Source organism: Haemorhous mexicanus, chromosome 3, assembly GCF_027477595.1.
Source record: "Haemorhous mexicanus isolate bHaeMex1 chromosome 3, bHaeMex1.pri, whole genome shotgun sequence".
In the NCBI taxonomy this organism is placed as follows: Eukaryota; Metazoa; Chordata; class Aves; order Passeriformes; family Fringillidae; genus Haemorhous; species Haemorhous mexicanus.
This window is the reverse complement of record NC_082343.1, coordinates 59,429,393-59,573,571: the sequence shown is the minus strand read 5'-3', so window position 1 is coordinate 59,573,571 and position 144,179 is coordinate 59,429,393. Positions and strand designations below refer to the sequence as shown.

At 43.2% G+C, this 144,179-nt stretch overlaps 2 protein-coding genes across 3 annotated transcripts; one reads left to right on the top strand and one right to left on the bottom strand.

The window, feature by feature from the left end:
- Nucleotides 1-40,814: 40,814 nt before the first annotated feature.
- On the bottom strand, nt 40,815-124,903 carry FNDC1 (fibronectin type III domain containing 1). Of its 2 annotated transcripts, none has more exons than XM_059841994.1 (20): nt 124,344-124,903; nt 80,224-80,433; nt 79,739-79,837; nt 77,829-77,943; nt 76,629-76,816; nt 75,871-75,978; nt 73,486-73,674; nt 70,351-72,711; nt 68,507-68,625; nt 66,626-66,737; nt 65,215-65,601; nt 60,450-60,515; nt 58,440-58,601; nt 56,242-56,472; nt 55,746-55,854; nt 48,322-48,401; nt 46,615-46,644; nt 44,770-44,931; nt 43,961-44,083; nt 40,815-42,537 (listed from the first exon to the last, which is right to left on the bottom strand). In XM_059841994.1, exons 1-20 carry the CDS (start codon nt 124,459-124,461, stop codon nt 42,422-42,424), a joined length of 5,085 nt encoding a protein of 1,694 aa, XP_059697977.1. In that variant the 5' UTR covers nt 124,462-124,903; the 3' UTR covers nt 40,815-42,421. The 2 variants fall into 2 exon arrangements, with proteins under 2 accessions (XP_059697977.1, XP_059697978.1); XM_059841995.1 differs by lacking the exon at nt 124,344-124,903 and adding an exon at nt 103,273-103,356.
- Nucleotides 124,904-125,000: 97 nt separating this feature from the next.
- Nucleotides 125,001-143,824, top strand: GINM1 (glycosylated integral membrane protein 1). The gene is made up of 8 exons (XM_059842000.1): nt 125,001-125,152; nt 133,820-133,879; nt 134,056-134,152; nt 136,852-137,003; nt 139,174-139,330; nt 140,075-140,205; nt 140,921-141,084; nt 142,885-143,824. Exons 1-8 carry the CDS (start codon nt 125,048-125,050, stop codon nt 142,991-142,993), a joined length of 975 nt encoding a protein of 324 aa, XP_059697983.1. The 5' UTR covers nt 125,001-125,047; the 3' UTR covers nt 142,994-143,824.
- The last annotated feature ends 355 nt before the right edge of the window (nt 143,825-144,179 follow it).

The window sequence follows — 144,179 nt, the reverse complement described above, 5'->3', positions numbered from 1 at the left end:
CATTAGCATTATTTGGACAAGTTCCAGTTTCCTGCTCTTTCTGATTTCCTTCTCGAGTTTTGAGAGACTTCACCAAGAACCTGTCAACCAGCACAGAAGGTCAAGAAAAGCAGCATGCTTACCACACCCTTGAGAAAAGACAAAATTGGACAAACTCATGCATAGTTACCAATACATCAAGAAGAGGCATATGTGTTGGAGCATTTTAAAAGAAAAGTGCTGCAACCCAGATTAGCCAGTTCTTCATTTAGTTTCAATTAGAGTTGGAAACCAATTCAGACTAAACATTTTAATTGATGAATATAGTCCCTTTATGCCAAAATTGCCTGTAAAACAGGCTATGACTTCTCCAGAAATACGTATTATTAGCTGAAAGTTTTCCACAAGTAAACATCTGTCTGTGGCTGGCTCACAAATTGTTCACCACAGCTATTTGTTCATGTATCTGAGCACCAATATCTGAGCTACCCAATTAGTTAGCCAAAGTCACATGGCACGGTGTGTCTCTTCAGCCAAGCTTGTTGAAAATATTGTATTTACATGATAAACCAGCACTGGCTTGTAGCAAATGCTGTCAGAAACAAAAGCTCACCCCACCAGTGACTGCAATAGTAGGTAACATAATAAAATCCTAATGGATTTAGCATTGACCAAAATCTTAGAAGAATTCTTCACTCAGCTTTGGTTTCAGCCCAATTTTCCACACTTTTAACCTGTGTTCATAAAGAATTAAGGCTTCTGTAGTCATAGCAATGTAGGTGTATACCTTTGCCTACGTATCCCTAATAAGTCTTGAATCACCTAGCCAGTTTTTCCAGATTTGACAGAGGAGAGATGCAGACATAAATTTCAGGGAAAGACATGACTGGATCAGACCTGCTAAATTTATTAGTGCCACCAAAAGAGACAAGACTTCAGTATAACCCTTCCCTTACTAGAAAGAGCCCAGAAACTCTAAGTTTGAGCCTCAGCAATTTGAAGCCAATCAAGTTTCACTGGCACTATTACCACCAACTCATGGATTATCTTCATTTGCAGCATGCAGACTCGGACTTAATTTAGTAAAGGGAAATATATTCTGTTTCAGATTTTTTATTTTTTTGAAAATGCCCCAGCCTTTACATATTCTCTTTCAACCTCCTTTGCCAATATCACATGCATCCTGTCATCTATGGGCTTTCAGCAATGCACCTTGAACAACCTTGTAATAAAAGCCTTTATGAAGAATGGATACTTGTCTTTCTTGGCCTTTCAAGAGCCACAAGCAGAAGCTGAAGGAGCAGAGGTATGAAACCCCTGTGGTCTTGCAGTATGGGTAAGATAAAGCTATCTATATAGTTTCAGAAATTGTGTTGAAGTTTGAAGTAAAATGCTGAGTAAGTATCATCTGAGCATCTTTTCCATTCAGCATATGCTTGCTTTAGGGGTAGGAAGTGCCTTTATTTTAAGCCAAAATAAGCTTGTTTTCAATCAGCATGATTAAAATAAATGATTTTACAATCTGTAGATAAGAAAGTGTGTTATTTTCCTACACAGGAGCACTGAAACTAAAGGCTGGAGAAAAGATGAAGGACTTTTCAAAATCCTTGTCTGGATCTGACCTGTCGTGCATCAAAAGGCGATGCAATACAGGAAGGAACTCTGTTAAACCCTGTTCAAGTATTTTTGAAAACCTCACCCACATTTTTATAGTGTTAGTTTATATTACTCCAGTTTGCCTAAAAACTTAAAACAACTTTTTGGTGATTACACAAGTTACAGGACATCATGACCTGTGAAATGAACTATTGAGCCTTCTTTGTTGTTAGATATTGCCTTTAAAGATTTTTTTTTTAAATTTCATGTTGGAATCTGCTTTCCAAGTTTCCCAGCCTTCTCTAAATATTACCATGGTTTTACCATGCTTATTGAGATAATAAGGCATACACTTATTCAGACAGGACACTTGGGTGGTTTTCTTGAACTGCTGGAACTGCCAGTATGACAGACTGGCATTTCTCTGTTCTTCAAAGTCTATGTTCTGAAAACAAGGGTTGAATTTGGTTTACAGGGGGCAGAACTGTGCCCATTCCAAACCATTAAAGTTGACAGGACAGGTAATGATGTAAGTAGAGAAGAACTTGGCCCAGAAGCTGTTTCAAGAAGGTAGAATCATAGAATCATTAAGACTGAAGAAGACCTTTAAGGCGACATGCATGTACAACCATCAATCTAGCACCATCACTGTAACCACCATTAAGCCATGTCCTCAAGTGCCATTCATTTTTGAACACTTCCAGGGATGGTGACTCCACCACTTCTCTGTTCCAATGCTTTACAACCCTTTTCACAAAGATTTTTTTCCTAATATCCTCCCCTGATGCAACTTGAGGCATTTCCTCTTGTCCCATCACTAGTTGCCTCAGCTAAGAGACTGACACACACCTTTCAGGTAGTTGTGCAGAGCAGCAAGGTCTTCCCTGAGCCTCCTTTTCTCCAGGCTGAACAGCCGCAGCTCCCTCACCACTCCTCATGAGACTTGTGCTCCAGACCCCTCCCCAGCTTTGTTGTTCTGCTCTGGACTCGCTCCAGGGCCTCAGTGAGGGGCCCAGAAGTGGACACAGGAGCTGAGGTGTGCTCTCAGCAGTGCCAAACACAGGGCACAGTCAGTGCCCTGGTCCTGCTGGTGGCACTATTTCTGTCACAGACCAGGACACCATGGGCCTTTTGGCCAGCTGGGCAGGCACTGGCTCCTGGTCAGCCATCTGCCAACCAGCACTTGCAGATCCTTTTGCCCCAGGCAGGGTTCCAGCCACTCATCCCCCAGCCCCATGGACTCGTGCTGGTCTAAGCTGCATAGCAGTTCACCGACCATTCCCTCCTGGATTGTGGAGGCTTCATTCTGCTCTCTGTCTCTGTCTTGCAGCTCAGGGGCTGGGTCCCTTGATGACAACAAGTCTTAGTGTTACATGCTGATATTAGCACCTGAGGGCAAAGGTATTGTAACACCTTCAGGACAATGGTTTTAAAAATCTCCAAGCATAAATTGGACCCCCAGCTTCTTCATGACTAAGTAATAATGAGTGAACATTAGTAAAATCGCAGCTTGAAAGATTAGCAATTTTATTTTAGAAGTGCTCCTCATTTTAGTATTCCTCTTGGAAAGACACTGGGTCAGTTGCATCTGCATCAGAGAATGTATAAATCAAGAAAATCTTAGAGAACTCTGCAGAGACATGTCTCCAGAAGCCCCTAGCAGCAGAATTTGACACCTTCCCTACAGACATCTTTTTTGTTTTGTCTAGGTCCCCTTCCCCTTCTGTCCACACCCATGAGGGCATTTGCTTCTGAGTAATTTTGAAAAGTCTGGATTTCAGTTATTAAACGTTTCTGGTTGTTATCCTCTGAGAGCCTTGCCAAGGTGCTGGCAGCCTGAAAGCCAGTCATTCAACTTCACTGTTCAGCCTCAGCAAACAACAAGTGACAGAGAGTATTTGCCAGCAATAAACCTTTGGGAGCCCAAACCTCTCGTAGCAGAGAGCCCACTGAGTTTAAGGAGGGAGCAAAAGTCGGGAAATTGTGAGGACCAAGACAGATTTTTGTTGCATGGCATAAAAACGGGCTGCAGATTGCTCATGTCTTGTTTTGTGGTGAATGGGAAAGCAGTCCCTTCCAGTCTGGAGTGTCCCCAGGTGGTAAAGCGAAGGGGCATCTACAAATCTGGTAGCTATTCTGTTCCCCTTGGTCTGATAGAAGGTGTGGTTCTTCCTTGGGCAGAAGGACACGCTCTCACAGCCCCATCCATATGCATTCAGTCATTCCTGTTACAGGATTCATCCCTGCTCTGCCCTCCCAGCTCCTCCAGGAACCCCAGGGGGATAGGAAGGGGAAGTCACCTGAGGGACAAGCTTTCTGCTTGGAAAGAGAGGGCAGAAGCCCAGCCCCAGCCCTGCTGCTCCTCACCTTCCTTCTTAGCCTGGGGGCCATGAGCATGCTGAGCCTTCCCCACAGATCAGGATGCACAGTGCAGAGGATTTGTGGTGAGCTGGATGAGTGCACTGTACTGGGGTGACTCAGAGGACACGTCATCTGTGGCATGACAAATTGTGTTTACTGAGAGACACTGCCCAAGACAGCATCCTTCTGGAGAGAACTGACCAGTTTGGAAGGACACTCGCAGTACACTTGGGATGCCACACAAGAATGTGTTAAGATCCTCTCTGATGTTCATTTAAGCTGTGGCTTTCCACTGAAGTAATGAACAGTCAAGCTCTGGGTTTTATTAATTTTCTGGTGCGGGATACGACCACATGCATCATTCTATCCCCTCCTGCTCTTCTGGCAGGTGCTTCACAGCCATCTGTCTTAGACCCAGAGGACCCAGGGCCTTTCATCAAAGGACAGCAGTGGGAAGCAGGCAATGATATACTCTTTTCATGACTCAGACATCAGCATGATATCCATGTTTTGTTGTTAACAAAGCAATTAACAAGAGTTCAAAGAGAATGATGGGATATAAAACATCAGCATGACCTTGTCAAGAACTGGCTCCCTCAGACAAATCTAGTTTCTTCCTCTGAAGGGATAAGCCATCTGGAGAATGAAGGGGGAAAAAAGCAAAATTTTCTTGCTTTGAGTGTTTTGCACTCTCCACCCTGATTTCTTTTTGTGAAAAAAAAGTAAAATAATCTCTGTTGAACCACCATACATGACCAGTTTTAGAACCATGTGGAAGGAGCAGTCATCCATGTGTCATGCTGTCCAACCAGATGTATTTGAAAAGGAAGTCCTAAGGTCTGATCTGTGTTTTTTTCTATTTTCTATTTGGATCTTGGCATATAGAGAACTCCTGTGAAATTTATTCACAGGACAGACAAAAGCAGGAAACAAATCTAAAATTGTTTGTATAAAAAAGAAACCAGTACCAAAATTGCATTAGACTTATTTTTATTTCTGATTGTGTGTAGCTATTTGGCCTTTCTCTGTTACATTCTTGCCTGGCAGAATGCTTTCCTCTTTGTATCTGTGCCTTTCACTTCTGCCTCATGACACTTTCTCTTCAACAAATTCCCTTCATAACTTATAGTGGAGGACAAAAAGAAATCCACTTGATTTGTGGCAAAGGAGGTTTTGGATCAATATGAGTGAAGATTGTGATGGAGAGATGGTGGGATCTTGTCTACTGGAAGCTCTGAAGAGCAGATGTGATGAACATCTGTCAGGCTTGATCTCCCAGGGCTAAATCAGTCCCACATTCCAATGGTTAAGAGAACATTAAGAGAACAGCTGTGGATCCAGCAGTTGCAGCAAGGACATGTGTCTCTTGAAGTTACAGAGCTATTGACTGTATTATAAAACTAACAGCTGGATTTTATTGGAAAAGACAATATTTCCCATCTCTCCCTGCACAGAGGCAAACAAATCATGCTTCATCTGTGCTTTGGTCAAGGAGAAAAGCTTCTGCCATTAAAGTATGATTGTATTAATTTAAAAATTCTTCACAGGTATGTTCATGTGTATACATGGCTCTAGGTATATTCCTAGTTGACATTTCAAAGAAATTAATAAAAGTGGACATTTTGCACATCCCACTGACCTTCTCAGGGCAGCTGTAGAGATGGAGCAAATCAGCTTAGACAGCGTTTTCACTGGCTGAACTATTCATGCCAAAGCTTGTGCTGGGCTTCCTAGCGGTGGAGGAAAATTCAAAGTGGTTGCCACAAGAAGGAGGGACAGGTCTGGAGCCATGAGACCTTATCATGCCTGTTACAGGAGAGAAAAAGGGAAGGAGAAGGGATGGCAAGCACTTATCCCCATGTCTGTTACATTCTCATCCCTCCTGTCTCATCCCTTCAGAGGTAGCAGACCCAGCTCTGAAAAAGATGCACAATGGAGCCTTGACCACTTGGCTGCTATCTTCATTTGACTGCTGCTCTCCATTACTTGTGTCCAGAGTCTGACTTTCTTTTTTGGTGAATTATGAATTATGGCAATAAATCCTACTGGAACATTTGTATGATCAGAGCCCAACTGCAGGCTATAATGCCAAGTGCTGGCTCCCTGAAAGCTCCCAATGGGACACCAAAACCAAATGCTGCAAATAACATGTGTGTGATGCCTGGCTGAGTAGCTTCCAAGTGCTGTATCACACTCTGAAGGGATGGTGTTTCTGCCTTGGGCTGTCAGCATCCTCAAATAGGAAGTTCTGGAACAGCAGGTTTGGCATCTTGTGCCCTGGGGAGTGGCGAGGGCTCTGCCACGCAGGACAGACACCACAGATTTAACCTCACTGTAGAAATGAAGAATTCCTTCGTTTCCTGTTGAGGAAAAGTCTGCTTGTCCAAATGCTTGTAGAAGAGATTAATACAACTCACTCTCACTTTACTGCTCTTAATGGTAAACCATTCCCATGCTCCTAGGACTGGTGGAGTATAAAACTCCACAAAACTGGATCATTCCAGCAACACAATAAGGCTGTGAAGACCATCTTTCATCTATTCCATTAGTTTATAGGACAAGAAAGCAACCTTTACATATATAAATCCCTGTGTTCTTATAATTTACAAGTTTCATTTATTTTGTGGACCTTTATGGATCTGGCCATAATACTCCTTAACTATTAATCTTTCCCTGTTTGCCAGCAAAATATTCAAAATATTTTTAAAAATGAGAGCAAACTGGCTGAAGGAAAGCATGTCAGGCCAATCTCACCTGTTAAAAATAAGGTTTCTTTAGCACTTGAATGTCTCAAATACTATGCAATCTATTTTGATATCTGAAGATGCTTGTTCATTAATTCAGAGCTAAGTTTTTCAAGTTTGTAGAAAACTTGGCAGCACACTAAAATAGTCTAATTTAATGGCATTTCATTCCTGCTCTGCCAGCTTGAAATTTAAAGAGGACGGCGTCTCTGTGGCTGTGCCTACAGGTGACTGGGTCTCTCCAGTGACTTGCCAGCAGATGACACAAAGTCCTCATGTCTGGAACTCAGCTCATCACTGAAGCTGGAGTTATGGGAGGACCATTCAGTAGCTGTCACTAGCTGGAGGAGCACCAAAGATGTTGAAATGAGGGTTTGCAGGAAATCACGTGGGATTTGGCCATCTTTCCCATTCACTGTAAGCTAAGCTACGGGGAAGGTGCTAATTACTGATTATGCAGCCTCTTGGCAAACTTGGCAGCCTGCTGTGAACCAGTCCTGCAAGCTGACTGCTCCTGATAGAGGCAGGGTGAGCCCAGCCTGAGTCAGCCACAGCACTGCATGCATTCCCTCCCTTTGAGACCACGCTGGTGCCTCTGCTCCTGCCTGGCCAGGAGGTGATTGCTGTGCACTGCTTGTCATCCACTGCTTTGGGTTTTGGAGCCCCACATGCTTGTCTCCCTCAGTCTGAGATCTTTCAAGCTGAGACCAGCAGGGACACCTGTAGGAAAAGCTGTCCCCTGGGAGCCTTAGGTGGGGAAGCAAATTGCAGAGCTTTCTTCTCAAACAACCATCATCTGCCCTTTCCTTTCACTCCGTGGTCCTATGGACTGCAGGGGCTTATTGCCAAAAGGAAGGCACTTCTCACATCCACCACAGCTGCATGCTTCTCCTCCATTGCCCTTCTGGTATCAGCAAATGGAAAGGTTTAGAGATGGCTGTGGCTGACCCAGCACACAAGCCAGCTTATTTTAGAGGGCTGCTATTAACTCTGTGGTTCAACACTGGCAGCCAGAAAGGGAGACAAAAAAATGAAGAGGATTATTTCCAAGTGAATTCCCAAGAGTGCATTCAATTAGTGATGTTGTTTTTTGACCTTTCACAGGCTTCATTAAAGCCCCTATCACTTTTCCAGAAAAAACAATTTCGGAAACAGACGGGAATAAATGAAAAATTTATTCTTGCAATGCCACAATGCCTAAGATGAGCAGTCTTGAGAGATCTCTGCTGAGAACCAGTGTTCAATTAAAAGGATGCTTATGAATCTTCATACTGTGAAACACAAATACTTGCCTACAACCTACTGGGAGCTGCCTCATGAGAGAAAAAACATGCACTCTATTAACTCAGCTGGTATGAAGTTTAGCATGTAGGCTATAAAGTGACCTAGAAAGGGGAGTTTATGGACACTGTTATTAATCACTATGTGATGACACACAGTGAGAGAAAACGGGAAAGAATTATTCCTTAGAAACAGCTTTAAAATACAAAGGAAAATTCCAAGAAAAAGTGGGAAATAGGTTTGGGAAAGACCTGAAAATTTATTTCAAGGGCCTATAATCTGAGAAGTTCTGGGGGAAAAAGACAGTTGTCAGATCAGTAGTGCAGGCTGGTACTCAGAAGAGCTCTTATTACTTACAAAACTGAAATACTCCTTAATAGGAACATGTGATCCTCTGCTGGTTTTTAGCCCATGTGCAACTTTGTTTAAATCCCTTTTGGATCTAGCCTTGAGGGCCTTCTGGTATCCGGAAGAGTTGTTTTCCAGCTCAGAGAGCTGGAATGCTTTTTTGGAAGCATTCTACACCCCACCTGTGCAATGCTGGCTGGTGTGGCTGTCACACACTGACAGCTGGGCAATGCTTCTCAGGGTATGTCACGACAAGATGTCCCCACTGAAAATGACTGCAGCCCATTTCTGCATCTTCATTTTGAGAAGAATATAACTAAACACTTTAGACCAGAGAATAAATTTAGATTAAGTTCCTTTAAATAATTTTATCTCTATTCCTATCATCTGCTAAATACCCTGTTTGTGTAATCAGCTGTGGCAGAAATAATTATGGTAATTTGAACCAGCTCTCCTGACAAATTTTCTCTCAGCCGTTTTGAAACGTGAGAGTGAAAATTCTTACAGTCTTTTGCATTTCAGCTATCTACTAAATAGCTTTTGGATATCAGAGCAGGAACAAAATGCAGTTCTCCTAGTGGAAATCAGTGTTATCAGACTGATACAAACCCGAGTGACCTGCAGTCAGGGCTCACTGCAAGCTCAGAAGTTCAGCTCTCTGGAAAACGTATGAATCAGTCTCCTTGTAATCCGCTGCTTGCTTTATTTCTCTGAAAATATTCTTTTGGAGACATTAGTGCCCATATGATGGAAGGCACAGCTAACATTATGACTAAACTGAGCTTCATCTGGAATGAGAACAACAGTGGTTATTTTATTATGCCAGCCACAGTCTGTTTCTGTTGGGTGAGATGTGTTTACTGCTTCTGACATTACCAACATTACTTCACTAAAAAACTCTTGACATTTTCAGCTGTGTATATTTCTAAATGTCTATTCTAAATAAATAAATAAGCCCAAACCATGTTTTCCTATGGAAAAAGATACTTTTTAAAGATTGCATTTTTAAGTATCTTCACTTTATTTAATGTGTGAACACTTGAAAATCGTTCCCTGACCTATGACTTTGTGTACTTTACAAATATTTCTTAAGTAAATGTTAGTGAGCACATGAGAATAGAGTTTAGAGTTGGTCTTAGCACCTTCTTTTACTGCTTATATGATGCCAGTCACATCAAACACACTCAGCTCTGTGTAAAAACATCCAAATCTTACTGAAGGACAATGACAGGAAAGAGGGAAGGAGGAATATTTGAACCTGCTGGTGGACACTGACAATGTCAGGCAAAGCTTTTAAGCTTATAAAAATGTCCTGCTGCTTCTAAATATCTCCCTGCAAACTCTGCTTTAAAAGGAAACAAACAACAGTAACAACGTAAGTTTATAGTTGTCACCATCAGTGAAATCTGCTCCTCTGGAGATGCCACAGGCATGCACTCCCTTCCTCAGCTCTGCAAGTATTCAGACACTTTCTGCCTCTCTTATCTGATCCCATGATGCTGACAAGGGCTGCTCTGGCACAAGGTGTGCTAGAGCTGGAGGTGCTCTCTGCTGCATCTCAAACTAAATTCATAGAATCATACAATGGTTTGGGTTGGAAGAAACCTTGCAGATCAGCTCGTTTCAACCCCCCTGCCATGGGCAGGGGCACCTTCCACTCTGACCAGGCTGCTCCGAGGCCCATCCAGCTTGACCTTGAGCACTTCCTGGAATGGGGCATCCAAAACTTCTCTGGGAAACCTGCTCCAGTGCCTCACCACCCTCACAGTGAAGAATTCCCAAGATCTTCCTCAACCACTGTGTCTCTGGCTGCATGAGTTTACCCCAAGGAGAAAAATCTGCGTCTGGGTAAAGTAGACCTAGAAGAAGACCCTTGTTGTCCTCAGTGGATCTATCCAGAGGCTTGACAATTCTCTTCAAAACTTTTTCCAGCATGTTCCTCATTAGGCCTTTGTGTGTCAGAAACCATCCAGCAGACAGGAAAAATTAAGAGAATCATTAAAAGATGTACCCAAGGCCTTAGAGGAAAGCCAGGTCAGTATTAAAATTTACACAACAAAGCAACTTCCTACTCCATCCCCATTTCTTTTCAGAACAATTTGTGTTGCAGTTTAAGAAGGGACACCCAACCACTACAGATCTAAGAAAACAGAAATGAAAAGGAAGAAAGAAAACAACTAAGAAAAGGAAGTTGCTTGTTGGTAGATGAAATTAGCAATTGAAATTGTGAGAAGATGGAAGGAAGGAACAGGAATTGTCTCTGGTAAGATCAAACACCCCTCAGCTGCAGTGGGATCCCCTTGAAGTAGGCAATGTAGCCTTGCCCCAGCTGAAGGTACCTGCAGTGATGTTCACTTCTGCAGGCTTCAGAAAGCACCAGCCCAGTCTCTTCTTCTCAAGGAAAGAATGTGCAGCCAGCAGAGATGCAAAGCTATTTAAAGAAACGCTGTAAAAAGATGAGGAAAACATTTATTCCATGCATCTAACCATTCAGCCTCTTCTGTTTACATTAACCAGGACTTTGGGGAAATACATAAAAATGGGGATTTATAGCTGCATTAAGTCCAACAGTGCATCAGTGAGTAGCTCAAAGTCAGTAACACTTCATACCAGGGTTCCTCTGCTTCTTCCCTGTGATCCAGCAGCTTTGGAACAATCACTGCATTTCAGTTTTTCAAAGAAATGACAGGTTACATGAAAATTATATTATATTTTTTATTACACTGGTACTGCTTGCTGTTGATTCGCTTAGTAACTCTTGTCTTGAACTGAAACAGATGGAATTAGCACAAATATGGTGCTGTTAAGGTTCAGCATTTGGCAAACTAAGGTAGTTTGTTGCTAGGAGAGCAATTTCTAACAGCACATTTTTAAAACAAAAATTAATGTTTTACCCTTCGCATGTTGATATCCAATGTCATGTGTCTCTAGTAATCCACTTCTTTCCTCACAGCAAAATATTCCACTCCCAGAGTCCAAACTTTCCTGTCTGTTAGGGAGCTATGAGACCATAGCATACAGGAAAAAGTGATGCTCATCCAGAAACAAGCCATTCCTCAGTGTTAAGGCTGGATATTGATTGCCTTGAAATGCTGAAGTGTGCTGAAATACCCCTGCAAAAACCAGCATCTTTTGCTAGTGAGGAATCCAAGCCTCATACCTCTGATCCAGGGGTATCTTGCTGGGATAACTATTGGCCCACAGGTGAACGTGTCCTACAAAAAATACTTGTGAGGAGAACTGGAAGAAGTCATGTTTCTCTACCATGGAAACAACCATTTGGAAAACAACCATGAAAAATTAACAGATCAAATCCGATTGTGCTCTCCAGAACTGGGATCAATGAATCTGCTGACAGGACATGGTGAAGGCAGAAAATGCTTACTAGGTACCAGCTGGGCTGAGGTGAAAACAGGTTAAGCAGACATATCCATGCATGGATTTTTCTTGGAAACCAGAGCTATGACTCCAGTACTGCCACCAAGGCCATGTGGTCCTGCAGCACTGAGAGTGTGAGTTCTGCAACAGGCACCTTAAACAAGACAAATGACTGACACTAGCAGGCAAAGCTAGTCACTCAAATGCTTTAGGAAACAAACCTGTCAGCAGATTAAAAATGGGGAGAACCCCATAACACCCATGCAATAATGCCCAAGGAGCAGTACAGCCTTCAGAGCTGAGCCATGGTGGGGGAGTGCAGAGCATCTCACTGAGCTGGGTTTCAGCACCAGCTGCAGCTCAGCCTCCCCTGGCAGATTGCTGGGGCTGGCTTTCCCCCCTGCACACCCCTGTGCCAGAGCACCTCAGCTGCTAGCAGATTGAAACTGCAGGCAACCTACTGCTGGCCCTGAAAGTGTGTCAAACTGGGGGCACCAGCCCAGGGATCCAGCCACAAAAGCCCAAAGGGCATCCACCCTGTCAATTGCACAAGTTCTGCATGTGGCAGGAGCAGAATCCTGTCTGCCTTGTGCTGCCAGGCTCATGCGTGATGCTGCCCAAAAAATGCCTTGCCAAGTGACACAGCTGGTTAAGCTGCTTTCCACACTCCCTCTTCTCCTCAACTCCTAGTTCGTCTCTGTCCTTTGAAGTCCCGGGGGCTTGAGCAGCACTGAGTGTCAGCATGCACCTGTCAGCTCAGCCAGCACCTTTCATCTCAAAGCCTCCAGAGCAACCTCCTTGCTCTGGAACTGTGGGAGTTTATAATGCAAAAATCTTGTCTTGGCCTCGGACCCTACAGGGATATTTCCATTACACTGTTATTTCCATTACACTGTTTCCTTCTGGGCCTTATACAAAAGGCCTAGAAGGAAAAATAAAAATTAGGCACCTGCACAAGCCTAATTTAGCCTGGTAGACACGCTGGAGGTCTCTGAAGATCTTTGTCAAGCAGTGACCTCTCAGTGCATTTGCAATGTTGAGTTCTGTGTACCTGAGCACACCATCAGCAGGTCTCAGCACTGAGATTGCCAGTGCCTGATTGAAAAAAGAAATTTGCAGAGTCCCTTAAAATGTTGTCTTGCCCAGAAAAATACAGCACTAGGCTAATGGGACAGGAGCAGAAACCAGCATTTCCCAGACTAAAACCAGCAGCATGACCAGTAGCACACCAGCCCACCGTGAAAGCTGTGGGTGCTTTGTGGCCTCCGATGGCAGAGGAGACCCCTGTGCTCAGCTCTGCCTGCCATGCCATGCCTCAGCACTGCCCCAGCTGCCTTCCTGAGGGCTTTTGGTGCAAGGCAACCCCAAACTTGACACAGACCTGCTTTTCATTTTGCCAACCCAGAGCAGAGTAAAGCATAGCTTGGCAGTTGACCCTGCATGTGAAATTACCTTTTCTGCTCTGATAACTTGCTTCAAGCAGAATTAGAATTTTTCCTTTTTGTGAGGAATTCTCACTTTTAAAAATCATCTCAGGGCAAGCAAACCTCATGAGGGAATGGGCTTGATGTATAACCACACTGATATCAACACGGAGTCATATATACCTTTGTACTTGGCAGCTGTTCTCTGAGACTGTATCCAGAATGTCACAAGTTTTGTGAGAGAAAGTTGTCTCCATTTTGCTGAAATGTCTTTCTTTTCTGTCCTGAAGTGGCAGAATTTGAAGCTCTGACACAGCAGACCACTTAATCACTTCCCTGACTTGTAGTACATTTGTAATGGCTTCGCTGAGCTGAAACTCTTTTCTGCACTTGGGAAGGCTCCTGGCCTTCCTTGGGCTGTTGCTTGCTTAACAGCACGAGTCTCCTCTGCTGTGGACCTGTGCCTGTGTTATTCAGTCAGACTGAATAATGAAAGCAATTTAAAAACCCGCTCAGACTGACATCTCCCATTTGGCTGAGCTGGCTCTGCAGGCAGGGCCACTGGCCATGGCAGGAGCAGCGCCCAGCCACCCTGCGTGCCCTGGGCTGGGGCTCTGCTGGGAGGGCAGTGCACCAGGCAGGGAGGGAGGTGGCATCTGGCACCACTAGGAAAGAGTGTGGGGGCAATTTGGCATTATGGGGAGGCAGGGGAAGGAAGAGCCATATGGACCTCTGCAGGAGGATGAGGTGGTGCCTGGAGCCAGTGAGGAGAGAAGTAGAAGAAAATCACAAATGAGACGCTGTGGGAGGAGAGAGAGGGAGAGGAAGAGGGAGGTCTCCTTGACAGGCAATATAAATACCCCTTCTTTTCCTATCCAATTACTGGTTGCTTCTACAGTCCAAAATTAACTACTGTAGTCCATAACAATTACAGGCCTCATTAAAGCCATGGAAGAATGAGCTGCCAGACTGAAGAGCTGTCAAGCCCTTTCGTCTAAGGAAAAGAATCGGGGGCCCAGGCTGGTGCAAGCCATACCGCAGGCAGCCTCAGCCAACAGGCAGAGATTTTCTCTGGAAACAGCCTTGGGGTGTGTATAGGAAAGGCAAAGCCAGGGGGATTTTTGCCCAATGTGGGTGGCAGCTCGAGTTTGACAAGCTGCCATGCTAGCAAGTTTGGGAGCTGAGTTGGAAGGCACTTCTACTACTCCTGCTTCTTTGGGAAATGGGACTACCATCCTTCCCTAGGGGTCCATGATGGGGTCATGTCAGAGATCCTCCATTTCTATAACTGGCTCTTGCCCCAAGGGAAACTCTCCTCCAAGAGACTTCCTTCAGTCACATCAACTGGACCGTGTCACTGGCCATGCAAAGCAATGCCCTTCAGATCCATTCTTTCATTCATTCTTTCATTCATTCAGATGTGTTTCAGCCTGCAGCAATGTAGATTTTATGTACCTTGGGGTGTGGAGGGGAAGGCAGGACTGATCACATATTCTATACCAGCTGCCATGTACCAATACATGGCTCTGCATGTTGGCACGAGCACGGTTGCTTCAGCCAGTCTCACATCAGCCAGAATTCAGCCCCATGGCTTGTGCCTGCCAGATAAGAAATTCATCAGGGTGTACTCAGCACAATATCTCTGATCACCCATGGTACAAAGGTCTCCTTGCAACCAGATTGCAAGTCACCAGTTCCATCTCCTCCATCTTCCCAGCATTTGGCTTGTTTATATTTCCTCTTTGCTGGGAGATGGAATGAGATTTGAAGGCTATTTAATGCTTAAAAAATTCATGCAGCCGTGTTCTACTTAACAGAGAAGTTCTACATGGAAAATGTGTTGTTTTTTCCATTATGTTAACTTCTGACAGCTCTGCCTGCCAGTGGTAGCTCCTTGCTTTCAAGCTACTGATGAGCCTCAGCATCTGTTCTTCTGGGCATCCAGACCATTTGCAGATTCTTAAAAGCAAAAGCCATGACATACTCTTTTTAGAAATGACTGGATGTCTGCCAGGGTTGGAGTCAATTAGTGAAACAGACCCTCAATGTATTTTTGATATGATGTTGCAAGAAGAAGAGGTTAACAGCTTGTCCATTCACTCTAATGCTAGAGTGAATGCCTTCTTCTGTTCTAACTCCACCAGCAGAATTCTCCCAGGCATCTGGGAAGGGGTTGGAGAAGTCAGTCTTTCTAATACATGTCAAGTTGAAAAAATAGTTCTGGGTAGTGCTGGCAGCTTAGATGCTCTTTAGACCTGCATTAGAACAAGGTCTTCTGACTTGGAAAGCAAATCAAACTTTTAACAAGGCAAAACTGCAAGCAAAATCTCTGCATAAAATCCTGATGGCATTTTCCAGCTAGTAAAACTAGAACCTTACATTTTATAACTGGAAAGGAAAGTATTCAACAGCTGTATGGAATGAAGCCAAAGTTTTGTGACAAAGATTGTCACTCCTTCACTGTCCAGCCAAGCTTTATCCATGGAGCTCTTTGACTAAAGTATTGCTTTTAGTCTTCAGCAAATCTCACTCAGAAAGAGCCCACCTAATCCATTGCTGTTAATATCTAGGCAGGCAGGAGAGTCCATGCTGAGAGATTATCATTTGCTAATCTTCTCCAAATAAAGGCTCAGAATTTCTCCTGGACAGCAGAATTGAAGGTTTTACTAAGCAATGCACAGAGCTCTGCACTTTCATCACCACTGAGGTGTTGTTGGACATGTAATTTTTCATGCTACTGCCAAGTCTGGGAAAGAGACAGTATGATGCCTAAATGTGAGAAGCAACTTTCAGTGACTGCAAAGTTTTCACTTTATTACTTGCTGGAGCAGTTTTGACTGTTCATCCTGGGCCATAGTCAGTTCAGGGGCACAAGAAACTGGAAACTTTGTGACAGGAATGGCGATATAACACGAAAGTTTATCAGAACCTGCTTCCCATCCCTGTCCAGATCCCTCTTGAGAAAGCCAAGGAAAGAGAGATGGCAAGGCAACATGAGTCTGTGTAAATCTCCTTGTCCCTGCTGGTGCAGTGTCAGTATGCACGTGGCACAAGCCACTCAAGCCCTACCTCAATGTGCCCCAAAATGGGAGGTGGACAGGAATAAGTCAAAGCACTTCTCAGTGTATGAATCTCTTGGTCTGAATGCAAGTCCATTAATCAAGCTCCTTTTTGATCTTTTTTTCCCATTTCATCAAGTTGGTCTTCCAAAGACATTTTGTCTCTTTCCATTTTCCCCCCTTTAATCATGCGAGTGACAACAGCACTAAGATGGATGTGTTTACAGCCTAGAGCTGGGCTGCTGTCTCAGATTTCTCCGTGCTGCAGACAATTGCATGACTTCACCCACTGGTCACACAGCAGCAGAAGGCCAAGGGGCTGCCAGCCAGCAGTGTCCAGCAGCGTGCAGGAGTGGCTGTTCCCAGTTCACTGGCACCCGAAGAGATGAAATGCAGCAAGGGACACAGAGGGAGCATACCTCTGGCAAGAGGAAAAACACAGGGAGCAGGCTGGGGATGGACTGTGCCTGTGTGTGTCTCCACCCTCTGGTTCATGCATCTCGAGAGACTGAGCAGGATCAGAGACATGTGGGTGAATTTGCACCATGCCTGGCTGGCCACAGTCTGGCACAAGTGTACACTCACAGGGTGTGTCACACCCTGCCCCAGGCACTTTAATGGGGAGTTAAGCCTTGCTCCTGGTCTCTGCAGGACAGCCCTATCAACTATTTCTGATGTCTGAGGCAAAGAGAGGGAAACAAGCCCCATTCTGAACAGATCACTGTGGGCCCAGCTTGGTGAGCATCAGTATCACAGCCTTGCTTTCTCCAGGTTTGAAATTTCCATGTGGCAGAAGGGTAACTCCTGCTGTTTTACAGGCTGTTCTGTTGCAGCTCTGGAGAAAGGTGAAACGCCCATCTTCATTTTAACTTCATTAATTCTCTGCTGTTACATGGGCTGAGGACACTGATAGTACCTGACCTGGCTTCTGCTTTCCTGAGGCATATGATGAATTTCTGGCTTCTGACTTTACCTGCTGAAAGTCTGGAATTTGCTGTAAGGTGTTGTGGCTACCAGCATTCAGTATGTGGGGTCTGCTGTCCCTGGTCCCATCCCAGCACACACAGCCCAGCCCCAGTCACCAGCCAGTCCCAAGGACAGCACCCAATAGCCCAAGTTTTTCCTGACCCAGCACTGTTTAATTGTCCCAGAGGTGGTTTTCATTGTTTCAGAGTCCTTCAGAGACTTAGCAAGGCAAATCAAGTTGGCTATTGCCATCCCAGTTTGGGAAAAATAAGACAATTTTGTAAAGGGCACTGTTTTTGTCCCACCTCTTTCTTTAGAAATGTCCTCTAGAGCAAATTCACATTTCAAGTAGTTTAGGAATGCTCAGATTTCATCTCTGTTTTCAGACTCTTCTGCCACACTGAAGGAACATGGTGAAGGTTGGTTTGCAGTGAGCCAAACTCAGACAACTGAGGCAGGGATTTTTGCTGCCTCAAAATTTCCCCATCCCCTATTTCCCCATGGCAGTTTCCCTATTTCCCCATGCTGACCTACGTATTTCCAAGAATTAATAGAGAATTTCTTCCCTATGAGACATGACCCTGACACAATTTTTTTTACTTTTTCCTGTTGATTTTGTGATCAGATATGTGGACTGGTTGTGTGTTTCACTACCTTCATTTAGTATGAATTGCTACCTCAGGAGCACACTACTCAGGAGATGGTCCCATAATTAACTTTCTGAACCTTTTTCTCTTGCTGAAGCAGAGTTGGAACTCTTGCAGTGCCCCCTTCTTGGACAGCCCCAGGTCAAATGCACATGTCAATGGATGTCACACAAAGGCAGAAGATAAACCATATCATTCTATCAAATGGCTCAATGTGTACTCTTTCCAATACTAGTTGTAATGCTGAATGTGGTGTGTGAAAATATGAAACAACCACAGGGAACAGAAACCAAAACTCCCTGCAGATATACGCCAGTCAAAAGGCCAAATCTGAGATGCAGCTTTGAACACCCTTCTCTCTCAGCTTCTGTTACAAGAACAATACTTTAAATAAGAGGAGAAACACCTGTGATTTCACCTGATAAACTTCATCCTTTGTCCTGGAGATTTAAAGTGGTCACAGCTTGCATGGTAGAAGGAGTTTCTAACAGGTATTATGAAAGAGATTTTTTCCTATTCTGTTGCTTTGTTACAGAAAAGCTGTTGCAAAGGGGTTATAAAGGAAAACCAAAACTTTGCACAAATAGGTGAAAAAATAAATGGAAGGGAAAGGGGTGCCTGGAGTCAAAGAGCTGCAGGGCTGCATGGCTCTTCATAGATCTTTCCTCCACCATTGTGCAGAACCATCAGCTCCACCCTTGCAGGCAGCTGAAAGTGTTTATAAGCCATTTTGGTACTTGGAAACATAGAACTCACACAGAGAAGAGGTCAAATCCCAGCACAAAAATCCTTGATAGCACACTGTGATTGAAGTAAGCATCTACATTAAAATGTACCTAATTCCAAACTGTTGTACATGTCAACAAATTATTGACACCCTGCTGATAATGTCTCTCCAGTGCCCCTGTAACAAATTCAAATTTGTAATTCCAAAGAACATTGTCATTTTCAATTTGATCTCCTCCAAGTTTCCTTTTCATATCCAGAGCATAAAATGAGAAGTATTTAAATCTGGGAGAGCTGAGGGTCCTTTTTTTGGTGCACTTTCTCATCTTTGCTTTAGATACCCAAATAGTAACTGCTTTGCAAATGGAGCTTTTTACATCATTAAAATAAGTGGGACCCATGACACAATGAGCTAAACAATGTTGCTTCTAGTGGGAATGCACAAAAAATGAGAGGTGATGCTCAATATTCTAAGGTTCAGATGAGCTAGGCAAACAACAGTCCTAGCAGCAAAGAACATGACCACTTTGTCTTTGCATCCTGTAATTACAACCCTTCCCAGGGACCTTTCCATGGAAAAGTCTGGTGTCCACAACCCAGCCTCTCCTTTTGGGGAAGGGGCTGATGGGACTGAAGTATGGGGAGTATGTTTTCCCTAGAGCTTAAGGGGAAGGGGGAGACAGCCACCTTCACCTCAGCTGAGCCAGGCATCTTCAAAGCAATTGATGGCAACCTTCATGCTGCAATGGCCGCACTATTTCTGGTGCTCAGGTCACCTTGCTCAGGTAATCTCATGTATCTCTGTACTCATGGTGCTCTATTATAGACTTATCATTCAGTCATAGCACACCCTAAGCTGGAAGGGGCCCACAATGGTCATTTTTTGAGTCCAGCTCCTGGCCCTGCACAGGACAGCCCCAAGAATCACACTGTGTTCCTGAGAGCTTCTTGAAAAACATCTTGAAGTCAGTCAGGTTTGGTGCTGCAACCATGTCCCTGGGGAGTCTATTCCAGTGCCCAGCCACCTTCTGGGTGAAGAAACTTTTCCTAACCTCCCCTGAGGTTTCTATAATATGGAGTTTCATATCATTCCCTCAGGTCTTACAGCTGGTGGCCAGAGAAAGGAGACCTTACCCCCCCTTCCCCTTGTGAGGAAGCTGTAGACTGGTATGAGTTTTCCCTTCAATCTCCTCTTCTCTAAGCTGAAAAAACCAAGGTCTGTGTAGATGTTCCCATGGAAATCTAATTTCCTGTCTTAGGAGAACAAAAATGGAAGCCAGACTTAAACTTTTCTGAAATTTACTCTGTCATTATATTTAGTTCTGCATTAGCTTTGTAAAAACTCAACTGAATCTGCAATTACACCCCACAGCCCCTCCAAGGACAAGAAACCAAAGCAGAATCTTAAACCAGCCTTTGAAATTTCTGCCTTCTTCAAGGGTTTGGCAGGGCTCGGTCTTGCTTGTGAAATGTACCAGTCTCCCAGTGTAGGACCCCTCATTTGTTACCACCTTCTCCTCTGGGACTGTGGAAGGTTTAAAATGATCAGGGAAGTCCATCAATATATATGTATTTTTTTCCCCAGCATTAATTTCCTGTTCTCTTTTCATGGGAAAATTTACCTGAACAAAGCACAGTGAATGATTTGCCTGGTGTGCCTTCCCACATTATTATAAAATAACAATCAGAACAGAAGCTATTCAGGGTGGATTAATACCAAGCAAAAACTAAGGTTTTCTGTGGAGAGTATCCAACAGAAATTTCCTTTTTCTCACCACAATTTTGTATGGGATTAAAATCATATTCATCAGCACTTTTGCAAATATTTTTCACTGACATTGCAACTGATGTTTTCTCCTACTATTTTAAACAGTTTGATCAATTACCAAGCACAGTAAGTTTCCAGTAATTCCATCTGTGTTATAAGAAGGAAGGTGTTTTATTAAGGTTTGGAAATTTCTGTTTACCACAGACATATGTTCAACACAGCCCTTCCAAGAGTTTTGGAGCCACAGTTGTTAATTTTCTTCTTCCTTGGAAGGATGCCTGGTCATAACTGAGGTTCTTTTGCTTGTTGCACTGTTGTTCCATGTAAGGAATATTACTGCTTATATAGTTTTGTGAAAAATGACAGTTTGGAAAGGAATGGAAGGAGAGTGAGGCGGTGAGCAGGAGCAGGACATCCAGTGCAAGGAAAGGGAGAAAGCTCAGCTACTTTTTTATGCAAAAATATGCTGGTGCTTCCCCTGTAGAGCTTGTTTCTAAGCATCTGAAGCAGGCTGTTTGGGAATGTTACTTCTCAGTGGCCACACAGATAAAATGTGAAAGCGTGTGACATTATTTCCACTTGCCAGCAGCAGGCAGATGCCTGGTTTCACTTCTGCTGTCCAGATGGAGGGGTGGGAGCCAGGTTCACCCTCCATCTCTGTGCATCAGACTCTCTGGCTAAGGCAGACAGCTACACTGGGCACCTGAAGGTGTCCAGCTGTCCTCCTGTCATCCAGCTTGTGTAAGATGATACTCACAGTTGGGTCAGGCTTCAGGACAACTTCAGTGTGAGACCAAGTTTATGACAGAAGGTTTGAATGCATGCTGGGCTTCTGGCTTCCCACCACATTCTCCTGGATGTTGAAATATTTATGGGGAAAACAATCTTATGAGCTGAAAGAAAGAGATAATGAGCTACAAAACTGCTGATTGCCGTAAGGACTCATCCTCCTCTGGTGGATTTGAGTTTCTCCCACTTACTTGCAGAGATAAGCTTTCTGGAATAGAAATGACTGCAGTCCAGTCCACATGTTTGATGGAATGGAAATAAACACCTCACAGCCAGTAGCTCTTTCCAAGATTCATTCTGTCATTATTGTCCTTTCCACTTCAGAAGGGTAAAGTCTTGTGACATAAACGCTGTGAGATTTTCCTTAAATCTCCAAGCTCTACTTGCTTCCCAAGTCACAATACTTTCCAAAATTTACATGCTATCCCCTATTTTTTTTCATTTTCTTTTTCATCTTCCTTTTTTCCTTTCCTTTTTCCATTTATCTTTTTTCCTTTTTTTCACAGTGTCAGTAAAATGTTGCTTTGATTGATAGCAGAACTCAGATTCCATCAAGGTTCAAGCCACAAATTCCCTGTGGCAGCCAAAACCACTGAGTAAGGGAGCCCAGCTTGGAAGGATTTAGGGGAGAGCGGTTCTGGGAACTCAGATTTGGGATGCCTGGAAGATGCAGGGAATGTGATCCAACTCAGTTTAGGGCTTTCAAGATGTCATGGATTGTACTTCAGAGGAGGCAAGCTGGAGCATCATTGATTCTGGTAGGCAGGTGGATAAAAACAATGGAATTGTTTTACATCTCATTCTGAGATGCAATCCTAAAGCTAAGAAATCCCATTTGAGGATCAGTTCAGAAACTCTTTGATATCATTAAACCCCTCCAGGTGGCTATTTTTCCCTAAGAACCAAGGATGTTTCCCTGGCAGCTTTACCATGGTTCTGCTGGCTGCCAGACCATTCTGCACCAGTTTTCTCTGAAATTATACAGTGGCAGCCAGTGTGAGCAGAGAAACCCCCACCTCTACAGTGAGTGAACATATGGGTCCTGTCTGAAAAGAACAGGATGCAACACCTGCCTTTTAAGAGAGGTTAATGTGGTCAGAAGCAAATTGGAACAAAATGGGGCTGTTGAAGACTTGTAAGTACCTCCAGCTGTCACTGCTGACAGAGCTGCTGGAAGGAGGGCAAGTCCTTATGGCTATAGGGCAAAACCTCCCTCATACAAAACCTCACCTTCTGTTGGGAGTGGTGGGTGAGGGTCCTTTTGAGGCTGGCCTTTGTAGAGCAGCCAGCACCAGCCTGGGCACCAGAGCCATGCCATGGGCAAGCCCCTGTCCCTAGCATTCCACACATCCTGACAGGAAGCTGCCACTGCACAGAGTCCCCACACCCCTGTACGGCTCGGTGCAAAAAGAAAAGTTGGGGAATATTTGGAACATTTGGACTTTCTGGCATCTCAGGGATTTCCTTTCTAGCATTTGAAATGACATTCCCTTTTGAAAGATTTGTTATTTGAGAAAAAATAAAACACATTTGGAAACATTTTTGAAAGGTCAAAATCAAAATAAAGATTTGGAAAATAGAGAATCTAGTCACTCAGTGTGAAGAGTTCGTTTCCTTTGAAATGGTTATGTGTAATTTTTCTTTTCTTACAGGACTTCAACATTTCCTCTTTCCTGGTCAGAAAAGAATGTCAGATCCTGACAGTCCTTATAGGGCTGGAGGAGCCTCTCCCACCCAGCCCTTGTGTGCACACATCATTCATATCAGGACCAGGCCCTTGGACCATAAATGAGTTGAGCAATTTGCTTCCAAAAGGAAACCGCCACCAGAGTAGAAAAAGAAGCTGAGAACAAAAGTTATTGTTTAATGTCTTAAAGAAAATCAGTGCTGAAAATGGCTTCCACTGTATTCCATTTCCTACAGTTTTGTCATTTGAAAACAAAGATTCTACCCTCTCTCTCTTCCACAAGCTTGACCTAAAGCTTATCTTTCTCTAAGCTGTGCGTCACCTGAATTCCATCAATTTTACACTTCCTCTCTGACTTTGCCTGTCAGGGCCACAGAGCAGGGATACATTTGTTAGCCACTTTCCAAAGCACAGCAGGCTACTGCTCCCTGATGCAGGCACTATACCAGTACAGATAATAAACAAAGAGGAATATGCAAACTCATACAAGAGTTAGAGCTTTGAAGTTTTCTCTCTCTGTTTTTCTCATTGAAATTTTAATGGAGTTATTTAGAAGTTAATATATTTCACCCTTGCTGCTTACTAAATATCCTTGACTCAGCAGAGATGTAGAGCTGCTCAACACTTAAAGCAAAGAGAAACTGAGTGTCAAACAGATGCAGAACATTATTACTAATTTCTTGGTTTTCATCATTTCATCAGTCCAAAAAAAAAAAATCAAATGTGAAATCTGAAACTGGTAATAAACTGTATGGCATTTGCATTCTGAAATAAAAGAGAAAGCCTGTGTCTGCAATCATCCAGCAATTTGACCTTTAGCCTAAATGTGTTTGTTGGCCTTGGCATTAATTTTAAGACATCTCTATTGCAAAAGTGATCCTCTGACAAGTGGGGATTTCTAAGGTATTGGTGGTGCCCTCTCTCTGACCCTTTGGAGGCAGCAGTCTGGGATATCTCTTGGATTCACTGACCAGGCTATTGGCAAACACAGGCTTAATTACCCTGCCCTTATTCTCACTGTGCATCTGATATACCAAACGTAATGAAGACAAATATTTTGGTCTTACCATAGTGCAGGGTTCACAGTGATGGTCCCTGAGTGTTAGGGATGCTGCCAGGAAGAATTTTGGCTTTGCAGACCCCATGCATTCACCTTCATTCCCTTGCCTAAATATGGGTGCCTAAGGACAGGCATGCTGTGGGGCTGGGGGGTAAAACACAAGACCTACAGGTGACCCACAGCTCCCCATGCTCATATCTAGGAACCACACAAGATACACTTCTGCACCTTAGGGAGAGGCCTGTGTTTAGGCATCTGAGTCCTACCTCTAGGAAGAAGCAGGTGCTAAGACTCAGGTGTTTGCCTAGAGCTACATCCCTCCCCCACTTCAGGATGGGATGAGTCTTTTCACAAAACCCATCAATTTCTTTTCTTTGCACAGGAAATCCACCCAGCTGTGCTGCAGGTGCTGGAGACTCCCTGTCTAGGAGAATGCTGTGACCACCACACAGATGAACACTGAGGTTCTTCAGAGCTGTGTGGCAAAATTATTTGGAAATATTGACTTCTTTTCAAGGAAATGTTTTAGCCATTTAAGGTGGGGAGAACAGAGGGAAATTATTTTGTTTGTTCTAAAATAAATATCAGGTCGACAAATTTCTTTAACACTGACTAGCGTGCATTTCTTTCCCATTTTAGTTTTGAAGTCTGCCAAAAACCTTGTGACTCCACATTCATTCCTCACAGAGGTGTTAAAGGCAAGCGCTGCTGCAGGCTGAAACCTCACCCAGCTAAAAATTATGGAAAGTCTCCTATGAACATCAGTAAGGGCAAGATTTTACCCTTATATTTTTGGGATCAAAATATTTCCACAGACTCTAGTTCTCCTGCATGTGATTGTTAGCTGGACTAGATCAGGCACCACAGCATAAATTCAGAGAAGTTGGTCTGAGATCTTGAAGTGGGGCAGAAGTACCCACAAAGATCACATGCTTGCACAGGGATGCTACAAGGGGATTTTAAAGCAGTAAAGCTGTAAAAAGCAGCAGGAAGCTCTCAGGAGTAGAAGTGGTTCTGGAGGAGGTCAGAGCAAGGCAAGGTGAACATATTTCTCTGAACTGTGTGAGACTGCCGCTTGAAACTTGGTGAAAGTTCGGGGCTCGGCTGCCTTTATCCAAACCAGATTTCCCAGATTCACTCTCTGTGTGCAGAATTAAATTTTAGTTATTATTTCCTAGCTTTCCTGTTGCTGTCTGTAAGCATTCCAAGGAATGCTCAGCTATTTTCAAAACTCTGTGCTTAATAAGCAAGGTGGATTTTTGAGGAGGCCATGACTTTGTCTGCACCAACATGCAGTGCAGCACAGTTGGAATAGGTCTGGGAGTGGGTCAGCACTGAGGACCCACCTCACTCAGCTCTCCTCCAGCCTGGTTCAGATGCCCATGGAGATGTGGCACATGCTCCAGGGACTCCCAGGAACTCTTCTCAGCCTCATTTCACCTGCCAGTCTGAGCTCCCTGAGGCCAGTCTGCAGTACAAACCTTTGCAGGCTGTGCATGGGTGTCACTCATGTGCTGGGGTTGGGGCAGGAACAGACGAGAGGCAGGATGGTAGAAAGGCAAATAAAAGACTTTATGCAAAAGAACCACATGGATTTTATAGAGTGGTATGACAGGTTCTATTCTATTGGCTAACTAACAAAAGCATCTTTCTCACACACTGTCCTTGAGAGAAACAGAAAAAAAAAGATAGAAAAACAGCCCCTGCAAATTGTTTATAGTCAACAAGTAATCACATCTTTCCAGCTCCCTGAAACTTCTCACAAGCAGCTGCGAGAAACACTTGCCATTTCTCTCTCCCTGTCTCATGGCATCCACACATGTGGAAGGCAGATACCTCAAAACCACACTCCTGCTGCAACTGAACGCTGGTGTCAGCACAGCCCCAGGTTTCTGTAATGCAGGGACGCAGAGTAACTTCCCTCTTTGCCCCCGTTACAGCAGACAGAACCACAGTGTTCCTAGGCACAGCCACGCTGCCCAGGAAGTGTCAGTGGCACCAGAAATGAAATGAGCCTGCAGGGCTGGATGTGGTTGCTATTAGGACATTAATTATATTCAGCTCCACAAGCTAAATTTTTTCCACAAGCCACAGCAAACCATGCTGATCCAACCCATCCAAAACATCTGTGAGTACAGAAACTAGTGTGTAGGAAGTGATTAACAATTAGTTAAACATTAAGCCGTCATTTTTAAGAAAGGGAGAGGGAGAAAGCTCCTTTCCAGCAACCTCTCCCAAATCAGTGCTAACAAGCCTAGCTAAAAAGGCAACAGCTCAGCTTGCACTCAGGTGCTGAGAGCTACCTGCTGGGATGTGAGTAACACCTGCCAGGATGCTTGCGGTTTGTCCAGCCTTTAAAGCATAAATTACCCAATCTCTGGACTGAGCTAGAAGGGAGTCAGTAGTGCAGGGTCATTTTAATTGTAATTTATATGACTATTCCTGCCTGGAGGAGCAGGCACCAAAGAGGGAGACACTGCAGCCCTGTCCTCTCTGTGATCACTGAGCCATCTCTACCCCTACAGGGATAACAGATGCAGTTAGTTCGGCGGAAGATGGAGCTGTCATGCAAGAGCACAGTGCTGCCCAAATGAAGGACCGACAGCTCTTAGGGACAAGTTTGCCATCTTTGAGGACAATTCTTGCAGTGCTTGGTGTTCTGCTTGCCCTCTAACTTCTGAAATCAAAGTAGCAAAAGTGTATAAGAGGCATTCCATTTCTTGAGCTCAGCTGTTGCAATCTTACGGGAAACGTTGTGAGAGCAAAATGCTCCAATTCAAGAATGTAAATGGAGAGAAGTGTGAATTTGTTGCTTAAAAAAAATGTTTTATTTACACAACTATCTTTGGGGTGAGAAGTAGACTAACACTTGGTGATTTTGTGTGAGTTGCAATATTTAAATAGCACACTCTAAGGCTAAGGGCTATCAAAACTCTTCTCTCTTTCCAATCTTTCTTCTAAATTAAGTCAGTACTTCATTTGTGCTTGTGGTGTCCTTGTCCAGGAATGGATTCTCATTCCTGAAAAGAGTTTAGATTCTTTATCTTGAATGACCTGCAACATTTTCCAGGATCCATAAAGACATAGCTCCTCCATTTAAGCTGGAAATTTCTTAGATACAAATGTTTCTTCTTCTGATCTTGCAAATAAGTAAATAAATCATACAATCACGGGATATGCTGAGTTGGAAGGGAGCCATCAGGATCACCGAGCCCAACTGCTGGCCCTGTGCATGACACCCCAAGAATCACACCCTGTGCCTGAGAGCAGTGTCCAAACACTTCTTGAACTCTGTCAGGCTGGTGCTGTCACCATTTCCTTGGGGAGCCTGTTCCAGTGTCCAACCTCTGGGTGAAAAACTTTTTCCTGATACTTGTCCTAAACCTCCTCTGACTCAGCTTCACGCTGTTTCCTCAAGTCCTCTCACTGGTCATGAGAGTGAAGAGATCGGTACCTGCCCTTCTGCTTCCCCTCGTGAGGATGCTGAAGACCACAATGAGGTCTCTCCTCAGTCTCCTCTTCTCCAAGCTGAACAAACCAAGTGACCTCAGACACTCCTACAGCTTCCCCTTTCTTTCCCTTCTTGAAAACTGGGACAATGTTCACCAGCTTCCCATCAACTTGAACCTCTGCAGATTCCCAAGACCACACAGAAATCACCTTTGGAAATTGTTCTTGTGTAAGTGCTTCAGATGGTTTACCTATAAGAATATTTTTGGCAATGGCCAGCAAAATGCTGGTTATACTTACATAAGCCTTGTGGATGGACAACGCTTGGCTGCAAATACAAGCAGTAAGAAAGTGGAAAGAATTGTAACATTTCTGCTATTAGTCAGACCCCTGAAGAACAAAGAGCATCACAAAGAAGAAAAAAACCACTGGAAATTAAATTAACCAAACTTTGCTGAAAATGCAATCTGTAGTTGCAGATGGAAAGAATATGATACATTACCAGAGATGGCCAACCTTTCCAGGTTCATTGCAGTCAACCCTTCAGCAGATTTGTAACTTCTGTCTTCTTGTTTCCTGAAATGCAGCATGTCACTGCTCCAGGCCTCTGATCAGAGCAATGCCATTGTCCTGCTGGCTGGGGGCAACAGTCCCCCCAGGCCTCCAGGATCCTGTGGGCAGCTGACTTCAAGCCCATGCAAGTGTTTCCCGAGCAGCACCATGACCATAAGTGCAAAGTATGTGAAGAAGGAATCACAGATGTAAACAGCTCAGCTTGAAGAAGGAATACAAACATTTTCCCTTGGCTCTCACTGACTTCGTAAAGCCAGCATTTCACCACCTCTCTGAATTTCTGTATCACTTTTGTGTCTTGCAATGCTGGATACAGCACCGGTATAAGCAGGGACTCTGCACAGTCATGCAGCTCAGTATATGACACACTTGCAAGGGAACATGGGGGCCTGGCAGGGCAGAGCTTTGAGGGAAACCTAGAGGGGTGGTACAGGTCCTTTCAGTCCCAGAAAACTCATGGCTAGTGTTTTGTGCACCAGTCACATGGATGTGTAGGAAAATGGATGAGCAGTTAAAGATTTAGGCTGACAGCACCATGGACTTTGGTCTTGCACCTCCACAGGGAAGAGGTGCCTGCCCAGAAAGATCTTGATGTAGGGCTAGAAGGTGAATTTAGCTGTGTGAATCAGATAAACAGAAGTTTCCTCTACACTCATCCCTTGAAGTTCTAGTAGCTAGCAGTTTACAGATTCACTGGGTTTTGGTTCAAGGTATTTTAGGGGTTTTTTTGTTTGTTTTTTTTTTTTTTTTTATTGTTTTTTGCATTCCCCCTGTTGCTCTTCTCCTTAATTCATGATGGGAGACAAAACCCAAGTACTGAGGCTGAAAGCTGTTGACTCTGATCCAAATTTTGCTCTCAGGCCTGCCAGGATAAAATTAGTGACTAATTTAAGCATGAGCAAAATCAGGACTGTTCTCTTGTCCTTTCTGTCCAAGGGCAAGAGAAGGCCAGCAGCTCCCTGGGCTGTGTGAGCAGAAGCACAGCCTGCAGATTAAGGGAAGTGTCTGCTTTTTCCACTCAGCACTGAACAGACCATGTGCAGAATACCACGTGGAATTTTGAAATTTCCAATACCAGGAACACATCAATAAGCTGAAGAAATTTCAGTGGAAGGGCACTAGCATGGTCAGGACTAGAGCACTTTTTAGTGCAATACAACATTGTCTAGTGAGTAGAAGTGAGGGAGCTGGGTTTGTTCAGCCTGCAGAAGAGAGTTTCAGTGAGACCTGAGAGCAGCCCCCCAAACCTTCTGGTCTAATTTGTGGAGGAAGGTATGGGTGACCAGGTTGGCCAGGGGACAGCTATGGTCTGTGACATCAGTCTTACCGTCCCCAGCCATCTGACTTCCCTCCATGCTCATGACATTCCATACTGGACATCATTAAGGAACCTGGCCTGACAGAGTGCTTGGGCCTACTTGGCTCTTAGCCAAGGAACATGTTCCTCACCCCTGCTCTGAAGAAAACATCACATTTCAAAAGTGTTCATATAACTCAGCATTTCCTTGACAGAAGATGCTTAATTCAGAACAAGTCTATGTAAACACTGGATTCATAGTGAGGCTTAATAGAGATGGGGGTGCAGGGGCTCTTGTGGTGACTGCTGCACTCCATAGATTTCTAAAGGGCTTGTTATAGTACCTCAAAGTGCCAAGCAGGGTGTTTAACATGGGTCTGCATTTCAATGGCCTTCTAGTTTCAGTATTCCATTTATAAAATGGAAAATGAACTACAGTCGTAGAAACTACTTACTACAGCGAACTTACCTGTGACTTGCAGGAGACAAGGGAGGCCTGGACCTGGAAAAGCATGTCTCAGTCACAGAGGAAAGTGATTTGGTTTGAAAAGCACAGCATTAGAGTTGCCCCATACCACCACTGTGTGCTGTACTGGCAGTACAGGGCAGACACGAACTCATCCTGGCCAGCCATAGTCTGGCTGTAACGTAGATACCCACCTCAGAATGTTCTGGCTCTGTTAGGGCTTTGCACTTTCCACTCTTGGCCCTTTCTCCTACTTCATATATTTGGGAGGACTATTTGAAACATGGATGAGGGAGTAGTGTTCTGGCAGTGGCATTAGCAGGAGCTGTGTACTTTGGAATGCCTTCTCAGCACAGGCTAAACAGTGAAACCACTGAAACCCCAAACCATGCTGAAGACTTTTCATTTCTTGATGGATTTTTATCCCTGTCCCCAACATCTTGGAAATGGCAAGGCTTAGGAATGCAAAATTATTTTTCAGTGTAAGATATTAGGGACATTTGCAATGTTCTTTAGGGAAAAAAAATTCTGATGCTTCAGTGTTTTGAAAGGTTTATTGGTGGGAGATGGGGTGGAAAGAGCAAATATTGGCATGTGAATAATGCGTGGATTACAAAAAGGGGAAATATAAATTGGGTTAAATATTTTTTCTTATCTCTAGCTCACGCACTTTTGTGCTCTTTCCAGCTCTGCAGGACTTTTAGCTAGCTCAGATGTTGCCTCAGAGACCCATAAAAGTTCTACAGCCCAGAAAAAGCTCCATAAAATAAGAAAAACCTCCCAGTGTGAAGTTCTGCCTCCCTCCCTCAGCAATTAACTCTTCTTCCTCCCACTTTCATAGAAGTTGGCTTTCCACACACTGGGTGCCAAGTTTTCTGCTACTTCTTTTTCACACCAACCTCCAGGGAAAGACAATGGATTTTTAACCATTCCGCCCTTGGACTGTCTTCTCCTTTCCAAATCTTTCCTGGGACAGCTGCAGTCTGCTATGGGCCTGTCCCAGTTTTATTGTCCATTGAAGGACACTCAAATCTCCTTGCTTTCAACTGTTTCTCCTGTGGGAATATGTCTTAACCATACCTAAATATCTTCCTGCTGCTTACTACCATCTGTGCTACCAGCTTAGAGAGAAACTCTCTGGCCCCTGAAAACAAAGTTCTAGTGAAGGTCTTGGCACTTGGCAGCTCTTTTGCCTTGTGTCAGGCACATAGAGAGGTTACAGTAAAACAAAGTCCATTGGTCTCAGGTAACTCCCACTTCTCCCTGTGACACAACCCCAGCACTGCCCTAGCTCACATCTCTCCTTCTCTGTCACGGGCAGACCTCCAAAAGGTCTCTTTTAACACCCATATTCACCTTCTTAATTTGTTTCGTGCCCCTTTTATTTTCTGGAGAACGAGAAAGCATTTTTATGCTCCATTTCCTTTTCCTGCAGCTCTAGATTATAGTTACTTACTGTCTGAGCATGTTTGCTCAGAAACTCTGGAAGCACAGCACAGTTTGTTTCAAAGACCGTTTGCAAGTGGAAAATATCAAATGTTGGTAGTGGTGCCAACATTTATTATATGGAGTTTCCCCTGTAGCTGGTTCATATGAAGTATTCATCATACAGCATTGAAAAAAGCATGTGATTGATTGACTGGCTGTTCTCAGGAACAGTAGAGTCTGTTCTGGAGCTGGCTCCCAGCCCCTTGACAGCTGGCTAGCTTCTGCTAGTTTCATAGGGACAAACTGGATAAGCAAATTCATGTGTCTGAATGTGGCTACTCAAGCTCTGTACAAAAAGCTGACAGCTCTGCAATACAAGTCTAAGCAAGCAGGACATATACAGATGTGGATGCACCATTCCTTGAGTTCTTCCTGGAATTCAAGAGCGGGTTAAGCTGTCCATGTCAACACAGACATCAACTAGACCATCCACACATCAAGGGGGAGCAAAATGTAAACCTGGCATTGCTCTGTTGGCTTCTCTGTGGATCCATTTCCTACCTAAGTGCAAGAACTGCAATTTATCTGAGGGTTGACTGTTTCTGTCAAACCATGCCTCTATATTCTGGAATGCATTATTTCCCATTACATCTATTCAGATCTTGAAGGAGAACCACTTCCCAGTTCAACATCATAAAACACAAAACAACATAACAGTAGCCAAATAAACATTTCTCTTAAAATAGGGAAACGCAGCAATAGCATGCAAGGAGAGAAAGCCACATTAACTGTGTGGCTAAAACAGATGCCTAGAATCAGTCAGGAAGGGGGAAAATGGCAAACAGACCCTTACATGGCACTGTACATTATTTTTAAAATATTGATTTCTCTTTAGTCACTTCTGGCCTCATAGCAATGACCCTCTCAGGTGAAGCTCAACAGAGGCATCTCTGCTGACCCACAGTGTGAGTTTGTGGTCAGAGCTGCCCTGCTCTCCTGCCAGCACATGGGGGCAGACACTACAATGTGGGACTGAACAAAAGCATTCAGTTTATTGCATCTGTAAACAGTTGTCCAATTTTATACACCATTTTAAATTCAAGATCTCTAAATGTTCTTCTGTGGAGACTGGCAACTGAAATGTAACTATAAGTTGTCCCCAGGCCAGTAATGAGTCAACGAACTACTAATTAATGCCCCTTTTTTGAATAGGAAACCTCAGCTTTCCAGAAGGCAGATTTTGCATTTTCAAGAAGCAAAAAGGTCTTCTATTGCAATATAGGAAAGGAGGTTTAGGGGGTTTATAGGAAGGGGATTAATCATCTGGTCTGAAGCCTCCAGCTTCAGGCTGTCTCCTTGCAGCTGTTGGCAGCTGGCTCACCCACACCCTCATGGCCCAAATGAAGGAGGAAGTTGCAATTCCAGCTGTTAGTTGAGACCCTGGAAAGGACTACACACCGGTATGTGTGAAATGTGTGGAGTCTGTACCAAAGTGCCTTTTTACAATGTTTTTTCAGGCTCAGTGACAACAACAGAAACAAAAGCTTGCAGAAAAGATGCAAGATTGAAAACAAGACCCCATACTGAGGGTCTTTTCCTATAACTGGGCTCCCTAAACAATGCACAAGTCTCTACAGAGCAGTGAAATTTAGAAACTCATGACCAGATTTTGTCCCATGCTGAGAGATCCCCAAGATATCCGAAGTCCAGTCCTGTGAAGCATCAGGAGTCAGCGAGGATTCCAAAGAGTCTCTTTTATACTTCTGTAATTGCATGAAGCAACTTTAGGACAAGGATAATATTTATCAGGGGGTTTTCTTGTAGAGGAAAACCCTCAGAGAGTGTTCCATTGACATTCTTGCAATCTCCTTTCCTGTTATTCTTTGGCAGAGTGAGAACTGAGAGGACCAAATCAGCATTGGTTTGGTGCACTGCTACTGAATGAAATGCAAAGTGTTTAATGTAAGGATACCTCTGGTTCAGTTGCATGCAAGGGATGAACAAGGGAGACTTGGCAAAGTCAGCAAAACCCCAGAGGACACCAGGCCATCATACCGATTCTTGCCTCTTTTCTGTTTGGAAAACAAATGTGTTGGTTTTGATGTGGCTGGTGGAAGATAAGAGCTATAGAAAAGTGAATCCCCACCATGTAGAAACATGCTCACCTCCACAATAATGGAGCCAACAACCAAATCCTTGAAGGGAGAGAGGCAAATTAGGCAATCTCACTTGTTCTACACAGCAACTATAAAAATCTCAACATTCTATGCAGTGCAGATATTAACCTACACCGCAACATTTCTACCTCTCAAGTGACATGTTACAGGATTATTTCAAGAAAACATTTTTCATGAGCCTGAAGCTCTTCTTTGGAGCTGTGACCACTCATGTGAACAGAATGTTTATAAAAATGAAAACTTGGATGATAAGAAAGGAAATCTACAGTTATACACCAAGATGACAGGAGCACCCCTCAGCACAGCAAAACTAGACACCTGTCTTCAGCAGCTTGCTTTTGCTACACAGCAAAGATTCCTGAACCAAGAACTTTTCCACTGGCAGACTGTGGTCTGTCTCTTTTTGCAAAGGACGCCAAGGCCTGGGAATCTCAGAAGTTTGAGGGATCACAACAAGTGCATCACATTTTGATCACTCAGCTTAATTAACCTCAAACTGTTTGGAGTAACTGGCAGTACCAAGGGTCATTCAGTCTCCTGAGAGTGATGTAAAAGGTAAACCACTGGAAGATTTCCAAATGTCTTCAGAATTTTCCAAGTTGTAAGCATCATAACTCTTCTAATACTCACTTAATCCACTTGTTAGAAACATCAGAATATTGCTAGAACTCACTAAGAATTTGATATATACCATGTGTTGTTCATATTATATCCTTCAGTGCCATGCATTTTTCTCCTCAGATGCAACTCAACTCTTATAAACATTTTGCCCCTATATCTTATATGCTGTCTCTTTGAAGCAATTCTGTTTTCAGTACAGGTTACTCAAATGTCTTGTGATATATCAATTGATGTATAAAATATTATTATATACGACTTAATAAATATAGGAATTCACTAACTGTCTGAAAGCATGGCATGTCAGTTACTTTGAGCAGCACAGGGTTTTTTCTGGTTTCTGAACCTTTCGTGTTTTAAGGAAAAAACAGTCAAAGCAGATTTCTCAGCACACTATTTCAGAATAATTTTCAGAAGAAAATTTCAAAAGGAAGAAACCAAAGCAGAGTTTTCTTTGTAATAAAAGATCTTAAAGCATATTTCTAGTAGGGGAGCTGAAAATCCAGGAAAATAATATAACCTTAAAATAAAAAATAAGAACTGCAGCAGCAGTAAAGGTAACTGGGAAATGGTTGGTTAGCCCTGACCTAACTTAGACCACTTCTATGCAAAAAGCAAGCAGTAAAACTAGGAATCAACAGCCTTCCCATCAGAGAAAGATTCCCTGGCATCTTGAAAGTCATTCCATGTTTGTTGGCAAGATCAGTTTTGAGCCTCTGCAGACTGAGGACCAGCAGAGTACCTGGTAGGAGAGTAAAGGGGCTGCAGTGTCACCACGGATGATCTGAGCAGGAGCCAGGCTGATGCAGTACACTGGACAAGACCATCAGTGGGCAGCTTTGCAAGGTAAAGTTTTGGGGAAGGAGAGTACCAAAAAATGAAGAGTAGATGTAATACTACCCCAAAATGCTGCTTGAAATGAATGGACAAATCCTCATTCTGGTTTGTTACTTCTCTGCTCTGTTTAGGTTGCACCGCCTAAAGCTGTTGCTGACAATACAATTAATTTTGTAGGTTTTGTTTTTCTCACATTTAGGGAGAGGAAATTGTAATATACTCAGAGCTTGGAACAATTTTCTCATGTTTATTCACTGCTGATTAGCAGCATAAACTAAACAGACCTCAGCTGACTTGTATTTACATACTCTGCTGATTCAGTAGAGAACAAAAAAATGCAGAGGTATCTGCTCTGGGCAGCCTCTCCTGTGTATGCTCTTGCCTTTAGGCAGTTCTCTGTGTGTGGGTCACCATGGCACAGGTTTGGGCTCTCACTCTGCCCTTCCCTGGGGGAAGGGACTCCCAGTATCTGCCCACAGATGTCTGTCAGGCTGCCAGGTGCAGCTGTGCAGATGGCCTCTGCCTTTCTCAGACTGTTCCTCTGCCTTTCTCAAGGTTGTCCCAGCCAAAGAGCAGGGCAGCTGCAACACTCTGAGGAGCCATTTCGAGCAGCCCCTTCCCGCCCCTCCAAAGCTGATCGACGAATACTGACCTTCCAAGGCAACCCGAAATGATCCTCATCACCCAGTGCCATGGCATGTGTAATCTGGGAGAAGGTGACTCACTGGTGGCTGGCTCCAGCTCATGAGCTTGCCCCAGGCAAGACCTGCAATGCAGGCACTCCTACTCAGCAGGGACATCCATGGGCAGCACAAGGAGGAGAGGTTCTGCAGCCTGGACCAGGCAAGACAGGGGCCAGCATGAAGGCAAAGATATTGGGTGAGGTGGAAGAGCAGAGAAGATCTGACCCCAGGCCCTCTCCTGTGTTTTATTGCCTCTGTTTTATTCCCTCATGATACTACTGACCAGAGGGAAGGGGGAAATGCTGCTACATTTGTTTTGGAGTTCGTGGCATTAACATCTGCTATGTTTATTCAGGAGAGAAATGTGTGGGCAAGGCAGGTTAAACATCTGCTAGCAGGCATTGAGTGGGATGATACAGATCATGCCCATGGGTGCCAGGGAGGAACAGCAACCTGTGAGTGAAATTGTGAAATATTTTTGGATATACCTTAGACCATACTCTCCAGACATAGTGCTTCAAGAAAGACATTCAGCTTCAAGAAAGAATCTCCAATTACCAAAGGAAGAAAGTAAAGGAAGGAGAAAAACAGAGGGAAATTATAGAGAATCAACAAAAGCTTCTGGGATTTTATCAGCAGTTTAAACAAACGCAGCCCAAATTTTTAATGATGAAGAAGACCTTCACATAACAAAAACCTTCAGAAGGATGGAAGTGTGGAAAGCAATTAGGTGGACAGAAACACTATTGCTATTACAGTCAAGAAGACTTTGAAAATCTCCTGGAAACAGTCAGTAATGCTTTCATTCCTACTGCAAGATAAACTGGTTCTTGTTGCCCATAGTACTCCTGAGAAAATCACACTGCCTGCAACCTTAGGAAAATTATCAACAGTGAGAGCCCAGCAGGATCACAGTGTTTTTGTATTTGTTTCAACTTAGAACCTTCCAAAGCTTCAGAAAGAGCAGGCTGCAAGTTTTGTCTTGTGAGGGACGGACTTCTTCCTGAAGATTCTCTCTAAGACCTGAGAATGGATTTCACTGCTCCTGAACCAAAACTGTGCCTTCATTAAAATAATTTTGTCACAATGTGTGTGAAATTATGAATGAACACAGAATAGAATCTCAGAATATGCTGTGTTGGAAGGGAGCCATCAGGATCACCGAGTCCAACTCCTGCCCCTGCACAGGACACCCCCAAGAATCACACCCTGTGCCTGAGAGCAGTGTCCAAACACTTCTTGAACTCTGTCAGGCTGGTGCTGTCACCACTTCCCTGGGGAGCCTGTTCCAATGCCCAACCACCCTCTGGGTGAAAAAATATTTTCCCTGATATCCAACCTAATCTTCCACTCCTCTGCCCCTCCACTCATCCCCCACAGCATGGACCTGATATAAGTCCTGGCCAAACAGCATCTCCTGCCATCCAGAGGCTTTCTGCAAACCATGAGCCCACAGTCATGGGTGACCTGGTCCTCAGGCTCAGTTGAGAGCCTTCACAAGTCACATCTGGAACACTTGTGCAGGAACTATTTGCAATAAGAAACCAAGGTCAGAAATTCTTCATGGGAGTCTAGGAGACCACACCCCTTCCCTGCTTTTGCCCTTAGGGCCTCCCTCACTTCCTCACAAAATAATCTTGCAACTTCCATTTAGGAGCAGGAACACATCTGATATAACAAAAGGCTGGGAGACCAGTGACTTTTCAGCTGGAGAAGAGAAGGCGCAGTGGAATACCATCCCTGATCTGATGGAGCCAGGCTCTTCTCAGTGGCATCCAGCCACAGACAAAAATCAGTGGGCACAAACTCAAATACAGGAAAATCCATTTAAACAAAAGAAAAATACTTTTTATTGTGGGATGGTGGTTAAACACTGACCTGGGCTGCAGAGAAACTGTGGAGTTTACATCATCAGAGATCTTTAAAATGCAAGAGGACATGGTCTTGCTATAGCTAATCTGGCTTTCAGCAGGACTGGACCCTTCCCACCTCAGCCATTCTGTGAATTTATGATAATTTTTGTCCAATAAATAAATCCACTGTGGAAAATGTGTAGAGCTTGAACTTTGCTTTTTGTGAAATTTTCGTTCTTGTTTTGTCTGGCTGCATAATAGAGTAGTCGGTATCATTCATAGATTTGTGCTCTCCAGGTTGGAGGAAGCTTTGAAAATCAGATCCAACACACGTGAACCTCAAAGCAAGGCCAGCATCAAAGTTAGATCAGGTTACTCATGGCCCTGTCCAGGCCAGTCATGAGCACCTTCAGGGCTGGAGTTTTCCCTACCTCTCTGGACTGCTGTCCCTGTACTTGATGTGTTTGATGATTTTCTTAATATTTCTTGGATTTCTCATGTTGTAGTCTGTGTCCATTGCCCTTCAGGCTTTCAGTGTGTGTAGGACTCACAAAATTGTGGGTGCATCTTTGTGATTCCATTAGGCCATTTGAGATATCAAATCACTGCCAGCCAAGCCTTCCCTTCCCAAGTCTGAACAAACCCAGTGCTCAGCCTTTCCCTGTGTACCAGTGCCCTAACCATCATGGTCATCCTCTCATTGATGTCCTCCAGCTGGCCTTGTTCAGGAGGGAAGAAGATATTCCATGTGCAGGCTTTCCTCTGCTGAAGAGAGAAGTACATCCCCGAGCCCACTGGCTGTGTCCTTGCTCATGCAGCTCGGTCTGTGGCTCAGCTTCACTAACACAAATATGTGCTTCCTTGGCATGGGACACGTGGAGGTTCTTCAGCTCTTTTGCTGGTCAGGCCATGTTTGGAGCTGGGTGACACTGTCACTGGTGACACAACTGGCCCTGAGGAGTTAGGGCAGCTGATGGTGCCTGAGGACCTGGCCCCCGAGCTGTCGCCTTTGACACTTGGCTCTCCAGTGTTGACATCAGGATTTTTGCACTCAGCTACCATTCTGGTGTTATTCTCTCCGAGTGCTCATTCTCACCAGGCTCATGCATTTCACTGACTGTTGTGATGCAGTTGGCAGAGTGATGGGGCAGGAGTCCTGTGGGAGTGCTTCCTGCTTTATGGGACACACAAGCATGATGAGAAAGAGAGCAGCAGTACAAGGCATGGCTTTGTTTTCAAATGTTACCAGCTAGGGGCCCTCAGGCAGGCTGGCAGGGCTCTTTGGGTGGGACTTTAAACATCCATGGATGCCAGTTTTGCCTTAGGAAGCAGAGCTGGGTTACTGCTACATTGACCTCACTCCCTTCTGCATTTTCTTCTTTCTCTTCTGCCAGAGGAATACAGCTCTTCACTTGAATAGCATCAATCTGCCTGGTAAGAAAAGAGGACATGGGTTCTGCAGACAGAAAACTATATAGTTCCTCGTAGAGAGGAACTGCAAGGATCACTTCACATTGCTCAGAGGGTTGGGTTACCTCCCACAAAGGCCTTCTATTATCTTTCTAAGTGACACTCAGTGCTTCCTTCATCACCAGAGTTCCTCTGTTCACATGCTGGGTCCACATGCAGGGCTTTGGCTGCCCCTGAGAACCCTTGGCGTTTGTCACATGTTGGCAATTGTTTCTGCTGCCTTTGAGGCAGAAATCCCAATTCTCACAAAAATATGGTACAGTGATCAGAGATTTGCATCTGGAACTGACCAGGGCAGACAATGCTTTGAGCAGCTTGCTTGTCTTTTCCTCCCCACCCCTTCCTCTGTTGTGTTTTTATCCCTTTCTTTTTCAGCTCTGTACAATTCCCCACTAGGCAGGGCCCTGGCATCCCTCCACCCCTGAGAGACTTGGACCGGAGGCGATGCAGGCCCAAGCTGTGTGAATTTTCTCTCTGTGGGGATCCTCCTCCTCCTCCATCCTGTTCCCTCAAGGTCACTTGGACAAAAAAGCAGGGGTGGTGCAACACCCCTCACAGCCTCTGAAGGGACATGGCATTCTCTGAGCTGGCGCCAAGAGCATGAAAACTAGATGCAGATGTGGTGTTGCCAGTAAGAGGGGCATGGGAGGAGAGCTGAGAGAGGAAAAGACATTTCTGTCCCATTAGCAGTACCCAAAGTCGTATGACACTCCCTGATATACAGGGCAGCCACAAAGCTGTATAGCTGCTTCAGCTGAGAGGCAGTTTACCTCCCAAGGGGATGTGCTGCTTCTTCTGTGCTGGCACGGCAGGACCAGCACATCATGGAGACAGCAGGAAAGTAGGGAAGGAAAGGGGAGGGTTACCCATTGTTCAGGACACCGACAGGGTCTTGGGGAGAGGATCTGGATTGGGACATGGCTTTCCTGACTCACGGCTTTTAGTCACCTCTGTAATCCCACCACCTCTTAGATGAGCAAAGAGCAAGATCAGTATAATCTCTTCAAGAAACTACCTGGTATCACAATATTATGTTTACCCTACACACGGGGCAAAGGATGCAAATGTGTCAATCAGATCACTTCGTACAGCACAGAGGATTTATCCAGACCTCAAAATGAAGGCAACAGACTGTATACCATTGTACTTCATGTTTTCCCCTGCTGTGCCCCACTGCTGACTCTGCCCTGGCTGGTTTAGCCTCAGAGAAGATTTATATTGGAGAGGAGAGTGCACAATGCCCTCCACTCCAACCCCAGCACCACCCAGTTTCTCCTCAGCTGAGGCTGCAGAAAAAAACACTGTCTCAGACCTTTATCCCTAGTGACATCTCTGAATGGGTCTGTCCCAACCCAAAGGTACTTCCAGCAGGGAATGAAGGAACAGTGTCTCTTCAGATGAACAAATCAGAATTTACCTGTGTTCTCTGAAGGTATAATGCAGCTCTTCTGCAAAGCTGCTTTCTGGACAGTCATCTCAGCCTGTACTGCCACAAGGACCAACATGTGGGACTTTTCCCTTCCCTTTGCTGAACTTCAGGAGTTTCCTGACATCTCATTTCTCCAGCCCATAGAAGTTCCTCTTTTGCGCAGCTCTCAGCACATAAACCACTCTCCAGCCCCAGTTTAGTATCCGTGGCAAGCTTGCTGATGGTGCACTCCATCCATGCACTCCATCCCATGGTCCAGGTCATTAGATCCTACTGGACCCAGTACTGGCTCCTGGGGCTGGAGCTTGCAACCAGCTGTCATTTGGACTTTGTGCTACCTTTTGAGCCTTACAACACAGTTAACTTCACATCCACCTCAAAGACCAACTCTCCAAGCCATATTCCACCAGTTTCACTACAAGCAGACAGTGGGAGACCATGCCAAGTGTTTTCCGGGAGCCAATGACATTCCCTTTTCTGCCCTGTGCATGGCAGCAGTCATTTCAACAAAGACAACGATCAGGCGGGCCAGGCATGATTTGCCCTTGGTAACTCCACACTAGCTGCTAACCATCTTCTAAAGAGAACAACACATTCACATGCTCCCAGTCCCTTACAAAAGGTTGACACTTTGTCCTGTCCCAAGGAGGACTTTTTGAAAGCTAACAATTTGTCACGTAGATTACTTGACACAGATGACCAGAAAGGGTGAAATAGAAATTGAACCATGTATCATAGGTTTATTAGGGAAAAAAGTTATACTTCAAGACCATATATTTGGCACTGTACTGAAGCAAAAATATGTGAGCAAAAGTAAAATGTTAAAACCCAAATCACCTTGAAAAAGAAAATGCTCTTTTAATCACTTTAATTCCCTTTTTTGCCCCCATACAATTTAAAATAACTACAGGAAGCAACTCAGGAGGTGTTAGACCTACACTACATCTAAGCTGGAACAAGAGTGAGAGATGGACCAGAGACTGGATCTGTCCCCCAGGTTACTGCTGCTCTCCCAGGATGCCAGAACAGGTGAGTTTTACTAACCTGACCAAAGGTTCTTGAGATGTTACCATGAAACATTACTGTAAGCTTCCAAATGCCTTCAAAAAATTAATCATTACAATGTTCATTCATGTCACTTTCTGCTTTCTGGTCTGCTTGGAAGAGATGTTGGTAGTATTGAAAAAGAAGAATATCCCAATTTGTCCCTGTAGTCAAATGAGCTTCATGCAAGTTGATTCCTGTATAGGTGGCTTGGGCTTCTTTTTGGAGAGCAAATAAGTTAAAAGCAGTATCTAATTTCCAAATTACTCACCCTGTGCTTCTGCACAGTAACATGAAAGATACTGACAAGGAATAAATAACATACAAAATAAGATGAGAATGGGTTGAAGGAAAGTTGCACTAAAACTTTTAAATAGTAAAATATAGAAAGCTTAACTGATGCTGATGAACTGCTGTGTATGTGTTTTTACTGGACTATACAGTGCCACTCTAACACAGATAGAGGAGTAGAAATCCATTGAATATCCAGTCCAAAGGCTGACAATGAAGTGGGACACAGGTCTTGATCAATAATTCAAATGTGACATTAACAGTACTCACAAGAAGAATACAGCTCTTTCCTCAGTTAATATATTGTGCATAGCGATATGTCAAAGAATTAACAGCACCTTTTACATAAAAATTCCAAACATATTTATCTACTGAACAAGAAGATCTCAGCATCTCTAAGAAGTATTTCTGCAGATGTACAGTACTGTATTTATATAGATATAGATAAAGATATATCTCGAAGTGAATTTACACTGTGACCTGGTGATTAGTCCAGCAGTGGATGAACCCACAGGGTAAGTCTTCAGGAGAATATACTGCCTTTGGTGGGGGGCCAGTTACATGGCATGATTGCATAGGGGAGCCCCATCGGGCAGCAAAAGACAGTTTAGCATCCCATTAAGCAAGCACAGCATGCTTAGGTCGTTTCTCAAAGATATAATAAACTTCCAAATTTTCATGGCTAATACAGTTCTAATTTTCACAGGCTGCACACATTGCAACCTTCTCTTTGTGCCTTAAAGACACAGAAGAGGAAGGAAAAAGGAAACTTATATCCTATCCCTGCTTCCAAGCAGAAATCAAGTAGCACCACAGATTTAAGCTGGTAAAGGGTGTCCATGTTTGTCTTCACAATGGTTTCTTGAGCAGCTGGTCTTCACTGGTTTGCCCCATTTATCTTTTTATTTTTCCTTTTCCAAATCAGTTGCTCACAGTCCTCTGGTAGAATTAATTTGAAAAGCATGGTCTACCTAAGACAGGAAAGCAGACTGCTACCATTTCCCTGGGATGGGCACACCACACTCATACCAGCCCACGTAGTAGTAGGGTGTTGTGTATCCAATGCGTCCGAAGGATACAGGCTCCTGGCGGTACTGGCGGTAGTACCCTGTCGGGAGAAAAACACCCATTTGTATTCCAGGACACAGACACAGCAATTTAACAAAAGTAGCAGATGCAGTGAGAGTCAATCCCACAGCACAAGCGAAAATTTATAAACTGTCTGGCAGGGAGTTGCATCAAAAGGGTATTGGCTAGCCCTGGTATTAGGCCAAGATCTTTTTTGAATGATCTAACTCTGGTCCTTCATATTTCTTGTAGTTTTGATTTGTTTTAGTGCTCAAAGTATCTTTAACTATTATGTAATGCTGTGGTCTGCCAAAGAGCTTCTGCATTTCACTCCAAAAGGTGGGCATATTTCAGCTGTGTTTATGAAGTTTCCAAGTCAGTTTAAATACATGAAGGACTTTGAGGCAAAAAATACCATCAAATCACATTATCTCACAGGGCTTAAGAGACTATCATCAGCAAAATTCAGCTTTTCACAAAACAAAAAGGTATCATTTCATGCAGTAAATACTGAGTTAAGCCCTCCCTTCCCCTTTTAATTCATCTGCAGAAAGAATGTGACTGCTCAAAGCATTAGAAGAGGTGCAGCATTCTTGTCTGCATAGCTCGTGCATTGGAACATCTGAAACACCCATGGTTTGTGCCAATAATAAAACTTCTGTGTTCTCTCTATCTCTTAGACCTAGTATATGCACATCTGGATTAATCATCTGTTTTCTGAGCTAAGAAGTGCAGTACTTCACCGTGATATATAAATATCAATTACTATTTCAGTTTCTTCCTGGTAACAGCACCATGCAAAGAATATCAACACATAATTTAACATGGAAACCACCAAAGCTAACTGAATAATTTAAACCAACAGACTTACTGAAAAGATTGGCTGACTTCTACAATTGGTTTCATTTTGGGAAGCAACCTGTCTTCTACCTGTTGATGTGAGGTGAGCAATTTGCTCAGAGGAACTCCTTCAAGGTAAGAATCTTCCCTCTGAGAGAGGAGTCTACCAGGCCAGAATAAAAGTACTGACCTTAAGTCACTAGACCTATTCCTTTATGTTTTTCCTTGAATGAGCTAATAGAAATCAATCACAAAGGTATTTGCAAAGATGTCGCTGGTCCCTTTAGGCACATGGAAGAGGTTTTGCATCTCAATTCAATGAAGCAGGTCTTATCAATAAGAGAAAGGTTTTACAGACCTACACAATTATTTTTTATTTTGGTTTTGCATTTTATCTCTGCATAATATTTGTATCATTTGCTCCTTTCTGTCTCTGTCTCTCTCTCTCTCTCTCTGCACCCACATGTCCTTGGGGACTTGCATAATCTGTTCTCAGCTGGACTCCTTGGAGAGCTGCCAGCAGCTGTGGACAGAGCTCCTCTCCCTGCTCTGCTCCTTAGCCCTTAATCCTACAGATGGGCTAACAGGCTCCTGGCCAGCATCCCACTCCCCCACTGCTGTACCTCGGATCGTGGGCAGGGCTTCTATGTACGACTGAGGTCCCGTTCTTCCATCCAGGTGTGAATCCACAAATTGGCAGTGGTCCTCACCCCTTCCCCAGCTATCCCCAATGCTGTAGAAGGTATCTGAAGAGTGATACAAGCAGATTACTTAACTCAGCAATACTTATGTCTGGGATACTCTTCACCACCAGAAAAGTAGGTATGGAAGAAAGCAGGAAGAATGTTGCAGTGACAACACAGTATTACCAATGAACAAACAGTGGCTGGAAAGAGGGAGAACTCTACCTTCACAGTATGGAAGCAGAAATTATGGAAAATAATTGGGTTACAGCTCGGTAAGGAGTAGTCCCCATTTTGCAAGTCCATGGGCAAGTCTACAGGTGACAGGTGGAGAGAATTTCAGCTGGAGTAGTTGAAATATATAATGTGAAAGTAAAAAACTCTCAATATGTCAATGCCATTAGTTTGACTTCAGTCTCAAATGAAAATTAAAAACTGCAGAGCTCTCTTTCTCAAACAGACAGGGCCCTTTATCTCTTATTATTCAAACACTGTTTGAAACTATACCAAGGCACTACAATAGTCATTAGCATAGTCTGAAAGATGATTGAGATGATCCCATTAGCCCAGCTCAATAATACGGAAAGTTTTTTTCATTATCTCTCAGGCAATGCACCTGTATAAGAGCTACTGCTAATTCTTGAGAGAAGGACTCTCACATAGTGGTCACACAATTCTGACACATATGAAAAAAACAGAAGATGAAGAAACAATTAATTGTGTAGCAGGAAATTAATCTTGGTGCTTACCTTTCAGGTCGTCACTGAGGTAAATTTTGTACCTTAAGGAGTTGCAAAGAACCACTCCTACAAACTTGCGGTACCAAGTTCGTTTCACGTACTGCTTGCCAGTGCAGTCTGAGTAGGTGGGGTCATATTTAAAGGTGAATGGGATCCAGATAGGCTCACCACCTCGGAGAAAAAAATAAATTCCACATTAGGGACAGACTTCAACACTTCAGTCCAAGTTTTGCAGAGTTTAACATCTAATAATATGTTTCAGAAGACATGCTGCAACAGATTAATGTGTGATTTTTTTATATTCAGAAATAGCACTTCAAGAAAAAATATTATTAAAAATAAAGTTAGAGACTTTATAAAATCTCTCCTAGGCAGTAGACAAAAATAACTATTAAAATTAATAAAATATGATTTCGTGTACTGAACCACAGCTTTAAGAAAACAGTCTTAATTGTTTCAGTAAGATTTCTTCTCTACCTAGTATTACACAGTTTCTCTTCTTAACACAGCCTGATGTTAGGTCTACAGTGACTTGCCTTTTAAGATTATAAAACATAACCCTTTTACAGAAGAACAGATGTTAAGAACTCTGTGGTGAGCAACAGCCTGTGAAGTCTCTTCTTGCTATTTGGTTTAAAAGATCGTATCAAAAATGTACTTGTCTGGTTTTTTTTTCCCAGATTACATCAAAACAGGTTAGTTTCCAATAATAGACAAGTGAGACCTTTCCTGTGGAACTCTGTTCAGAGCATTGCTGCAGATAAGACTGCTTAATTGTATTGCAAAAGAATAAATATTCCTACTGGCTTACCTAAATATTTGCTTTGTACTCCCAAGACAATATAATTTATTTTGAAATTGCTGTTGTATTAATATATACAGAACGATACAAAAAGCTTCCAATGTGATAATTGGCATTTTTCTCTCTAGCTACAGCCTGAAGCTCTGTTTTCACTCTGCTATTTCTAGGTGGTTTACAAATGAGATTGGAAGTTTCTTCTGTTAGTCATTCTTCCTCTCACTGGGCGCATGGACCAAATCCTGCAAACCCTTGCATGTGAGGAGCAATCACTGATCAGCAATCCTCAGAGACTTCCCAGGACACAAAGAAACTAGACTAGCAAGCACAATAAAACAGAGAAGGGATATATATTGGACTCTGCTTTCATGAAAAGTGTAGCAAAAAAATCCAGAACCAACCATTTTAACTCCTTAGGAAAGCTGACAGAGCATAGTAACCATGAGGTCTTTTTTCCTGCATCTCTTCTAAGGGCACGTTCTGGCTAGGGTTACACTGCCAATGTTCATGTCAGCAAGGTTAGCTCCAGCACCAGGAAATCAGATCTTCTATTATGGGCTGAACTAGCTTATTGCAAATTTGGAAATACAAAGCAATCTAAACTGCTTTGTGGCTTATTATTCAGGTCAGTAACAAATCCTTGAATTTTTTAGCATTTATAAGGGCATGATGATTTGTACAGATGAGCACCAGAATTAGAGAGAGAGAAACCTGACCCTGCTACTCAAGCTATGCTTAGGCAACTGAAGGACAGAGATACTGAAGTAACATAGTTTGCTGCTTTTTAACAAGCAATTAAAGCTGTTGTACCAGGGAAAAAGATGGGCCAAAATCAAGTGATTCTTTGAACACATCTTTACAAGGTTTCTCTTCAGAAAATAGAATAAGGGATCCTAAACCAAAAAATGTTTTATGAATTAGTCCCATTCGTAACTACCTGTTTCCACTTAAAACTGTACCTAAAACTGCATGTTTAAATGTTTCTAATCCTATATTAGAACTGTTTTGCACAGGCTTTATGCACTTAGTGAATAAAACAACAGATTAAGACTTACCAGGTGGCCTAACAATGAGGAGAGGATTGTCTAGAAGAAAAAAACACATAGAAAATTTAGTATTTTGTTCCAAACCTTGTTTTATAACATGAAGCATATGGAGTCACTGATTGAACATTTTCAATAAGGTGCTTCATCCTATGAGGGCACTCTTTATTGAATATTCCCATCAGCTCATGCCTTACACTTGCATTAGAAGAGCACTCTGAATTAGCAATTTCTTTCTCTTATGACATAGTCCATCACTGTAACTATACCATATGGCCTTGCACTTAGCAACTGGTTTTTGTACTTGTGCCAGCTGCAAAGCCACCTTTGGCCATGACAAATGAAAGATCAGGGCTGCAAACAAAACTTTAAATTTGGTGTATGTAATGTGTTAAATAAAGCTCACAGGGGAGCTGATTTTGGATGGGAAAACTAGGCATTCAAGCCCATATGCTGGCAGCAGAAAAATGATCTGCAAGATACAGCACAGAATCATGGAATTGTTCAGGTTGGAAAAAGATCAGTGAGTCCACTGCCAGCCCAGCATTGCCAAGTCCTCCACTAAACCACGTCCCTCAGTGCCACATCTACACATATTTTTAAATACCTTCAGGGATGGCAACTCCGCTACTTCCCTGGGCAGCCTGTTCCAAAGCTTGACAGTCCTTCTATGGAAGTGTTCCAGCACCTCGAAGTCTTCCTTGTAGCGAGGGGCCCAAAACTGAACACAGGGCATGAGGTGGGACCACACCAGTGCCAAGTGCAGGGACAATCAGTGTTCTGGTCCTGCTGGCCACACTATTGCTGATACAGGCCAAGATGCCAATGGCCTTCTTGGCCATCTGGGGCAATGTCAAATATTTTCCTTGGGTTAATACTTGAGCCTCTTATTCATTTAATGAAAATCTGAATATGTTATCCAGGACCATTCACTTATCTCACATTTCTGTCTCCCTTCTGTGATGATTTACTTCCACAGTTCTTACTGGAGCTTCTAAGTGAGCACTACAGAGGGAAGTGAAATGAGCAAGGGGAGAGACTGTAAACCCTATGCCACTGAAAGGGCAAAATTTGCAGGAAACACCAAGACCTTTCACTCAAGTAAAGACTGAAAAATTTGTTCTTTATTATTCAGTGGAGTCACTGGCCTCTGTCTCAATGGAAGTAGAAGAAGAAACAGGCAAAAACTAGCTCATTTAACCTACTATTTTTAGAAGGAGGTGTTGCTCTTGAATGTACTATTAACCCTGTGAAAGAGCAGAATTCCTTGTCAAAAAAAAAAAAAAAAAAGAACAGAGAACTTTGCCTGTCTGATGGAACTATTGTTTTCTGTATTTCTTCCAGAGACAACAGCTTCCAACTGTTTAGCTGTTCACAATTAGGAAACTAATTTACTAAATGTTTGGTCAATCTATCAAAGACCTTAAACTTCCCATTGTTTCTGTATCGCTGAACATTAGTAGCCCTTTGTATTTGAAATTCAACTTCCTGCTCCCCTGGAGCTGACTTTACCATCACTTACATTTTCATTCTGGCATTAGGAGTGTGTATTATTTTCCTAGCTCAACTGAAAGCAAATAATTAAGGTTAAAAAACCCCAAAACAGTATGAAAGCAGCAAGTCCAGAATAATCGCTGTTATTGGCATGTTGGTTTCAGTCACTGTCCTGCCACATCTGTTATTATGAGTTTTGAAATGAAAATAAAAAGCAAATCATACCAGATTCTGTGATAAATGAGACTGAAGAGCTAACAGGTCCATAACCAAAGGGATTCTTTGCTTGGACTTTAAAATAATACCTGAAACAAGAAGAGAGGGGAAATAATATTGAAACAGATTCCATTGCAATTGCTAAATTATAAATAATACTAAAACAGGGTAAGAATCAAAGCAGAAGAATTCCACTGAGTATCCTTTGCATTAAATGGAGTTGGATACTGAGCCAGAGTATGAGCTGGCTGTTACAGACAAATGTCTCCTTTTTGCAATTGCTCCCATGCATATTTTTGGAAAACTTATTTATGTATCATCTCCCTTCCAAAAACCACATACAACGACATCCACTTTCTATGAAACAACTAATAGCAAAAGACTAAAAGAAAAAGTTGCAAGGAAATAAAATTCTGATCTCAGGAACAGTTTTAAACCAAATTAACTCCTAGGGAAGCAGTGGTGTAAACACCACTGCAAGCAGAAACCGCATCAGACTTACATGAGATCAGAAGCTAAGCTTTTGACCTTTCTGTAAAAACTCCAGCAACAGTAAGATCACAATACTAGAGCAAAAGAAGAAAGCATCACATGATGAATTATTGATTCCTCCAAAGTATTTAAATCACATGCTTAACTCAAAGCACATGAATCACCACTAGAACTCCATTCTTTGCTCAACAGAAGCAAATTTATCCTCACCCTTAGAGAAGAATACATGTAACTACATTTTTAGTTCATTTCCAAATACAGTCACTTTAGTTGATGCCTACCCTGACATTTCCCCCCAGATTAATGTTTTCTTCTTCTCCTTTTATATTTGTATCAGTCCAATAGAAACCAACTAGAATGGAAGACTACTTAAAAATTTCCAGCACAGCATTTTTAAAATTCCTGAGTTTAGGTTTTCCTTTCTTGCCTGCTCGCTCAATTTCATTCTTGTAAAGAAATTAATAAAAAATCTTTAAAACTACTGTGCCTCTGTAATATCCACATAGCATTTGGATCTTGATTTAGCCTCTCATCCAAAAGCAGACACATAACAGGGCAAGCAATTACTTGCATGGATGGCTGCCACCAACACTGGATTACCTCACATGACAGCGTCCCACGTGAATGTCAGGCCTGATGTATCACAGCTGGTGAAAGGGAGTCTACTCCATCAAAAACATCAGGCTGCTCTTCCTGAAGCTCTCTCAGACTTAACCACATAGCAGGGCCGGAAGGTCCCTCCTGAAAGGGCCCTCTCTGGCCTAAGCACAGCTCAGCACATTTGAAACCACTCACAGGTACAAACCAGAGGGGACATGGTTCAACCAGCCCTTTGGCAAAATGGTTTTATTTTTTCATTAAAAGGAATGTCTTTTGTCAAGTAAGGGGAACTGCTTTGCCTTAAAATCAAACTGATCTTTATGAAAGGTAGGAGATATGTGCAAATCCTTCTTCTTTGGCCAAAGGGTGGCAGTCACATGAATACTGGGTTTTGCCAAGAAGCAAGGTGGTTATCTCCAGGGTATGGGCCAGGGCATCTCGTTTATTCCTTAAAAATTGCAGGTACATTGTCTAGGTGAAATCAATGCAGAAGCTACCAGAATTGAAATATTCTGGACTCCATCCATGGCAACAGCTTTACTTTGTATCTTCATTGGACCTGGCGCACATGCATGGTCAGACCCTCTGTGGGACACGTTCCCACGTCTGCATGAGGGACACATCTCCTGTCCCTGCCGTGTCCTGCAGCTGATACAAGAAAACTACTCCTCTATTGCTTTCTGCAGCCAGTTCTGCCTTCAATTAATGAGTATATGATGTTCACAAGCAACTCATGTTTTTGATTTTTTTTTTAAAGACACATGCTATGGCAAGAAGAAAACATGATAAATAGCAGAATTCAGCAAGGCTATGCTTTTTGCTCATGCCCAGCACAATCCTTTTGCTGGCAGAAAAATCTGCCCCTGTTTTTAACTACTGACCTAGATTTTTTTGTGTAAAAGAGGGTTTAGCATGTTTGGGGAAAGAGGAGAGAGAAGGCAGAAAGCCCCCCATATGCTTCTCCACTTCTGGCCACCCAAGCAGAGCATGGCAGCCTGAGCACTGCCTTAATCCCAAGTTGCCGATGCTCTCCTGGAGCACCTGCATTCATCCACACCTCCTTCACTAGCACTTTTGTCACCTAGATCAGGACAGGGGTGAGCAGCACAAGCCTGTCCATAGGGACAGGACACAAGGCAGCAATTCCTCACTGTGGTTCTCCAAAGAGCTGCAGCACAGCACCAAGCTTACCTGGCTTAGCTCAGTGTTTGCTGTAACTGCTTCAGAAGAGGAGGAGAAAAATGTCTTCCAGCCCACACCTTTCCCATAACCCTTCAAAGCACAGTGGAAAGTATGGATGCCTGATTTCCCACTGCCTTCTAAGAAGTATAATCAGATACCACCTTTCAACAGTGGCACTGTCTGAGTTAATTAAATACACTTAATACACATGTATTAATGGTAGCCTCAACTCATTCCCATCAGACATATGAGTGCCATAACCCCCCTCAAAACAGAGAGAAAGCAGCCCAAGAACCTTGTGCACCTCTTTAAGTGGGGAAAACCACACAGATTTGTAGCCAAATCTCATGATTTGTTGACCTGTGATTTAAACATAGACAATGCTGTGACTACTGTATTAAAAAGGTCAGTAAAATAATGCAGTTGAGATATATTTCTTTCTCAGACATGACAAATAAAAAAAGAAATTGCCAAAGCATTCTACGTCCAGGAATCTGACATTTTGATTAGTCAGAATCCTTCAGCTGATGAATTTGCCAGGAAATCTCAAATCAGTATAACTTGACTGGTTTTCATCACATAGAAACATGAACAAAATTTATAATATGTAATTTGATTTACACTTTGCTTAGGCAGAATTGTATGAATTGCTACCATTAGGCACAGAAGAATCACAACAGATGCAGTACCACTTGTTGTTCATTTTCAATACAGGCAACAAAAAGGCTTTTCCTCCTACAAATGAGCTTTGAGATTTTATATACCAATTCCAGTGATACATCAAGAAAGGACATAGTGGACTGTAACAGGGCATTGAATATATAGCATGTTTTTTCATTCAGGCTACATGACTAATCATTCATCATACCTGTCATTTAGAGCAAAATTATTCTTTGACTTAATTCAAGGTGTTGGAATTAAATAGCTGGCACTCACAGCGCAAAGTGAGACAATCACTCAGCATGATAATTAGGGAAGCAGCTTTAAAAAAAAATTAGTTAGCTGCAAATTCCTTTTTCCAGACGTGCCAAAAGCATGCCTGCATGCATCCTCAGCCCTGCACTCTGCTCAGTGGCAGGCTGAGATGGCAGGATGCACCCCCACAGCAAGGGCTAAAATCCTCTGCCTACAACTGCACCATTCCTCCATAAGAAAAATGTGTAAATCAGTGCCTGCAGGTGCACAGGCTAATGCAGTGTCTCCCTCCATCTGAAATGGCCCACCACTACATCCCTCATCAATATTTACAAGTAATTTTATAATAAGACATTAGAGCCAAGCTAGCAGAGGAGCTTCCTACAGAGCTGGTATGAGGTAGGTATGTGCCACATAGGGTCTACCACTTGCACAGGGCAATGGTTTTATCATCTTAGCTCTTCTCTGTGGCCCTGGTGGCACAAAGCAGCCACCTGTGGTTGATGCTGCTTGTTGGACATACTGTGGCTTTGTTTCAATGAAGCTATGGAAAGGAAATAAAATTTTTGGTGCATCTGGCCCCCTGAAACAGAAGAACAAGGCTCTGTTTGCAGTTGTAAGCCCTGAGTAAATGTTCAAGAACCTCCTATGAAGTACTCTGTACAACACTGGTAGCAGGCATTGTGGGATCAAAATAGCCCCAGACTGAACAAAACCTAAGTGAACAGAGAGAAAGATTTCAGAAGACATGGAGATATGGGGGTGAAGGACAGTGTTTTAAATAATGAGACTATCTAGCTACTCTTATCAGGCACTGCCACAGCATTCCTGAAAAAGGCAGAAAAAAGTCTAACCATGCTCAGGAAGAGGATTGAAATGCTTATGGCAAGGATTATAATGTTTCTGACTGCATAAGACTGATTTAGTGGTTGAACAGATGCTGTCCAGCCCTTTCCATCATCTTCTGTGACAGCTGAGAATTAAAGTTCAGGAAGGGACCTTGTCAAAACTACTGGTTTAAAGATTTAATAAAGTTTAAAGTCATTTTAGTGTTTACAATCACAAATCACCAGGAAGCAGCTCCTGTACCCACTGAAGCTGACCAGAGTTTCACTAATGGAAAAACTTCCACTTCTCAAATGGAGGTCAGACCAGGCCTCAGGAGAAAATTTATGACATGGATTAAACATAGATTTCTGTTTTGTTTGTAAAACCTAAATAACAGGCAGATATTTTCCAGGATATGTTGACAGCTTGAAATCTTCTCTGGTGCTTACTTCAGCCAGGATGCCAACCTGCTTTTTATACACTGTGCATGCTGCACCACCCATAGCCCCTTTTGGGACACCCAGTAGCCAACAGCATCTGCTTACAGTAAATTACTTAATCAGACATTTCTCACAAAATGCACTAACAATGCAGACACAAATTATTTAGATTAACTTCAGCTTTTATCCCATATTTTCTTAGGCATGGTATCTTTTCCTAGTGGTTAGGGAGTTATTTTTAAGACAAAAGGTATGCAATCAGTTCAGTCTGTGGGTTTGGAGAATGTAAATGAGAACGGCTGATACATAAAATTTCTCTGTTATAAAGATCCTTTGTTCTCCATCACAGACCCCACATGAAGCCTTTATTGCCTTCACAGAGCATACAATAGGGGCCAATGGATTATATCATGTTCAGGAAGATGCTGGAGAAACAATCTGCTTAAATAAATAGCACCTGCTTGAACCTCCCTATCATGAAACAGAACCTTAATTCGACAAGACTGTCACTAGGTTCATGGAGATGCATGAATCCATAACCTTATTGTTCCTATAAAACTCCATTCAAATACAGACAAATTGTGTCCTGAAGCCTGGAGTTAATGTACATCTCAGACATGCTAGTAGCTCAACTCCCACCAATTCCCCTGCACTTAGCATGGCATGGACAGCAGCTGCAGAACTCCTGTGAGCTTTCACTGCAACCACTCCTTCTGGGGTTCTGGACCACCTTTAGGTGTTGGGTATGAGAAGCAGAGAGTTATCCCTCGCCTTCAACCTTGTCCTTTGGGCATCAGGAGAGGGAGACATTACTGAAAGACTGAGGAGGTGAGGAGCTTCAGCTGGAAGGTAGAAATGGCACAGAAGCAAGAAATGCAGGGCTGCAGCCAGAAGAAGCAGGGGTATAAAGGCAATGCCTCCCTGGCCTGCATGGGAGGCAAAGTAAGTGTGGAGGAATGAATACTGGTGAAGGAGAAAAGGGCTGGGCATACAGAGGAATCTGGGATGTGGAGGCAGGAACAGGATCTAGCAGCAAGAGGAGAGTTGTTTAGGGAAAGGGAGTCCTCAAGTCATAAGGATGTAGATGTACAAAGGCAGAAGGGTCTGCATTCCATAGTGCTTCCATCATTACCTAGGAACAGGAGATCTCAAACCTCTTTCATCTTGCTGTAACAGGTGAAACCCACAGAGAGCTGTGCCACGTACCACCCTTCGTACATTTGTAACAATGTTTTGTAAGAAGAGTGCTAGTAGATGCAGAGTACACCACTGAAGCTCTCCACTGCGAAGTAACTTTGCTTTAACACACCATGAACCAGACTCAAAGACTGTCACTAACGTCTAGATTACCAATCTTCTGAATAAGTGGCCTTTTTTTAGCTCTTGGATATGTAAGAAAATGCCTCATGAAGTGTGTGATTGACAGTAGACAGAACAGGAGAGGATAAGATGGACCATGTTTTCTGTAACATCTTATCTCTGGACTTTTAACTCTGTAGGTGCTCTGAATGTGCTTATCCTGCTTCTCCGTAATTAGAATTCCCCTGCTAATTTTCCAGGTCTTTGACACTGCAAGTGTCCTCTGCTGAACATGGCCCTTGTGCAGCTGCATAAGGAGCTGCTGCAGAAGTTGCTCAGGTTCTGGCCCTCCCAAGGAGATCTCCTCAGAACACTTTGGCTGGCAGGAAGTCTCTGTGGAAGAGACTTCTTTAAGCATACTGGGATTTCTTGGTGCTTGGATGTTTCCCAGACAGCAAGAGCAGCTTCAGGGGCAAACCTGTGTGAGTCTATGTTGAAGTCTGGAGAAGTGTCATGATGTGGCCAGAAAAATATACCTCATCAGATGCCCCCCAATTGGCTAGACTGCACTGACTTTTCATAATTTATTTATTTTATTATTTTGTCTATTAAGGTTTTAGATGAAGGCCATGCTCAAACAATTCTGTTTTCTAGGTTGAGGTTCTCAATCAACTACTTTTAATGCTCAGAACCTTCCCTTTGCCTATGAATTATCTTGGAAAAAAAAGATACTTTGGCTGACACCGTTTCTTTCTTCTGTACTGTCCTAGCACAAACCCTATGTGCCTGTCCAAGCAGTCAGTGCTCAGATTTGCAGATCAACACCAAGTAAGGCATGCTAATTCTAGCCCACAATCCCAGTGCATCTCTCCACTGGTGAGAGACACCTTCCACCAGAGCCTAAGAGACTGCAGACAGCAGCATCTGAAGGGCCAAGCCCAAGGGAGCACCAAAAGAATTTCAGGCTCAGAATTTGAGAGACAAATATGCGACTCACTGAGCATCTCTCTAAAGGAGTAATTTGAATGCAGTCCCTCTGTAGCTGTTTACTTTGCCCCCAGTCACCAAAATTATTCCAGTATCATGTGAAGCATGCATTCTTGTTCCACCATTTCAGTCAGATCTTTTGTAAGATAAAGACCTAAAGCTCCTGCTAAACTGACTTCTGAGCCTCACCTTATACCACCAAGCCTTCTCTTCCAGCACATTTATGTGAACAGAAAGCAAAACCAGACCAGTGGGGAGCACTTCCCCAGCAGCCTTCAGGCATCAAATCTTGGCCACACATATGTTGGAATGGCCCACAGCACATCAAGTCAAATCATGGGTATATTTTAGTATATTTTAGTATACTTCCCCCCCCAACATTTGATTATCCAAAAGATTAGAAAATGCATTTTAAAACAATATTTTCTTTGTTACTGATATGTGTTTTCATACGCACAAACATATATACATGTACACACTGCCATCTGCTCCAGGGTTAATATGGTAAAGATATCAAGCTGTTGTTGTGCAGTTTATAGAACAATTTAGAACAATTTTCTGTCCAACAGAATGAGTAAAATCTAAACCAGATGTAAACATTTATACTAAGACCAAGAAAAACAACTGACAACTCTCAAAATTTGTTTTATTTCCTTAACAGAACTGAAAAGAAGTGGATCAAATCCTTACCGTGTGTTGGGCTTCAGGTTCTCAATGGGCAAGTGAGTAGACCCTGCAGTTCTGGTTGACCATTTATTCTTTAAAAAGTCATCATAGGATGCACTGTAAACCAGATAGCCTGTAAACAGGAAAGAGAAATAGTTGTGAGGATTCTAATTAAATTTTAAATAAATTACATCCCTGGGTGTCACGGTAAATTTCAAGGATTAAAAGGAATTGAAACATCTTTGAATATGAAAGTGATTCTATGCCTAACTCTCCTGGAAAATCCTGGCCTGTAAGAATTTCTTATCATTAGCTAATAATGATGGAGGATTACATCAAAGGACAGCACCCAGGTGTGAATTCTGATTTAAAAAACAGTGAAGGCAAAAAGATGACAGAGGTAATGCATTCACTGTTTTAAGTGGCACATTGACTGTGCTGACACTAGTACAAAAGGTCATTTAGGAAAACCTTCCCTTTCTCCACTCTCCCACTGGGAGAGAAACCCTCAGGAGAGTACCTGTTACCATGTCTCCTTGAGCAGGTTTGGCCCAGTCCACAATGACAAAGGAGTGGCAGCCTTCAACTGCCACAACTGTGATGTTCTGAGGGGCTTTCAGGGGACGCTGCTCTTTCTCTCTGAAGTCATTGGGAATGATTTCATCGAGGCTCTCCACTTGGAAATGTTCCAGGGCCTCTGTCAAGGAGCAGGGGGCTGCTGGATCCTTATTGAGATAGGTCACATAAGGAGCTGGAAAAGACAGGGAAGGGCAGCATTTAGTTAGCAGTTTGAGGTATCCCAGAGTAGCACACAAGCTGGCAATTTCCTAAAGAGAGTCAACTTTTGTGATGCATTTTAAAATTCCTCACCTTGCAGCCCAGAGACTGCTGCCAACAAAGCATGGCTTACAGCCAAATTGATTGATGAGCAGCGGGAATGGGATGCCAACATTCAGGTTTACCTACCCCACACCTGCAATAGTACCAAATTATGCAAAGATGGAAGGACTCTCTGCTACAAGAGGCAGAAGAGAGCAGTCTGACTGCAGCACCCTCTGCACACTACCTCCAGCTGCTCTGGAAGGTGGGATGAAAATGTCACCCAAATTCTGCCTTTCCAACATGGGAACAGATCCCTGCCAGAGCCTTCAATCACCTAAGACTTTACTGGTCCAAGTGGTTGGTTCTTACACAAACATCCTGAAGTTGGAGCAAAACAACAAAAGAAACGTGAAGAGTAATTCAAAGGTGAAGTCCAACCAGTTTATAGGATTGTTGTGGTCCCCTGGGTACTAAGGGACCAGGAGCCATGAGTCCCTACCTTCCAGGCATGTGCTCCCAACCTGTAACTTCTATTTTTAAAAGCTTTATACTGACTGAAATTGCTCTTCAGTTCAGGAAAAGATTAAACCATCTTTTTATTGCCTTAAAAGTCACCGTAACATTCAAAGGAAGGACTATAAAACTTGCTTTGGAAATGTTTATTCAGTTGCAATAATACAATTCATTGAAATGGTAATATTATTTCCCTAGTGCCTTGAAATGTTCATAAACCAACGTTTCTTGGTTTATCTTATTGGATTTCATGCCCTAAAGGAATTTTTTCCAGATCTTGCAATGAAGTTAATTTTAGCTTCTCCAGCTAAATGAATCAAGAAGCACTGTCAGTAAGAGAGTTGAATAGAAACATCATGAAATTGTTTGGACAGGGAAACTGAAGATGCACTGGAAAAAGTTCTGGCATATATAAAAACAAATCTTTTACTCCAGCAGCAGAGTTTCACTCTAAGCCACATGAAACTTGTGGATATTGGAAGGGAAGCCAAGACATGTCAAAGATGATTCTCCATCCCCTGAACTCTTTTTCTGAAATACCAGGTGAGTCAGCAGCTGACTTGACCTCAGTTCAAGTGCCAGAAATATGTAAAGGGCTGCAGGGGGTGTCACCAGCCTGGGGTGGAGGCTGGAATGTTCCCTACAATCTCCAAATCCCTCTCCTCTGGCCCCCAGCTGACAGAGAAGCAGAGCAGCTCAGAAGTCAGTGCTGCAACACCAACCTACACACTTGAATGGCTCGTGTACACTAGACACATGGCTCATGTAATGGGGGTTCCTTCACCAAACGCCTTCTACTGAGACAACGTTCAAATACCAAAATCATATTTGTCTCTACTGGATTTATTTTTTTGAAAGCTCATATCCAAAGTACCATACATTCGTTGACTTTGAAGCACCCTTTGAAGCACACATGCTTGTGCAAGGTGGATGAAATCACTGAGGTTGAACAGATCAGTGGAAATGAATCAGGTCCCCCAGAGGAAGACTCACACCTAGGTGGAGACTTGCCCTGCTGGAGCTGCTGGTGTGAAGTTAGATGCAGTTAAGCTGAACTGGTGTAGACACTCCTGCTCTCTTACTAGCCTCAGCTAGACCGAACACAATGCAGAACACAGAACAGGGCACTTACACTGAAAGAGTACAAGGAGGTTTTTACTGGTTCAACAAAATCATTGTGGGCCCACGCATAGACATGCAAGCATTGAAGCAAGGAAAAATGTACTGCTGTTTGGGTTTCCAAGGTGGCAGTCCTTAAAAGGACCACACACACATCTACTGGACGTGTGTGTGCAATGGTCTCAGCTGAAGGGCTGGCCTAGCTGGAACGAGAATTCTTTGCAGCACAAGTAGTAAGCTAGATAAGCCAAAGGGCATCCTTACCAGTGAAGCGTTTCTTCCCAGCAATGTCATATTCTGACACAGGGCCAGTGCCACCAGCGCCCGTCTCCGGATAGACAGCCTCCAATTCTGTCGTCGTAGAAGCAGTGGTAGTGGTGGCAGTGGTGGTGGTTGGTGGCAAGGTGCTCTCAAAAAACTCATAGTCTTCAGAGGAAACACAAGATGAAAGTGTTAGCATGCTTCATCTAATTTTGGCTTAACTATGAGAAGGGAAACAATTCTGTCACCAGCCACAGTCCCAAAGAAGTGCTACACATCCCACCCAGTGGGACCACTGCACACTCCTTTATAGAACTCTACGTCGAGGTTGGTCAAACTTCAGCCTTGCAATGGTTTCTACCAAACTCATGGACAGGGAGAACAGTCTTTGCCCCAGAATACTCATGTCACTGCTGATTTAGACCTCACTCACACAGTTAAACAGGACAAAAATTAACAAATGTATTTGTAAAGCAGTGTCCTGAATGTGCATCTGCCATCCCCTCTCACAAACCCCAAGAGAAGACGGCACAGTAATTGAATCCCTGGCCTAAGCCCTCAGATGCCAAAGGAAGTAGAGAAGGGAGAGAAAAAAATTACTTTCTAAGAAAACTCTGTGTTGCAATTCTAAAGCCCTAGAGGTGGTTCATACTGCTCTCAAACCCTCCTGTGACAGGAGGTGCAAAGTCCAGAACTTTCCATTTGTGGTCCCTGCAGGGCCATGAAGGAAGGCAAACTGTCCCACGTGAGTCTCATTATGTTCAGTCCTATTAAACTCAGTGCTCTTTGAAAAGTTTCTGTGCTACCTGACTGGCAAAATGAAGGGAAAGTAGCATTTGGCATCTCTGCCATGACCTCATGGAGGCTGGGGAACTCAGCTCATGTCTCTGAGTGTTTCGTGCTTAAACTGATCAAGCGTGTGTTTTCTGCAGGTGACCTGTACCTAAGGGGAAGCCTGGCAAAAGACCTGTGCACTGAGGACATTCTGCATCCGTGGAGATATAAGGGAAATGGGACGCATGTCTTGTGCAGTTTCTAATTCATCCCCTCCTCTCCACATTCTAAATGTCAGTTTCAGTATGAAGTGATCAGAATTAAAAGTACAAATGTCTATAACGTCTTCCACTCAGTTGCTGCACTCTCTTTTTAAATGTTTTTCTCTTGTTGGTTAGACTTAAGATCCAGCATTGCAACCACAAACAAAAAAAAAAAAAAAAACTTTCATTGTTCTAGAGCCATAAATTCTACTAAAAAACTTTTTATTTAACTGAGGTCAGTACTTATCCACTTCCATATGTGGGAGCAGGAGCAGGAATTTGAGAACTAAAAGAGATGGAACATCAGATGTCACTGATGGCAGAAAGTGAATTTCAGTTCCAGTAACTGAGAATTTGCATTCCCTGTGCAAACTTAGAATTAAATGCTGTGATTTGGTGCTTCCTCTTCAGCTAAGTTTTGTATGTCCATGATTATAATATCAAGATGGCATGAATATAACTCAAAAAAAAACTCCCCTCTTCTCCTTTCATCTGATTTCATATCTCTTTGATATAAATTCCATATGAATTAAGCAGATTAGTTACTTCATATGTAGGTGATCTTATTCAGTATGAGCATGCTTAATTGTCCAAATGCAGACTACACATTGAAGAAACAACTTGCTAAGGCATTTTGATTGCTCAGGGCTTGAATGTTATTTGGATTTTGTATTTTAGAGGAGGTAATTTACTTTGGCTGGGCTGGAGTTAGAAGTTGTACCAGAGAAAGTAAATCTAGGATTGAAGCAGTGTCTGCATGACACAGCTCTGAAAAGTAATTTATTTCCTCAATAGGTTCCTGTTAGATTGCAGGGTTGATAGAAAGGGACTTTTAATGTCCCTTTCTATCAGTCCTGCAATCTAATAGGAACCTATTGAGGAAATAAAAAATGTTAATGGAACCCAGTTCCAAAGAAAGAAGACAGAGAAAAAGGCAACATGTCACTTGCAACAGACTCCTACAGTTAAGCCATACCATCATCGTATACCACATAAGCTTCTGGAGTTGCTGTCACATCTGATTCCAGTCCTGAGAATGTATCTATTGACAGAGAAAGAAAAAAAATCTGTAAGAATTCAATAAAATAATTCTGGAATAAAGTTTAGTATAAAAATATTTAGCCAGTGGAATTGTAAAGAAAAAGATAACTTCCTGGTTTTCAAATAATGCAGAGACAGTCTGCCCTGCACTTTGAGAATAACAGATGAGAAGCTAAGTGCAGCAGTCAGGAATTCTGCTGGGAGAAAACGAGTTCAGGGCTGCTACATAAAATTAAGAGTAATCACCTTCCAGAAGCTCTGCCCCAGGCCCCAGCTGCTCTGGAGCAAAGGTAGGCTGCCAGCAACTATATAATGATCACATCTGGATTTGACAATATTTTATAGTCTCAGAAGCAGCAAATGTGAAAACATTATATGCCAAAAAAACCAACCAAGGAATTAAATATTTCTACCCAAATATTTTTGTGGAGATATAAAAACAAACAGCCCACAGAGCCATGACATTTATAGACCATGTCAATGGTCTTGCAAGGAATGCAGCCCAAAAGGAATGGATTTGTAGAATGCAGTAATTAGTGCTGGATTTTCTGGGATTTTACTCTGCACTAGCTCTACTCTGATCCTATGGAATGGCTGCCCATTACAGGTGGGGCCACATAGGTGTAATCCTGGAGCACTGCTCTGCATTAGTTCCATCCAGCATGAATTCAGTTCAGGAAATCAGAGTGAGATTGCTCCAGGATGCAAATGAAAGCATAGCAAGGACATGATTATGAGGTGCACATCAAAAACTCCCTACTGCTCTGCCCCAAAACCCAATGCAGATGCACCAACAGACCTCCCAGCTGACTATTCCTTGATATTATCTCATTATCTCTGCAGGACATGACTCCAGCTCCAGATACATCAACCATCAAGTACCTCATCTGTAGAATCCCAAATGCTTTCCTGCACACTGAGGAAAGCGCTTCTCCATGTTATTCAGGGAAAAGCCAAAGAGAGCCCAAAGCTCGGCACAGCCATAAAAAGCCACGCAAGCAAAGCAAAAGCACTGTGCTGTAACCCACAGCAGGTACCATCAGAAGTCTCCAATGCAATGCTGGGGCTGGGGAGCGGCCAGCATGTGAACAAAGACAACAGAAAGACAGCTTTGACCTCCAGACACTTCACATACATTGGTCACACTTCTGTAACACTCAATATGGAAGTTATAGTGTTATTTTCATAAACCAGAACTGCAAACAGTGCAAGGTTTCAACTGCCAGTGTTAAATAGCTCACAAGTATAATCTGAATGATACTTTTTAAATTTGCTGATTTCTTTTTTTAGAACCAACAATTACTGTATAACTGCTTTTTTTCTCCTAAAATAATTTTATTTTAAACACACTGTGTGATTTTAATGCCAAAATAAGCTTTAAAACACAGGAAATGGGTTTATTCTTGTCAGACTTTCATATATGAGAATATGACATTTCCCCATGGTAGACTTCTGCAGCCTCTCTTCAGGAGATGATCTCCTTGGAAGTCACTTGGCTTCTCTGAAGGTAGTCAGTCCCAAAGTAGATTATTTGCTGAATTCTGCAGATCTACCCACAACTGGTCAACATCAACCAACATCCATAATGTATATACTTGCCTGTGACTGCCTACATCCAATAATCAAGAGGATCAGATATGCAGAAATTTGAAATCTTCCAGGAGCAGATTTCAACTCATCCATGCTTATTAATTAGTAAGTCTTTGGCCTGTCTACAGTCCAGCAAAGCCAAATTTCATTTTCTATTTTTGCACTCAGTTTCAGTGACGGTGCTTGTTTAGCATTAGCTGTGTCATGGTGACAATAGGAGTACTTCCCAACAGACCTCTCATTTTATTATTTTCTGTACATACTCCAGCTGCAGTTCTTCACCTTGCTCCATCACCCTTTGCTGAATCTATTGAGTAAACTCTGCCTGTAACAAATGGGCCCAAATCTTCCTATGACCACTTGCCACAGACTTTTGGCATCTGTAAGGACAGTCTTGCTGTCTTGCTTGTCTTACAAATTCCATCACAAGATTTTATCACACGTAAGGCATGGTTAAGTCTCCACCTGTTTTTTTCCTTTGTGAGTTCATGAATAAAGTTTAGTTGATTTCACTGACAAATCATGCTTGTGTGGCCAAACTCCTCCTTGAAAGTTAAAGACTGATGAATATAGCGAAAAGCTGGTAATAAATTCTGCTGGATCAAGAAAAAATCCTGCCAGAGATAAAAGAATTTGCCAAAGCTTAAGTAGAACATTTGGAGCTGGGTTTTGGCACTTGCAGACCATGTCTGTTTGTGAGTAAAGCACTTAGCAACAAATATCAAGCTTTGGCAGAAAAAGTATTTCGCTAAACAATGTGGAGTAATTTCTAGACTCAGATTAAAGGGAAAGACAAGATAAAAATATAATTTAAAGTAGTTTGGAAATGGTCAAGCGAAAATTTCGTTGTTTTGATAATTGAAGCAGTAGTTTACCCCTCTTGAAATATACACTTCCCTTGTTAAACAGTAACAGCCATCATTAAATAAATACCACAAAGATCTTTACTTTCCTAGCAAGTTCCTTTGTGGAACAGGCAGGCAGAGTGCTTTCCTGTGTTTATCTAATCCTGAAGCAGGTCACTAGGATTCAAAAAAACTGAAAAAGACTCTTTAGAGAAGCTTTCAAGGAACTAATATTGCAAAAGCTATGAGGTAATTAGCCTTAAGAACCAGGTAAGAAGCAGAAATCCAGTACCATCCTTTCAGTCTTCCACTGTGAGGCATTGGCAGACATACTGTCAAAATGCCAGCCAGTTTACGAGTTACTTCAAGGCCATTCTCATTGAACACACAGCCTGAATAAAAACTTAATTTTCATTCGTGCCTCTATCATGTTCAAAGATTCAGCAAGCCCATCTGGTAGAAGGCAAAAAACGCTCAAGCAGAATTTTTTATGTGTTCAGAAAATCACATGAAAATTCCCCAGCCCACAACTCTGCTAAAAGTAACACTGCAAAGGATTGCGTTGCTCAGCTTCTGGAGCCTACCTTCAGTTTAACCCCAGACATATGTCATGAACTTCTACTGTTCTTAAAAAGTGTATTCTCAGAAGAGGTCCTCCAGGTACCAAACAGCACAGGCCAAAAAAGAGGAAACATTACAGTATGTAATCAACATTAAAGATGAGCAAAAGGAGCTGGGGAGTGTGGGAGGGATTCTAACTACCAAAAATCATGGCTCCCTTTAGGCAACTTTGAAAGTATGAGAGTGACTATATATAACAATATTTGTAACACTTTGATAAGTACAATTAAGAACTATGAACTTTCCATAGGGAAAAGCAAAACTCCTTATATTAATATTTAATGATGATATGATTTTTACATCCATATGTGTGTGTGTGTCTGTGTGTGTGTACACATCTGTGCATAACTACATATGCAAGCATGCTTCTATAACTGCACAGTGTCAGACGTGGCTAATTGTTAATAAATACTAACACTCTAATTCACTGTAATTTCACCTGCACAAGGAGCTGACATCTCTGACTTATTAACTGTCATGGGCTGCTGGTAAGGGAATTTTGTTTTCTGCTTCTGAGATCTTCACCCAAAATGCCATCCTTAGACTCACTATGAGTTGCTGGAGCCACACCTTGCTATATCACTGCCCTTTTCAAAGTGATAGTTCAGCTTCCTAGGCCACAGTTTCGTGACCTACTTGTATATCTACTTTGACTTAAGAGATACAGGTGTATAGGAGAAAGGTAAAGGGGCTTCACTACCCATTAAAACTGGTGGCTGCAGTTGTCAGATGTCTGCCAACCTGCTGGTAAAGTTATGGCTGTGCTGCTATTGCCCATTGGTAGAATGAGTTGAGGATTACCTACAAATGGGAAGGGTAAGGGGCTACCATGGTGCATCCTGATCTGGTTTGGCAAAATAAGCAGCTAATTCACTTGCAATCCAGTTGCTGAAAGCATAAAACACGACAGGGAACAGGCTCAACACCAAAAGACTCTAGTGCATTTATATGTGTTTACTTGGATTTCAGTTTGGCATCACAACCTAAGCTTGTATAACAGCAACAGGGAAAAATGACAAACACTGATACTGGTTCGTATCTTCAGATATTAGAGAAATCAGTGTACAGCTCTCTGCCTTATCTGTACAGAGCCTGGGTTGCCTTTCACCAGCTTCATCTGTGCTGTGCTGCATTCCTGCTAGACAATCTATCTCTGAGGGCTGGCAAGAGAACAAGAATCTCACTTTGCAAATGCTCTTTCCACCATGGCTCAAAAGAGAGACTTTTCAGAATTCATTGTGATAAGTAAACACAAAATAGAAAAAATGTATAGCTCCTCCAGCTCCTACCCTGGCCTGAAATGGAATGAGAAAAACCTATATGTAAGTGCTTTGACCACAAAGCTACTGCCTATACTTGTACCTCTGTGAGCGAACATATAAAAGTGGATCCAACACAATGTAAGCAATTTGCTGAAAACAACACAATTTCACAAAAAAACCTCAGCTTTGGTGAAAGTTGGTGTTTTCCAGTAAAAATCCATTTAACACCCAAACCCTTCTTCAAGAGCTCTAATCTCAGCTCCTGTCTTATCAAACAGACCAAAATCTTCAGAGGCAGATTCTCCACCATTCCACATCCATGTAACCGTGCTGTACAAACAGCAGAGCCACGGAAATTCAAACAGCACAAAAGGAAATTTACCTTCTGCATTGCACTGTGGCAGGCCATCGAACCCCAGGAGCAAGTTGCCTTCATCATCATACTCCCCATAGGTGCCTGGAGGACAGGTTGGTGCGGGTTTCTCGGTGGGTGGCTCAGTGGTGGTCGGTTCAGGAGTGGTGGTGGTGGTGGTGGTTGTAGCAACAGTTGTTGTAGTGGTTGTGGTGGTTGTTGTGGTAGTTGTTGTAGGTATTGTTGTAGTAGTAGTTGAGGGAGTGGTTGTTTTCTTAATCATTTCAAGACCAATCAGAGGTTTTCCTCCAAGGCTTATTATTGGTTTATCTTGTGCACTGGCTACAGGTTTACTAAATCTGCTATGTCCAAACAAAGGCAATCCATCAGGACTCACCATTGGAGCACCCTTTTCATCTAAGAGAGGAGAACAAAACCAAAAAACCTCACCATTAATCCACTTCAGGCTTATAGCATTAAGTGTTACTGTGTTTTATCACAGTAGATGCCCCAAAAGCACTGAATAGAGTGAATAGAGCCTTCTGTAAGTAAACTGACAGAGAAGGAGAGTGTTACTTAGCCATGGCTGAGTAACTGTTACTGAGCCACAGCTAAGGAAGCTGGAAAATGGTTCAGAAGAGCCTCAAAAAATCCACAGTGGTGTTCACATTTTTCAGCTGTTTGACAAACACTCCATGGAGGTTTCATTTCAGAATCACAATGTGCAGACAATGATGGCATTTCATCTAAGTCACTCTCATCAACTAACTGCTGATCAAATGTATGATGAATCCATATTCTGCTCCTTAATGTCAAACCCGTGCAAGGAAAATCTGGGATGAGCTGGCAAGATGCTGTCACTGCAGATAAACTTGTGTGCCAAATTCTGGGTACTGTAAATATTCAGACAGATTAACAATAGGCACTGAATTTGTATTCAAGAGATCTGTACAGAGGGACTGACATGCAAACAGCAGTCTTCAAAAGAAAGCAGACTTCAGAAGAAACAGGGTTTCTTACTATTTTGGTCGGCTTTAGAAGAAAAAAATGAAATAAACACATCCATATAGCTGGTACATAGCAGTGGGGAATAATTATTCCTATATATACAAAGATATAAACAATCATCAACCCTTATTCTACTCATCAGTCCTTATTCTGGCTCATTTCTGCACTCCTTTCTAACGCTAATACAAGTGAGATGGACTTGAGTGATTCTTGCTGCCTCGTAGTCTGGAGTCTCACAGGGTGACTCAAAGCCTCCCCAGTTCCTGCAATGTGCTGACTGTCTGGTGGGGACTTGAGGTACAAGCAACTCCAAATGGCTTGCATGGGACCTCGGGGATTGCTGAAACATTCAACAGCTCCAAGATTTGTACCATGTGTACAACAACTATAGAGCTATAGAGCTTTTCTCTGTAGGAAGGAAGTTGTAACTTACCAACAATTGTACGTCCATCCCCTCCTAATTTCACTCGGAGAGGGTTGCCTTGGGAGTCTTGGAGGTATTTTCCTTCAGCATTTAACACTAGCCCTCGGTCAAGATCTACAATCTAAAAGCAATAGATGGACTCAAGTTTAGCTAACCCAAGAGGAGGTGAAATGAAATTTCACAGCAACAGAAATCCTGGGGAAATTTAGACACTAAGTATGATGTTCAGGAATGGCTACAACACACTGGAATTTTTAAAACTAAGTGTATAGTAATCACTGAAATATCATTGCTGAAGAAAGCAGATTCCCAGGAACTGGGGTCCAGAGCTGCACAGCCATATTCATATCACCTACTGTAGCTCTCGTGTGCAAATGAGCAAATCCCTTGATTTTCTTGGGCTGTGCGACTCTTAAGGTGAATTCCTGTAATACTGATTTTGGTATGATGCTGAGCCATTTTGGAGATGGGATTTAGAATTATGTCTAACTTTAAAAAAAATTAAATATTAGACTAGTTACTTTATTTTGAAACGGCAATGAAAACATAGTAGCTAAGATTTTAATTGGGGTAGGAGACTGAAGAAAAGCCTCTGTCTCGTAAAGCAAATATGTCTGAGAGCTTGGACTGAATTCCAGAGCTAACTGCAGTTAAAATTCAGTCCTTTTTGCTATTTCAACCCAAAATAGCTGAACTTTATGCTGTTTTAACCTGAGGTAACAGACACTCAGCCACAGAACACAAAAATGCAAAAGGTGTTAAGTACTGTGAGGAAACTGGGAAGGAGACAGAAACAGCAATTCCAGGTTGGCAAGAAAGACTTACATCTGGTGCTGAGAAAAAGACTGCAGCAGGAAGGACAGCAGATTATGAGATCAGTCTCTGAAGCCCTCCAGGCACCAGATTTGGCATAGATCCTCTTGCTTTGCAAGGTGTTCATCCTGCTAGCAGCAATGCCTTCCCCTCAAGAGGCAGAGAAATGCCCCATGGCATTCCAAGGACCTTCCTAGCCCACTTTCTGCAATCCATTTGAAGGACTTTGGGCATGCTTCTCAAAATGCCTCCCTTGAATGTGACACACATGATGCACTTTTTAATGTTCCTCTAATGAAAAGGGTAAGATTGAAGTGGCCATAAAATAAATGTCTTTATGTGTCATGCCATGTGCAAGCAGCTCTGATGATGCCAGGGAGGCTGATCACAGAATCCTACTGCTCAGCACTTGGGAAAACATGCAGGAAGAAGAACCAGTTCCTTCCTTTGCTTTCCTTGGTTAAAAACTCATTGTAAAGGATGTTAAAAGACAATGTGTGGGCATGTATGCAGCTTGTGGGGCTTTCCTATCAGTGGCACCTGAGCTCTTCTGCATATACCTCTGGAACCATGAGGAAACAAAAACCTACATAAGTGCATTTAAAGCATCATGACAGTTATGGAGGCACTTTTTATTTCAGAAGTCTTGCTCAGGAGCTTCTACCTGGAGTGAGAGTCTGGGAGAAGCATGGCTGAACACATCTTTCACAGCAACTATTCCAGGCAATCTCCACTCACACTGCACAGCAGACAAGAGCCCACTGTGTCAAGAGTCCCTGAGTCACTGGGGAGCACAAATCTCATTGACTTCGATGAAAAAATGTTTCTCTAAATTTAATAGTAGTAATGTTATAGTTTAAAGTTCGACCCATCATGCTGTAATTTTAAAATGGTAAAATAACAAAACCCAGAATTTGTCATTAGATTTCAGTGGAACAGTGGAAACTAAACCACTAAGTATAGCTTCACTTTAAAGCTGCATTGACTGAGGACACTGCTTGCCTGTCTTTTCTTAATGAAAATACAAATACAATAAAAGGCCAAAACATCTTGAATTTAGAGAGAAGGTCACCCTACCCACTTTGCTCCTTGAGGGCCATTGATTACTTTCTGTCCACTTGGTTTTCCATTACCAGGAATTACTTTACCATTTCCATTTCCATTTTTCGTTGTAAGATTTGGTCTGCCATTATAACCTGAAACAGGGAAGAAAACACACTATTCTGAAGAAAGCTGTGCAACCTACAAGCCATATTTTAAATTGCAAGTAAATGCATTTTCTGGCTGATCTGAGTGTAAACAAGAACAGAAAGAGACCTCACCACATTCCACAAACCATGCACTCCACTTCTTCTTGGAGCAACTGTTGTGACACTGTCAGATCTTTGCAACTGACACAAGAATCTGAAATTGTTTTTCTGAAGAGGTTGAACATTCATTGTTCATCTCTATCTTGTTTATTTGGTCTCCCTATCTTTTTTTTTTTTTAAGAAAGCAGGGCAACATTTCCTAATGGCACTACAGTCATTAAAATTGTTGTGATCTTTGTACGTGATCTTTCAGAAGTGGGATGAAGGAAGAAACCATTATTAAATACAACCGCTTGTTCAATCCTATCCTTATACAAAGCTGTATAGACAAAATGAAAGGAGAGGGCACAGGAATTATCTCTACTCCTATATTTTTAACCTGGAAAATCAAGGAATCTCCTTCTCTAGCTGAAAAATCACTGCTAAATAGAAGTACAGCCATGTCAGAAGTGGAGAAGCAGTAAGAGTGAGCTGCAGGCCCCCCAGCTCTGAAAGGGCAGCAACTTTCACATCTTATCTTAGAGACTTGCCTCCAGAAGTCTAGACTGGGAAAAAAAATTAACTGAACATTTGTTGATTATAACTTCACAATTGCATTGCTAGTAGTAACCTTAAAAACCTTAATCCAGAAATCTGTTCTTTTTTTTCAGCCATACATCTCATCCCCCATGGTATTATTCAAGGTCTACTCCCATCTTAAAGCTCTTTAAGCTGGTGAATCTCTACACAACACTGAGTCTGACTAAAGCATATCAGATGCAACAGCCCCAGCTGCACAGTCGTCCTTGTGTAATAGGGAGGCCACTTTGAACCAAACATTACTACCTACAGATTACACAGAAGGTATTTACTAAAACATTCAGGTCACTAAATACTATTTTGGATGTCCATGCATTGGAGGGAGAAATGATATTTCTACCTAGCAAGGTCACTGAGGCTGTCAGGGATTTTTCATGGGTGACATGAGGGATAAATACCTTGATCTGTAGTGGACCCTCTATTCTACTACCCAGGTCCACAGGTATTCTGTCAGAAAGCAAGTCTCTAACTTTTGGGGTAAATCACAGCCATAAAGGTATTAGATGGTCTGGATGTGATGGGTATGGGCAACAGGTATGGGCAGCCCTGAGCTGTTACTTAGAAAAAAGAGGAAAGTGGCTTAAAAATTCATCAAAGATACATGAGGAAACACCCCACTGTCTAGGCATGGGCAACGTGGTACTATGGAACCTACAAAGGTCTTTTAGCAACGCATGATGAAGAGCTGTGTAACTGAGAAGCTGGCATATTCTGAGTACAAATGGGCTTTCAATGAGCATTTGGTGAAGTCTCTGCTCAGTAAGGAACTTCTCCAATTTAGCACCCTAACTCTGTCACCCTCTTTGTGGATCATGGGATCCTGTGCAAATCAGACCACAGGAGAAAGGGTCTGGGGCACCACATTACAAAAAACAGGCAATGTCCTCAAGAACTGGGCTTCCCAGCAACCACCAAAATAAAAACCAACACATTATACTAAATAACTGAACCTGTATCTGGAGGACTTTTCATCTAACTGCTGATCTTAGGAAAAACACAATTAGTGACATTAGTACAACAAAGGCAGGATACCTGGTCTGTAAGGAGGTCTAACAAATTGGCGCTGAGAAGGGCTCCCTAGCCTGGAGTTCAATAGTCGCTGACGAGGAGATGAAGTGGAAGAAACTGCTGGAGAAATGGTGTGTGTGGTGGTAGATGCAGAAGAACGTGGCCAGACAAAGCTTGGTTTAGATGGGGTATGTTTGTTAGAGGACTGAGTAATCTGTGATGCTGTGGCAGAGCTTCTTGGTAATTCAGGAGGAGACATTTTTAATATTGAAGGTTTTTCCATCTCTTCTTCTTCAGAACTTACTTTGTGAGGTAGAAGAGTGTCCATAGATTTTCTTTTATTGCTAGCATTGTCTTCATATACATTTTTGTTACCTCTAGAAACAGAAGGGGACCGTTTTGCTGCCAAAGATGTGGGTTTCTCTTCCATTTCTTTCTGACCATATTCACTGTAATAATCATCCTCTTCATTAGAAACTGACTGATGAGATTTAGATGAAGAGGGGGAAGGAACTTTTTGAGGAAGTTCAGTGTTAGCCATTTTTGAGGGCAACAGGCCCTTTTTTTTCTCTGTTTGGGATGCTGTTCTTGAAGCAACTCCTGAGCGAGTAGGCAACGAAGGTCTAGTTTGTCTCGAAGTGTGTGACAACCTTTGATTATACTGGTTGTCTTTTGCTGTATCACTGGCAGAGCTGGAGTCTGGCTGAGTGTGTTTTGGCTTGTAGGAAGGTACCTGAGAACCTGGCTGCTGCTGCTTTGATTGAGATGAACTTGAGCTTCCCTGAGAGAAAGAAGCAGATAATCCCCTAGAAGAGGACACCTCTTTAAGAAACACAGAGTGCCTGCTTGCTCTGTCACTGCCCTCTGTTTCATCCTCATCATCCTCTTCCTGCAACTCTTCATTACTTTGGGATGACACGACACGGTGAGATGGGAGGCGCCGCCCCCTTGAATGCAGTATGGAAGGACCGGTTTGTGCCCTCTGTGGAGGCTCTGAGTGGGAGATCTTCTCCACTGGAAGACGAGAAGAGAGTGTCTTTCTAGGCAAAAACTCGCTTGGTTTTGATCGAGCAAGCGCTTCTTTTACCTCTCGATTGCCCTGCTCTTCAGGTTTGGATTTGGAAAGAGAAGACTGCAAATGAGTATGCTTTTCTGGAGCAGCTGTTTGACTTTGTTGTTCTTCTGAGTCAGAGTGGGGTGATTTTTCACCATGTTTCTCTTTGGAGCGAGATTCAGGACTGACCTGAGGATTTCTTCTCTTGGAATAGATTGCTGACGAAGACTGCCTGGAAGAGGGCAAAGAAGGAAATAAGGGGTTTTCATCTTGTGAGTCCTCCCTATAATTCTTATCAACATCCTTTCCCTTGGATTTGGCACTGGTGGAGGAGCGAGAGTGAGGTGAAGTGTAACCAGGAACAGCCGGCCTTGATGAGACTGCCGCCGCAGCTGATTTCGAATCCTTCCATGTGCGGGAACTGGAGCCTGAGGACAGCCTTGTTTGCTGTGACCTAGAACTTGGCTGTCCTGCTCTGTCCTCTGCTTCTTCACTGTCAAACTCCTTATGGCTATTATGAGTGTGGGAATCTGCTGACTTGGAAGCAGGTTGGTGCGAACGACCTAGAGAGCCAGACCTACTGCGATGGCCTGAGACACCCTCGTGAGAGGCAGCAGACTGCCGACTCGATGGCAAGGCCTGGCGACCAGTCTCTGAAGCTTTAGAAGACACTTTCACCAGCACAGGGTCAGGCTTCCCTTCCACATTACTCACAAGACCATTACTTTTGGCAGGCAGAGGATGGGAAGAGGTCTTAGAAGGCACATTGTTGTTGCTTTGCCTCAACTGCTTTGTTTCATTATCTGTGTATCTGGGAATGGATGAGGCAGAAGAGTGTTGTGCTGATGACGGTAACAGTGCTGGTGGCTCATGTTCCTCTGTGCTCATCTGGCTTGACACCTCAGATGTGTGGGTTGGAACAGACATCCTCCCTGAGGCAAGGACAGGGTGGATTGGCCGACTAGGGGAGAAGGGTTTAACATTCCTCCTCTGGTCCTGGGCTTTTGGCGGTGACGTTGTAGCTTCCTGGGAAGAATCACGATCATCTGTCACCTCAGTGGATTGGAGGTCAGATTCCAGCTCTCCTGTCTTTCTAGAAGGTAACTGAGATTTACTTAGAACCCCTCGAGTCAAGATTTTGTTCTTATATTCAGAAAGAAGACTCTTTTTGTCACTAACGCTAGACAGCTGCTTAGAAGAAGGTGACAGCTGGGATTTTGAAGAAACAGAAGAACTTTGAGAAGGAGATGAGCCAGCATTCCCAGTCTTTTTAGCCTCTGAATTATCTTGAGTATTTGTCTTTTGCTGAGCAACCGAATCCTCATGAGCAGCTAGGGGCAAAAAGAAGAGTGTTTGTTCGCAACAATAGAAGATTCACAAAAACTGACCAAAAGCAGAAAACATCCAAGTAGCAAGAACAAAACTTATGAGAATATGTGACAATAATTATTTCTGTATTAACCAAGCTGTGGAGTCCAGCCAAGATAAATTTGGGGTTATAGGAAGGTACCTATGTGGAATTACTGTAGCTTGGGTAAACTTAGACTGATTAAAATCAAATATCTAAAATCAGGGACTGCAACACCCTTTCAGGGGAAACAAATCTTCAGCAGAATTTAGTCATGTTGATGGCATGGTGCTGCATTATCCCATGTAAGGCTGTGCCCACCTTTTTAGCTAACCCAGCAAATATTCTGTCCCTACAACAGTAACTTTTTGGCAAGAGCCAAACACAAGGAGCTGACACTAAGACAGTAAGTGACTTTTAAGAGTGGGAGCTGTCAGGAACAGAGCAGGCCAAAACCCCAGAGCATTGCATTCTTTGGCCTTTGGATAACAAGAACACATAGTATAGTCATAGATTATGGCATGCATTTATTTAAGAGGCTAAAATGTCCATAAAAATGACCTTTTGCATGCTGCAGAGTGACAAAGACTTATTTGGGCAATATAATGACAAAAAGAGCAAGCAAAAACAATATCAAGGAAGTCAAATCCCACAGGTCAGACAGAGTGCAGAGGAGTTGAGTCAGTAAGAATTAACACAACTGGAACCAAGGCAAGAGTGGGTGAATTACAGCACTGGTTCATGGCTTGGTGCTCACCTGCCGGGATGGCGACACTGAAGGCTTTTGACTGAGGACCCGGTCCCCTCCTGTTTGCTGCACGAATTTTGAAAATATAGCGCTCCCCAGCCTGCAGACCATCTATTATGGCTGATGTTGTAGCTCCAGAGTAGGTGATGGACTTTGCTCCAAAAGGCTTGAGAGCCGGGGCGTATGAAAGAATGTATTCTGAAATGATTTGGCAGACGGTTGGAAGGAGGAAACTGAAAACAGTCCTGTTTCCAGCGGACAGACTGTATGGGTAGGATGAATTAGAACGTGCATTACTAAAATTAATACACTGGCAATGCACGCCAAGTCAACAGTTGGAGTATAAAGACATGAGAGAGAGATACATGTATATATGTAGGTTAAGTTGAGTATTTGTTCTTATTCAGAAGAGATCTACCAGAAAATATCAGCACTGCAGATTTGCCAAATGGCAGCAACATCGCATCTGTCCAACAAAATCTGAATATGGCACACCGTGCTTAGCCAGAGCTAGGGTCAAACACCATGGCAGAGAGGGCAAAGCAAGGTCTGGTTGCCACTTTGAAACTCATCCTGCTCTCACCTTTGAGTTTTGAATTACTGTGATACCTGTGCTCTGTCCTAGCTTTCTGTGTTGAAAGAAGTTTTACCCTGATAGGAACAGTTCTGGGCATGAGAGGAATCTTCCCATTATACTCCCAAGAAATGCAGGTGAGATGTCAGATATGTGCAAGCTCTGTTTTCTTTTCAAATCCTCTGTAAGAGGCACAGATATCAGACAAAACTAGGGTTTTGATAATAAATTTCATGGGCTGCCAGCTTTCTCTCTCTATACAAAAACCCACAATAATACCTGAGGAGGTACAGTGCCACAATGAGAAAACTCTAGAACATAATGGCATCTTAATTTTTTCTGAAAGTGATCCCATATTTATTGCGTTAAGAAATAAGCCATGCACAGTTCATCAAAATCAAGGAAAAAAAGTCATTGATATTTTATATGCAAATGCATTTAATGCTCCACTGAAAAACAAATCAAGGTATCAGAAGGCACGAATCCTTTTTCTTTGAATTGTTTTTCTTTTCCTTCTTTTTACACAGGCATTGCTTTCATGGCAGAGGCACTGGTGTAGCTTCTGATAACTCTTAAATGACTACTGGAGAACATTTTTCCCATTATTTTAATATGTGGTATAAACACATAAAATGACAGGATTGAAAAACAAAAGGATCAAAAGACAAAAATTCCTGAATACCACATGGTATCAAAATGACCATAAAATGCTAATTCAGTGATTTTATTTAGCCAGTAAAAATATCTTGCCATTTATTTAGTTTAAAAATAAGACATCTCCTGTAACACTTCATACTCAAACAACGATATATTAGATGTGTATAAGCATTCAGCCCTTAAATATTAGGTGTCTTTAAAATAATTGCTTTGGATAAATGATCTAATAACAAAGCAGTCGAAACTGCACAAAGGGCTACAGATTGGTCAAAATTAGGAGCAGACTTGAAATATCAGATAATGTCCCTGCATGACCCTTCTTACAGAAATAATGATTCTTGGACACAACTGCAGCTCCATTGAAGTAATTGGCAAGACTTCTACTGACTTCAAAAAGGGAAGGAATTCCACCACTGTCCTGAAGAACACATAAAGCAGGTCCTGCAGACATGGTGTACCTCCCTCCAGGCCAATGATTTTTCAAATCCTGAGATGCTGTAGTGCTGATAAGGGACCTCCAAAAACTTGTGTAATTTGAGAACACCATCTTGTTAACCACTGAAGAACAGGAGGCTAAAAAACCAGCCTCATTCTCAGAGGGAAACAGGAAAAAATCCCAGAAAGTGCTTTTTCTTTTTCTTTAATTCTATGCAAATCTTAGCCAACTGGCAAACTATCTTTATGACTATGTCCAATAACATTATATTGGACACAAGATTTATGCATGAGATCTTCTGAAACCAGATTTGTGTTTGCTTCTTAAGCTGAGGATTTCCTTCCATGACAAACTAGAAATAAAACACAACATAAACCCACTCACTTTCTTGGCAACTAGCCAACTTTTTCCTCTACAACTAATTCTTTAAAGTCTTTCTGGAAACTTCCTTCTTGAGCCTCATTTTGACCTGCCTGTTCATGGAAGAAGAGATAAAATGTGCATGCATGATACCCCAGGAACCTCTGTGACATCCCAGACAGACAGTGACAGTGGCTTCTCAGTGGCACTGTGGAGGCACTGGGCTGGAAACATGAAAATCTTGCTTGTGTTTAATCAAGTGAAAGAATCCTGGCACAGCCAAGGTTCCAGCTTACTGCAGGACAGCAATCTGCCTTTGAGAACAACAGCTCCTTGAGGGAGCTAGAAACCAGCAGTGAAGACTCACCTTTGACTTTTCCTTCGCTCTCTGGAAGAGCATCCCAGGATGCTGCTACAGAGGTTGGTTTCCCCTTTAATGGCCAAACATCCAAATTTTCAGGCGCGCTGGCAGGGGCTGGGAAACAGCCATATACAGAAAAGGCAAGTAAGAATTCACACAGTGTACACCTTCTGCTCCATAGCAGAGATTCCTACACAGCTTCTTCAAAGATAAATGTGAAGAGTTCACATGGCTCAGGTCCATGCTTGTCTCTGTCACATCTCTCTCTCAGACTGCCATAGTGACATTTTATTCCATAATTTTAAGAACAGGAAGTCTGCACAAGACTGCCATTGTGGCTTAGCCAGAATGACACGGTAATTTGTTTGTTATGGAGAACTTCCCTGTACCAATGGGGCCTGACAGCTTCTCCATAGTGGAGGGAGGATTTTAATTTGCTGTCCACAAAGAGGAATGGAAGCCAAGTTGCTCCTCTTAAAGGAGGGGGCAGATCTAGCTGCAGGGGTCCAAGGTGCTGAACCATCCCACAAAAATACCTAAGCCACTTCCCCCTGTTCTTGTTGCACCACAAGAGCAGCTGGGTGTGCTTCCCTGGTGTGTTTCACTATCACAGGGATGCAGGCAGCAGCACTGAGACCTTTCCCATACTCTCAACCCTCTGCTGCCCCAAGCAATCACTTGGCTCGTTCTGGCTTTCCCTCAGCCCTATTGCACAGCTCAAACCCTATGCCTCGTGTCAGCCCAAGGACCCTCTGAATGCATACCTGCCTCTGGGGTCCGCTGGTAAACAGACACGCTCCATTTGCCTTCCTTTTCTCCCTCCAAGATCTGGATGGCAAACTCGTACATAGTGTCTGGCACCAGGTTCTCCACCAGTGCCCGCCGGTTGGACACCTGCTTGTAATCCCACCTTGCCGATTCCCCCTTTTCCCGATAGCGAACGTTGTACTGCCTGGCACCAGAAACACAGGGAAAGAAAAGTGAGCATGTGGGAGCCCAGCATTAGCAGATCCAGAGCGGGACAGGGATGCTTTGCTCTCAAGTAGCCTGCTGGGGCTTAGGGAGGAACCTACCAAAGTGCAAACAACAAAGTGCCAACCACAAAACCCAGCGTGTTTTTTCCTTCCTCTAATGGAGTGTAATTGCTTTCACCCCAAAGGATGGACTCTTCAAGATGGCCCCATGGCCATGAGCATGGCTGGATTGCTGGCAGGACATTGCTCCCAGAGCAGCACCAATGGCTCAGTTCCCATCTGTCTGCCTAGATAACTGCTTCCACAGAGAACATCTAAAATTACTAGTTTTCCTGCTGTGACTCTCAGGGCACTTCAGCACCAGTTTGCACAGCTCTTCAGTGTTCCCAGGCTGAGCAACACAAACCAGTGCTTTCAGATCTTTGGCAGTTTCCAGCCCACTTCCTTGTTTGTTTTGGTCTCCAACTGCTGCAGCATGGTGCCACAAGCCAAGCTCTCACCGACAGGGGAGCCCCAGCCTGCTCAGCCTCAGCTGCAAGGGGATTCTGGAGGGTCAGAGGATGCAGGGTGCAATGATGGGTGTCTTTCCCACTGCAGTGATGTGTCTTTCCCACTCCACCCACAGCATGGTCATCTCAAAGCTGTAGTCTGTTTTGACAACTCAACTCAACACCTCACTTCTGCGGGCTGTGCCTTGTCCCCCACTCCTTTTTGCCCATGCATCTTTGGGGATTTGCTGGCTGTGGTGATATACCAACACTGGAACAGCCAAATAAATACCAGAGCTGGTGCTGGCAACATTTCAGAAGAGATGTAAACCTCTGTAGTACAACACTCACACAGATCTCTAAATGCTAATGAGCAGGGTGCTAGGAGGCAAGCTCAATCATTCTCATAACCAACAGCAATTAAATAAATGAAAAAGTATTCAATAGAGCCTTGGCAGCAGCTCCCCTTCAGTAGCCATTCAAAAAACCCAGGACTAAGTACCTATTTGCTGCAACCTTCCGCTTTTCATAGAGTGGGTCTGTCCAAGTAACAAGCACAGACTGAGAGGACATAACTCGAACAGTTATGTCTTGTGCCACCTCCACCTCTTCCTCCTCTGAAAAGGCAAAACAGAACAGCATTTCATTAACAACACTGGAGTTCTCGTAAAAACCAGCAAATGTCTTCAACTGACTCTATAATATTCACACAGCACAGTTGATTTAGAAACCCAGGTGGGAGTAGAAAACTAATTGCATTGATTACTGATGGTATTTCATGGAAAGATAATTTCTTTTGTTAGCTGTGGGCCTACAAGGCCACAGTACTAACACATTTTACAGTCCTTCAATATTCTACTAGTCCCCAAACTTACAGCAAATGTTTTATTAACATACTGATATTCATCTCTGGCAATTGCACTGCTAGAGATACCTGGAGAGCAGAAATTTTGTCTTAAAGAAAATTCTGAGATTTTAAAGTTGGGTTTCAATTTGAAGGGCAATAAAACCTTCTTCAAAATTTTTTTCACAAGGGAGAATTAGTGTATATTTTATGGTTTTGACTGCTTCAAACAGGTTGTTTGAGTTCAGCTTTAATTCTTTTATGGTATAAAAGAAAAAAAAGAAAAAATCAGTGAAGTGGGCTGTTTTGACATAACAGAGTGTCTTTCGCAAATAATTTACAAAATTTTAAAATTAAGTGAAACTAATTTGATATTTTGAGGTATTGAATTTTGATGAGGTTCCCTTTTCTATCTGTCCATAAGAGTTGTTTTAGTCTAGTCTATCTACTGGCTAATGAGAGATTTATTACTTTTCCTTACTAGTGTAATGGCAACTATTTCCAAGTCTCCCAAAGGCACAGAATGTACAAGGCACGACCTTCCAGACAGAGTTTTATAGACAAGCAACATTGGAAAAAATATCGATGTCTCAGGAAAGGAAAGGAGCCAGTAAACTCTGGAGGATGATCTCAGTCTCTAGGGATCTTACTCATATATGACTGAAATTCAGGGAGAGATTGCCCTGCTCTTCAGCAAGGGAAGGGCATAAGCCCAAAACCCAGCACTGCCTGTACAAATGGCAGGCAGCAGGGAGGCGGAGGTACATTTCCCCTCTTCCAAACAGATTTTTAATGCACAGGGTTCTCAGTTCCAGGATCTCCAAGCCAAACAGCTTTTATACAAAAGTGGCCAAGAGGACCCATCTACTACCCACATGTAGCTTAGGGTGCCTATTTACAAAGTTTTGCAATGGGAGAACCTGATGAAAGAAAGCGAGCATGAGAAAGGACAAGGTGTGAGATGGGACTTCAATACAGTTCAATCACAATTCTCAGTTCTGGCATAGGTGTTGATCACCATCAAAATCTCCTAAAGACTTTGCCATTCCCATGCCATTCACATCACAGTGTGAGGGGGTGAAAAAGCACACTGGCATGGAAATGACTCAGAATCTCAGTCATCCTTTTTAACCATGGCAGCAGCATGCAATGACTTCTTTCCAATGAAAGTGAAAACTTTTGCCGGGTTGATGCTTCTAGCCATCAACCCTTCAAAAAAGGGGTTATAGATCTGAGAAAAAGAAGGCATATAATTTTGGGGGCCCTGGCTTTGATTTAATCAAGTCTTCTCATGCAGTTACTGCAATGCATAACATTTGTCAGTAGATAGAGAGGAGAAGATTAAAGGAAAAAAAACCAAACAGGACTGCAGAAACTCAACCAACCATGTTACAAAGTTTATTATTCCTGATTGAATTAGTGAATTAGAGACATCCATCAAGCTCTTTACCAGACAGAGAAAAACATAGTGGCTCTAGCACCCAAAGACTTCTGTGTAAAAATCACAAAGCTATCTCTTTGCATCCAATAGTCTCCACTCATTGACAGTAGATGTGAAAGAAACATACCTGTGACTTTTCTTTTAGTTAAAGATGACCTATAGACAGGTTGGCTCCGTCCTTGTGAGCTCCTTGATGGCAGTGAAACCACATGAACTGATTCAGAGGCTGTGCATGCAGGAAAAAACAGAAGGTTTCCTGTAACTTTTTTCATTTATAAGAAAGAATGGATTTCAGAATGGTCCCACGACATGCAAGCAGAATATGAGCTATGGCTCTTCTCACCACCCTTTCCCTCTGCTGCTAATATGACAAACTTGCACATGGTGTCTCTTTAACATAGCATCGAGTTCTCCTAAAATTTCTACCTGATTCTCTATGTAATACCCTCACTCTGCTAAGACACGGGACACAATTATAACAAGTGTTTTGATTTATAGGAAGAGGGGTTTTTGATACCTAGGACAGCACGTGATGTGTGCTCACCTAGCAGCTGCAGGGGACAGCAGAAGTGTGCTAGCTAAGCCAGGTGCTGTCAGGGAAATTTCACTCACCTAGTTTCCTTGCTTCCTGGTTTTGTCGCTCTTGTGGCATCGGAGCATAGCTCATCCTTCGGTTGCTCTCTCCAAATCCACGGGGATATGTTTGGGATCTGCTGTGTGGACCCCTGAAGCCTGCTCCATAGGGTGGTTTCCACCGAAAAGGTAACCTGCCATCTGGAGACTGAGCTCGCACTCTCAGAGGTCTGCTTGGCATGCCTTTCTCTTCACAAAACAAGCAAACACACACACAAACCCCATGATAGTTACTGTGGAGCACATGACACTATGATATCAGCAGTCCACATATGTCTGTTGGAAACACATCTATAAAGATCAGAACAAAGGGCATAATTTTACAGCTTTTTAATTGTTTCTGTAAAATCAAATTGGAGCAACAACAAGCTTTCCAAGCAGGATGTACAATACTCAACAGTGCCTTTTCCCAGGCCCTTCAGACAGACTGGTGCAAGACCTTGAAAGTGAAAACATATCGTAATACAAGGACTCATGCCAGAAACTGGGGAGTCTTGTAGCTTTCCTGTTTAAATTTTTTCCTTTTTTTTTTTTAAACCCCCTTTCTCCACTTCAGGCACACCGGTACATTATTTTTTTGGGAAGAGCTAAAGTTCAGTGTAAAATGAAGCACAGAACAGTTTTACTATTAAAAGCAGGTTCTTTTCTCCTAAACCCATCTCTAATTGTTCTGTTCTCCAACAGAGGCATATCTAAAATGTCTGTTCTGCACATGCCTTCATTCCTGACTTCCCAAACTCCCATTATATGATTCCTTGAGCACTGTAAAAGGTACCTCATGCAAATTGGGTATTTTTTAACTTTTGCTGACAAGTTGGCAGCATTCTTTTAAAAAGTCACAATGGTTCAAGGCTTAACAGCTCTTCCAGTGAAAAAAAAATCCTAGTATCCAATCTAAACCTCCTTTTGGGCAACTTGAGACCATTTCCTCTTGTTCTGTCACTTGCAACTTGGGAGAAGAGATTGACTCCCACCATGTTACAACCTCCTTTCAAGCAGTTATAGAGATTAAAAAGGTCTCCCCCGAGACCTTTTCTCACCTATTCTTAACAACTCTAGCTCCCACAATGTTCCTTTGCTCCAGATATTTCCCAGCCTTGCTGCCATTCTCTGGACTTCCCCAGCACTCAATGACTTTCTTGTAGTGAGGGGCCCAAAACTAGACACAGAACTCAAAGCAGTTGAGTATCACCTGTCCAAGTGCAGGGGTTTGATCCCTTTCCTGGTCGTGCTGCCATGCTATTTCTCATACATTTTCCTCATGTCCAACCCAAACGTCCCAAACAGCTACCTGCAGCTGCTGCCCAGCATTACAGGGCTACATGTGCCTTGCTCCCACCAAGCAGTGACTTTTTGCAGCCTCCCATCAAGGAGCAGCTGGTTGCTGAGAGACGTTTGCCTATCCTCCTGTGTGTCAGACTGAGCCAGCCCCATTCCCTTAGGCTCTCAATGGAACCCATGTGCCATTGGTAGCCACCACATCCCCAGATCTCAACATTTCTCCTGAGCATCCCAGCTCTGGCTAAGGGGAATAACACCTCCCCTCCACCAGCCACGCTCTCCCAGGTGCCTGAACATTTTCCAGGCTGCAGTGGAAGCACACTGTGCTAGTTTTCCCTCAGCAGCCCTGTATGTTCTGGGAAGAACACTGCAGCTCAACAGCTCTGCTTCCCCAGTCAAAGCTGCAGCTTTCATCTGCAATTAAAATAGAGAGTTGCAAGGGATGAAGGATACAAAAGGAACCAGCCCAGCCAGAGAGCCATATGGAAAGTATTCAATCTGAAACAAATGTGGTTTTAGGCAAAGAGAATTGTATCAACCCTAAGGCTGAATGCAGGGGATCAGCTGAGATTTTAAAACCAGGGCTTTCCAAGGATTCAATTACTTTCCTCATGGTAGCATCACATTCTACTACCATTGTTCCCACTTCACTAGTTAGTTCCAGTTTCTATTTATCATTCCTTGTCACAGTTTGACCAGCAGAAGTCTGAAGGCATCCGATATGGAGTTACCAGCAATGGTTAAAATGTCAAGGCTGATAAGTGCTGATCCATCAAAAACAGCGTTTTTGTGTGAAGGCTGTTCCAGGCTTTACAAGAAAGGGACTTCTCATTAAAAATGAAGGGCAGCAGCAGGACCTTATCACAGCTTAGAAGCCATCAGTCTGGTCTGGGATAAGGCTGAAGGTCCTGACCTCAGCCACACAGGGGAAGATGAAGCTGAGTTCACACCTCCCCATAGAAGTACCTACCAAGTTGCTGTCCCACAAGGTTTAGCCATGCCAAAGGGTTGGCACTTCCCAGTCAGAAGGACATTTCACACTCCTAAAGTCCCCAACAGAGTCACTGTCTTCTGCAGTCACAGCTCCTGAACCTCCCCATGTCCTGGTCTCCTGCACTCAGCTCTGGGTGAAAAAAAGCTGAATTTCCACAAAGAAGATAACCCTGGGACTGAACACAGTGAGCAAGAAAAGCTCATTGTATCCTAAAGACCAGAATTTTGTCCTCCTGGCCAGGCTTATTCATGTTCAAAAAAATCCCTCAGAATCACCGCCACCACCAACAACAAAAATCACACCAAAAAATCAGAACTGTCCTAAACAAGCTACACTCACTAGAGAAGGGATGGGAGGAGGAAGTAACAAATCCCATGCATAATTTAAGTCATTCAGCTCCCAATGATGCCCCTTCCTGTGGGGATACTGAACTCCCCAGGAACAATAGTTTTAAACAGTCTTAAAAGAATGAGCTACCAAGTAACCAAGTACTTGACTGAACTTAAGGTTGAGTCTTCCTCATCTGCCCATTATTTACCCCTGTAAACATTTTCTCTTTTGTTCCAAAACTGATTTAACAGCTTTCTGGACTTCCACTCTGGTCAAACTAAATCAACTGGTAATCATCTTCAGAACTCATCTAAAGATCTACCTGCAATTACATTAAAATAAAATGCTTTCCTATAGTCTCGAAAATGAGAGTCACTTCCTTTCACTCTAGAAATCCAACATTACTTTAGAACTGCAGGAATCTGTGTACAGTATCTTGGCCCCAAAAAATTCAGGGCTGATTAAAGCCTTGAGACTGACTTCTCATAGATGAAACGTCCACTAGTATTGCCAAAATGTCTCTGTACTGTAGGAAAGCATTTTATGAATTATGTAGGCCCAAAGCACAAGGTTTAAGCTGAGGGTAAAATATCTTCTGAACAACCACACAAGGAGGCAGCTTGCACTTGCCAAATCATACATATTCTTCAGAGGGTCTCATCAATTATCTAGCAAAGGAAAACACAAAATAGTTCCAGAAGAGAAGGGAAGTACTGACCCCTAGCAATCAATCTATAACAGCAGGGGAAAACATACCAAACAACTCAAACTTATTAAGATACAAGTACAAAAAGTCATTGAAATTTGAGGTCACAAAAAGACAAGCACTTCAATTTACCACCACAAGTCCAGGTACAGATTTTTCCTTTTGCCTTCCATAGTCAACTAAAACTTTTCTACACTTTGTATGACATAACTTCAGGGTTGGAAAACTGGACCTATGAAATGTGTTCTGCTGCAGAGATAACAGATAACTTGGCACAGCCAGTAGACAACATCCATATAGTTTATAAGCAACTATCAATCTCTCTTTTCACTTCAGGCAGAAGTCTGGGAGACTGAGTACAGTGACCCAGCCACGGCCAAAGTAACAGCTTGGAGGCAGAAATTGTCGCTGCTAAGAGATAACAAAGTCATGCGAAAAGACCAAAATGGTAGCTGGTAAATGAAATTCTGCAATGGACAACTTGACCAAAAATCATCAGAATCTGCATTGCAACAGCAAACTGGCAGGATTTTTGCAGCTTTTTTAGGGGAAATGTGGTATTTTGGTTTTTAATATTATTTTAAATTAAGTTCTAAGCATAAAATGAGACTTACTGATTCTGAACACTGTACTTGAGACTACTGTTGCTTTACTGAACAAAACAGTATGAAAGGTTAAAGAAAAAATACTGCTCAGAAGAGCAGTTCAGAAGAAAAGAACTGCTTAGTTCATTTATCCTTCTCAAAAAGCAGATTTCTGTCTCAAGAAGTCTTTAACTGCTCCCTAAGCTCAACTAATTGTCCTTTGAGGTAAGAACCTTGCACCACTGGCAATCTGCAATCCAATTTCAGAGCTGAGCAACTCAGTTTACAGACACCCTGTACTTTTCCACTCAAAACCACCACCTAGAAAAGTACCTCAGCCAGATGCAGTTTCTGGATCTCTGAGCCATTTCTGTAGGAAACAACACTCTGTATAATATACATTTCCAAAAGCACCCAAGCCCTACCTCCATGAAGATGACAGCAGTAGTTGCAGCAAAAAATTTTAGTTAATTAATGAACAAGAAAAAAAGAGACACTATATTTCAATTCCTTAGTGGGCAGTTCTAAATTTAATTCCATTTGTGAGTAATTCCATTTGTCTTTGTAAAACATCCATACTCATAAAACGTATTGTATTGGCCACTCCTAAATGAAACTGCTTGAACCGTGACACTCAAGTTCAGGGCACACATGGCACACACATCCTAAGGCAACTCTACAGGTACCCTTTTTGGGCAGCTCATGAAACCAAGAGAGGATGCTGCCCAGGGGTGCAGAGAGACTGAGGAATGCCAGCCCTGCAGAAAGCACCAGGAAAGTCAGAAAGTAAAGCCCGACACTCATGTAGCAGTGCTAATGTACTGGCTGTATCACATGGCCAGTACATGGACACTGCATGTGTGTACATGGCCAGACCTTCACCAGGAAAAAGTTTACTGTTTTCAAAAATACTTTGCAACATGATCACTTTTTTTCTTCTTCATGTCCCCAACAGGTGCTGTTTTCCACATGGTGCTTTACCATCTTCCAGTATGTAAATCACTTTGTGTATTGGCTTTAAGGACTGGGGTAATTCAGATACACCATCTTGTTTTTTCACATGATTTGAAATAGATTATGACACAGAGTGTATTTGACAAGGTGAAAGCAGAGCTTTACCAGCAAAGCCAGGCATCTAAGCTTTGTAGTCCTTTGTGCAACTTAAGTCTTCAACCTTTGTTGATTATTCATAAACAGGAAAAGAAAAACATCATTTTACCATAACTGAAAAGCAAAGGGGAAAGAAAACATCTCACTTTTCTCATCCAGCAATCCACACAGGGGTGTCTGCTCTCCTCCTCACCTTCACATACTCTGGCTGTTACCTGTTACCATACAGCTACCCCCAAGCCACACCAACAGAAAATAAAAGAAGAAAAAGGACAAACACAATACCACTGAAAGATAGTTGTTTTTCCCAAAAAAATAATGTCCCATGTCACTTTGTCTAAGTGTTACTGGATTTTTTTCAAGTTGATGGGGTTTTTTTAAGATGAACCAGGCTCAGTTAAGAAAATGTGAGCAATTCACCAGCTTCAGTGAGGGCTGGACTGGGGCCATCTCAAGAAGAGTTCACTCTGCAAAGATATTTCCTGCAGTGGGTGAGCCAGCTCAAACAGTGCTGATGTGGCCCTCCAAACTGCGATGTGCTGACTGCTCTAAATGCACAAGACTCTGGGCTCAGTGATTGCCCTCAGACCTGCCCTGGCACAGAGCAGAACACGAGCTCTAGTGGGGATCTTCAGAGTACTGCAGCAGTTAACACATGTAAAAGCCTAAGTATATGACCAGAGAAAGTAGGGCTGAAATGGAAAAACAAATCCACCCTGAGGCTTACTGGGTCAATGGGTCCCCTAGCATTTTAAAATGCACTGTTAAATTTTCCCTGTGTGGGCTGATCAACTCTTGTAATGCCACTAATTTATACACTCGACATCAGATCTACTCCTGGAAATTAGCTAATCAGTTAAAGCAGTAGAGGCGAGCGACATAAAAATCCTTTGTTTCTTGCAGAAAAAAAGAAAAGATCGTTTAGCACATTTCCACACACTTCTGCTTGGCGCAGAAAGCAGGGACTGGAACACTTTAGTTCCTGCAAAGCACAATGGAATCTGTGCCATAATTCACTGGGCTCCGGTCAGGAGTTTTGGGCAGAGGACCAGTATCCAGAGGTAATGTCTGATTTAAGGAAAGCAATTCATTATACATCTGTAGAGGAGTTACCTGGCATCCGGAGGACATTCTTTAAATTGACAGCGTCAACAGAAGTTTCCAGTGCTCCCTTTGAAGAGCACTCTGAATGCTAAGCACAGTGGACCAGGGCACTTTTCAAATTCAGGAATGTAGTTCTACACGATTAACACGTGTATTACGACTTAGGAAAAACTAACAGTGAGTTATCAAAGGCTTCACATGCTCCCACTGACATCAATGCACAGGCTTCCTTCTGCATCAGTGACCTTTGAAGGGAGCCCTCTGAGGCTGAGCTATGTCTGTCTCTCATACCCACTGGTTTTGGATGCCTCACATCTGGGCTGCTCCAGTGATCAAACCACTGTGCAAAGGCCCCCAGGAACCTCACAAAGGCTGTCAGAGCACACTGCAGCCATGGCCCTGGTCTGCAAGTGCCCACTCAGGGTGTTGTCCAACACCTGCCTATTCCCTGAGTTGGAGGAAAGGCAGTACTGGAGTGACAACAGCTTTGGAAGTTCCTTGCAGGGGCAGAGCAAGTGAAACCAGCTGGCAAAAGTACAGGATTGCCCTCACCATTACTGGCTTCACCTACAGGCTGAGTTGAGGGACTCTTTCCATTAACATATTGGGCTATATTTTCTGCTCTCCCTGGAGACTGCACCCTTGGTATCTTGCCCTAATCATGAAGTTGCTCATCTACATCTGCTGGCGTATTTATACAGCCAAAACCTTTAAACTGCAAGACATCATGGACAACCATGTTGCTCACCAGGCAGGTATGGGCTCTACAAAGAACTCCAGCACCAGAATGGATGGAGGGCACAGTCACTGCAACCACATGTGAGGTATGGACAACAGGTATGTGGCTGTGCACATTCCTTGGCAGGACATCCTCCTCTTGCCAGTCACCATGAGAACAGAGCTGCCTTCTAACCCTGCTGCCTTGCAGGTGTGACTGGTTGGCTTGCACAGGCATCACAGGTGATGGAAGAGCATCGTTTGTATCAGCGCAACCATCCACAGCATATAGCTGGGCAAGGGTTTGGCAGTTGAGCCTTCCAGAGAAAACCAACAATGTACCACGTAGAGAAATGCAGGGATGGATTAAGGCCCACCTGTGGTTCCCTCTAAAATGACAACTACAAAGGCATGGATAGTGTCTCCAGCCAGCATGACAAGGGGTAAAATCATGACATTTGGCAAGGGAGAACTGAGACTCAGTAAGTTGTGCTTTGCTGCATGCACTAACCAAGCAACAAAAATGTATGGAAACAGTTCCTCCAACTGGACCCAGAGCTGCAACAGCAAAAGCCATCCCTTCTGAGCCATATAGCTTCCAGAACACCACTGTTATAATTTTAAAACTTGCATTTTCCATCTTTCTCCTTCCACATTCTTCTCAAGAGATGCTGTGGACAGCTATGCCTTAAAAACAGCCCTCTTGCTTTATTTTACATATCTGTGCCACTACAGCATACATTTTTCACTTATAATTGTCACCTGGAGACTGATATCAGTCTCATGAGCACTTAAATATATCCCTCACCACATGCATTCAAGTTCTTTGATTCAAGACTGCATTCAAAGCTCTTCACTGCTCTCCCAGCTTAAACCTTCCTAGTTCCCAGCTGAAGCCTTGGTAGCACACTTTGTCTCCAACTTGTTTTGAAATCTACCCCTGCTCCAGAGGTAGAGGCACCAAGTCATTGCTCCTTTAGGTCCAATGAGAGGACAGAAACCCCTAACAGTCCAGAAGAACTGAGCAGGTGGTTTTCATCCCTCCTGGCTGCACAGCTCTGGCCCTGGGGATCCTTGTTGCCACCCACAGTAATCTGCATGGCCTGGGCTCCAAAACACATGGTTTACATCAGGCCACTGTTTCAGCTCCTGGAGAAATACAGCCCACTGCTCAACTCGGCAGCCACTTCTGGGAGTGCAAAACATGAAACCTATTCCAGCAGCAGGCCTCCTGAAAGCTTCCAAACATCAGACAGTGAGATGGATATGGATGGATATAGTACACTCTGTAAATCAGGAATGGTATGTAGGGGTGTGACCCTTCTAAAATAAAATCCTCAATCACTGACAAAAAAGGGAGCAGCATTTATGAAGAATGTACTTTGTATGTCATAAAAACTATAATTATTCCCAATTCCCAAATAAGTAAAATACAGAAAAAAGTTGAACATTTGGCAGACCCATTTTGGAAGTGTTTTTGAAACCAGCTACTCCAAAACCAGCATTGAAAGGTGGCTTTTAAACCTATCACTCAAACTATCCCTTTGTGTAGATACATTTCCTCCACCTGGCTGTCTGATACTAATTCACACTGATATTAGTCTATTTTTCTTTTGGATTCTCATCAATGCATCTTTCAAGGTCCTGATAATATTAGCTTGCATTTGATGTCTTTGAAGTTCTTCATCTGGTGAAAATAATTTTGTTTCTGGTGGATTGTTCTCTTTTACATGGCTTAACCATATCAGCCAGAGGTACTGCCAAAACGACTGACAACACAAGGACTTTTCTTCCTATGCAGGACAGAGTCATAATTGTGATTCCAGCTGTTCCTTGAGAGTCTGGAAAACAGTCTGAGGATTAGGTGGTACAATCAGCAGAATTAGGCTCATGGCCTTTACGTTTTTGATAACAAATAAAAATCAGATCTATACTATCTGACTAAGTTTCAAATGCTAATACAGGTATCCTTTCAATCTTTGTTTACTGACTTCAAGTCTAACCTTTTCTAAACTTAAAAATGGAAGACTGTAAGGAGGGACTGGATGCCTGAGGTACTCCAGTTTAACACAAAGCTCCCTGGCTTCAGTGGAAACCTCTACTTCATTAGGCCTGTCACTGGAAATTTGATTTGCAAGAAGGGGGACTCAGTGATTTTACAGAAGAACAAGTTTATAGCAAAGCTCACCTATTTCTTTTACATCAACAAGGAGGAATAGCTTGAGGTGTCAGTGAATCTGATAAAGCCATTGACCCCAAATTATTCCATATACACCCCTTCAACTCCTCATCTGATGGATAAATGGAATATTAGTGCTTCTCCACTGAAATGCACCTGAGGTTCCCCAGTGCTGACGCCACACTGCCTCATGAGACTCCTGGCTGTCTCAGCTGGCAGCTCCTGTGACACTCAGGTTCTTCCTAGGGTGCAAGAAACTCTCATCTCTTTGCTTCATTGGCCATTCAGTTGTAGAAATAGCACAAATACCAACTTACAACATCTTAAGCCCTGTTTCTGAGATAAATCAGAGCCTGAGGCTGCCTTAAATGGCACAGTCTGAATTTAATCTGACTGCAATCACAAACATGACAAAAGCACAGGATAAAGTTAGAACTGAGCTTGATTTCCCACAGATAATCCTTGTTCAGGCTGTGCTCTAGCTCTAGTCAGAAGTTCAGCGACAGGAAGAAAACCTGCCTGAGAAAATTAGAACATGAATCCACACCAAGCAACTCATGCCATGGCAAGACATTGTCAGGAATAAAACACCCCCCTTCAAAGACTGTGTCTTTCCACACCGTGTTCATGACTGTAGTCACCACATTATTTTCACCTATACTTTGTTGATTTTTTCATATTCATGTTCTTAATTTACTACAAACTGTGATAACTTCTTTGTTTTCTAACAGTCTAAGACGAAGCACACAATACATCAAAACCATGTCAGGAAAGTTAAAAGCAAAGAAAACATTGGCACAAAGCTAACAGACCTACAATTTTGATTAGTTTCTTCTTTAAAATTAGAGACACTTGACTCATACTATGTTTTAATGTGTATTTTTATTGTCGAAGAAGGTATTGAAAAGGCACTGTTCATCAAAGAGAAATGGACAGCAAAGAAGAGAAACCCACAACATGGTCCTGAATACTTGGAAGCCACATCTTCCCTGGGACATCCCTGACTTCCACCTGCACACATGCACCATCCTCACACTCTCCTCACAGCCACTTTTCAAAGGCTGAGGCCATTAACAGCATTGGCCCTGGGAACAGCTTAATCCATGTTAAAGAAGCCCAATGGTATCACGAGTGGCAACACTCTCCTTAGTGGGGAGAAGTGGGTTTTAAGCACAGTTCATATTGCTCTCTCTGACTGCAGGAGAAGGTAGGAGAAGAAATCCCTGAGAGATTCCAAGGCAGCAGGATCCCCCTGAGCAACTCCATGGCTCCTGAGGGCAGACCCAAGGGCACTCATGCATCCATCTGTCACTGGTGCTTGGGGCACACTCATGGGTTTCAACAGCCTCTTCCATGCAAACTCCTGGAGTGCAGGACTCCCCTTTGCTCACTACTACCCCAGTCTACTGCTTGTCCCTCAGACATTTCAAAGGCTGTCAGAGGCATGGGGATACTTCAAGTGCCACTTGGAACCCAGTCAGGATTTCGGCTGCACCACCCATGATGAGCAGCAACACTCTTATTCATGAAAACCTGGAATAAGACAGAATATTTGCTCAGACTGACTTAGTCTCAGTGGCTTTCTCACATTCTGTGAAACTGCCACCAAGGAAATGTTTCATTTTCACATGAGGAAATATGTGCAGGACTTTCTTTAAGTTGAAGGTGAAACTCCAACCACAGTTGATGGCCACACAGGAATGGCTAGATGGAAAGGATGACAGGATTACAAGCCCACAAATGCCCTTCTTTCCAGCACTGACACCAGCATGGAGCTTGCATGATGCTGCTCTGCCCAGACTGGACACGGGCCCTGAGTGTGTGAGTTACTGCACTGCAGCTTACTCAGGACATTTGCTGCCATCCCCACACAGGCTTGCAGATGAGACAGCTTATTTCCCTCTAGATGGACCTCAAAGGATGCCCATAGGTGAGGTAGTAAAAAAAGAGAGTATTGTTTCTAGGCTGTCAGGCATCCCCTCCACCAGTGCTCCCTCCCTCTGTGCCCACAGCCTGAGGGAGGCAGCTTTGAAGTGGGTTGGCAGGGGACACAAGCCAGAGCCAGAGCATGCGCCTCTGTGAGCCAGCCTCTGTTCTGCTCCCCACAGCTATGGCCATAGATCTCCAGAAAGGAAAACACACCTATTAAAATTGCACTGCTCATTAGGAGGCTAACTAAACCGTGGCAGCATCTTTATGCTGTGCACCTGGATCATTTCTTATGAACCTAAATCTGCTCTCCTTTCACATCCATGCAATCTCATTAAAACCAGTGGCATGTTATAAAAGCACTCAAGTGAAGAATGAGGCCCTGCTCCCTCAAAGGCTGAAGCAAACATTGTATGTAATTATCCTGATGGAGGATATGGACTAGGCTTAGAGGAAGTCACAGGAGGAAGCACAGCTCTCTTTCTGCACCAGCTTTCACTCCAACCTCATCAGGCAGTGGTTACCAACATCCATAAAGCACAAAGGTTCACACGCTTCGTTCATATTATTCACTTTACCTGAGAATTTCATTATCAAATAAATTCTTCTATCCAAATACCCACTTACCCTGGCTCATCCTCAAAGCAGGAGACAAATGGTAGCCTACAGCCTACTCTGTACTGGTTTGTGACAGGCTGTGGGAGGAAAGTGACAAGTCTCAGTCACCTTCACGTCCCCTGAAAAACCTGTTAATTTTGGCCACTTTAACACTCAGCTAATGGATTACATCAGTCATTTGTGGACACAGCAACAAGTGTTAACCAAGCCACAACTAGTAAAAAACTTCATGGCTTCAACTGTTACTCAGAAATCTAGGATTTTGAAAATTTCAGAAAACTGACTTTCACTTATTTAAAAAAAAAAGAAAAAAAATAAGGGAAAAATATGATCAGTAGGGTACTTCTGAAATGAAGACTGGGTTTGAATCCACAGCATTGGCAATCTGGATGCAGTGGCTCTGCTTTTGCTTCATTCCTTTATGCATACCACAGACATCACCAAATCATCCTCAAGCATCCTACTTACATTTGGGACGGCTGATTTACACTTCTCTCCAAAACCACTTCAAATGTAGACAAATTTGCTCCCTTACCCAGTGAAATAGCACAGATTTTTTAATCTACTGGAGATTCATATGTTTATGTAAAGTCTTTCCATTCCATCCCTAGTTTAAGTGCATGTTCAACTTTCCATTCGAAACTGCCAAAAATGCCTCAGACTCACAAAGTCAGAGAGCAGGAATTCAAGCTTCATCATGCATTGAAAGAAAATAAAATTTAAAGCTCTTCATTTTTATTTCACATTTCAAAGCCTTTTATAAATCAGAAAAGTTAGTTTCCCAAGGTGCAGGTTTACTAAGAACAAAACTCAGGCTCAGCATTAGTCTGCTCTTTCATTAGCAGCAGTCAGAGATTAAGTTTCTTTACCAAGACTGGAAAACATAAATCTTAAAATAACATAGCCTTTGCTGCTTCCTCTTAATGGAAAGGGAAATAAAAATCACTAAAATATTATTTATCTATCTCTAATATGAAACGGTTCACGTCTTGAAGTAATACCTGCTCTGATTCTTCTAACTTTATTCCACACTATTTATTGCAGAAGTTCTTTCAAAAAGCACACATACAGCTTTCTACCCTAAAAGAGAAGCTGGTGGCACACCCTCCAAGGCTTGCAAAGTGCAAAACTCATAGATCCCAGATAAAGTGCATGCCAGGGAAATGAACAGAATACTACAATCACTATTCTTAGAAGCTCTGTATTAGGTTGGGCTCAGAGAGGCACAGATCTTCATTAATGATAAATTACTTCCTTATTTAATTTCTTTTCCAAAGAGCAACTTTCTGTAGTTATATTCAAAGCAATGTCTTCATGCAAAGCCCTGGGCTGTTTCACATGTTATAAGCAGTTCTATCATAGCTGAGCAGACACAACTGAGACACACAGCAGCAGCCACTTGGATTCACCCCCTCGTGATTTGTCAAGTACTGGCACAGCTGGCAAAGATTTTATCCAATTAATAACCTTGAAAAGCATCTGAACATATCAAAAAGATGCAGTCACAGCTCATCAGGTTTGTAAAAGAGAATGTATGCCACCTTCCTTGGGTTAGCCCAGGGATGTCTAGAACTGAAAATTCACATATCTACATTGGTTTGGTCTCCAATGTTGAGGTTTGAGACTTGCAGCTTCTCCTCACATGGCACAGAATATCCCTGACCAGTGGGATGTACAGCAGGAGGAGCTTTTGGGAAAGAAGAAAATCAATCCTTCCTGTTAAGAAAGCCTCTGCAAAAATCAGGAGTGCAAGCCTCAGGAAGGACTTCCAGAGTCTTTAACATGCCATAGCTAGCAGGCTGCTAGAGCTACGTACCAGTGTACATGGACTCCTATTTAATGCTATTTCTATTTGGCGTTTGAACACCCAAAGTAGGAGATTTGGAAGGAAGGATGCAGTGGAAGGGGGTGTTGAGCAGCCCACCGTGACTGCTGCGAGAGATGCCCTGTGACACCAAGCTGGCACTGGTGCAGCTCAGAGGAATGAAGCTTTCTAACACCAAAACACCTGCCCAGCACTGCCTGCTTTGCTTGTGAGCTCTGACCCACCCATCACCAATGCTGGTGACCTATAATGTGGTGATGAACAATAATTCCCTCTCTCTTCAAACCTGAGCTACTGATGAAAACCAGCCCTTACTTCTGTGGCAGTGGCAATCTCTGCTGTCACAGGGCTTTGGCTAGGTCTGCATGGCAAGGACAGGTTACCCAACAGGGTTATGGGCAGCTTGAATCTGGGTGTTCTGTGTGGCCAGTGCTGGGGAAGCAAACCTGCAGCAACAGCAGAGACAAGCTCAAAGCTTGGATCCCTTAAACCAAGGCTGGCTGCTAAGAGCAAGGCAAGGAAACTTGCACTATTTTACAAGTAACTTAAGCAACTTGCTAACCTTTTGTGAGTTGGCCATCTGCTACCATTCAGTAGCACAAACACTTTGCTGAAACTGCAAAGCTTCCTGAAATACAGTAATTTCCTTCCATACAAAGAGGCCCCAAATTACTCAAAAGCTCCTACAGGCATTTTGAAGTTTCACTGTTTGCCTTCTCAGTTATTATGGGGACTACTTGCAGGTATAACAAAAGTTTGGGGTTTTAAAAATATATTTATACAGCACAAGCAGAGAAAAAATATATTTGCAAAATGTCCAACTGCTGAAAAAGCAAAATGGTTCATCTCATATTGCCAAAAATCTTGCAAACTCTGTGCCTAATTTTATGAGGTTCTTATGTTTGGATTCATAGGGTCTGTTTCTGCCACCCTCACTACAATTACTAGCAGCTTGTTCTGTAAGTGTCCAGTCCTAAGAAAAATCTTGCTTCTCCCAAAGGAAAGCAACAGGTAGAACAGTAGGCATGTGCTAAAAATCACTTTCCCATCTTCAAACACACCACCTTCTTTCAGAAACACCCACACTAACTCATCACATGCTCTGATGCTTACACCCACCAGACCCTGAGGTTCATCAGTTATCTGAGCTCTCACTTCAGCTGGCTCCACTGGGCTGAATCCTTCCTCTCTCCCTGCAGGTGTTAGAATAAAAATCTTGTTTTTTCTTGCATTTCCTTCTCCCTTCCCTCTGTTGACACACACATGGATGGTTCCTTCCCTCCACTCCCAGTGGGAGTGTGGACACCATCCTCTCCCAGACACACTCCCACTGTGCCCATACCACACTACCTGTGACTACCCTGTGCTAGCATAACATGGGACAGCTGGCTTGTCACCACCACAAGGAAAGACTTAAGCCAGTTCAAAGCCATTTCTCTTTTAATTTCATTTAAGGAGTGGTTTGAAATCAGTTTCCATCCCTCCAAGGCTTCACACTTGTTCCCGTTCCCATGTCACATCATCAGCTGCAGGTTTCCAGCCCGACCTGCACAATGTGATACCAAAAACAACCAGAATCCCACAATGTCTCATACCACTCATCAGCACTCCCTGAGGGTAATTTAAACAGGTGATTTTGCAGAGGAAAGAAAGTGTGTTTGCAGAGGTGTCTGGCCCTCAGCAATCAGCACTTCCAAGGGGCATGGCACATCCTGCACTAGGGGCTGACTTGCTGGGAGGGCAGATGAGGAGCACATATGGTCTGAGACATCTTGTGGCAATAAATTTATGCTCAGCAACTGAAACCCAGCAGCTCTGACCTGACTGGGAAGGGCTTTCATGAAAACATGTACAGTGCCCACGGAGCATTCAGTCCCCTGACTGCCATTTAAGCCTGTAGTCAGGCTCTTGGAGGGCTGGCTTGACTTACAGCAGTCATTACGAGTGAAGAAAAGGAGCTCAGCACCCTGGCAGAGCAATCACCACATTGCAAACAAAATAATACATCACTGTACACATCTAGCATGGAAATTTGGCTTGCTAATATTGCTGTTTAAGGTTTAGACTTTCTAGGTTTTCAGTACTGTTGCTGTGCTATCACAGAAGAGCTTTTCTGGTTAATTTCATTTTCTTTTGACTTTGTTTCTTTGTATAGACAGCAATTTTGCTTCTGCATACATTCAGCTTTGGGCAACAGGGCAATTCACAAGACATCAGTCATTACTTTCTGTTTGGAAAATTTCAAGTAGAAGAGAGTAGAGTCTTAGCTTGGGCAGTTCTTCAGCACAGCACAGCATGGAAAAAGCATTCAACTCATTTTTAAAACAGGGCCAGTGGAGCTCAGGAAAGGTGAGATGTCACTTTCAAAGTCTGTCTAAGACTTTTGAATGAAACCAGGCCTTGTGATCCCAACCCATCTCCCCAGTAACACAACCTTAGACACTTATCAAATACATTTATTAAAAATACATGCAACCTGAAATCAGCCTGAGGTCTCAGGTCAGCAAAGCCAAATGGAGCATTGCCATCACTGCAATTTGGTTTTAAATTGTTTTTAGCACCTCTGCTTTGGGAGACCAGAAACATGAAACTGATGGCACAGCTGGGACAGAGGCTGACACGAAGCTCAGCTGATGCAGCCAGCAAGGCTGCAAACACAAAACCCAGAGCAGCCACTCCTGCAAAGTGCAGTGAGCCCTCGGCCAAGTCACCGGATCGCTGTCGGCCTCACGCTGCTGCAGCCTCTTGGAGCATGAGCTGAGGCCATCTGCATCGCATCCCGGGCTAGAGACCACACAATTATGTCACCCAACTCGGCATGGCTTCAAGAGGTGACCAAAGGGAAAGACATGCAGACTGTGCGAAAGTGCAGCTCAGTTACTCAGGCAGGGGCAGATTCTGATGCTGTTAGGTGCTTCCATGGGGCTGCCACATGAAGCAAGACACTGCCCAGCAGGAGTTACAGCATCTAAATCCAGCTCTCCATCCATCTGGCTACAGCCTGTGTCCTGCAGTGCTCTCAGACCTGCCCCAAGATCTCAGCAGCAAAGGCAAAATTAAATGCTGTCTTCCTGAGGCTGAAAACATGAAACCTGGCTACTTCTCAGGCTGCAGGATGAGTGCTAGGTCTGGGAACTGGGTGCTGCTCCCACATTCCTCTCCCTCAGCAGCAGGAGCATCCAGGGGCTCTGAGAGGGCTGGCCAGGTAGGTAGCAGGGCTTGGGCTGTTCTCTGGTACCACAAAACATGCATGGCAGGATTTTTTGCCAGTTACATTTGCTGTTTTCCACTGCGGGATTTTTAAGGCACATTCAGTAGTTTTTCCTTGATTCCAGCTAAACCCTTCTATACATCCTTCCAAGGACACCACTCTTGAAGAAGGGATTAAGCACTTCATAACAGAATACCAAAACAAATTATGTTGACTATTTGATTTGTCTAATTTCTGTCTTTTTTTTAGAGACAAGGAAACACTAACATTCCAGCTCCAGCAGTCCTGCACTTTTTCCCAAAAAAAATTTCAGCCAAAATATTGCAGTCAACTCTACAGTAAACATGACAAATAACCATTTGAAGAGTGGCCTCTTATTTTACAGCAAATGTATATATTAAGAACAACCAACTCCTCCAATGGAAAAATAATCAGTTTAGCGCAGGAAGAATACAACAGTCGGAAAGATTTGCTGGAACCAGGATCATTGCAGGATGCCCAAGAGGATTTAATAACTATGTAATAGTGGAATAGCTGCACTGGAACTGTGAAATATGAACACACTCCACAGTCCTCAAAGAGTAATTTACTCTGTTTAATGAAGAGCTGATTTGATGACTGAGTTACTCACTGAAGAGGGTTGATTTAAAATGCACACTTCTCCAGACCACTTTTTAATGTGTACATAGTTAAATTTGGATGTACGTTTTATGTGTTCTTCCAGGATGAGGAGAAGCTTGGACTGCCTTCCTTACCACTGGATTTCAGTATTACATTTGATGTAACTAACAATTTCTCTTTGTTTAGGAAAAGGTCTCTGTTTAGAGCACACAATTTCTTGGGTCTTTCTTCCACTTTTCCTTGTTTCTCTACTCTTTAAGACTATTTGCTTTAAATGCAGACCTGCCAAGTGCAAGCACCTATACCAAATGGAAACACATGCAGGCTGGTTTCAGAGGTGCTGAAGAGTGCCCAGCTCTAACCACAGCACAGAGATGTGACAAAGCCAGGGTACACAACCCAACCTGGCAGGTGGGAAAAGCTGCTGTGTCCCACTGCACAGATGTCATTTATGAAGAGCTAACAGTGGGCCAGAGGTTACAAGTTCAATGAGAGTGAGGTACAGTGACTGCTGCTTGAGAAAGGTACAATTTAACCCAGAGAGATTTTAACCATACTGAAAGTGCTGTGAACAGTACAAAACATGCTGAAGGTTAAACACACATTTGCAGAAACTCTGAGTAGGAGAAAAGGCCTTATATGACATCCCAGACAGCAGTTCCAGGGTACTGGGGAGGAGAATTTGCCATTTCCAGAGCTACACGACCCAGCAGCCATGTGCCTTAGGAGGGCAGGACACAGGACAAGCGGTCCGGAGAGATGTAGGTACGAGGTCCCATGCAGCAGAGAGGAGGCAGAGGGAGCTCAGCAGCCTGCACAGGTCTTGCTGGGGACCAGAAGCACATGAGCTGTCAGCACAAGCTCTCCTCTCCCCAGGCAAATCAAGAGCAGGCAATGAAGGGGACGCTGTGTAAACACTGTTTGATGTTGCTCTTGTTAACTCTGCTACCGGTATAGCAGTTAAGGACTTGACCATGTGGTACACTGTGGAAAAGTTATTTTTCATTACAACCTTGTCTAAAGTTTAAAGAGGAACCAGGGAAAGCAGACACTCTCCAGGTGCTTGCACACCCCCAAAGGAAATGAATCCAACTACAGAGGTGCTGCAGGCAAAAGCTGCTGGTGCCTCAAGTAAGGATAAATGTGAAGTTGGGATCAGAGTGTGCATAGTCAGTCTAGTCAGGTAGAAGGGCAGTGCAAAATTCCACTGATCTAAATGCCTTTTTGGTAAGAGGCAAGCAGTGGAGACACAGGACTAAACCACATCACTCCTCTAAATCCCTAGGCATGCAGGGTGTGGAGGAAATTAAGAAATGTGTGTCCCAAGACCCAGAGAACAGACAGCAAAGCAGAAGATCTCAGCAGTTCTTGGTTTTCTTTAAATCTTGTGCAATTTAAGCCACTGTCTTGATCTTGGCAGTGCTTATTTTGGCAATTCAGTTTGTGAACATTCAACACAGACTGTAGGTTTTGCAGCCAAGAGTGCAGCAGAATAAGCAGCAGTATAGCAAACACATATAAGAAAATGCAAACACAATTTCAAAGGTTTTCTGTTGGGTCATGCACAAAAAGGATCTTTCAGACAACCTCACATTTCTTCAAGACACCCATCACTCCTCTACTGACCTAGAAATGTAAGACATACCACTCCTCAGAGGCTATGAGGTTAGTGCAAACATAGCCAAAATTCAAGTTCTCAACCCACATAGAAGCAAAATACTTGGGTTTTTACAGAGGGAAAGGATATCCTCAGCTTCAGAATCTGCTGCTCTCCTCTGGTTTTCACTGCCTTACAACCCCACAACCCAGAAGTTCATCCCTCTCTCTTGTGCTGGGCAGGGGCACTGGCTGCAGAGATGAAGCCATCTTTCTCACCTTGGGGAATAATGAAAATACTCATAGCTGCAAGTCAATTAAATTTCATGTGCATTCAAAGGAATAAAAAAATCCCACAGTGCATCACACCAGTGAAAGTGTTGCTGCTTTAGGGAGCTGTAAAAGAGAAAAGACACATGGCAATTTCAGGGGTAGAAAAAGATAACGGGGAGTCCTAGCATCTGCCTGAAGGATCAGCATAAAATCTGCAGGGTTGAGAGAACCCTCTTATGGCTGCACAAAAGTGTGGTACACCTACAGCTTGGGGGAGAAAATAGCATCATGGGGCTTTCCAAGAGGAAGGCACATCAATGTCCACATCATTTCCTCTGGGGAAGTGACCACTTCTCCTGCTTAGTGCACTAGCAGTCTGTGGGAGATGTGCCTATCATGCATGTCCCCTCCTCCTTCCCAGCAGAAAGCACAACAAAAGGTAAATGTTCCCATGATACATGCATGCACCTAGCTATGGTTCACTCGGGCAGCTGAAGGGGAGAGTAAAGAAATACTAATTTATGAAGACAGGTAACTCAAGATAAGCAGAGCCTGACACTTCAAAACTAAGGGGGGGTGGGGGTGAAGTGTTGATGTCGCTGCAGTTTTTTGCATATTTGGGATCACACCCAAGCTACAGGTTCAATCTAGAGGTCTTTGGTTAGGAAGAGGTTCCTCCTGATTATACTTAAGCTGCAACAGCATAAATTTAAGAGACATAATGCCTGGTGCCAGCACATCCCAATGCCAACTTAGCCACATTCCTGAGCACTTCCTCAGTGACAGACAGAGATATGTTACATAACTCCCAGCTAGAGTAACCGTGGGTCCTGGACATGCACCAGAAACTGCACCTGGTGGAAATACTGCAATGCTTCCTTCATGTGAAGACAACAGCCCACCTGCAGACAGCTGCATACAATGTGAAGCAGATATAAAGTCCAACCTAAGCTATCCTGAGAACTTAGAAGTCACTTTTGAGTGTCCTGCATGGGAAATATGATCACTGAATGTGTCTGAGCTATATTTTTGTGCAATTGAATGCTCACTCAAGACACTGGATCATAAACACAAGATCCCATTCCCCCTACTGGCATGTCTTTGTCTTGCTGCATCATTGACTCAGCCCTCCCTTCTAATTTCTTTCTGTATAGATCAGCTTCCGAAAGCATCTTCTTAACCACACACCCAGCCAAAATCAGTCCATGGGCTGTCTGAAGAGCTGGAATCACAGACTTGGACAGCACAGGAGCTTTCAAACATCGGACACACCCAGAGGCTGGTACAGAGCTATACAGTTAAGACCATTACAGCACTGTCCTAAATAACTGAGAAGATACATTCCTTACAGCTAAATGAAGTGGAAAATTCCCTTGGAGACCCTTCTGCTTTCTCTGTTTGTGTCAGACAGTCTAGACAAGGAAGGAAAATGAGAGTTAGTGCTGTTGTCAGAAAGGCTTTTGCTCTGAGCATAGCCTCCTCTTAATGTTTCTCCCAAACTTCTCCCACGAGCCGCAGGTGGTTCCTGAATACTGTTTGTCTAAGCTAATAAGGTGGGTGGGTGACTACTGTTTTCTGTAGTCAGTATCCATTCTTCCACACATGGGATCTGGCAGCAAGCAACAAATCTCTCTTGGCAATACACAAACGGGATCTGCCCCCTGAGTTGGCTCCAGCACAACACCCTTCTCTTACGCTTTCTTGGCCCGAGGACTGCCACAACAATCCTGGGCACAGGCCCCACACTGACTTTCTATTTTGATAAACAGAACACAGTCAATGACAGCACCAGCCCAACACCAGACCCTTACTGGGGAAAAATCTTTCTTTTATTTCCACAGACAAAAATTGAAGGGCTTTTTCACTTCATTGGAGCCGGTCTGCTGAGCCAAGGCAGCCTCCCTGTCTCACAGACATGGTACTTGGACAAAGGCTCCAAAGTGCAGAGTGGGTTTGGGACAGGTCCCCTAGACAGAGCACATACAGTAAAGGTGGTCAGCAAAACACAGCTAGAATGTGAGAAAGTAGGACCAAGGGCAGCAAAAATGCTCAGCATGGCTTTTACCCCCTGAGAAAGTCCTCTTGTCTAAGACTGCACTTGCTCAGGACACAGCCTGTGTTTAGTAGCTTATAAACTGCTCTCTACACCAGAGAAGGAAAGTGGTGTCCATTCAATGTGGCCAGCACACCAACAAGGACAGGGAGCACACATGCAGCCCACATCCAGTCCTCTCCAGCCACTCTGGGGTTAACAGCTCAGTATTCCCACTCCAGCAGGTTTTGGTGTGCTCCAGAGTTCCATAGCTGGGAAGCACGCAGAGTTCTGTGCAGCACTATGCCAACACATTTGGGTTTGTTCAGAAATTGGCCTAATTTTTACAGCACATTGGTGTGGGATTGCAAACAAAGAAAGACTATATGGATATTACATGTAAAATTTTTAGTGAAGTATCAGAATCTCCAAGAATCACTTTAGACATTACGCAGTCAGGGAAGCAAGAGCCTGCAAGCACTCAACAGCTAACACTTTTCCTCAGAGGCTATGACATTTCTCAGGATGCTTCCCTCACTAGCAGAACAAAAACTCCCCTGCTCCCTTCCCTCCTCCTCTCACTTTCCAGCAGGCAGCCCCAGAGATCCAGTTCCCCCTCCATTTACCACTGCCACAAGGGAGGACTATTATAAAACCGCTTCCAGGAGTGTGATCCCAAGTTTAACCCAGATGGGCACAGCAAGTTGCAGAGAGACTACAGTTCCAGGTTAAGCCGATCATTCCTTCCCTGTTGTTTAGCTGCACACTAAAACTCACCAGGAGCAACGGGGGACACGAAGTCCCAGGCTCTGCCGCACAAGCCCAGAGCTGCAGGAGAGTTGGGGAGGATGCTATAGTCCTTGGCTGGCTCCTCTGCGACTACAGCACGGGGCTGGAGATGGGACAGCCACCACATCCGGAGCCTGGGGGCAAGTGTCCCTGCGCCGCTCTGGCTACTGTAACCCCGACAGATACATTCTGGCTCTGAAATGTCTCCGCATGCGTGTCTATACCCTGTCTTTAGCCGTGCTCTGATGCAGACCTTGTGGCCACAAGATGAGGAGATTCGGTTCAGCATTGTCTGCGGTGCAATAAGTGCCGCGGGTGCTGCAGTGATCTCTCACTGCTTCCACAAGGGAAAGGACGGGGCACATCCGCCACTGCCTCCCACAACGCCACCTCCAGAGCCGCTTAAACCTGAGCCTGCGGGCCCGGGGAGCTCTGATAGCAGCGCCAGCCTCGACCCGGCTGATACAGGGTTCGATCCACGGGACTCCGGCGGCGGGAACGAAAAGAAGAGAGATCTCTCGATCTCTCCTGGCTTCCCGGAGAGATGCAGCGCTGGGCTGCCCGGTGTCAGTGCCGCGAACCGCGCGAGAGGGGCTCCTCAGCAGAGCCCAGACGGGACGGCGGAGCCAGCAAGGAGGTTCCATCGGGAAAAAGGCATCCACGAGCTGAAGGCAAGCGGGAGGCTGTCACCCTCCGTTGCCATCTGCTCCCGTCTGGCCACGAGCGTCCTTGTGGACTGCAGCCCTGCGCTCCGGAGCTGCCCGAAACGCGGCAGAGGCGCAGCGGGCTAACCCGCAGAGGGTCCCGGCCGCCCACCGAGAGCCGGGTGACCCTCGGTGCCGAGGCTTGCCCGGCTCTGCAGCTTCCCTCCCCGCTCGGGGGCACCGGCCGAGGGGCCCACACACACCGGGGCAGCAGCAGGTGCCTGAGCCGGGGCAGGGAGGCGGCCGCCTCGGCCGGGGTGTCCCCGCGGTGCAGCCGCGGCGCTTGTCCCCGTGCCGGGCGGGGCAGAGAGCGGCGCCGCGGGGCTTCCCCAAGCACCGTGTCACCCCGGAGCCCCCGTCCCGCGGCACCTCCGCGCCCCACGCCGCCGGGCAGCGACACGCGTGGGACGGCAGCTCCCGCGTACCTGGCAGGGCGGCGGGCAGCAGGGCGGCCAGGAGCAGCAGGGCGGCCCAGGGGGCGGCGGGCCCCGCCATGGGGCCGGGGGCGCGGGGCGCGGGCGGCGGGAGCGGCGGGGCGCGGAGCTGCCGCCCGCCCGGCGATCGTCTCGGCGGGGCTGCCCCGCTGCTGCCTGCGCGCCCCGCCGTCTCCTCCTCCCGGGCTGCCGGGACACTGCAGCGGGGCGGCCCCGCGGAGGCGGGAGATGGCCCTCCGCCCCCCGCGGCCCCGGCCCGCCCGGCGCCCCGGCCCGCCCGCCCCGGCGGCCAGCGCCCGCAGCATCCCCTGCCTTGGCGAGAGCGCACCTGGCTCCTTCGGGAAGCATCTCCCCAAGGAGATGACGAGCTCCGAGCCTGCCCCTCGGCACGCAGGGGAATTTCAGCTGGCCCACGCGTGTTACCCGCACCCTCGTGCTGCCTTCTGTCTTCTTCCTTTGTGACACTGTGCCCTCCCAGCTGGGGGGGAAGGGGGGTATTCAGTCCTGCGTGGGCACAGGGTTCACTATACAGAACTTTCTATATTGTATTGTCTTTCGTCCTTCACATCATCTTTTGTTCTTTCTGAACTTCCACCACATACTGGGCCGGGTTTTTTGCCTCAGTAGCCTTGCACTGGAAAGATGCACTGTTAGATCTACCAGGCACTTAGCAGTCCGACTTGTCTGGCTCGTCCTACAACCCTCCAGCCCACATCCCTCATTTACTTTTTGCTGCATTGCTGAAGGATATTTCTGTAACAATTAATAATGGGTCCTCTGCTGCAGAAACTAACCAAATATAAAACCAAAATAAAACTAAATGGGCATAAAATGCTATGAAGGGAGAGGAAAGATACTGGGAAAAATAAGCAACTTTTTTTTTTTTTTTTTAAACAATGAACAAACAGACCAAACAAACAAAAGTACAAATCAAATGAAGGCAAATAACAGAGGCAGGGTTTGCACAGGAATCTGGCTCCACACCTGCACTGGCTTTGGCAAACTGCCACACGACTCCATGGCAGAGCACCTGGAGGACTGGCACAGAGTGGCTACAAAATCTCAAGTTATATCTCTGCTGCTGGACATGCCTGCTTCTGGGGCTCTAGCCCTACTCACCACTCTGGCCCTCCTGGCCAATCTGCTCAGGGTCCCAAAGCCCACAGGGGCATATTGGCCAGGACCATGCTAGTATCAGTGAATACACAGTATCCTCCGTGCCCTGCATCTTACATATGTGCATTTTCATAGTTTGTGGCATCCAAAATGAAGTGCAGACAGTGTTAACTGATGAGCTGAATGCGTGTTCACAGCAGAACACTGTTGGCTACATTCCCTGTATGTTACAGTGGGATGGTGTTGGAGAGCTCTGTGGGACGTAGGGAGCCAAACCTGGTAGCTGCTTAACCATAGGGGGTATGGAACAGCCTCCTGCAGAACCACACCTGGGTTTTGTTTCATTGCAAGGTGATCACTGCACTCTGTAAGGAAGCCTGGGAGCAAGCTGAGACTGGAGCAGCCATGCACAAGGTAGGGACTGTTGTTCAGAACTGAAGCAGGAAGCCACACTGGGACAAGCAAAGGGAGTCCTGAGTTGTGAGCATCTCCAGAAGGCTGTCTTTCACCACTCCGGGAATATTTCCTCCTAGAACTTGACTGCTATAGCTTGGGAGAGGCATTTAAGAACCAAACAGCGTAGCAACAGGAGTCTCTAGATGACAGGGTTTCAGGAAGCTCGAGTTAAGGCACATCTGTAACACCACATTTTTAGTAGATTGCTGTCCATTGCAGCCTCCTGGCTTTGCATCACACCAGGCATCACTGGTCACTGCACCCCTCATTGCTCTGAACACTGTACCCCTCCTGCTTGAGCATCACAGCTTCATTATCCCCTTTCAGCTTTGCTTCTCTCCTTCCTAAGTGGCATTCTCAAGGATGTGGTTCCCAGGGCAATAGCATCAGTCATATTGTGAGGAATGGAATGCCAAAGTGCAGCTTTGAAAGGCCTTTTCTGGATTATGAATCAAGGACTGACTTGAGCACTGGCTGGTTAAAGACATGTAATTCTCATATGGGACACCAGCTGTTTCTGAGGGAAAGTACACTTCACTAGCAAAGCATGACAGCTAGAGAAAAAAAACAAAACCAAGCACACTGAGAGATTCAGGTCAAAAGTTTTAGGAAGTAAACCTGGGTAAAGAGTATCTATTAGAGTCAGGGATCTCAGCATCACAGAAATCCAAATCCTGCCTGTTATCTGCAGCAAGAGCTGTTCTATGTGAGGAAGGTATCATTGTACATGGTGGGCATTTGGGAATTGCAGTGGATGTAGTTAGTGGAACAAGGTGACTGTGCCAGTACTCCCTGACAAGGATGTCTAAGCTTGCCCTAAGAGAAAATGGACCTAGCAAGGCAGGAGGAATGGCCTCAGCATGCCCCTCCAGGACCCACACAGCCCCCCTCACCCCCCAGCTGGTCATGGGGGGCAGAGGGATCCCCCATGGAAGGTGACATTACTCAGTAGGCTCAAGCCCACTTGCTGCTTTTTAAATTACAGCTCTGAAAAGGGAAAAACCATGGCACTTAGTAACTGGAGACAAAACAGTATATAAGTGTATTGGAAAGGGTGAATCTTTGCAGAGTACACAAATCTGGAAGGGGTTTTCTTTTCCTCAGCTGTTTCTTCATTGCTTGCTCTATGCAAGTGCATCCAGGAGAGACAGAGGGTTGAACATGCAGGGGTGCAGCCATCTGTCTGGATGAATCTATCCACCATGCTCACCTATATAGGCTGTGCAGTCTTGGAGGTTTTTAATTTAAAAGACAGAATTCCATTGAGAATGAGGATTACTCAGGAAACAACCAAGATACCATACTGCAATGAGTATGGACTTGTTCCTATGGCAATGTGACATTTTTTTCTTTGCAGGAAATTAATTTTCTGTAATTAGCCCAGTTGATATTAATGCAACATTTAAGATTAAATTATAGCTTAAACCTAGACAAGGGATATTTGGGATTGCTGATTCTTCCTCTCTTGTTTATGCAAATGCTCCTCCTGAAGCCATATGAGGCCAGACAAATAATCACTATATGCTGGAAAATCCTGAGCAGAGAAGATGCAATGCACCAGCAGTTTATTTTCAGGACTTCTAGAAAATCTATTGAAAGAGGTCTTTAGCTGGCACAGTCTAGCAGAGCTTCTTGCCTCACCTCCTTCCATTTTCTGTGGAGCTCTTTTATTTATGCCAGCTAATAGAACAGCTTTTTGCATTTAGTGAACAAACTTACTGCCTCTTGACTTCAAGAATATTTGTCACTGATGCAAAGGAAAGATAGTTGCAGACTGTGAGATAAAAATGGTATTTCCAATCGTTTGTAGGGGAAGGTTTACAAATGCAAGACACAGGCAGGCAGAGATTTATAAAGGAAGAACATTAGTGAGCCAAATTGTCAGAAAGTTATAAGTAATTTCAAGGGCTCTGTACCGAGAGTTTCTCTCCTCTGTAATTCTCTACAGCACTGGCTGCAGCTCACTTGGATGCAAGCAAGCAGGACTCAGCCCCAGCATCAGCCCAGGTATGGCAGCATGGGCTACAATACAGGCATGGCTCAGCAGCCAGCAGCTAAAGCCACATCTGCTGTGGAGTGTCTTCTACTCCATCTGCAATCACAGTTTCAGATCCAAGCGAAAACATAGCAGCCTTTTACTAAATTCCAGCGACATTTGCTTTATTTATGCATGAGAAAGGAGGAATGCCACATTAAACACTGCCAAGAAGTTTCTGACCACTTACTCTAATTGCAACCACCATTCCACACAATTTTTTTAAAGGATCTGAGACCACTGAGACCTCCTTTTGTAAATGTTTTGCACCTGCTTTAACACTAAACTTGCACAAAATGCTAGGAATATTGAAATGCATAAATCTAAGTGTCTATTTTACTCCAAAATGAACAGAAACAGCGTTAAGCATGTTAATCATGCAATCATGCAATTATTTAAGTGTACAATTCTGTTGAAGGCCACTAACAGGGAGAAGAGACTGAAAGAGAGACAGAAAATACCTTCCAGCAATGTAAAACTACATGCACCTAGTAACCACTCCTTTTCCTTGCAGGTTACCTGTTTCAGTGTGAGCTATAGGTCGGTAGAAGCACAAATAGCTGCATCATGTAAAATAAATGCTCATTTTTAAAAAAGAAGACAGCATAGAAGATATACTTGTTATGGGCAAGTCATAAGTAGCCAATAATTTATTTGCTGAATTTTGCCTTTTGTCCTGGTTTACTTGCCTGGAAACAGTTTCTTTAATGCATTTGTCAATTATTTACATTATATGTTTTGGTAACCCTCGAACTTTAACCAAAAGACAGATTTCTGGTTTTATAATAACAAAATGGTTTAGGCATGTGTTCTTGAAGATATGTGGGGTATTTACCCAATCCAGCTTCTAGGTAGAGATTCAAAAAAAACAACCTGCCAGAAGAAAATGAAAACCTGCTTAAGTTAAATGAAAATGCCAGATGAGCGTCAGTGGAATCAGAATTCTTGTATGCCCATCTGGTAGACTCATTGAAACAAAAACTAAAGAAGAGGAGATTATGTCATTAAAGAATGCTGCAAACAAACAAGGAGTAACTAAAGTTTTTTAGGCAGCTGTAGAGCTGGCATGACTTGTTTCTTGTGTTATGTCTGAAAACATATTTTTTCCATGCCATTCTTCTATAGCAATGTCAGTGTTCAGTGTTAAGATCATCACTAGTTGAACTCAATGATTTTAAGGGTCTTTTCTAAACTAAATGATTCTCTGATTTTATGACTTTTATGGACAAAGTTCCCAGCACTACTTCTGTTAAGCTCCATTTTAGCAGCTCCTCCTGGATGCCAGGTGCCCACTAGAGCCACTCTATCACTCCCCTCCTCAGCTGGATGGGGGAGAGAAAATATAGCAAAAGGCTCGTGGGTTGAGATGAGAGTAGGAAGAGATCACTCAACAGTTACAGTCATGGGCAAACAGGCTTGACTTGGGGAAATTAATTCACTTATTACAAATCAAATCAGAGTAGGGTAATGAGAAATAAAACCAAAACACCTTCCCCCTACCCTTCTCTTCTTCACCACCTTACTTTACTCAGATTTTCTTTACCTCCTCCCCCACTGCAGCACAGGGACACAGGAAATGAGGCTGTGGTCAGTTCAGCATGTTATCTCTGCTGCTCCTTTCCTTTTTAAAAGAAGGACTCCTCACACTCCTCCTCTGCTCCAATGTGGAGTCTCTCCCCCACTCTTCCATTAACTTCTCCAGTGTAAGTTCTTCCCACAGGCTGCATGAACTGCTCCAGTGTAGGTCCCCTCCACAGGATACAGTCCTTGAGGAACAGACTACTACAGTATTCTGGGGCTGGTCACAAGTCCTGCCAGCAAAACCTGCTCCACTGTGAGCTTCTCTCTCTCCCCATGGGGCCACAGTTTCTTCCAGGAGCCTGCTTCAGTGTGTGCTTTCCAAGGGTTCTTCACCAGGAGCTTCAGGGGAACCCATGCTCAGATACTTTGTACCTTCTCCTTCTGCCCCTACACTGACCTGGGTGCCTGCAGAGCTGCTCCTCTCATATATTCTCATCTCTCTGGCTGAAGCTGCTGTTGTGCAATTTTTTCCCCTTCTTAAACACGTCATCCCAGAGGTGCTGCCACTGTCACTCATGGGTTCAACCTTGAGCACTGGCAGATCTGTTCTTGAGCTGGCTGGCATTGGCTCTATCAGTCATGGGGAAGCTTCTAGCAGCTTCTCAGAGAAGTCACACCTGTAATTCTCCCACCCCTTGTCACATACCACAATAGAGGGTAGCAGTAATGCTGCACCTCTCCACTAAACTGCTTCAGCTTCTGGAGCAAATTAATATTTTTCTTTGAGTGCTTATGCATATGGAGAGAGCTGTATTAATCTACCATGCAGTTTTGTCAGAACAGTGAATGTAATAATGCCATGTCATGATCCCCTGTTCCTCATCTCTTGGTGAGACTGAGTTGATACAACTCAGTCATTGCTGCCTTGCCAAACACCTTTCAACACTGCAACTAGTCAGCATTAAAATAGCAGAATATAAGTGCTACTTATGAAAGTCTTTGCAAAATTTGTATTTAAAGCCTCACGAACAAGTTCCCTGTGTTCCTGCCTGGTGTCACAAAACCCAAGTCCAGCAGCACGTCAAACCTGGTTGCTGTTGACTGCCTGAAGCATGCAATCCCCAGTGGTAAAGGATCTCTGCCAGTGTGATGCCTGGACATCAGTGTTCACACCCTGGGAACTGACAGGAGAGAGACTGATTGACACAGGCTTTGATGACGGGCGCCATCAGAGATGCAACACTGTCTGTCCAGGTTCAAGGCCATTTCAGCTGCTAAAGCTCAGTCAGCACAATGAAGTGTCGAGTCCTGAAAGCTCCATCACGGCAAGCAGCAGTCTAACAAAAGGTGTGTCAGTTTGGCCACTCTTACTATGGGCTCTTCCAAATAAAACACAACTGTGGCTGCTTCTAAAACAGGAAAAATGCCTCATCCCTCTGTACTGAGTCCTCCACAGTGGAAGAGCACTGAACTGGAAAGGCACCTGGAGGGATTCTAAGCTGCCATGCCCGCACAGTGCTTGTACCCCCCACATTGCAGATGGTGGTAGTTTTGAGACATAAGGGAAAAAAAAGCTTCCAGTAGAGACTTGATGAGTTTGAGGCTCTACACAAAACCCTGACTTTTGCCATTTTGCCAAAATAAGCAGATTTTTGTGACAACTCTGGGGGTAGAGGCCATCTGAGTTGCATGGACCGGCCCTGCAGCACAGCCTGTCTACATGATAAAGAGTTTAGGACTTCTAGACCCCCATTTTCACCTTCCTCTCCTTAACTCCTACAGCAGCCAGCTACTCTGACAGAAACTAGGAACATTAAGGACATAGTCCAGGAAGGGTTGTCCTTACTGCTCCTCTTTGTCTTATGAGACCATGGCCAGCAGCTCAGAGCAGTGACTGCAGGGACACTCATGTGCTGCTGGCACAGGGAAGGTGACTGGGATGGGGATGGAAACAGAGGGGGAGCTCTGGTCCTATAAGGAAAGAGCTCCCACCAAGGTTGGCAGTCACAGGATTCTGAGAGGATGTTCTTTGTGAATTTAAGAGCCTCAGAGGATTCATCTTCCTACCAATAAATGTCTGCCGGGCCCATTTAATCTCCACTGATTTTCAAAGTTCTCCAAGCTTGTTTGCCCTAACACTCCCCTTGCCCCACCACTAGGAGCGAGTGACAGCCCATTTTTGATAGGCGCCTCCATGAAACTCATGATCCTGGAAACTCAGGAGTGAGAAGACAACTGTAATTTTACAGCAGTAGAGGATATTTGTTCTCTGAGATCCTTCTGCTAAAAGAGAAGGCCATTGTTATGGCTCTATTTGGCAATAAAAGAACTAGGATTGATCACAGCTTAGGCTTACTGTTTCCTTAATGACTACAACTGCTTTGCTCTCACAGGGTTTTTTTAGGGATATTGTTTACTCCAGCTTCAGCCCTACTCAGGATACTTGAAATTCAAATAAACTGCATTGCTCTGCATTTTCTGGCAGGCACCCAGTGCAATGAATTTCAAACTAGTGTTTGATTTTGACAGCTACAAGGCAGAGAGGCATCTCACTAGTCAAGACTAATTCTTCCAGTTGCTACACAGCATGACCCTATGAATTTACTGTCAGTCACATCGCTGAGGTCACATTATCCCTTAGTAACAGAACCCTGACAACATGGTAAAGTGCAGATGGTGATCTGCAGAGCGAGGTGACTTTGTATCTGTGGTATTTAAGACCTGAAATTAACTGTGGATGTATCCACTGATATTTGGAAGAAAGATAAGGGATTTTCAACCTTTAGGGTGACTTGCATAGACTCAAAATATTTGTGGTTGCAGATCTTAAACAGATCATTGAAAAAGTGTGGAACAGACATGGTTTTTCATTAATTAAATAGAAAAGAAGAATGAATTAACTTTCTGAGGTCAAGAAATCATCCCCAAAATATTATTCACCATCCCCCTACCCTCCTCCCCCCCCCCACCTCCCCTGCAATTTTATATATAGTTTCAAGTCAGGGTTTCTCAAAGAGCTTTACAAAATGCTGCTTGATGAGCATAAAGTATCACTCAGACCTATTCAATATTCTGAGTATTTAATACTCAGAGCAGGCTATTTAAGGCTATCTTTAAAGGGGAATTCTAGCCAAGGCATCGTCCCTCCTGCTCATTTTGCATATAGAAATTAGCCAAAGCCCCACAGGTTCCTCACATGCTCCAAGCAAGTCTCCAGCAGCACTGAGATGTTTGTGCTTCCTCTTCTTCAGAAAGGGCCCTCCTGCTGAGCAGCTCCATTGCCTAAATCTTCATATCAGCCTAGTGACTGGAAACAATGCTGCCATTGCACAAGCAGATCCTCAAAACACTGAAGGATTGTGCCTGATTTCTTCATGAATGGTCTTCCTGTCACCAGAGGCATGAGGAAGCCCAGACCCATGTGCAGCCCTGGCTGCCACCCTACAAGAGCTGGCTGCTCCTGAGCAGCTCAGCAGCAGGCTTTGTTGATATTTGGCTCTTATGACTTGTCACCTGAAGGTTTCCCTGAGATGGATGCCCCCAGAGTGGCCCAGTCTCACAGGGACAGCTCAGAGGGCAGAACTGGGCACACCTGGGGCTGCCCAATGGGGCTGGAAGACACTGCCAACACAGGGCAGCTGTGCCCATGCCCCAGGCACAGAGGATGCTCTGTTGAACGTGATGCTACCATGCTGTGAGGGGTGCAGCTCTCTTGCTCTTGCCTCAGAAGAAAGATTTTTCAATGCATGGTGGCTCTGCATACTTGAAGCACCAGTTTGGAAACACAGCACAGGGCAAAGCTCTTCTGGGGTATTTGTTTGTTTCAGGGTGTTCTATCATTAAGCTTTGCATTGATGAAGTTCTCTCTCTACTTCAGGGACAAGGTACTTTTATTTGAGACATGTGGCACGGGACTGTGGATTATGGAGAAGGGAGAAGGAATTCAGCCTGTCACAGGAAAAACCAGTAGAGGGTTGAGCACACTATGGCTGCCAGAGTCACCTCTGAGTCACAGGGACCTGCATTTTCCTCCCCTTCTGTTCAGAACTGTAAGAACCCTGGAATCCAAGTAGCATTTTCAAACGGTCTTTTCCAACTGCACGTGCCTCTCTGTCCTCTCCAGCACTATTGTTTTGTCTTCCCTCAGTTTTCCTTTCCCTAATCATATTTCCTCCCTTTTTATTAACTTTTCCCTCCTTATCCTCAAATAGCATCTCACCATTTCTTCATTCTTGTGGTCACTGTACTTCTTCCTTTTCTTTCTCTCATCTTTCTTAGCAATTTATTATTCCAGGGTTAAAAAGTGGAAAGAGGTTGCTGGGCTTTTCTTCTCATTATCAATAATTCCAACACCTCCCTACTCTTTCTCACCCTCTTCCCATCATCACCAATTCATCCAACTCCTCTACATGTCCCATCCTGACACTGCTGCGCTCTGACACTCTTGAATGACCTCTCTTGGAGGTCACAACTTGGAGGTCATCACCTTTCCCTCACATCATTACCTTTTAACCACAGCCTCACTAACTCTCACCTTCACGCTTGTGCCCATCTGATTACCTAGCATCTTTCTTTCATTGATTTGCCCTGCAGCTATGGTCTGTATTTCATGCAGAAATTAATCCACTGGAATAGATCTCACCTTTGCCATGGACTATCCCCTCACTGGTCTGCTTTAGCACTGCCCTCTGTGTTTGACTGGTCAAGACCAGATTCCTCTAAGTCCCTTCCACCCTTCTCCTGCATATCATCTTTCACTTATGCTGACCTCTGGATGACTCTTTCTATGTCTCAGCTTTCTTACCTTCCTCAGCCTCCCTAAAATCTGTCATTTCTTCTCACATCCTTTCACAGCCCTTCTCCTTTCCATTTTTGTCCTCTCTTGCACCTACTCCCTTCAGAGCATTACTCCCAATCATTTTCTTACCTCTGTTTTTTATCCTCTTGCTTTCTAGCACTCACTGGCTAGAAAGCCTCATCAAAGGCTTCTCTTTTTACCTTTCAGACCTTCCCTAGGTGACCATTCTCAGCCTCTGTCATCCTTCAGCCTTTGATGTTGTCTTGCTTTCTCCTGTGTAGATTTTCTGCAAGTGACAAATCGGTCTGAAGGGCTGATGTCTACTCAAGCCTCATCTCTTTAACAAGGTATCCAATTCTCTCATTTCTGACCCTTAAAAGAATGGCTCCTCTTCCTTCTGTCCTTCCTTCTTCCAGCCCCAGCTTGGAAAAGAGAACAGTACCATGATGTGTCTACCATGGAAAACTCAAAAAAAAAATCCAGTGGAACTCACGAAAATTGTGAAGTGAAACTGGCTTAATGGCATCAATCAGGTCATCTTTACTTTGAACAAGAACACCTGTTCTTGCAGACAGAGATGAAATGTAACTAATTCCCTTTGCATTTATACTTCCAGGTAATCTAGATTACCTCCACAGGCCTTTGAAAAACCTTACCACATCATGGTCATTTCCCAGTAGCCTCTGGTGCCTTGCTCTTGTATGTCTTTCCTTTTTCTGCCTGTACTTTTTGGCAGGGTTAATCTATTTTCTCCTGCTGTATGCAACCTGGAAGAATCAGACTGCCCCTGCTGGACTCTGGCAGCACCAGAACAAAGAAGGTCTACAGCAGGTCTGCCTCAGAGTAAGGGCTGCAGCACTCCATCCAAGCTGCCCTGCAAGGGGAACCACCATCAATTTTCTGGGAAATGAGGCTGTCTGGAGCAAATCTGCTGCTGCAAGTCAGATGCAGAATTCAGTACTTCCTCATATTTGGAATACTTGGCACAGTGATTATGAAAATAAATGGCAATTAACTCTTTTTCTAAAGAAGTGGGTACAAAGATAATTCTGATGCAAATTCTTTTCAGGAACCAATTTTCCCCATGAGAATGTTGGCATTTAAATGCATTTTAAGAGCTAAGAAAAACACTTAATTTATTCTTTGTTTCCAGACAAGAACACTCTGTTTCAGATTTGTCTCAAAAACTTCCTGAGCAAGAGGGTTGGCCTTGTTAACCTCACTCTTAGCTGTGGTTAGCTTCTGCTAGGGGCCAACAGTGTTTTGAGCCTATTGATTGTTTTTCAGGATAGGAAAGGGATTGATGTTTTGAATACACAGCAGAACTTATCTTCACTGTTCAAAAAGGACATGTAATTGAAACAGAGATAAGTCTATTGTTTTAAATAAAAAGGCAGAAAATTATTTTTCATTTTTTTTACATGAGGACACTGAACTACTCATTCTGGTTCAATGGGTCAAAATTTTTGCCATCTCTCATGGGTTTTGCTCTCTTGAGCAAATGATTTTGCACCATTCACTGGAATGTTGTAAAATTGAAGGAATTGAATTTTCACTAATCAGTGTTGTCAGCACCAAGATGGTTAACCAAGGGAATCTGTTACATTCAACACTGAAGTGATTTCCAATGGGTCCATTACAGCTTCTCAGTTGAGGTGCTGGGAAATTAGCCTTAGGACTAACAGGGCCTGTGAAAACTGCCCACTAAAACTGTTCCAAGTCTCTAAAAGGGCAATTGAACATAAAGGCATCATCTCTATTTCAATGAGCCCATCAGCTGGAAATAACTGCTGATCAGAGAAGTGCTGTAGGGAACAATTGCTATACATTTGCTCTATTCTTCTCCTCTTCCCTAGGCATCAGCCTTTAGCCATTCCCAAAGACAGGACACTGACAAAAGAGGATCTAGGTGAAACTTTGGTTTCACCCAAAAGAGAACATTTCTGGTGCTGAGATGAGAGTTGCCACTACAGAGAGCAGCTACTCAGGTCAAACAAACAGTTTCAGAAGAAAGCTCACGCAAGGGCAAGGGTCAAAATCTCATCCCATCCACATCGTCTAGGAAAAGGATCTACGTGAACTTCCACCAAAGATAGCTGGACCTCAACTGCATCTTTCTGACCCAGAAAGAGCATGAACAAGGGCTGCTCCGAGTCAAACACTCCCTGCATCCTGCAGAGAAGGCAGCTATCCTTCCTCCCAAACTAGAGCTGAGGAAAGCTAAGGGAGATGCTCTGTTTTTAGTCAAGTACTGTTCGGTATGAAGTCCTAATCCTGAGTACATCCATAAAGCAGCTAGACAAATCTATCCAGCTTCCAGTTATCTACTAAACATGACCTAGCATGATCCAGACTGGACTTAACTTGTGTATATAAGCAGAAAGCCACAAGAATGCTCTTTCCATGCAGCCCAATGGTGTGCAGCATCATGGTAACACATGTCACTGCAGACACCCTGCTGCTCTGCCACAGCCTCACAGAGAATTGATTCAGTTTCAACATCTGCAACACTTCTCCCTGAGGAACTTGGGGTTTGGGTCCCTGCTGTCCAAAAGGCTTCCTGCTACTGCAGTGCAATGATTGCAGCTGACAATTTAACTCCACATCAAGGCAGCAGTGATTTGGGTGCCAGAGAGAGTCATTCCTGAGAGCTTGCATGAGCCTAAGATTGCCAAGAGGTGTGTGGGGCCCAGCACTGCAAACCCCCACACAGGAATCAAGCTGAGCAGCCTCTGGCCTGTGGGGACACAAGTCAAGGTCATGTTGGACAGGGCTTTGAGCAGCCTGGTCTAGTGGAAGCTGTCCCTGCCTGTGACACAGGAGCTGGACCTGGGTGATCTCTAAGGACCCTTCCAACCCAAACTGTTCTATAATTCTGTAGCAGTGGTACCTGCTGGGACTGGGGCAGAAACACAAGCAAATACTCCTCTCTTTCCCATTCATTAATTTCCCAGGAATCCAAAAAACATCACTAGCATCTGCAGGGACACAATAATCCTCATTTTTTGTGCAATGATCCTGTTCTTTGATGTGTTTTAGGTGATGATATTTTGGCTTAATTACATCGTGCTGGTACCAGACAGTCTGGGACCACTAAGATTCCTGAGTGCGAGGTGCTATGGCCTGAGGAACTGTCATGCTGATCCAGGATTTCCTCTGCAAAACAGGGAGGAGATAATACACATTCCAAACTCTGCAATCCAAAGGATTTTGTGAAAGTCCTTCAGTTCTAGCTCACTGACAATACCTTAAGCCCCACCTTCTGGTGAATGGCTAAAGTGCAGGGAGAGACCCGAATAAAGTTAAGACAGGAGTTTTCAAGACAATACTACTGAAATAGAAAAATGCCAGATTCTTCAGGAGAATCCACTGATCTTCAACAAAGTGTCGAAAAAATAGTTTTAAAAGGCATCATAGTGTTTTCTAAAAGGCATCAAGTAGTTTTATTATGTTGGATTCCATTTTCTTCACTTGATATAAACTGTCGTGCTATAAAATAGACTTTATATTTTAAGCAGTTTTCTCTCTTCTCAGTAGCGGCAGTGAGCACACATAAATCAAAACCAGTTTGATCATAACCACAGGCTGAATCATGGGATGACTCTAGGAAGTTGTGAGAGAACAGGAGTAAATAGGACGATGGCCCAAGAAGGTGCTTTTCAGTTTAAAAGCACCCTCTGAAGAGAGGCTTCTCACTAACTTGTGCTAACCAAGAGGACAAAGCATCCATTTCTGAAATCTCTTAAAGTTACTGAAGAATCTCAGGCACAGATTTTAAAACCTCATCCAGAGATACCACATCAAGCCAAAATCACATCAATAGCTTTTTTCCCATCTAAACTACAGCAACGACTGTTAGCCACAGTGAAGTAACTCTGAAGTAAGGCAAGCTACAGAAACACAATCTGTAATTTATGTATGGTCATAAATAAAGATGGAAGAGAGTTCCAGTTCCTTTTGGCACAATTTTTCAAAGTCTTTAATACCTAGCAGCTCAAACTTAACAAGACAGTGTTCTAGTCCTGATGGAACTAGAGATGAGAAATGCTCCTGAATAATCCCAGTGAAAGATGATGGAAGGAAGAGCCAGACGGAAAAACAGCAAGATCCTGTTCTTTTATTGTAAAGTCACCTAACTTTCTTGCTTCAGAAATTTTAAAGTCACTCACCAATACCAAGAATAAGGATTATAAGAATATGGCAATACTTTCATCTATTAGTCCTATTGGAGAGAAACTGAAAATTCCTCTCTTTAAGGGAAATGCGCTAATGATCTATAACAGTCAAGTCTACTTTCCGTGTGGAATGAGGCACGAAGATCTGTCAGCACAAATGGAAACAGCTGGCCACCATATCTTGCTTGGGAAGACCATGGCTTGGATCATTATATTTTACTTCTGTCCATAATCTTACTTTCAAAGTTCCACACCTACTGCTGTCAAGAGAAGGTGCTGTGAAACAGAACATAAAATGTATTGCACCCTGTGCTACCCTCACCCAGCAAAAGAAAACATCAAATGAAACACACTTCACACAGGATGACTGCCACCTCTCAGCCCAAGAACTGCTCCTCTTTTACTGGGAGAAGGCAGCAGGTAGTGATGATCAGGTGAGTGTCTATTTTTTGCCAGTAAATTACTTTTCTCTTAGATATAGCTGAGCACAAAGTGCACTATTTAGAATATTTATAACAGGAGAAGGGCTGTGACAGATGAGTGACCTGGTTTTGTTCTCACTTTTGTGTGGCAACTAAACACAAATCCGGTGGATTCATCATGGCAGAGGAAATCAAATTAAGACTTGAACGTCTACAAGACTTTACTGTTTCAAAAGAAAATACAATTAAATAACGATGTGGCACACATCCTCCTTCACTCATACCTCCCCAGTCTGTCACCTCACCTCTACTCAAAAGAACTTAAGCTAGACAGCTACACAAGCAAACCTCTGGGCTCACCTGCCCTGATGCAGAAGTCTGCTCAGGAGGATGAGCTCTATCCAAATCATTCCAGCATAGGCTCAAGTACTTTCTCAAAGTTCAGAGCTCTTGCTTACAAATTCCTCAAAGCAAAGTGTGTTCCTTGTGCAATAAAATTTGTGGTGCCACAGGGGGGAGCTTGGAGCTTGTGCTGTGGCTAAAGCTCACCACTTGCAGATCAAGAGAAAAGAACAGCTCAGCAGCATTAACAACTGCAGCCACTGGAAACGCTGCTCTGGAAAGGCTGTTTGAAAATCATGACACATGCATACATACTGCACAAACATTTTAATAAAGATGTTCCTTTTCAACATGATCTTAGAAGACACTCATTGACTTTGCCTTGAAAAAGCAGCCAAACCCAAAACTTATAGAGAACAGAAGTCTTACACAGTCTTTAACCACTATCGTTTGGAGAAGACTATGAACACAAAAAAGACCACATTTTCCCTCAAATGCACCTGTGAAAGTATCTGTTGATCTTCTTTGAACACTTGCAAGAGAGCAAGCCATTTCATTACTTACACCTTTATCTTCCTCCCCACCAAAGGAAGCAAGATGTCCCAGGACAGTGCTAGGAAATACCTACCTTTTTTTTACACATTATTTTCTAAATGGTGCTACATTTTACTGCGTGTTTATTCATTTTTTTGTGTTGGTACAAAGCGTGAGCAGGAAGGCACATGATTTTAATAACTTGCACAGCAGCTATTCAAATCCATTATAAAAATATATTCCTATGTAAAGACTTTTAATTAGGCTTTCTTTGGACAATGGGCTTGGTTCACAGCAATACCTGAGTAATTAATGCTTATTTATTAGAAAAGCATACCTGAATCAGTAAATGGGGCTATTGACTCTGCTGCAGACCACTATGCCAGTCTGCTTTGGTACCACTGAAGATGCAAATCATCTACATGTAATAGGAAAACAAATGACCTGTCCTGATTCAAGCTAAAAAACATTGCTGTAATTGAAAAAGCCCAGTCCTGAGCAGCCATTTTGTTTAGTGCTGCAGGATGACAGTGTAGCAATCGTTTTTTTTTTCTTTAAACAATACTTTCTCATGACCTTAATAGGAATTCATGCTACTTGATTGTGAACTGGGCCCACTATTTACAGTATTACTATACATAACCAATGGTCAATGTAATTACAAAATGGATCAAATTCATTCTTTTAGAAGAAAAAAAAAAAAAAAAGAGAGACTGATTTTGCTGGGGTTTTGGAAAGCTGGCTTGGTGCAGAGTGTTACCTCTGTACCAATGCATTTTAAACATAAAGAAATCACTGGCTAAAAGAATGATGGCTAAGACAGCATTTTCAGTGGTAGTATCTTATACTGCTGGAAACTAAGTTACCAGTGATATAACATAAATCAAGGTAGTAGTGCTTTAGTTTAAAGATATGCAAATATTTATTTGTATGCTGCAGCATAATAGCTATAATTTTTCACTGCTTTGATATCCAAGGATTCCTAGTACTACACAAATGTATTTTATCTGCTTCATTTTTTTGTTTTGATACTTGCATTCAAAGCAAATTAATTTCCATTTCTCTGTTCTGCACAGAAATAAAGACTCTTCTTTCAGTCCATAATGCTTTTCTTATTCTTTCTGGTCTGTCTCTGTCAGTGTTTGTTTTATGAGCACCAAACCCCAGATACTAGTCCCTGGTGTCCAGCTCCCAGTACCCAGCTCCCAGTCCTCTGTACATACACACCCCAAAGGCACACCAGGCAACACTGACAGTGCACCTGGTGCCTCCAAACAGGGCTCTGCAGAGCCTGAGCAGCACTGGCACTGCTACCACACCACTGGGACATCTGCAACATGATCCCTTTTTCTAATAGATTCCCATTAGGATTCTTCTTGGGATCTGGAAAAGCAGGCCCTACCCTGCATTTCCCATTTCTCAGGAGACTGCCAGAGTCATTGTGATTTTCTGTTGCCGGGACTGCTGTCACATTCTGCTAAGACCACAGGAGTCCTAAATAAGTAAACACAAATCTCCCTCTGACTTCCATCTAAAAAGCTTCTAACCAGGTCTACTGCTAAGTACTTTGCTCTATGGAGACTCATGTTCCCCACAGTTTGGAAATGAGAACACTCAGGAGCAGACAATATTCAAACAAAAAGGTAAAGACTAACAGGAGGTGCGAGAAAGCTGAATTTTCCAACATAAGCTCTGGCCTCAGTAGTGTATGCTTCTGCAAGAGCTGTTTTCTGCTGCACCAAAAAGGCAGCTTTTGACTGCACAGGTCACAGTGAGGTGAGCAATACCTGGCTGCTCTGTGACTCTGAACAGATTTCAGGTGCAGCAGGAGTGATGAGGTCAGAACAAGGAGAAGCAATCAATTCTCATGAATAGAAGCTTTACTTTAATTCCTAAACTACTTGTGTCCTCCATATTTTTCTAACAGCATCCAGAGCACCTCAGTTTCACATTCTTGCTTTTTGCAAGACAATTACTCTGCATGATTATTATTATTATTTTGTGCTGATTGTCACAGAAAATTAAGTAATTAACAAAAGTCTGCATTTAGGAACTCAATATTCTTTTCACTTATGCAGCTTCACAACAATCATATGAAGTCAAAAACAAAATATTAGTCCTGTTTACAGACAATGAGTTTTAATTGTTTGTTGTGCTCTGTATCAAAAAAAAAAAATTTAGCTGCTGACATCTATTTTCATGTTAAATCTCCTTTCCAAATATGCATCTTCTCTACATAGATATGCATGGAAATGTTCAGATGCATTCCATGAGAACATAAAAAAAAAATTCAATCCCACAAGCTGAAAAGAAATCAGCTGCAGTGCCACAGCTACAGTGCAGGACACTGCCACTGGACTGATTCACAGAGAAGTACAGGATTTTATCCTATTCTCTGCCTTTGATAGCATCCAACAGGATTTGCACTCTGTGAATGAGATGATGGTGATGATGATATGGATGGGCCTGCTCTCCATTCAGCATCATATGCACTAGAATACAATAAATTTTTATGAGACTTTTTAAATGAATTTTTATGAACTTTTTATGAGACTGCCTCGTCCTGAACTGGCCACCTTTCAATAAAACAAATGATGCTTGCTTACAATACTATAATGTTTTTAATAGGACACACCCTTTTCAGAGTTAATCTTCATCTCCAATGCAGGACATACCTTTTATTAATTAAAGCGGGGCACCCCCTTTGAGTGTGTAACTATAGGCTTGTTGTACATCAGGTAATGATCCGACTTGGGGGACAGTGCTGTGAGTAGGCTGCGAGGGAGCCTGTCCTGAAGGAGATGTGGAAAATGAAAGACACACACCCACACCACCCCAGGAGCAACCTCCTATGGGAGAGATCACATTTTGATGTGGGTCACTCAGCTCTTGAGTGTGGTGCACATGAGGGCCTGTGTGCTTATTTTACCCAGTCTAGCTCACAGATATTAATTAGAGGGTTTCAAAATTATTAACAGACCAAATATTTACTGTGAGTACATGGTCACAACATGACCTGCAGTAGTGTGAGCACCTCTGAAAGGACAGACAAGCAAACAGAATTTATTCCCTTCCTGTAGTGCATATGCTGTAGTGTGTTCTTGGGCTTATGTGTTACAGCTGAACTCATCTAAGCAGGCTTGTTGCCTTCAAAAGAAGGGATCTTGCTCCCCAGCATAGAGAACTTCTGCTTCAGGCCACTGTCTCCACTTCTTTCCAGATCATGCTCTGGTACTCATCACATAATGAGTTTGTCCAAGTCACTAATCTGTAAAACTGTTTGTCTTTTTTATTGCTGAATTTGTTTTCTGCCAGATTAGTGACCTGAACTGACTCACTGTACACTAAAATGGAACCAGCAAAGGGGAAAGGGGGGAGCAGGAGTTGGGAGTGCAGAGGTGTGTGTAGGTTGGTGAGAGTAGGATCTCCTTTTTAAGTAGCAGTAAAAGTAACAGCAGATCTAATAGCACCTTTTTAAACTGCCAAGCAGGGAATTTACTTTTTGATGCTATACTGCTGCAGGATGGTCCTGGAGACACAGTGGGCTGGTCCTGGGGCAAGATCTGCACTGCAGGGCATTGTGTTCTGCCTCCACATTGTGCTAATTCTCAAAGCTGTTTGTGCTGTCATCGAGTGGTTGGCAGTGTTCTATTGTTCTTGTGAGCTTTTTCTCAGACTGTATGTCAATCCAGAATTGATTCAAGACTGGTTTTAAGCCGTCCATATGGCAGCTATTGACAGAAGAAAGCACACACTTCACTTATTATTCTGAAACTTTAGGAGGGATGTAAATATTACATCAGTCTCATGCAAGCCTGTGCTGCCTGAAATTTAACTATTTACTTGCTACTCTAAGTACTCTTACTTTGCACTTCAGTAAGAAAACAAACTACCAACTAAGAGCAGGCTTTTCTCACTCTTTTTAGTCATAAAAGAAACTAAATCCTAATTTCCTTCTTCTTTACACTGGCTTCTGGCTACTTATTCTTCTAATAACCCATGCCTGCAATGAAGGTTCAAAGAAAAAACGGCCTTTCACAATTTCTTAGAAAGGTCAAAGACATCACTTCCAACTTAAATAAAAACCCAATGAAATACACCACTTCTGGCACACAGCTGCTCAAGCAGTAGTCAGTTCAATACCATATACTCAAAAATGTTACATATTCAAATAATAGTTTAAAATGGCAGGACATGTTCACTGGCAGACTGGAGGAGCCTAAGAGCCTCAAAGCTGAGCCCAAAGGGAAAGCCCTGTTATGCTCCCAGCTTTTCCTAGCACCAAGTAGCTCCACCTTCACCAAGGACAGTTCACCTGTGAAACTGATCATAAGTTATTTAGTTATTGCAAGGAATTTTATCATTTTCATTAAATAAAACTGTTATGACATCTGTTATGCTGTAAGACTAATGAAAGTTTTAAAATTTGAAGAAAACAGAAATACTTGAAAGTACTGTTAATCCATAATCTTTGAAGTTTTAATTAACTTCCAGGAGAATTAATAAAGAGTAAGAGAGAGGACTGAAGAAAAGAAGGTGGAAAAGATGGAAAGAAAAAGGAAAGAAAAATGGGAACAGAAACAGAAGGAAAGCACTACTTGATAGGTAGTTTACCAGGAAATTTGCAAGCAGAGATAGTCAAAAAATGGAAAGGCATTCATCTGCTATTTCATTACAGTGAGATGCTAAACTCCTAAAGATTGGCTCAGAACCCAGCTTGAATTTTGCTGAATCTATAAATTCTGCAGATCAGGGATCTTTGATTTCCCTCCATTTTAATGTACCTTGATAACATTAATTATTATGCCTCTGGTACATTTTGTAAACATTTGAGGTACTGAATCTATTACAAAAAACACTGTACTATTCTCCTGCTGGAAGGCAACCCCCACTCTGAGTTCTAGAGAATGCAACACATAGTTAGGAATTTCGGTAATTTAAACTTCCTCCCACCAGCACATGCAAATGACTGCAAGTACTGACAAGAGCTGCATTCTGACAGCCCTCATATCCCTGAACATGCTCCTGCAGCCGTCAGGAGAGGCAGCAAAACGCTGTGCTGGAGAGCTTACTTCCTCATAGCTCTCTGCCTTTTGAGGCTGCACAGTGAGCACATCCTTTACCTATTGCCTTTCCATTTAGCAAACACAACAGATTAAAAAAAAACCAAACTCCTGAGGACAAGTATGAGAGGAATTAGGTAAACCAAGGGACAGTGAGGAGAGGTGGTGGAAATTAAGATGTCAGTTTTTATCCCTTCCCTGTTGCTGATATCTGTAGATATTATAAAGGCAATTAGTCAGCTCTGCTTTTTTGCTATCTCTAAAACAGTAGGAACTGCTGATGATAAATGTGTTTAGGGATTACATATTTGAGGGTTTCATAGAAGTGTGTGAAACATACTTCACAATATGCAACTCTCTTAGGCCTCAATTTCCAATGCCTTGTTCCATGTGCCAGATGTTTGTATCAGTGTCTCATGAATGTGAACTGCATACAAAATAAGAAGTTTCTGTGAGTTTTATGATTCATGTTCATTATCAACCAATAGGGAGTCATAGAGCAATATAAAATCATGCTAAAGATTGCTTCAACAGGACAGCTAATTTATGGCAGGATTAAAACCTCCCGAGTCAATGTGTTCATATATTTACCACGCTTACCATTTTTTGCTAATAGGTAATAGCAATCCTTCTTGTTGCAAGTAAAACATTTGCTATCTTCAAATCCACTGAGAACTTGGTGGTTCAGCTTTTCTTCGCCTTTGCCTGAGACTTCCATGGTTTTGACTGCCACTACTAAGTTTCTCTCTGCTTCCTCTTCTTTGGGATGATGACCTCTACCTCTTGAGAACTTTATCTTGTGCTTTCTTCCTTTCCGATGACTCTCCCTGCTCCCTCCTGGAATACTCTGCCTGGTTTTGCTTTCCAGAACCCTTTCCTGCAGTGCGGTGCCGGGGGCTCAGCCCGGTATTGCTCCGGCCCTGCGACCCTCTCCACGCAGGGAGCTGACAACAGCAGGCGCCTCACGGGAGCCTCACGACATTTCACAAACAGCTGCAATTCCTAACACGATCTGTACGGGTACCTCCCGTAGCGCTTTCAAAGGCTGCAATCGCCCATTAAGCGTGACGGATTCCTGCAGGCACAGCTCCATATTCGCGCCTTATTCCGCAACGCCGAACTCGGGACCTCCCGGCGGCGGCGCTGCCCGGCCAGGGGCAGGGAGAGGGGCAGGGAGAGGGGCAGGGACAGGGGTAGGGACAGGGGCAGGGCCCGGACAGGGCCGGCCCCCTCCTGCCACCTCCCCCGCTTCCTCCCGGCCCCGCCTGTTGATGTTTCACTTGCTTTAATTCCCGGGTGGCAAGATGGAGGCAGCGCCGGGACGTCGGGAGCTGCTGCTGCTGCCGCTGTCGCTGCTGCTGCCGCCTCTGGCCGCCGCTCTGCTGGGCCCGGCCGCGCCGCTGGGACAGGTACCGCCGGGGCCAGCCCTGCCACGCCACTGCCACTTTCCCTGTCCCTCTCCCTGCCACTGTCCCTGCCCGTCTCCCTGTTCCTGCCCCGGCCCCGGCCCGTGCCCGCTCCCGCTCCCTCACAGGGGTGAACCGGACCCTACCGCGGGCAGACAGGGCTTGCCCTCTCCCTTTGCTGCTTCGTCCGTACAGGATTCGATGTGCCGTATCTGACTGGTCTGAGGGGGAAGGTAGTTACTTCTTGCAATGTAGATGTGTTTATATTGTATTTTCAGGCTTGTCTGCCTACATCTCCATGGTTCGGTGCCCTAGAAGTACGCGCTGCATTAAGTCCGCACTTGAGCCTAGCCTACTCGTGATTCGAACCAAGAAAAGGGGTGTATATCTGTTTGATGTATTGGTGTATATCTATAAACACACAGGGCATTGTGTTGTTTGTTTTTCTGTTCCAAAATCTGTGCTGTATCTTGGTGACATCAGTTTTAAATTTGGTGGCTTTTTAAAAGACTGGAAGGAGTATTTTGGGAACTACTTAGGAGAACTTCACGGTGGGAATAAAAAGGTTTGCCGCAGCACCAGGTGAGATCTGACCTCTAGAATTACAGAAGAGCTGGGTACTTCTGCCTGAGCTTGAATCATGATCAGATACATCCTCTAAAATTGATACAATTGTGAACCCAAGGTGTAAGATCACAGAGGGAAGAGTTGTGTGGGGTTTGTAGTCAACTTGTCCAGCCAATGTGAAGTTACTGACCTGACCAGTTACTGACCAGTTACCTGGCCAAACTTATTATGCCTTTTTTTTCTCCATAGTTACTTATTTATTAGTGTAATTAAAGTAAAACATTTCCAAGAAAGCCTGGCAGAGGCCCTGAGCTGGCACATCCTGTGTTGCAAAGCAGGATTCATTCCTGGCCTTACTTCCTGGTTTCTGCTTCTCTTTATGACCTTTTGAAGAGAGACCTCCTTAGCTCTGATTTCAAAACGGGGATCTAGATCTTCAGACTCTTACAAAAGTGCCTGAATGCCTGGAGTGAGGTGTGCTAAAGAGAGCAGAGGGAGCTCAGTATTTGGGTACTTTGTCCCTCTGAGAAAGGGAGTGTGGGCTTGAATTTGCCAAAAGGCTCATGAAGTGACAAGGTAATGCAGACTTGTGTTCTTGCTCACCTTCTACTGAGAAACTGTCACACTTCACACTGAAACTGCAGCTTGGTAGTTAAAGTTGTCATGACTGGCAGTTTTAAAGGACATGGAGGCACATTTGTGTCTGCTGTCTTTGGATGTGAAAGACTGAGCAGGGCACAGGGGTGCCAGGGCAGTGCCATGTAAGGCAGCTTGGGATCAGAGGTAGAACAGGTATGTCAGAGATATAACAGGTATGGGGTCAGAGATAGAACAGGTATAATTTGGAGTGTGAGTGGGGCTTGACCTCGGAACTGTAGTGCCTAATGGGCTCAGCTGTGCTGTTAGTGGGGTTGAGTTTGTCCATTTGTGCCGTACTGCTCACGTGGTCTTGTGAGCTCATGATTTGCTGGTTTGGAAGTGTCTGCACTCTTAGTCTTATATGGGTCTGGTGGCCTAAGTATACGCAGAAAATTTCTTCTAAGAGTCAAAAAGGGGCACACAAATCTTTTTTTTTTTGTTGTTTTTAATGTTAAACTTAGCAAAATAAAAACCTGTGTTTTCTTCTGCACTGTGTAGTTTTGTACATACAGGACCAGTTTTGATGCAAAAGGAGCAGTGTGTCTGGAGAAAGTTTTGAGTAGAAGAGTCAATGTTTTTTGACACTGAGCTGTTTTTGGTGGCCTCTTAGGAACAGAAGTGCCTAGGCAGTGGGTATAGGCAGAGTGGGAATGCCATGCTGTCAAGTTGCCTTCAGAAGCTATGATCTCAGTGACAGTGGGCTATAGGGTTAGAATAACTGTGGTGTTTCCTCAGGATGGCTTGGGACTGCAGACTGATTGGGAGCAGGCAGCATGAACATGGTCAGCTTTGCTTTGCCGGGATACCACAGCTGTGCTTTACAACTCTGTGAGCCCACTGGCTGCACTCTACTAACAGCTTCACATTTTGTTAACTCTTCCAGGTGGGGATTAAAGCTGGTGTCAAAGTTTACCTCCATGATGAAGGCAGTGGTGTTACAAAAACCATAGTGCAAAGACTGAGGAAAAACTTTGAGACACTGGAATAGCATTTTGTAAGACTGAAATGCTTTTGTTCAGCTCTTTTGGAATGTGAACGCCTCAACTGTTGTGCAATACTTGTAATTTCTTTAAAAAGCTCTTTTGAAATCTGGACCTTTTTTTTAATATTAGCATGCCTGTTCTGATTTTTATTTCTCCTCATAAAATTTGGATATGCAAAACTGAGCTAAAAATTGATTGATTTTAGACAAAATTGGGAGTTTCTTCTTGTTGTTATGTGCTTTTTTTTCTTTAAAAAAAATTAAAGGGAATGATGCAATAAGACAACTGACTTTCACGTTAAAGTAATGTTTCTGATGCAAGGTCAGGAATAAGGCTTTGTGCTTTAGAGTATTTTTTTAATGTGCTGATAGGAGCTTGCTAAAAGCAGTGCTAACACCATGTTATTTGCTTATTCTGTTTACCTCTTGATAATTTAGGCTAGCAGAGTTCTTAAACTCTGCTAAATAACGTACCTGCCTACCAGACTTTTGTTCTTTTTAGTTTAGTTCAGTTGCCTGGGGAAAAAAAAAAAAAATTATATTATTTGTTGCCTGCAAGAAACCTCTCTGTGGATAGGTTGTTTCACAACAGCAGGAAAAAATCTTCACTGCATCAACCATTTGATGCAGTGAGTACAATATATTTTAATCAAAGAAGAAAGTTGTTAATGGCAGTGTGCTGGAATGTTTCTTCCATCGCTTTATGTCAGTTTCTCTATTAGCAGTCCAGCACATGTGAATTGTGGGCCTAAAAGAGCTGGCATCATCTTCCTATGTATATTTGATTAAATGAAAGCAGTATGATGCAACTGTGTCTCTGTGATGTGAGACTGAGCATTCACCTTTAAAACTCATGATCAAATGTCATAGTATGAGTTGGTTTAATAGAGAAGATACAAAGGCAAATAAGTCTAGTAACACACATAGGGGAAAGGGAAGGATAAACCATGTTATAATAAGAGTCATTGTAAAGCAAGGAAGGAATGAAAGTAAGTGTGCTTGTTCAGAAAAGCAAAGTAAAGCAAAAGCATGATGTCAGATTATTATATTAAGAAAGAGTTTAGCTTTAGCTGGTTAAGAAAATACTGGATGTAGTTATCTTACCCTAAATACTGTCATGCAGTTTAATAATGCCAAATCTTAATGGAGAAAATTTTGTACAAAAGTTTTCTAAAATGTGAGGGACAAATTATCATCCTGCAGGCTTGTGAAATTCTGTCTTGTCATGTCAAGCTTTAAGCATGGTTACTTCTCAATTCAGTTATGCCTGATTGTAGATAAGACTCTACAACATAGTTCTGTTTTGATTCTTACAAATGAATTATGTGAAGCATGGATCATGGAGCCCTGGATTACAATATATAGTTACACTGTTTGGAGCCAGTTGTCCATGTGAGTGCCAGGACTTAAGTGGTGTGAGTTTGTGTGGTAGTTTTGTTTGTCTATTCAGACACTTCTTTTCCCTTAATCTCTTCTCAAATTTAGAAACAGGTTATTGGTTTTGTCTATTTTTTACCCGTTTGGCAACCTGACATTTTTCAGTTGCAAACAGGATATCAGCAGTGCCTGGGTAATGGCTATGAGGGGATTGTCTGCCTTTCAAGTCTCTGTACAGCTGGCCATCTTGTAAGGCATTGTGCCATCTGTTCCTAGGGCTGCCCACTTGGCTTCCCACAGGCCTTGGAGCAGAAAGAGCCTTGTTTGGAGAGCCTCAATGGAGAACAGCTGTGCTTCAAGTGGGCCGGCTGCTAGCAGCAGAATCTTGATGGGCTTTGTGTGACTGATGCAGCTGTGTGGGACTGAGCAGTTACCCTGTATTGGGAGAAACTGTGCAGTGCACCCCATCAGGTATTCACTTCCTGTGGATAAAGTTTTTCCATGATTCTTTAATCAGATAATCAGATCTGTTTGAAGTTCCTGCGTGATTGGACCCATCAGCTTTTTCTTTTGCGGCATTTTTTTCACAAAGCAATATTAGGTGAAATGTTCTCTGTAGATTTGTGTGGTGTTAGTCTTTGAGAATTAATGAATATTCCCTTTTAACTTATGCCAGATGCTTTATATTCTTTGCTGACATCTTTTCCCCTTTTTGTTCTTCTGCTGCTACTGCGATTATACTGCCCCAGTTAAGAGTCCTGGATTCAGTTGTAGCACACAGTGAAAGGGAAAAGGAATAGAACGTGATCTCTACCTTATTACCTCTGCAGATCCAAGCTCACAGAAATTCACTTGTTCACTGTAACCTGTGCCATCACACTGTTAGTGCTGCTGCTTAGCTGTCCTAGAGCAGAATGACTGACATTTGCTGTCCTCTTTGCAGGTTCTGTGGCCATCCACTGTAAATAGCACTGCTGGAGTACTAAAACAGGGATGAGAAATCATAGGAAGACTCAGGAGAGACATTTACATCCTATAAGAGTATTAAGAATGATAGGGCCATTGTTTGAGCACATTGGAGTTTTGTGTGAAGGTTATATACCAGCACAGGAGGGGACAAGGGGCTGTGAAGTATGGAATGGGGCCAATGCTAAGCTGAAAGCACACCCCACTTCTTAGGGACTTGAGTTGCTTCTTGGGGCTGTCCTTTCATTCTGGCTCTGTCAAAGTACTGCTTTTTCAAATATCCCAGTGAATTCAGAACCTTTTAAACTACAGGCCTGTCTGAAACTTGCATGATACTTGCATGTTAATACTGAGAAGTGTATTGTAAGTTTTACAGCCAAGTTTTACACTCACAGTTGAGGCTTCTCCAGAAGTTGACAGTGCAATAGTATGGACTACTGAAGAGTTCTGTGTTCTGCTCTCAGTGGCTTTGTTACTGCAGGATTGGCTTACTATGCTTTTACAAAATAAGGGATGTGGGGTTATTTGCTGAAGTACATAACCACAAGACATATCTACAAAGCACTATAAAACACTTTCTTCCCCTCCACCCTCAGCCTGTGAATTTTATTATGGTAACATAAAAAAAAATTCCTCTGTTGAATGTAAAGGATGTTCTGTAAGTGTGTGTGTCTTCAGCCCTAGGACTGGAAAGATGGGGATTTGAATTATCACTGGAGCACTTTCTAGCAAGTGTGGCTTGTCAGACCAGGCATTTCATCCTGAAAGACTGGTACAAGACCTGTTGGCCTGCCACATCTGTTTCCCTTCCCTTCAGGAGGCATGAACAATGTGTGGCTCTTGAGCACTTATCAACATGCAGATATTGAAGGGGTACCATTTAGGCCTGTGATGACAGGGGCAGTGCTATGCAGCCCTTCTTCCCTGCTGTGGGTAAAAGTGGCTTAGCTGGGATGTTGCTGTCTTCTCCTGTGAGCTGCTGCTTCCTTTCCCCAGCACTCCTGCCCAGCTTTTCATTGGAGTTGGCATGCATCTTGTTGTTTTTGCCATCCTGTAGATTTTTGTTATGGGGTGTGTGTAGGGTCAGGAAGATTTGCCACAGCAGGACCCACTGAGTTTTGAGTGTGGTACGGCAGGAGACACCAGTGGGAAGTCATAGGAAGACAGCAGTGTGAAACCCACCTTTAAGGAAGGGTTAAGACTGAGCTGGAACACTGCTATTTTCTGTGGGAAGATAAGAAGAGTAATGAACAACCTGTTCATAAATTGCAAAATGAGAGCATATAAAAACTGAATAGAATGGATGTACAGAATATGGGAAGATCTCAGTAGAATTTGTTGGATCTGGATGTGAGCAGACTAGTCCCAGGAATAGCAACAGTATGAGTTCTCTGTTGTGTGTGAATTACAAAATTGTAAGGGTCATGATGCAGCTGCTGTAGGGGAATACTGATCATTGCTCTGAGTTACTGAGGAGCTTTATGAATCTGTACCATTAAGGAGATGCATCACCATCACCTGAGATGGTGGTGAGGACAGATGTCTCCCAAGGAGATGCTGCAAGGACAGACAGATCACGCAGCAGAGGCAGTCTGACAATCTGTGTGCATCAGATCAAGGAGCCCAGCTCATTCTTCCCAGCTGTGTTCTTGGATCTCTTGTGCTTGTCCAGCTCTTCCTTGCTTGTTCAACTGACAGAAGAATGATCTGACAAAAAAGGGAAAGCTTTTGTGCCAATTTAATGAGCTAAATTACCTCACTGACTTGGGATGGATGAGAGAGAAGGATAATGTGCAGGAGAGATCTGCACTCTCTCTTTCAGTGGCAGAGGCAGCAAATGGTTAAATTGTCTTATTTGTCTGCACCTTATGATCTGAGTTTTGAACCTTTGACAGCACAGAAGTGATCCACTGAAATATTTCATTTCTTAAACATGTAATGTGTTCTTCAAGTGCAAGTTTTAGTTTGTTCCAGAATTCATAACAGTGCTTGTGGATACTGTGTCAACAGAGCTGACAGCTGTTTTGAAGGAAATTAATCATTGTATGTATAGCTAACTTTGTACATTTAATAGTCAATTGTTGAGCATATCTAGCTTCCTTCATGCCCTTCACTTTCAAATAAAGCATTTGATTAAAGAAAAAAAAAAGGAGGGGATTTTCCTATTTTTCATCAGTCATTTCCTTTTTCTTGTAATCTCAGTGAGTCTCTTTGTAGATGTCGAAAAAAGATTGTGAAATACTTTCTGTGTAAAAAAACCTCAGATGTAATTCATGGCTTAAAAAATGAGGGACTGTTAAGACTGCCGGTAAAATCCATGTTTTGTGCCCTTTGAATTCCCAGAAAACAGAATAACCTAGGAACAAAGTTTTGGTAATCTGTTAAACAGTTTGAGAGTGTAAAAGACTTAGAGCTCTGAGTGCTGAGAGCTAAAAGATCTGAAAGTTTGGTGGATTTCTATTTTTTTATTAATATACACAATTCTTAAAATATGAGAAGGAAATGAGTGGTTTGAGGAAATTACAGGAAGACAGGATAGAATATATCCTATGTTTATACTGTTAATCCAGTTTATATTTTCAGTTACAGAGTCCACTTCTCTGACTAATTTGGTAATTTTAATTTCCTTTGAATAGCTAGGATTTAAGTTTTGAAGAAAAGTCAATATAAAAACCTGTTTCACAGAAGGGGCACAGAGGAAGAGATTTCTCTTTGGTCTCGGTGGCCAGAGAGTTTTTCTACTGATATGTCAGATGGGTCTGAAGTATTTCCAAGTCACTTCAAACCAAAAGGTTATCTGTGCTAGGTCTGGAACCATTCTTCTTGTGATGCCAGATTCCAGCTGAATCAGACTTGGAGGTTGTTTTTCAGTTTTTTGACAGTTCTGGCTACTTGAGTATGCTCATTAACACCCATTGTTCCAATGATTTTTTTACATTCTTGTCACGCTTCAGTGTTTTCTCTCCTTGAACTGGGCTGTATTATGTTAGGTATTGTATATTTCACATATTTTCTGGCTGAAAATCTAGTGTTGCATAAAAATACAAAATGAAAAGTCTTTTTGCGTATTTACATTTTTATTTATTTTAAATTTTGAGCATGTTCAACTTTTTATTGAGACATGACTCACTTTTTAACTGTTGGTTTTGAAACAATGACTCAGCTACAGAGCTAAAGAAGATGCTGAAGGTATGGAGATATTTTCCAGGGGAAAATGGATCCACAGAATCACCGGATCATTTAGGCTGGAAAAGACCTCTAAGATCAAGTCCAGCCTTTGACTCACCATCACCCAGCTAACCAGACCATAGCACGAAGTGCCACGTCCAGGTGTTAATGAAATGAAGTTATAATGATTTAAGGCTCCCACAGACCAAATATGGAGCTTAACATTATTTTTGAAGAGGTGTCTGAGGAAGGCAGTGTGGCAATCATTTCTTTTTGCTATGTGCAAACAGGATTTGATTTTTGTATGTAGTTTTTTTCAGGGACAGACCTGGGACACTTAAGATCTCATTTGCAAAGCCACCCCTGAAATTACAAGGGAGAAATGAGAGGACAGAATGAGGGATTCAATAAATTGCAGCAATTAGGGTTTGAATGAAAGAAGCAAATCCCCATTTTCTGTGAGTTTGAGGTGTCCCATGTGGCATAATTTGGGAATCATAACCAAAGAAACAGAATTTCTGCTGGCAAAACAGAATGTTCTTTAGTATAGACTAACTTCACTTTGAAGACTAACTGGAGTGCCTAAAAAAAATTACAGAAAATCTGATTTTTACCTTTTGTGGTCTATTATTTTTCAGCTAATATGAGAGACTTCCATTATATCCGTGTGAAACAAGTTATTATTATTATTTTATCTTTATTACAAAAACCACGAACTATACATAGGGGAATGCAGATGTCATTCTTTCTCATCAATCCTTTTTATTAAAAAGAAGGGTGAAAAAACCAGACTAATCCTTACATGAAACAAGAAAGCATATTCCTTTCCCTTCTGTCTGCTGGATAGAAAGCCTGGGAATGCGCTCTGGTGTTAGTAAGAAGTCATTCTGCCAGGACAGTACAAAAAAGTTGCCTGCAGTGGCTCATGTGTTTTCTCAAACTTAGATCTCTTCTGTTTTTTTTTTTTCCAGGAAGCAATTAGAGTTGGTGTTATGATGCTGAACACCAGTGGAGAACTCCACAAAGTACAGGTTTGTCCGGTTTTTCTATTTATTCAGTGAATTAATATGCAGTAAAACTAAGTATGAAGCAGCTGCAAGTATATCCTTTATTCTGACATCAGTCAGTAGGGAGTGTGTTCCTCTGAGAGCAGAATTGCAGCACAGGGGCAGGAAACATACACTCATTCTGGCTGTCTTTCTTTCAGGTTCTTTTTAACATCACCTATGTTAATGGACAGGTATATCTAAATGACTTTCCTATGAAAAGCGGGGTTGCCCACATAACATGCCAAACAGTAATATGTGAGTATTTTCTTTTATTTTTTTTTAAATTTTCCTCCCTCCCCTGGGGTATTTGGCTTCCCTGTTACCAAGTAACCAAAGCTTACAATGGCTGTGTGTTCTGTATTTTGTAAACCAGAGCATTGTGGAAACAAAACATTTCCTAAGGTAGGACAATTTTGGTATTAAAATGGATCAAAAAAATCTTGCCACCTTCATCTCAAGTCACATTAACAGGCTTGTGTGTAAATGGTCTCTGAAATCCAGACCCTGCCCATCTGTTCAAAAGCATTTTTTGCACTACAAGCTAGACAATGTAAACAGAAGGATGCAACTCCACCCTGCTAATGGCTGTGTCCCTAGGTTGGTTGGCATGTATCCAGAAGGAGATTCAATAACAAAAGTATGAATTGTTGTTAGGAAGATCTTTTAATGATATCACTTCTGTGTCTATTGGACAAACAAGTTTCTGCTGGATAGGATATTATAGCACAAACACTGAACTTTAATGACTGCAATAGTTAATGACTTCAAATTGTCTTGAACCTGCTGTTTTTCCACTGATTCAACGTTACATTTTTTTGTGAAAAAACAGAAAGTAGTGTGTGTTTTTTTGGAGATACACAGAGCATACTGTGTAATTAATTTAACGGGGACAATTAGGCTTATTTGATTTAAGCTTCTGTTGTATTGAGAACAATCTTCTGCTGCATGAGATGCAGTCAATCTGTAGGTTGATATCTGAGGTCATCCTCTCAGTCACTTGCAGAATACTAACACTTTTTTAAATTGCTTCTCTGAGCTGTGACCTTGTTGCTTGAATCCTTCTTTCCCAAGCATGATCAATTATTAATTTGACAGTATTTCTTTTCTGGAGAGGGAGAACAGTAATCAAATTCTCTTTTTCTGGTATAAAACCATGGCAAAACATCATTTACTTGCAAAATAACTCACTCCAGAAAAATAAGGATGATTTTATTGACCAATTCTGAGAGCTCCTGAGCACTCTTCTGTAGTTCCTATTAATTTCCCAAATCACAGTTGTTGTGCTTGCAGTGACTGGTTTTGAATCTGAAATATTGAGGAAAATAGTGATTTGACTTGAGAGCTAGAAGCCTAGAGTTCTTTACTTCCATGTTTGGGTCTGAGTCCTCTGTTACCTGTAATGTAATGTTTATACTATTTACTTACTAAATTATTGACAACGGATTCAGGTAGTGTTTGTAAAATGCTAAAGAAATATCAAGATACTTATTAATAGAGGGGGGAAATGCTCCTGGGTGTATATAAAAACAAAACTTGACCTTAATTATCATGCTTTTAAATATTGGAGACACATACTCTGACATCATTGTCAGATCATCCTTGGCACCTACATTCCCACTTGAGGTTCCCCCAAATGTCAGTTTTGGAAGTGTGTGTCACTCCTTTGAATGTAGTGGTGGTTGAACAGCCTGACACATGGTAAAAGCTGGGAACACAGGGAGTTTCAGCTGCTTGGCATCTTAGAGGCTTTAGGCCTTTAGCACATACTTGCTGCTCCAAGTCAGAAAACATTCAGCAACCAGGTTAGGGCTCACACCTGTAGGGAACTGTCCTGCTGCCACTTTTGGCAATGGAAGACATTACTAAATTATGCCAGAAAGTATTTTTCTATAATTTAAATAAAAAAAATGGCTTTATGAGGAGAGGGATCACAGCATAAAAGTAGTGGACACACTGAGTAATTACTGTGTGACTGAGAGACCCAAGTTGAGCCTTATCCCATTACCTGACAGGCTCAGAACTGCAAGTGACACACACACAGCACCAGTGGCTTAGCAGCAGAGATGGTTTGGTCTTAATTCATGTCCCTTGGTATCTGCATGCTGAGGAGATACCCCACCATCCACTCTTGTGCTTCTCCAAGACTTCAGTTGTAGCATGCCCTCACCTAAAGCAGAGGTGTGGTAACTGGGAGAAGGATACTGAGACAATGCAGAAACAGCCAGGGTAGACAGGCAGTTCCGTGTGTATTTGCAGAATATTAAGTTGTTGAAATAGCTGAAAGCTTTTGGGTAGGAAGAGAGGTTGAGGTGTCACCAGTCACACATGAAAACAGAGAGGGGGGCAGAAAAATATGTAGGAGGGAACTGGCACTCATCTTGAGCAGGAGATGCAGTGTGCCTGGAAAAGACCATATTTGTTTCTGTATTCAGAGGAAGGGGAATGTTGTGCAAACGAAGATGTTTACACAGGTGGCTGGCTAGGCTGTGACATTACTCTTATGAACTCCTTTGGACAACTGAAATAAGAATGCAGCAATAATCAAGCCAAAGAGCTCTGCTTAGAGTGCTTAAATGCAATCCTCAGAGGCAGGGATGTGACACTGTTTGCAGGCTCCCTGAGTCAGGGGATTGTTTAACTCTGCTGCGTTATGAGACCTGCTCTGGGTCTGATTTGGTGATATACTGGTAAAAAAAATCATGGCACCTGTTTTAGCTGTTGGTCCAGATTACTGCTGGTTGTAAAAGCAGTTACTGGAAGTGTTAAGGACATCAGTATAGCACACATGTTCTGTCATCTCTGGCTTGATGCTAGTGGTACTCTGACCTCTCCATTCACCTGCTGCATGTCCAGAGGCATCTGTGTCAGAGTTGCACCTGCTTTCTCTATGGCAGGTTACTGCTTTCTGGTTGAGGTGGTTTCTCTTTGAAAATGATGACATTGTGTGTTAACAGCGGAGAACAGGAGCTTGGATAACTTACTGGATCAGCAGCGCCTGGGAACCGTCAGTGTTCGAATCATGGTTCACGAGTGGCCTTTGGCATCCACTTCTGATTTGCAGCTGATTGTCATTCAGGAAGAAGTGACAGAAATTGATGGGAAACAGGTACAACATTCTCCTTGTTTTTAATTTAGGAGAGGCAAGTAGTTCCCAGGGATTACAAGGTTTACATTTATCTGACTGGTGATTAGAACACAAAGTATATAATCAATGTTAACTAACACAATACTGAGGGAGACAACAGCAGAGTTGGCAGCATAATAGTGGGGGTGTCTCATGAGGAAACTTCAAGTTTTGATGCTTCTTTTCATATTTTAATAATTATCAATAACTACATCACATGCACTTTGAATAAGTGAATTTGTGCAAGCAAAGCCAAACTCAGAAGCAAGAGTTGATGTATAAAATAATGTACAAAACTAACAAGGGGCATAGGCTCATTCTGTGTCTTGAGGTTTCCCCCATTGTTTATTCCAAGCTAACAAAAGGTTTCAAGCAGGTAGCATGGGGAACAACTTGCAGCAGGAAACTCTTATGGCAAGCGGGCTTACTGTAAAAGCCCACTACACCTGAGAGCTTAGTCTTAGAAAACTTTGCATGTAAGATAATTAGAATCTTGATAATGAGCATGGATTTTGAGATGAACAAGCACCTCCATCCCTCTGCTTCTAACTGTATTTGCACAAATAGCAGTCAATGTGAGGGGTTGCAATTCTAGCTGAGGTTGAAATGTGCAGAACTGGGTTCTCAAAATCAGCTGTATGGTGTAGTTGATTTATTAACTAAAGAGATTCTGTAGAAAAGATCCAGCTGTTGAAGCCAGAAACTGGCTTATTTCTGTGTCATATTTCTGTTTCTGCACATCTGCATTTTACACGTAGCCAGGCTTTTTTGAAGGTGGCTTGTGTTATGCTGCCTTTTTCTTTCTTTAAGAAGAAGAAATAATAATAATAATACCATGGATCCTTGATTAATTGCATCTTCATCATACAGTAGTTTTTACAGTGATCTGTATCATGTCAGAATCTGTCTGTTAGTGAAAAGCCCCACTGAGAGGTCTGTAGCTTTTCCAATGAGGTCTTTATCCCACTGATAATAGCCTAAGAATTGTGGTTTGATTCCATTGTTACACAACAATGGCATTGTATTTCAGGCCTCAAACTAGACACCACAATGCATTTCAGATTTTCATAGGGACCTAGTAAAAACAACCAGAAAGCCAATGCTGTTTCCTTCATTGTTCCTTTAAGTCAAAAGCAGTCTCACATAAGCACAGCAGAGGAGCAAATCACCTCCCTCAACCTTCTGGCCACGCTGCTTTTGCTGCAGCCCCAGGACAGAGTTTGCTTTCTGGAATGTGGGTGCACATTCCCAGGTCATGTTGAGCTTTTCATCCACCAACACTGCCAAGTCCTTTTCTCTAAGGCTGCTCTTTATCCATTCACTGCCCAGCCTGTACTTGTGCTTGGAGCTGCCCCAACCCAGGTACAGCACCTTGCACTTGGCCTTGCTGAACTTTGTGAGGGGTCCACCTCTCAGGCCTGTTCAGCTGCTTCTGGGTGGCATCTCTTCCCTTCAGCAGGCTGACCACATGGTGTTGTCAACAAACTTGCTGAGGGTGCACTCAGTCTCACTGTCTGTGGTGCCAGCAAAGTTGTTAAACAGCAGCAGTGCAATTACCCATCCCCGAGGACACTACTTGTCCCTGATCTCCATTTGGATATTGAGCCATTGGCAGCAGCTTTCTCGAGTGCAAGCATCCAGCCAATGCCATATCCACTGCCTGGTCCATCTGTCAAATGCATGTCTCTTGGTTGGAGACAAGGAGTTCAAACAGGACACTGTCAAATGCTGTAACACTTGGCTTTCAATTGTTGAAAACAAGCAATGTTCCTGCAAAATCAGAAATGTCAGTCTTGCTTTAGCAAGAATTTCAATGTTTGCAAGTGCTTTCACTACATATCTGAGTTTTCCATGCCCTGAAACGCCTCCCTGCAAGAGGACAGTGATGTGCCCTGTAAGTGATTAAAAAAGCCCATGGATTGACTACCATGTGCTTTTGCAGGGAGCGAGACCAGTCTGTTCAGCATATTTTCTGATGTGGTATGGTCTACAGAAGTGTGATATGTGAAAACAAAGAATACCAGTTCATGTTATAACAGCTCTGTGTGTACATCTTATTGGCCTGGAGTTTTCTGGGATGTACTGTTGTCCTCTGCCAGGCTGCTTCAGTCTTGCTTTAAACTCAGTAATATCATGTTTGCATCTTTTGTAGGTTCAGCAGGAAGAAGTAAGAGAAATAGATATTTTAGTAAAGGACCTGAGAGTACTCAGACATTCCATCTATACCGTCCCTTTGAAAGAGAGCATGCTGTACTCCTTGCCAAGGGACAATGACGTGTTATTTACACTGCCCAACCTCTCAGGAAAAGGTATCTCTCAGCTGTTAAGTAGCATTTTCATCCATATTCAAAGTATTGCTTTACAGGGTAAGAGAACATCATTTATCCCTTGTTCTACATAGTGAAATTCTTCATTAAGAGGGACAGGTTTTATTTTATATGTCTTAGTTTTTGGGTTTTTTTAACACCTAAATTCAACTCTTCATATTAGGTATTTTATTTGTTTGTTTTCAATTCTGTTCTTCTTTGAATAACTTGATACTTGGCAGTCTGCAATCCAGACATCTGACAGGAATAAATTTCTCTCTCAGATCTGCAGTGGAAGTTTCTCTACAGCTCCCCCTTTTTCCTGAGAATGAAAGAGAAAACTGTAGAGGAAATACCTGTCTGGGTCAAGTCCAAACCACAGAACAGTTTTCTGTTATTAAACTTGAACAACTTAAAAGCAATAGAAGTTACTTGATGTCTTAATTTTATTTCAATTTTGTTTAATCAGAAACTGTCAAGGATTTAATTGGAGTAGAATATTTTAATCTAGTCAATCACCTTTTAATCTGATGACAGCTGAAATTTACAGCTAAGGGCATAGCTAAAGGCTGCACTGTAACACTGTTTCTACTTCTTATCAAGTTCATTGCTCAAGTCAAAAAAAAGCCTTGCTGTGTTCTTGCTGTGAGAACTGTACCCTCTGTAGAGAAACATAGCATGTCTTTTCCTTCAGAGTGGGTTGAACAAAAAGCAAACTCTCCCCTAAATCTAGCTCTCTTTCTTCAGATATTCAAGATCCACTGCAGACTACCAGTCAGTACCTCATCCAGCAAGTAGAAACCACAGTGGATGAAGAGACATTACCTGGCAAGTTACCAGAGACCCCTCTTAGGATAGAACCTCCATCTTCTTACAAGGTGCTTTTGCTGTTTGTTTGCTTGCTTTGATTATTAGTATAATTATTAGTATATAAATACAATTATTTAAAGACAGGCAACCACTAAGACCAGTGGATTTTTTCAGATAAACCCCAAATAAACCGGAAAATGCCCCCTCCTAAATTACCGTTCAGCAGTGACAAGTGCAGTAGGAATCCATTGGGCTTCTAAGCCTTGCCATGTTCTGACCGCACGGATATTTCACAGTAGTCAGTTGTGACAGTCACATTATACCAAGCTAAGCATTTATGACAATTTCAAATATTGCTTAGCTTTAAATTCCACCATTTTCCCGTGACTCAGCCCAAGTGCTTACCCCTCTGAGAAATGGACCACTGGTCTCACCTGCTGTAGGAAACACAGTAACAGCTGCAGAAGTTCAGTTTCAGCTTAGGCAAGGATGGATTTCATGGTCTCCTCTGTGGCCAAAACACTCACAGTGACAACGCACTGACTGCTCTGTTCAAGGGCCCTTCATTTTTTAAAGGGGCCTTTAATGATCAGAGAACTAAATCTTCACCTGTTTCAAACTTTGACAATAAAGATAGCTGAGCCACCAGTCAATTCCATCATGCTTTTATGTATGTTTAAGTAAAATTATCACCATGTAATGTGATTTACCAGTAGATTAAAAAGCCCTAAAACCTAGCAGTTGCTTTGTTTTGCAATCTCTGTATTTTTACCTGTTTTGTAGGTGATGTGCCAGTGGGTGGAAGACTTGAGAAAAGGGTTGTGCAGATTCTGGTTTCAATCTCTACCTATCTTGTTTAGTTTCATGGAAGTTGTTGTTGTTGGAGTTGTTGGAGCAGCTCTTATTATCAAAGTCTTAAAACTGATTCTGCCTTCCTGTGAAAATAAGTAAGTAATTTTTGTAATTCTTTTTTTTGCTTTGATGAAGGCAAAAGATTGACTAAAAGAATCTTCCAAGAAGCAGGCTCATTCTGTAGCAAGAATTCAGTGAGAAAGCTACTGGTAACTTTCCAAGTGCACTTCTGACACATAGGCATTTCAGAGAGACACAGGAAAGTATTTCATTGGAAATGTCTTTAGCTGAGCTGTCATACTGCCAAATTTTTATCAAGTCTTCTAAGGACTACATTATGAGATGCTATTAACATAGTTCCAAGAAAGAGTAGAAACTAGGTCTAAACAATTCCAACATCTCCAAATCTTTTCATACTGTGTTGGAGTTTTACAGTAGTTCTGAAAGGCCTCAAATTTGGCTTCACAAAATTGCATGGGAATTCTCCAAGGGGGGGACCTACCTCTGTAGGCAGTTTCCAAGCCATAGTGACTGATGCTGGCATGGGTGGCAAGAGGCCACAAATAAAGCTGATTGCCTGCAAGGGCTGTATCCACTCGCTGTGTTACCAGCAACACTAACATTTTTTGGGAGAGCAAGGTCTCAGAGCAAGGGGCAGAAAGATGAATTAGTAACTGCAGGTCATAAATCAGTGTAGATTTAGTGCTGGAATGGGCAAGCATGTGTACTCTAAAGCAACCTAAGTCAGCTCTGGAAGAGCTGTCCCTTGGAACTTCATGTTCTTTGGGAAGCAACTGACAGTGCAGTGTGCTTCATTAGCCCCAAGCACAGCTGATGTCTTCAAATGCAGCTGATCAGCTGTGCCTCTGAATGGCCCTGCATGCAGTTAATTTATGTATCCACTCAGGGGTACAGGTGTTCTTGGTCCTTCTGACAAACTGGGAAAATGGAGGGTTGGAAGATCAGGAAGTTTGGAAACTGCAGTGACAAAAGAGGCAGTGCTTCCCCTGGCATTTCACACAGCGTGCTGTCAGATGGGAGGGCTCCCCTGGTTAGAGCAGAAACAGTGGAGAAACATTTTGTACTTTCCCCTGCAGTAAGCAGCTTACCTCTGGCTGTAAGTAGCTTAACACTGCCACGTATGAAACTGAACTAAGTGGAACTGGGAAGAAAATTCTAATCCCAACAAACTGTTCAGCAAAGTGGATGATGACCTGTCTGTAGCAGAGGTCAGTATGGAGCAGAGGAACCAGCTTGCAGTAATTTCTCTTCCAGATGAGGAACATGGGGCTTGCTCATGCCTTGTTAGAGTGTATACAGAAATTGAACCACTCCTTCCATTAAAAAAAACAAAGAAACAAACTAAACCCCCAAAAAACAACCCCTAAACCACACAGTTATTTTCTTGCTACCTGTGTAAAGTGGTCCTCTAAAGAATGGTAAAGGTTTAACTCAGGATTGTAAACCAGTAAGAATGAGCAGGACATCTCATCTGGTGAATGACAGTTGCAGATGTGAGGTGGGACCTCATCCCAAGTCTGCAGTGCCATTCTACATTACACTAATAAAACTGGAGGCTGTTGCTGAGTCCTGGAGAATCAGCTGTAGGTCCTGACAGCAAAGAGTTTTAGGCTACTATGAAACTGAGCAGCTAGAGCCTGCTCTGCTGACATTTCAGATGTAGAAGCTGGGCAAAGGGAGCCCTCAGAAACCACAGCCAGTACAGTTTGGAAGCATTTTTCATTGCAACTTCATATAAGAGACATTCTGAGGGTAATACTTAGTTGATGCATTGGTTTAAACTAAGTTTGGGAAGTTTAAGAATAAGTGCAATTTTTAGAACACAGAATCGTTTTGTGTATTGCTTTCTAATGCCAGGTAACCTTACCTTTCAGAGGCATCCTTCTCCTGGATCAAGTCAGCTTTGTACCTGTGACTACCATCAGCCTGCCTTCAGACCTTTCAGACAGGAAAAATAATTTAGAGGAGAAAGCATGTACTTAATACTGTATTTACTTTGGAGTTACTGGTTTTTAAAAACACACTTTTAGTTGATCTGATATTTGGCACCTGATCTTAATACCTTGGTTTTTTTCCTACTAAGAAAACAAGTCAGTTGATTAATTGATAAAAGGCCACTCAGGCCAAGGCCCAAAGCTGACTTCCTTGTGCCTCTCCATAAACAAGCAGCCTTTTCAGAAGCTTCAAAGTAGAACAGCTGCCTTTTCAGAAGTTCAAAATAGAGCAGCTTTCCACCCTGAGGGCTACCATTGGTTTTAACTTCTGTGAAGTCACTTTTCCACACCTCAGACAGGATGCTGGCTGCCTTCATGCCCATAAACCAAGTCAGCTGTCCTGACTAACAAGATGATGAAATTCAGGGTGTCCTTAAGTCTGGAGATAGCACTCTTCTAAAAAATATGAGGAAATATTGCAAACATCAGCTGTGCCTGCAAACCTAAGCAAAGCTGCCCCACCTGGTTCCAGGTCTCCTAGGGTTGAGTGTGTCTTGCCAGGAAGATACCACTACCAAACATTTGTGTTACTCAAAAGACCTGACATTTTTATATGCAAAACAAAAATTTGGACAGAAGATTTATATTTCAAGCACTTTACATTTTTATGGTCCCTTCCACTCATAAAAAATTGTTAGCAGTTGTAACCAGCTTGCTTTTTGTATCAGTGACAGCAGTACTCTATGAAGTCCCAAAAGAAAAATGAAAATTCCATTAAATTCTACAGAAATACTGGCTTACTATTGCTGAGTAGGCCCAGTCTGCTCATGCCAGTTTGTACTGTTAACATTTTTCAAATAAACATTTAAATTGTTTATTAGACTGTGTTCATGTTTGCATTTATAGTTAGGTAGAACAGTGGTTTGCCAAACATTTCAGACTCAGGGCACTGACTGTTTCTTAGCTTTTTGTTGTTCTTACTTACAGAAATTGTTTGTCAAAAAGTGAATAGGGAAAAACACCTTAGAACAGTAACGACCTGACAGTAGACTGATTACAGTTACCATCTGAGTGATCAGAATTACCTGTGTTCACAGCTGGAGTTGTTAGAGGGAGGGAGAAAAGCTGGGATTCCCCCCTCCTCCTGCCCTAAGGAAACATAATGTGTTTAATGAGATCCGAGTTACTAAGAGGCTGGTCTGTGACAGGAACAACTCTCATTGTCTCACTGAGCT

Coding starts and splice junctions, on each gene's coding strand:
- FNDC1 (XM_059841994.1), bottom strand. CDS start 124,461: ATGGAAGTCTCAGGCAAAGGCGAAGAAAAGCTGAACCACCAAGTTCTC. Junction 80,434..124,343: donor TTACCTATTAGCAAAAAATG/GTAAGCGTGGTA, acceptor TGTTTTGTGAAG/AGAAAGGCATGCCAAGCAGA. Junction 46,645..48,321: donor CTCATTTATCACAGAATCTG/GTATGATTTGCT, acceptor TTTTTCTTCTAG/ACAATCCTCTCCTCATTGTT.
- GINM1 (XM_059842000.1), top strand. CDS start 125,048: ATGGAGGCAGCGCCGGGACGTCGGGAGCTGCTGCTGCTGCCGCTGTCG. Junction 137,004..139,173: donor CAGAAATTGATGGGAAACAG/GTACAACATTCT, acceptor CATCTTTTGTAG/GTTCAGCAGGAAGAAGTAAG. Junction 139,331..140,074: donor GCCCAACCTCTCAGGAAAAG/GTATCTCTCAGC, acceptor CTCTTTCTTCAG/ATATTCAAGATCCACTGCAG.